Below are 118,008 nucleotides of genomic sequence, written 5' to 3' on the forward strand. Positions count from 1 at the left end.
TTTTTCCACATTTTGTTACGTTACTGCCTTATTCTAAAATGGATGAAATTGTTATTTTACCAAATTTATAAAAAACTACAATTTTACATTTACCTAAGTATTCAGACCATTTACTCAGTACTTTGTTGAAGCACCTTTGGCAGCGATTACAGCCTTTTGGGTATGACGCTACAAGCTTGGCAGACCTGTATTTGGGGAGTTTCTCCCTTTTTTCTCTGCAGATCCTCTCAAGCTCTGTCAGGTTGGATAGGGAGGGTCGCTGCACAGCTATTTTCAGGTCTCTTCAGAGATGTTCAAGTCCGGGCTCTGGCTGGACCACTCAAGTACATTCAGAGACTTGTCACGAAGCCACTCAAATCAAATCAAATGTATTTGTCACATGGTTAGCAGGTGTTAATGCAAGTGTAGCGAAATGCTTGTGCTTCCAGTTCCGACCATGCAGTAATATCTAACAAGTAATCTACCAATTCTACAACAACTACCTTGTACACACAAGTGTAAAGGAATGAATACGAATATGTACATAAAAATATATAAATGAGTGATGGCCGAACGGCATAGGCAAGATGTAGTAGATGGTATGGAATACAGTATATACATATGAGATGAGTATTGTAGGGTATGAAAACATAAAGCTGCATTGTTTAAGGTGGCTAGTGATACATTACATCAGGATGGCAAGATGCAGTAGATGGTATAGAGTACAGTATATACATATGAGATGAGTAATGTAGGGTATGTAAACATTATATAAAGTGGCATTGTTTAAAGTGGCTAGTGATACATCTAATTACATCAAGATGCAGTAGATGGTATAGCATACAGTATATACATATGAGATGAATAATGTAGGTTATGTAAACATTATATAATATAAATAATATAAAGTGGCTAGTGATAAATTGATTACATAAATTTTCCCATTATTAAAGTGGCTTGAGTTGAGTCAGTATGTTGGCAGCAGCCACTCAATGTTAGTGATGGCTGTTTAACAGTCTGATGACCTTGATTGAAGCTGTTTTTCAGTCTCTCGGTCCCAGCTTTGATGCACCTGTACTGACCTCGCTTTCTGGATGATTTCGGGGTGAACAGGCTGTGGCTCGGGTGGTTGTTGTCCTTGATGATCTTTTTGGACTTCCTGTGACATCGGGTGCTGTAGGTGTCCTGGAGGGCAGGTAGTTTGCCCCTGGTGATGCGTTGTGCAGACCGCACCACCCTCTGGAGAGCCTTGCGGTTGAGGGCGGTGCAGTTGCCCTTCCAGGCGGTGACACAGCCCGACAGGAAATTCTCGATTGTGCAGCTGTAAAAGTTTGAGTGTTTTAGGTGACAAGCCAAATTTCTTAAGCCTCCTGAGGTTGAAGTTACACCTTCTTCACCAGGCTGGCTGTGTTGGTGGACCATTTCAGTTTGTCCGTGATGTGTACAGTCGTGGCCAAAGGTTTTGAGAATGACACAAATATGAATTTTCACAAAGTCTCCTGCCTCAGTTTGTATGATAGCAATTTGCATATACTCCAGAATGTTATGAAAAGTGATCAGATGAATTGCAATTAATTGCAAAGTCCCTATTTGCCATGCAAATGAACTGAATCCCCCAAAAAACATTTCCACTGCATTTCAGCCCTGCCACAACAGGACCAGCTGACATCATGTCAGTGATTCTCTCGTTAACACAGGTGTGAGTGTTGATGAGGACAAGGATGGAGATCACTCTGTCATGCTGATTGAGTTTGAATAACAGACTGGAAGCTTCAAAAGGAGGGTGGTGCTTGGAATCATTGTTCTTCCTCTGTCAACCATGGTTACCTGCAAGGAAACACGTGCCGTCATCATTACTTTGCACAAAAATAGCTTCACAGGCAAGGATATTGCTGCCAGTAAGATTGCACCTAAATCAACCATTTATCGGATCATCAAGAACTTCAAGGAGAGCGGTTCAATTGTTGAGAAGAAGGCATCAGGGCGCCCAAGAAAGTCCAGCAAGCGCCAGGACCGTCTCCTAAAGTTGATTCAGCTGCGGGATCGGGGTACCACCAGTACAGAGCTTGCTCAGGAATGGCAGCAGGCACGGGTGAGTGCATCTGCACGCGCAGTGAGGCAAAGATTTTTGGAGGATGGCCTGGTGTCAAGAAGGGCAGCAAAGAAGCCACTTCTCTCCAGGAAAAACATCAGGGACAGACTGATATTCCGCAAAAGGTACAGGGATTGGACTGCTGAGGACTGGGGTAAAGTCATTTTCTTTGATGAATCCCCTTTCTGATTGTTTGGGGCATCCGGAAAAAAGCTTGTCCGGAGAAGACAAGGTGATCGCTACCATTAGTCCTGTGTCATGCCAACAGTAAAGCATCCTGAGACCATTCATGTGTGGGGTTGCTTCTCAGCCAAGGGAGTGAGATCACTCACAATTTTGCCAAAGAACACAGCCATGAATAAAGAATGGTACCAACACATCCTCCGAGAGCAACTTCTCCCAACCATCCAGGAACAGTTTGGTGACGAACAATTCCTTTCCAGCATGATGGAGCCCCTTGCTATAAGGCAAAAGTGATAACTAAGTGACTCGGGGAACAAAACATTGATATTTTGGGTCCATGGCCAGGAAACTCCCCAGACCTTAATCCCATTGAGAACTTGTGGTCAATCCTGAAAAGGCGGGTGGACAAACAAAACCCCACAAATTCTGACAAACTCCAAGCATTGATTATGCAAGAATGGGCTGCCATCAGTCAGGATGTGGCCCAGAAGTTAATTGACAGCATGTCAGGGCGGATTGCAAAGGTCTTGAAAAAGAAGGGCCAACACTGCAAATATTGACTCTTTGCATCAACTTCATGTAATTGTCAATAAAAGCCTTTGACACTTATGAAATGCTTGTAGTTATACTTCAGTATTCCATAGTAACATCTGACAAAAATATCTAAAGACACTGAAGCAGCAAACTTTGTTGAAATTAATATTTGTGTCATTCTCAAAACTTTTGGCCACGACTGTACACCGAGGAACTTAAAACTTTCTGCATTCTCCACTACTGTCCTGTCGATGTGGATGGGGGGGGGGGTGCTCCGTCTGCTGTTTCCTGAAGTCCACGATCATCTCCTTTGTTTTGTTGATGTTGAGTGAGAGGTTATTTTCCTGACACCACACTCCGAGGGCCCTCACTTCCTCCCTGTAGGCCGTCTCTTCATTGTTGGTAATCAAGCCTACCACTGTGGTGTCGTCTGCAAACTTGATGATTGAGTTGGAGATGTGCATGGCCACGCAGTCATGGGTGAACAGAGAGTACAGGAGAGGGCTGAGAACTCACCCTTGTGGGGCCCCAGTTTTGAGGATCAGCGAAGTGGAGATGTTTCCTACCTTCACCACCTGAGGGCGACCCGTCAGAAAGCCCAGGACCCAGTTGCATAGGGCGGGGTCGAGACCCAGGTTTTCGAGCTTAATGATGAGTTTGGAGGGTACTATGGTATTAAATGCTGAGCTGTAGTCAATGAACAGCATTCTTACATTGGTATTCCTCTTGTCCAGATGGAATAGGGCAGTGTTCAGTGTGATGGTGATTGCATCGTCACTGGACCTATTGGGGCGGTAAGCAAATTGGAGTGGGTCTAGGGTATCAGGTAGGGTGGAGGTGATATGCTCCTTGCCTAGTCTCTCAAAGCACTTCATGATGACAGAAGTGAGTGCAACGGGGCGATAGTTATTTAGTTCAGTTACCTTAGCTTTCTTGGAAACAGGAACAATGGTGTCCATCTTGAAGCATGTGGGGACAACAGACTGGAATAAGGATTGATTGAATATGTCCGTAAACACACCAGCCAGCTGGTCTGCGCATGCTCTGAGGATGCGGCTAGGGATACCGTCTGGGCCGGCAGCCTTGCGAGAGTTAACACGTTTAAATGTTTTACTCACGTTGGCCATGGAGAAGGAGAGCCCACAGGCTTTGGTAGCGGTTCGCGTCGGTGGCACTGTATTGTCCTCAAAGCGAGCAAAGAAGTTGTTTAATTTGTCTGGGAGCAAGACGTTGATGTCCGTGACGGGGCTGGTTTTCTTTTTGTAATCCATGATTGACTGTAGACCCTGCCACATACGTCTTGTGTTTGAACCGCTGAATTGCAACTCTACTTTGTCGCTATACTGATGCTTTGCTTGTTTGATTGCCTTGCAGAGGGAATAGCTGCACTGTTTTTGTATTTGGTCATGTTTCCAGTCGCCTTGCCATGATTAAAAGCGGTGGTTCGAGCGTTCAGTTTTGCGCGAATGCTGCCATCAATCCACGGTTTCTGGTTAGGAAATGTTTTAATAGTCACAGTGGGTACGACATCTCCGATGCACTTGCTAATAAACTTGCTCACCGAGTCAGCGTATACATCAATGTTGTTGTCTGAGACTATCCGAAACATATCCCAGTCCACGTGATCGAATCCTGAAGCTTGGAATCCGATTGGTCAGACCAGCGTTGGACGGACCTGAGCATGGGCGTTTCCTGTTTTAGTTTCTGTCTATAGGCTGGGAGCAACAAAATGGAGTCATGGTCAGATTTTGCCAGTTTACATAGAGTCCAGTGAAGTTCTTTCAGGCCCGACGAGGTATCTGCTTGGGGGGGGATATACACGGCTGTGACTATAATCGAACAGAATTCTCTTGGATGATAATGCGGTCGTCATTTGATTGTAAGGAATTCTAGGTCAGGTGAACAAAAGGATTTAAGTTCCTGTATGTTGTTGTGATTACACCATGAGTCGTTAATCATAAGGCATACACCCCCGCCCTTCTTCTTACCAGAGAGATGTTTGTTTCTGTCGGCGCGATGCATGAAGAAACCGGGTGGCTGTACCGACTCTCACAACATATCCCGAGTGAGACATGTTTCCGTGAAACAGAGAATGTTACAATCTCTGATGTGTCTCTGAAAGGCAACTCGTGCCCTAATTTTGTCCACCTTGTTATCTAGAGATTGGAAATTGGCGAGTAATATGCTCGGGAGCGGTGGATGGTGTGCTCACCTTCTGAGTCTGTCCAGTAGGCCGCTCCGTCTGCTTCTCCTGCGGTGACCGCGTTGTTTTGGGTCGGCCTCTGTGATAAGATCCCATGTCCAGGGTGGAGGTCCAAACAAAGGATCCACTTCGGGAAAGACGTATTCCAGGTCGTAATATTGGTAAGTTGTCATCGCTTTTATGTCCAATAGTTCTTCCCGGCTGTATGTAATAACACTTGGGATTTCCTGGGCTAACAATGTAGGAAATAATATGTAAAAGAACAAATAACTGCATAGTTTCCTAAGGACCTGAAGTGAGGCGACCATCTCTATTGGCGCCATCTTACTTCTTAAATACTATAGTATTCACTGTAGAGTTTTTGCAGACTGTACTGTAGTATTTACAGTACACTACAACATCCTATAGTAAGTACTACACATGATCAAGGTATACTACAGTGTGTAGTATAGTATTCTACAGTAGACTACAGTTTACTACAGAATTCTATAGTAGGTACTGTAGTATTTTTTTATATATATATAATATTTTTATTCACAGTGTAAAGATATTGTACATTTTTCCCCTTTTTGTTCCTCCTCAACCTGGATATGGTGAGTCAAGTCCGCCAAGGAGCTTTTACACCTGTCACATGTACCATCAATATTTGGGTATAATTTGACCAGTCTGGCCTTACTGAAATGGATACGGTGAAATGCCTTAAACTGTTTAAGGCTGAGCAGGGCACAAGAGGAGCTTCCATTTACACAATTCCAGACTTCATCAGAGATCTCTCCACCAAGTTCCTTTTCCCACTCAGATCTGATTTTATTAAGTGACGGGTTATCAAGGGACATGATTGTCTAAAAAATATGGGATGAGTCCATTTAGTTGAAAAGGTGTTTTCAAAAGGTCATCCAAACCTGATCCGGATGATATAATTGGAAAGGTTGGCCTTTGAGTGCGAATAAACTGGCAGATTTGGAAATACCTTCCTAAACTTGACTGGGGTAGATTCAGTTGAAGTCGGAAGTTTACATACACCTTAGCCAAGTACATTTAAACTCAGTTTTTCACAATACCTGACATTTAATCATAGTAAAAAGTCCCTGTCTTAGGTCAGTTAAGATCACCACTTTATTTTAAGAATGTGAAATGTCAGAATAATAGTTGAGAGAATGATTTATTTCAGCTTTTATTACTTTCATCTCATTCCCAGTGGGTCAGAAGTTTACATACACTCAATTTGTATTTGGTAGCATTGCCTTTAAATTGTTTAACTTGGGTCAAATGTTTCGGGTAGCCTTCCACAAGCTTCCCACAATAATTTGGATGAATTTTGGCCCATTCCTCCTGACAGAGCTGGTGCAACTGAGTCAGGTTTGTAGGCCTCCTTGCTTGCACATGCTTTTTCAGTTCTGCCCACAAATGTTCTATGGGATTGCGGTCAGGGCTTTGTGATGGCCACTCCAATACCTTGATTTTGTTTTCCTTAAGCCATTTTGCCACAACTTTGGAAGCATGCTTGGGGTCATTGTCCATTTGGAAGACCCAAGCTTAACTTCCTGACTGATGTCTTGAGATGTTGCTTTAATATATCCACATACTTTTCCCTCCTCATGATGCCATCTATTTTGTGAAGTGCAGCAGGCCCTCCTTCAGCAAAGCACTTCCCCAACATGGTGCTGCCACCCCCGTGCTTCACGGTTGGGATGGTATTCTTCGGCTTGCAAGCCTCCCCCTTTTTCCTCCAAACATAACGATGGTCATTATGGCCAAACAGTTCTATTTATGTTTCATCAGACCAGAGGATATTTCTCCAAAAAGTACGATCTTTGTCCCCATGTGCAGTTGCAAACCGTAGTCTGGCTTCTTTTATGGCGGTTTTGGAGCAGTGGCTTCTTCCTTGCTGAGCGGCCTTTTTGCTCCCAAGGATGAAACAGACTTGTGGAGGTCTACAATTGTTTTTCTGAGGTCTTGGCTGATTTCTTTTGATTTTCCCATGATGTCAAGCAAAGAGGCACTGAGTTTGAAGGTAGGCCTTGAAATACATCCACAGGTACACCTCCAATTGACTCAAATGATGTCAATTAGCCTATCAGAAGCTTCTAAAACCATGACATCATTTTCTGGAATTTTCCAAGCTGTTTAAAGGCACAGTCAACTGAGTGTATGTGAACTTCTGACCCACTGGAATTGTGATACAGTGAATTATAAGTGAAATAATCAATAAAACAATTGTTGAAACAATTACTTGCAGAAAGTAGATGTCATGCAGAAAGTAGATGTCCTAAACGCCTTGCCAAAACTATCGTTTGTTGACAAGAAATGTGTGGAGTGGTTGAAAAATGAGTTTTAATGACTCCAACCTAAGTGTATGTAAACTTCTGACTTCAACTGTATATCAGCATGTCGGAGACAAGTTTCACAAGGTTGACTCCAGTCTCAATTCCCTCCATGTTGCCAACGATCCAGATATTTTCCGTTCTTGTATAATTCTCCAACAAATCTACCTTGGAAAGTAGAGCTGTGCTGGCCGTTTTCATATGAGAGACAGCTGCCTCTAGCTCGGAAATCTGCTCTGTGTTGTCAGTGGAGAAACCTTCTAGTCTAATGAAGCGTGGCCCATTACTGTTGACTGTTTCTCGAAAGACGTCAATGGAAGTTTGGAGAGGTGCCAGCGAAGTGGTGATCAATCAATCAAATTTAATTATAAAGCCCTTTTTACATCAGCCGATGTCACAAAGTGCAGTACAGAAACCCAGCCTAAAACCCCAAACAGCAAGCAATGCAGATGTAGGAGCACGGTGGCTAGGAAAAACTCCCTAGAAAGGCTGGAACCTAGGAAGAAACCTAGAGTGGAAACAGGCTCTAAGGGGTGCCCAGTCCTCTTCTGGCTGTGCCGGGTGGAGATTATAACAGAACACGGCCAAGATGTTCAAACGTTCAGCAGAGTCAGATAATAATAATTACAGTGGTTGTAGAGGGTGCAACAGGTCAGCACCTCAGGAGTAAATGTCAGTTGGCTTTCATAGCTGATTATTCAGAGTTAGAGACAGCAGGTGCGGTAGAGAGAGTCCAAAACAGCAGGTTCGGGACAAGGTAGCACGTCCAGTGAACAGGTCAGGGTTCCATAGCCGTAGGCAGAACAGTTGAAACTGGAGCAGCAGCATGACCAGGTGTACTGGGGACAGCAAGAAGTCATCAGGCCAGGTAGTCCTGAGGCATGGTCCTAGGGCTCAGGTCATACGAGAGAAGAGAGAGAGAGAAGAAGAAAGAGAGAGAAAGAATTAGAGGGAGCATACTTAAATTCACACAGGACACCGGATAAAACAGGAGAAATACTCCAGATATAACAGACTGACCCTAGCCCCCCGACACATAAACTATTGTAGCATAAATACTGGAGACTTAGACAGGAGGTGTCAGAAGACACTGTGGCCCTGTCCGACGATACCCCCGAACAGGGCCAAATAGGTAGGATATAGCCCCACCCACTTTGCCAAAGCACAGCCCCCACACCACTAGAGGGAAATCTTCAACCACAAGGCCGAGTATAGCCCACGAAGATCTCCCACACGGCACGAACCCGAGGGGGGCGCCAACCTGGACAGGAAGATCACGTCAGTTACTCAACCCACTCAAGTGACGCACCCCTCCTAGGGACAACATGGAAGAGCACCAGTAAGCCAGTGACTCAGCCCCAGTAATAGAGTTGGATGCAGAGAATCCCAGTGGAGAGAGGGGAACTGGCCAGGCAGAGACAGCAAGGGCGGTTCGTCGCTCCAGTGCCTTTCCGTTCACCTTCACACCCCTGGGCCAGACTACACTCAATCATAGGACCTACTGAAGAAATGAGTCTTCAAAAAAGACTTAAAGGTTGAGACCGAATCTGTGTCTCTCACATGGATAGGCAGACCATTCCATAAAAATGGAGCTCTATAGCAGAAAGCCCTGCCTCCAGCTGTTTGCTTAGAAATTCTAGGGACAGTAAGGAGGCCTGCGTCTTGTGACCATAGCGTACGTGTAGGTATGTATGGCAGGACCAAATCGGAAAGATAGGTAATGCTTTGCAGGTTAGGAGTAAAACCTTGAAATCAGCTGTAGCCTTGACAGGAAGCCAGTGTATAGAGGCTAGCACTGGAGTAATATGATCAAATGTTTTGGTTCTAGTCAAGATTCTAGCAGCCTTGTTTAGCACTAACTGAAGTTTATTTAGTGCTTAATCAGGGTAGCCGGAAAGTAGAGCATTGCAATAGTCTAATCTAGAAGTGACAAAAGCATGGATACATTTTCTGCATCATTTTAAGACAGAATGTTTCTGAATTTTGAAATTTTACGAAGATGGAAAAAAGCTGTCCTTGAAATATTCTTGATATGTTCATCAAAAGAGAGATCAGGTTCTAGAGTAACGCCGAGGTCCTTCACATTTTTATTTGAGATGACTGTACAACCAAGACTAATTGTCAGATCCAACAGAATATCTCTTTGTTTCTTGGGACCTAGAACTAGCATCTCTGTTTTGTCCGAGTTTAAAAGTAAAACATTTGCTGCCATCCACATCCTTATGTCTGAAACACAGGCTTCCAGGGAGGGCAATTTTGGATCTTCACCATGTTTCATCGAAATGTACAGCTGTGTATCGTCCGCATAGCAGTGAAAGTTAACATTATGGAAACGAAGACTACAGGAAAAGGAGGACCAAGCACACCCCCATTCCCATCGACAGGGCTGTAGTGGAGCAGGTTGGGAGCTTCAAGTTCCTTGGTGTCCACATCACCAACAAACTAGAATGGTCCAAACACACCAAGACAGCCGTGAAGAGGGCACGACAAACCTTATTCCCCCTCAGGAAACTAAAAAGACTTGGCATGGGTCCTGAGATCCTCAAAATGTTCTACAGCTGCAACATTGAGAGCATCCTGACTGGTTGCATCACTGCCTGGTACGGCAATTGCTCGGGCGGTGTCAGAGGAAGGCCCTAAAAATTGTCAAAGACCCCTGCCACCCCAGTCATAGACTGTTTTCTCTACTACCGCCAAGTCTAGGACAAAAAGGCTTCTCAACAGTTTTTACCCCCAAGCCATAAGACTCCTGAACAGGTAATCAAATGGCTACCTGGACTATTTGCATTGTGTGCCCCCCCAACCCCTCTTTTACGCTGCTGCTACCCTCTGTTTATCATATATGCATAGTCACTTTAACTATACATTCATGTACATACTACCTCAAGTGGCCTGACCAACCAGTGCCCCCGCACATTGGCTAACCGGGCTATCTACATTGTGTCCCACCACCCGCCAACCCCTCTTTTATGCTACTCCTACTCTCTGTTTATCATATATGCATAGTCACTTTAACCATATCTACATGTACAGACTACCTCAATCAGCCCGACTAACCGGTGCCTGTATGTAGCCTCGCTACTGTTATAGCTTCGTTACTGTATTTAGCCTCGCTACTGTTATTTTTCACTGTCTTTTTAATGTTGTTTTTATTTCTTTACTTACACTTTGTTCACCTAATACCTTTTTTGCACTGTTGGTTAGAGCCTGTAAGTAAGCATTTCACTTTAAGGTCTACTACACCTGTTGTATTCGGCGCACGTGACAAATAAACTTTGATTTGATTTATTTTTCCGAATGACATCACCAAGAGGTAAAATATATAGTGAAAACAATAGTGGTCCTAAAACGGAACCATGAGGAACACCGAAGTTTACAGTTGACTTGTCAGAAGCCAAACCATCCACAGAGACAAACTGATATCTTTCCAACAGATAAGATCTAAACCAGGCCAGAACTTGTCCGTGTAGACCAATTTGGGTTTCCAATCTCTCCAAAAGAATGTGGTGATCGTTGGTATCAAAGCAGCACTAAGGCCTAGGAGCACGAGGACAGATGCAGAGGCTGTCCATTAAAAGGTAATTTACCACCTTCACGAGTGCAGTCTCAGTGCTATGATGGGGTCTAAAACCAGACTGAAGCGTTTCGTATACATTGTTTGTCTTCAGGAAGGCAGTGAGTTGTTGTGCAACAGCTTCTTTTTTTTGAGAGGAATGGGAGATTCGATATAGGACGAGAGTTTTTATATTTTCTGGGACAAGGTTTGGCTTTTTCAAGAGAGACTTTATTACTGCCACTTTTAGTGAGTTTGGGACACATCTGTTGGAGGGCCAAGCACAGGAACATAGGAGGGCCAAGCACAGGAAGCAGCTCTTTCAGTAGTTTAGTTGGAATAGGGTCCAGTATACAGCCTGAAGGTTTAGAGGCCAATACTTTTTCATCAATGTGTCTCCCTTGATCCTAGGTCCTGGCAGTGTTGTGCAGACTCAGGACAACTGAGCTTTAGAGAAATACGCAGATTTAAAGAGGAGTCTGTAATTTGCTTTCTAATGATCATGATTTTGTCAAAGAAGTTCATGAATTTATCACTGCTGAAATGAAAGCCATCCTCTCTTGGGGAATGCTGCTTTTTCGTTAGCTTTGCGACAGTATCACAACATTTTTGGAATTGTTCTTCTTCTCCTGAATTAAGTTGGAAAAATAGGATGATCGAACAGCAGTGAGGGCTCTTCGATACTGCACGGTACTGTCTTTCCAAGCTAGTCGGAAGACTTCCAGTTTGGTGTAGCGCCATTTCCGTTCCAATTTTCAGGAAGCTTGATTCAGGGCTCGGGTATTTTCTGTATACCAGGGAGCTAGTTTCTTATGACAAATGCTTTTTTGTTTTTAGGGGTGCGACTGCATCTAGGGTATTATGCAATGTTACATTTAGTTCCTCAGTTAGGTGGTTAACCGATTTTTGTACTCTAACGTCCTTGGGTAGGTGGAAGGAGTCTGTAATCTTTGGGTTGTCCGAGAATTTATAGCACGGCTTTTGATGATCCTTGGTTGGGGTCTGAGCAGATTATTTGTTGCGATTGCAAATGTAATAAAACGGAGGTCTGATAGTCCAGGATTATGAGGAAAAACATTAAGATCCACAATATTTATTCCACGGGACAAAACTAGGTCCAGAGTATGACTGTGGCAGTGAGTAGGTCCGGAGACATGTTGGACAAAACCCACTGAGTCGATGATGGCTCCAAAAGCATTTTGGAGTGGGTCTGTGGACTTTTCCATGTGAATATAAAGTCACCAAAAATGTGAATATTATTTGCCATGACTACAAGGTCCAATAGGAATTCAGGGAACTCAGTGAGGAACGCTGTATACGGCCCAAGACGCCTGTAAACAGTAGCTATAAAAAGTGATTGAGTAGGCTGCATAGATTTCATGAGTAGAAGTTCAAAAGACGAAAACGCAGTCATTTTTTTTCGAAAATTGAAATGTGCTATCGTAAATGTTAGCAACACCTCCGCCTTTGCGGGTTGCACAGGGAATATGGTCACTAGTGTAACCAGGAGGAGAGGCCTCATTTAACATCGTAAATTCATCAGGCTTAAGCCATGTTTCAGTCAGGCCAATCACATAAAGATTATGATCAGTGATTAGTTTATTGACTATAACTTCCTTGGAAGTGAGGGATCTAACATTAAGTAGCCCTATTTTGAGATGTGAGATATCACAATCTCTTTCAATAATGGCAGGAATGGAGGAGGTCTTCATTCAAGTGAGATTGCTAAAGCGAACACCGCCATGTTTAGTTTTGCCCAACCTACAGTTGAAGTCGGACGTTTACATACACTTAGGTTGGAGTCATTAAAACTCCTTTTCAACCACTCCACACATTTCTTGTTAGCAAACCATAGTTTTGGCAAGTCGGTTAGGACATCTACTTTGTGTATGACACAAGTAATTTTTCCAACAATTGTTTACAGACAGATTATTTCACTTATAATTCACTGTATCACAATTCCAGTGGGTCAGAAGTTTACATACACTAAGTTGACTGTGCCTTTAAACAGCTTGGAAAATTCCAGAAAATGATGTCATGGCTTTAGAAGCTTCTGATAGGCTAATTGACATCATTTGAGTCAATTGGAGGTGTACCTGGATGGATGTATTTCAAGGCCTACCTTCAAACTCAGTGCCTCTTTGCTTGACATCATGGGAAAATCAAAAGAAATCAGCCAAGACCTCAGAAAAACAATTGTAGACCTCCACAAGTCTGTTTCATCCTTGGGAGCAATTTCCAAACGCCTGAAGGTACCACGTTCATCTGTACAAACAACAGTACGCAAGTATAAACACCATGGGACCACACAGCTGTCATACCGCTCAGGAAAGAGACGCGTTCTGTCTCCTAGAGATGAATGTACTTTGGTGCGAAAAGTGCAAATCAATCCTAGAACAACAGCAAAGGACCTTGTGAAGATGCTGGAGGAAACAGGTACAAAATTATCTATATCCACAGTAAAACAAGTCCTATATCGACATAACCTGAAAGGCCGCTCAGCAAGGAAGGATCCACTGCTCCAAAACCGCCATAAAAAGACAGACTACGGTTTGCAACTGCACATGGGGACAAAGATCGTACTTTTTGGAGAAATGTCCTCTGGTCTAATGAAAAAAAAATTGAACTGTTTGGCCATAATGACCATTGTTATGTTTGGAGGAAAAAGGGGGAGGCTTGCAAGCCGAAGAACACCATCCCAACCGTGAAGCACGGGGGTGGCAGCATCATGTGGTGGGGGTGCTTTGCTACAGGAAGGACTAGTGCACTTCACAAAATAGATGGCATTATGAGGAAGGAAAAGTATGTGGATATATTGAAGCAACATCTCAAGACATAAGCTTGGTCGCAAATGGGTCTTCCAAATGAACAATGACCCCAAGCATACTTCCAAAGTTGTGGCAAAATGGCTTAAGGACAACAAAGTCAAGGTATTGGAGTGGCCATCACAAAGCCCTGACCTCAATCCTATAGAACATTTGTGGGCAGAACTGAAAAAGCGTGTGCGAGCAAGGAGGCCTACAAACCTGACTCAGTTGCACCAGCTCTGTCAGGAGGAATGGGCCAAAATTCGGCCAACTTATTGTGGGAAGCCTGTGGAAGGCTACCCGAAACCTTTGACCCAAGTTAAACAATTTAAAGGCAATGCTACCAAATACATTTACATTTACGTCATTTAGCAGACGCTCTTATCCAGAGCGACTTACAAATACTAATTGAGTGTATGTAAACTTCTGACCCCTGGAAATGTGATGAAAGAAATAAAAGCTGAAATTAATCATTCTCTCTACTATAATTCTGACATTTCATTCTTAAAATAAAGTGGTGATCCTAACTGACCTAAGACAGAGCATTTTTAGTAGGATTAAATGTCAGGTATTGTGAAAAACTGAGTTTTTAAATGTATTTGGCTAAAGTGTATGTAAACTTCAGACTTCAACTGTAGATGAGGCACAGACACGGTCTCAATGGGGATAGCTGAGCTGACTACACTGACTATGCTAGTGGCATACTCCAGTAAGCTGGCAGGGTGGCTAATAGACTGCTGCCTGGCCTGCACCCTATCTCATTGTGGATCTAGAGGAGTTAGAGCCCTGTCTATGTTCATAGATAAGATGAGAGCACCCCTCCAGCTAGGATGGAGTCCGTCACTCCTCAGCAGGCCAGGCTTGGTCCTGTTTGTGGGTGAGTCCCATAAAGAGGGCCAATTATCTCCAAATTCTATCTTTTGGGAGGGGCAGAAAACAGTTTTCAACCAGCGATTGAGTTGTAAGACTCTGCTGTAGAGCTCATCACTCCCCCTAACTGGGAGGGGGCCAGAGACAATTACTCAATGCCGACACATCTTTCTAGCTGATTTACACGCTGAAGCTATGTTGCGCTTGGTGACCTCTGACTGTTTCATCCTAACATCGTTGGTGCCGACGTGGATAACAATATCTCTATACTCTCTACACTCGCCAGTTTTAGCTTTAGCCAGCACCGTCTTTAGATTAGCCTTAACGTCGGTAGCCCTGCCCCCTGGTAAACAGTGTATGATCGCTGGATGATTAGTTTTAAGTCTAATACTACGGGTAATGGAGTCGCCAATGACTAGGGTGTTCAATTTGTCAGAGCTAATGGTGGGAGGCTTCGGCGTCTCAGACCCCGTAACGGGAGGAGTAGAGACCAGAGAAGGCTCGGCCTCTGACTCTGACTCGTTGCTTAATGGGGAGAACCGGTTGAAAGTTTCTGTCGTCTGAATGAGCGACACCGGTTGAGCATTCCTACAGCGTTTCCTTCCAGAAGCCATGAGAAAATTGTCCGGCTGCGGGGACCGTACGAGGGGATTTATACCACTAACGTTATCTGTACTTACTGGTGGCACAGATGCTGTTTCATCCTTTCCTACACTGAAATTACCCTTGCCTAACGATTGCGTCTGAAGCTGGGCTTGCAGCACAGCTATCCTCGCCATAAGGCGATCGTTCTCCTGTATATTATGAGTATAGCGACTGCAATTAGAAGGCATAATGTTAATGTTTCTACTTAGCTTCGGCTGGTGGAGGTTGTGTATAACCATGTCCAGATAAAGTGTCCGTGGTGAAAAAGTTGAATGAAAAAAGTTGAGCGAGGGGAAAAAATATATATATAAAACGGTAATTAAAAAGTAAAAACCGTAAAGTTGGCAGGTAGCAAAGAAACGTTAGCAACAAACCGCACAGCAACACGATAACAAGTCTACAAGTTGTGGCTCTGATGAGAGAAGCCATATCCTCTTTTAGGCTACAGTAGTTTCAGGCGTTTATTTTATGCCTGATACATTAGGTTACCAGGGAGGTTACCAGGAAGGTTACCAGGACATGGGCGCAGGCATACCTAAACAAGGGATTAGAACCTGGCCTCAGTGATCAATTTTCTCCTCCTCTGTCTCACATGGCCAGTGTCGTCCTGGGAGGACCATATTGAAACATATGTTTGATACTGATGATCTCAGAAAGCCCTCGGTTGTTTCGGTAGTGTGTGTGCTGAGAGGCCATCAGAGTGAGACAGTGCTGCTGTCAGCTAGCTGCAGTGTGTAATGGCTCTATTGATCCCTGGGCCTTCTGTTATTACCGTCCCAGATTTCCTGGGTATCCGTCTGTACTCCTGGGGCCTGTTTGGTCAGTACACACAGGAGTGAAACCTGGGTAACCAGTACACATCACAGCTCAAATGACAATTTAAGAGACTTTGACTGTGACTTACAGTAAAACCAGAAACAGCACTATGGGTATTTCATGTTGTTGCTGGCTCATTTAAATATACATATCATACATTTAGCCATTTGGCGTGTTGTGACCTACCTAGCAGGTTTATATTTTATATATGGTTACATCACCACACTTACTTCCTGGATATACCACTCTCTGTTGGAAAATCCTTCATTGTGCATTGGTTTGGAATGGTTATCTAAAAGTATATCATTGCTCAGTCACACGTGGGCATATTACACAAACATAATTTGTCCAACAGACTGTGCCATAATAGTTCACAATCAACATAAACATTCGTCCAACATAAGAAGATCATTTATCAAACAAATCTCCCTCCTGTAATCTTAACCTCTTAAAATCTGTCTGCTCTTGGCCACAAGCTGCTTAATATTCCCAGATACACCAACCCCTCTAAACCAGTGTAGACCAGAGAGAACGAGGGAGAGCTTCTGTGCACCCATGACAGCATATGCCAATTGTGGCAGTATGATCTCTTGTCCCCACCCTCTCAGAATTGAGCAGCTCTCGCTCTCTTCTTTTTGTTGTCCCTTTTCTGATTCGTGCCCCAAATATTTTCTTTGGTTATTTAAATACCTGTATTCAGATGTTTTTCCTGACAATATATAGAGCCATGTCTTTTGCCTAATTTAAATAACAATCTAATAATCAAACTTGATCAACCAAGACCAAGCTACACCCCCCCTCTCTTTGTTTACTGACACAATTCTTTCCTGCCTCAGACAAACGAAGAGAAACATGAAAAGCCACATCATGCAGGATTTATTTCTGTAGGAATAAATTAGAGAACAGACCCATCGTATCCATTATGGATGTCAAGACCCACACGCCATCAAAGGAGCAGAGATGAGGAAACAGCACTATGGAGAAGAGAGTTTAGCCACAGGCCAGGCTGCATCTTGATGACTAACCCACATTGCCAATTTCTAATTATAGGATTTTCTAAATTCATCAAGTAATTCAATGAATCACTCTATTGATTAGGTGTGGTTGACTGGATTGCAGACTAACCAGGGACTATGTCTGAGCAGGATTTAGGCTGTCAAATAATCCCTATGTGATACAGATGTTCGATGATAATCGTTAATATGGGTACTCAATCAGGCGTCTTTCGAAGAACAACAAAATCATTCCTTTTTGTTGAAGTGAAGCAGTGTGGGACATCCTCAGATCTTTTCATCTTGTGAATACCTGCTGGCGCTACATTTGCATTCTTATTAAAACCAGTCATGTTTTTCAGAATGATAATGGTATGCCAGTGACACACTGCATCTAAGTTGGCCTGTTATTGTTTCTAGTAAATGGGCATAGTAAGTAGTTAGATACACACACACACACACACACACACACACACACACACACACACACACACACACACACACACACACACACACACACACACACACACACACACACACACACACACACACACACACACACACACACACACACATATTTTGTGTGTGTGTGTGTGTGTCAGAGCATTTATTAGAGCACCTCGTCTGCAGTGTGTGTCGTCTGCTGTGTGTGTCGTCTGCAGTGTGTGTCGTCTGCTGTGTGAGTCGTCTGCTGTGTGTGTCGTTTGCTGTGCGTGTCGTCTGCTGTGCGTGTCGTCTGCAGTGTGTGTCGTCTGCAGTGTGTGTCGTCTGGTGTGTGTGTTGTCTGCAGTGTGTGTCGTCTGCAGTGCCACAATCCAGCCATTCCTGTATAGGTAATGTCATCTGACTGGGGAAAATGAACACCACAGTGAATCAATGCTCCCCTCACTCTCTGCTCGCCTGTCTTGCTTTCCATGAGGCTGAGCACATCGCTGGCACATATCCTCTCTCCTATAGTCATTCCAAAGGTTCTCCATTTATCCCCACAATGGGTCTCGATCCATATGGAGAGTCACCAGAATACATGGGGCTCCATTCAATTAACACAATTAGGGTAGCACAATTACAGTCTGGTTAGATACAACACAAGGTAGTCTACATTACACTCCATACAGGTTCATGTATTGATTATGCATGTAAATGGTGAACTGCAGAAGTATAAACTAAACTCTGTAGGATTGGTGGCGACAGGCAGGAAGGGGTAAAGCCATGTAAAATCCCTTGATCCTTGATTAGCCTCGGATGACTAATTTCACCTGCAATTTAGGGAGCAGCGAGAGAAAAGCTGACATCAACAGCCCCTATACAAGCAGATACTGAAGATGAATGAGTGGGGGAGAGGAGGCTGGTGTAGAAGTGATAAGGAGGGGAGACAGATCGATGGGGAGAGAGGAGGGAGGTTTGAGAAAGACGAGCGTGAGAAAAGAGAGCGAGAAAGCAAAGCGCCAAAGAGGGGAGTCTGATGTAAGGACAGACAGAAAGACAGACAGCAGGAGGGGAGGAGCTGGCAGTTTTGACAGAGACAGAGAGGGGTTGGAGAAGGGCATCTGCCGCAGCTGCCGCTGTGACCACACTCCGCTCGACACCATGACAACCGCGGCAAACGCACGGCGAGCCCCCGGCCCTGCCGCTACACCAATCAGGGAGGAGTGAGCAGAGCACTGCAACCTGTGTGGGGTGAGACGAGCACAGGATAACAGAACAGAGCTAGAACACCACAGACACCCCTTCTTACAGAGAGAGAAGATACCCAGCCATTTATCAGTCTCTTGCCTGATGCCAGAGAAAACCTCCTGGATTATCAGCGGTGCTCTTGTTCTTTTACCCCACAGTGGAGAGGAGTATAGGGATGGAGATTCTGGGTAATCAGCCTTCCCTGTTTCTGATTCGAGTTCTCTGCTCCATGGTGGGAGCTGAGAGACGTCTCTTGGAGCCACAGCCACCGATCATGAGGATTGGATAAGAATCCCACCAATTCTAACAGGACCACCCAATCACCATTAAAGAAAAATGATCTAGAAGTAATCAGGAAAGGGACAGACTGGTAGGGAAACACAAAGAAATAGAGAATGTAGAAAATCTGCATCAGGTAAGTTCCTCATTATCTTTTCAATACATGTGTAAACATTGCATCTCCATAGTCAGACTTAGTATGATCCAGATTCCAGGGTTAATGGTCGGCCTGGTGTGTGTCTTTCCCTTTCTGACACACTGGAAATGGGGGCTCAGTGTACATATTTAATCTGCAGGAGATCAATCAGCTGTGTTAAATTACTGCAGTGGGTTTCTTGGTAATCTTAAATAAATCTACTTCGAAACAAAAGTATACACCTAACATACATGGTTATGGGTTTATATAAATAAAGAAGACACCGGTACCATGTCAGATATGGAGTTGAAATGTATTACATTTTGAGTTTGAACCCCAATATTATACTTTATATACATCACAGAAGACTGAAATATAACATAACCGTTTGACATAGAAACACCGGATTTTCGGCAGTTAAAAAAAGTATGTTTTATAAATTATGAAAAATATGACTAACATTCCACCCATGAGGCCACTAGGGGGTGATTTGGTCCTTCGACTGCAGGAAAGGTCTACCTAAATCCATCATTAATGCAGAAAAGAGGAAAATGGGCTATCATTCTAGTTGAAATAGATTGTGCATCTCTGTGGAAATCATCAGCCATGAGTTATTGATACACCCCTTATTATTGCTGAGATAAAAACACAGGGCGTCATCTGTAGTAGTTTACCAGTAAACCTCTCTTACCACAGACAATAATCCCACTCACTGTAAAAACACCACATTGTGTTGAGAGGGCTTGTGTTTAGCCAGGCTTTGGCACATTGTGCTTATTTTAACAGAGACATGGACCCTCCTAAGCACTTCAACATGACTTGTCCTCAACCTTTTAAAAGGACTGAAACACAATTAAACAATTGGACCTGCAAGTTAATACCACACTAATGATTCTTCCTCCGTATGATTTGTAAGATAGATACGAAAGGACAGACCTCTTCCTGACTGAGTCTGTAATACCTACACGTTTCAAGCAGACCTGCATAGTCCCTGTGCCCAAGATAGCGAAGATAACCTGCCTAAATGATTACCGCCCCGTAGCACTCACGTCAGTAGCCATGAAGTGCTACTGAAGTGCTACTGAAGGCTGGTCATGGCTCACATCAACAGCATCCTCCCGGATACCCTAGACTCAATCCAATTCACATACCGCTCCAACAGATCCACAGATGACGCAACCTCAATCGCATTCCACACTGTCCTTTCCCACCTGGACAAAAGGAACACCTATGTGAGAATTTAGTTCATTGACTACAGCTCAGCGTTCAACACCATAGTGCCCACGAAGCTCATCACTAAGCTAAGGACCCAGGGACTGAACACCTCCCTCTGCAACTGGATCCTGGACTTCCTGACAGGGCCACCCCCAGGTGGTGAGGGTAGGCAACAACACGTGTGCTATGCTGATTCTCAACACTGGGGCCCCTCAGGGGTGTGTGCTTAGTCCCCTCCTGTGCTCCCTGTTTATCCACGACTACGTGGCCAAACACGACTCCAACACCATCATTAAGTTTGCTGATGATACAACAGTGGTAGGCCTGATCACCGGCAACGATGAGACAGCCTATAGGGAGGAGTTCAGAGACCTGGCAGTGTGGTTTGGACACAGGAAAAGGAGGGCCGAACACACCCCCATTAACAGCAAGGGGGCTGTAGTGGAGTGGGTCGAGAGTTTCAAGTTCCTTGGTGTCCACATCACCAACAATCTATCATGGTCCAAACACACCAAGACAGTCATGAAGAGGGCATGACAAAACCTTTTCCCCCTCAGGAGACTGAAAAGACTTGGCATGGGTCCCCAGATCCTCAAAAAGTTCTACAGCTGCACCGTCGAGAGCATCCTGACCGGTTGCATCACCGCCTGGTATGGCAACTGCTCGTCATCTGACCGTAAGGCGCTACAGAGGATAGTGCATACGGCCCAGTACATCACTTAGGCCAAGCTTCCTGCAATCCAGGACCTATATAATAGGCGGTGTTTATTTGGTAAATATTTTCTCAACTCTTCTTGAACTGCACTGTTGGTTAAGGGCTTGTAAGTAAGCATTTCACAGTAAGGTCTACACTTGTTGTATTCGGAGCATGTGACAAATACATTTTGATTTCTTCCTCATTTCTAATGCACATATTCAATCAAACTACTGTAAGAGGTGTGCTACTGTGTTCTTAGCAAGTCTACAGCCCTAATCTAATCTCACCGCACACCGGCACACCGGCACACCGGCACACAGCACTAAACAAACAATCACACGTAAGTTCCTTCCTCTAATCTCTTCCTCCTCTAATCTCTTCCTCCTCCTCCTCCTGTCATTAGACAGATGTTCCAAGTTCTCCAAACAGATACAACCCACTGGGCACACACTGGTTGAATCAACATTGTTCACATGTCTTTTTTATTACTTTGAACTAATGTGAAATAGACGTTGAATTGACGTTTGTGCTCAGTAATCTAAATTCAACTTGGACGATAGCAATGTACCGCAATGCCAAATAAAACAAAATGAAATAATGTACCAGGGCATTTTATGGATGATTCCATGCGCCCACACACACACACACACACACACACACACACACACCATTTTTGCAAATGTATATATAAAAAAGGAAATACCTAATCTACATAAGTATTCAGACCCTTTGTTATGAGACTCCAAATTGAGCTCAGGTGCATCCTGTTTCCATTGATCATCCTTGAGATGTTTCTACAACTTGATTGGAGTCCACCTGTGGTAAATTCAATTGATTGGAGTTGATTTTGAAAGGCACATCACATGTCTATATAAGGTACCACAGTTGACAGTGCATTTTAGAGCAAAAACCAAGCCATGAGGTTGAAGGAATTGTCCATCGAGCTCCAAGACAGGATTGTGTCGAGGCACAGATCTGGGGAAGGGTACCAAAACATTTCTGCAGCATTGAAGGTCCCCAAGATCACATTCTTAAAATGAAGAATTTTGGAACGACCAAGACTCTTCCTAGAGCTGGATGTCCGGCCAAACTGAGGAATCGGGGGAGAAGGGCCTTGGTCAGGGACATGACCAAGAACCCAATGGTCACTCTGACAGAGCTCCAGAGTTCCATGTCTGGAGGAAACCTGACACCATCCCTATGGTGAAGCATGGTGGTGACAGCATCATGTTGTGGGTATGTTTTTCAGCGGCAGGGACTGGGAGTCCAGTCAGCTTTGAACGAAAGATGAACGGAGCAAAGTACAGAGAGATCCTTGATAAGAACCTGCTCCAGAGCATTCAGGACCTCAGACTGGGGCGAAGGTTCAACTTCCAACAGAACAACGACCCTAAGCACACAGCCAAGACAACGCAGGAGTGGCGTCGGGACAAGTCCCTGAATGTCCTTGAGTGGCCCTGCCAGAGCCCGGACTTGAACCCAATCGAACATCACTGGAGAGACCTGAAAATAGCTCTGCAGCGACACTCCCCATCCAACCTGACAGAGCTTGAGAGGATCTGCAGAGAAGAATGGGAGAAACTCCCCAAATACAGGTGTGCCATGCTTGTAGTGTCATACCCAAGAAGACTCAAGGCTGTAATCGCTGCCAGTGGCGCTTCAACAATGTACTGAGTTAAGAGTCTGAATAATTTTGTAAATGTAATGTTAAGTTTTTTATTTTTAATACATTTGCAAAAAATTCTAAAACCCTGTATTTGCTTTCTCATTGTGGGGTGTTGTGTGTAGATTGATGAGGATTTGTTTTTTTAATCAATTTAAGTATAAGGCTGTAATGTAACAAAATGTGATTAAAGTGAAGGTGTTTGATTACTTTCCAAATACACTGTATATATATTATATATATATATATATATAATATAATATATATATATAATATATATAATATATATATATATATATATATACTACCAGTCAAAAGTTTTAGAACACCTACTCATTCAAGGGTTTTTCTTTATTTTTTACTATTTTCTATGCTGTAGAATAATAGTGAAGACATCAAAACTATGAAATAACACACATGGAATCATATAGTAACCAAAAAAACTGTTAAACAAATCAAAATATATTTCATATTTGAGATTCTTCAAACAGACACCCTTTGTCTTGATGACAGCTTTGCACACTCTTATGTGTTTTACAGTGTATTTGGAAAGTATTCAGACCTTTTTACTTTTTCCACATTTCCACATATATATATATATATATATAGTATCTACATCTGTTACTTGTCAGAAGCCACATCACGTAGATGTGCTGCATTGTCCAGATGGACGTTACATTTCCCCAAGGCTGCAGTCTCTCCATCCATCTGTGTATCTCAGGTGTGCTTTGAAATCACACCTGTGGTTCCACACCTGAGACTATGTTTGAACGTGCCCACTTTGAACCTACCCTCTAACTAAGCCATGTGTTACAACCAATGATTACGCCATGTACTGTAGTTAGTTCCTTGTAGTGAATACAGTAGGTTGTGCAGGAGGAATCAAATGTTCAGGCTTCTTTAGTGCTTCTAAGAATCAGCCCTTTGTCATAATTAGGGTTGCAAAGCTACCAGTAATTTACCAAAGTTACCGGAATCTTCAGTAATTTTGGTAATTAACAGAAAATCTATGGAAATCTATCGTAACTTTGTTCATTTATATTTGAATATTTGTCAGGCGTGTGCGTACTCGTGGTGAAGTCAGGTGCAGGAGAGCAGAATTGTGAACAGGCGCACACTATATTTCGGCAGGAGAGATATACAAACGAACGCAGCTGCGTCCAAAAAACCTCCAGCCAACAAGGCAAAGTGTATAACGCGCAAAACAGTCACAACACATCTAATGTATACAAAACAGGCTTCGGGAAAAACGCACACAAGCCAAGTGCGTTCAAAAACACCTAACACTCAAACAATCTTCCACAAAGACATGAGGGGGCACAGAGGAATAAATACATGTAGTGTGATTGGGGAATGAAAACCAGGTGTGCAGGGAACAAGACAAAACAAATGGATACATGAAAAATGGAGCGGCGATGGCTAGAAAGTCGGTGACGTTGACCGCCGAACGAACAAAGAGAGGAGCCGACTTCGGTCGAAGTCGTGACAATACTGTCCATGTCTTTCTATTAGACAGACCATATGGTTCAAGACAAAATAGCCAAATTAAGGAAAAAAGCATGTAATCAACAATGGCATTATTTTCAATTACCTGTGCAATTAACCTTTTTCCCAAATGCCACCAGTTTGATGCCAAAACATTAATATTTCATACTGAAACCCTCATATCCGTTACAGAAAAAACAAATGATTTCACATGTGGAAAATCACATGATTTCACATGAAATGTGAAAACCTGTTTTTGGCGTCAAACTGTTTTTTTGTTTTCACGTGTGTAGTTTCATGATCACATGATCACATTAAAAAACTTTTTTTTTTAACACTTCACGTGTCAAATTCATGTGGTTTTTCCATATGGGATTAAACACCAATTGTATTCACTGATGGTGATGGTATACATGTAGAACTGCCCTGTATTTACACAGTCAGATAGAACAGAGTAAATAGGCATTTAACGGCTGGAATGCGCTTTTAACCAATCAGCATTCAGGATTAGACCCACCCGTTGTATACATTTAGAAAAATGATTTACAACTTTGTCATTCTATGTTTAATTTTAAAATTGTCTTATTTAATTATTTCATATATATTACATGTGATAAGGCCAGTGAGAGGGCCAGAGATAATTACAGACACCTTTGATAATCTGAAGTACCCAAAAGGGCCACTAAATATAGATCACATAAAATCCTTAAAAGATACTAACATTCTGGTAGTTTACTGGTAAACTTCCTCAAATTTCCAATAATATACCTTCCCTTTGCAACCCTAATCATAATTCTCTGTCCGCTTTGGATGCACCACACAGAGTTCACTGTAACGTGGGTGGAAAACGATCCCAACAGTGGGTGACGAGTAGAGAAAGTAATGTTTACAATAACTCATCTCTCTGAGGAGGAGTATTAGCATTGTTGTGATAATAATTAGAGTCATTGTTGAGCTTTGTGCCTAACCCAGTTGATGGGCTGTGAGAAACAATATCTCAGGGGTAGGAAGTGTGGACGAGTCACACACTGTCGAGCGGAAGATTTGAATTTCTCATGGTGCTTCTGGTGGATTCCTCCTCCTTTGCTCCTTCTCCCTCCCTCCCTCCCTCCCTCCCTCCCTCTTTCGTTCTCTCTCTCTCTTCTCTCTCTCTCTCCTCTCTCGCTTTCTCTCTCTCCTCTCTCTCCTCTCTCTCTCTCCTCTCTCTCTCTCTCTTGCTCTCTCCTCTCTTTCTCTCTCTCTCATTCTCTCTCTCTCTCTCTCTTTCCTCCTTTCCATCATGTCTGTGATGCAGTAAACAAGCACCTTGCCTCTAATTAGCATTTCCTGAGTGGATGAGTTCTCTGTGTCTGCTTCAGGATTAAAAGCACATTCAGCCTGCTGAATTGAATTGTGGTACTTCATCTGACACATATAGGACTCCCTTGAACTTGAACTGACAGAATCCAATTTCTTAAATGAACGTTGTTTGGAGGTTTGTACGGTAGTTGTCAGTCTTAATGCCACTAGGGACACAGTCATTGACAAGATACAGTACCTAATTTTCTTCCAGATGTATAGTTCTCACCATAGTGATAGAGCCAGAAGTCTCACTCATCAAATCGCAGACCATCGATTGTCACAACTGAACACATTTGAAGGCAGTACCAGCCAACAGTTTTAATTCAATTGTTTTTAACATTCTTAACAACACTGTTTGGTGTCCAGCCTCCCTACAGCTCTATACTGTACTGGAGCAGGGAGGATAATCCAGCCTCCCTACAGCTCTATACTGTACTGGAGCAGGGAGGATGCTCCAGCCTCCCTACAGCTCTATACTGTACTGGAGCAGGGAGGATGCTCCAGCCTCCATACAGCTCTATACTGTACTGGAGCAGGGAGGATGCTCCAGCCTCCCTACAGCTCTATACTGTACTGGAGCAGGGAGGATGCTCCAGCCTCCATACAGCTCTATACTGTACTGGAGCAGGGAGGATGCTCCAGCCTCCATACAGCTCTATACTGTACTGGAGCAGGGAGGATGCTCCAGCCTCCATACACCTCTATACTGTACTGGAGCAGGGAGGATGCTCCAGCCTCCCTACAGCTCTATACTGTACTGGAGCAGGGAGGATGCTCCAGCCTCCCTACAGCTCTATACTGTACTGGAGCAGGGAGGATGCTCCAGCCTCCATACAGCTCTATACTGTACTGGAGCGGGGAGGATGCTCCAGCCTCCATACAGCTCTATACTGTACTGGAGCAGGGAGGATGCTCCAGCCTCCATACACCTCTATACTGTACTGGAGCAGGGAGGATGCTCCAGCCTCCCTACAGCTCTATACTGTACTGGAGCAGGGAGGATGCTCCAGCCTCCCTACAGCTCTATACTGTACTGGAGCAGGGAGGATGCTCCAGCCTCCCTACAGCTCTATACTGTACTGGAGCAGGGAGGATGCTCCAGCCTCCCTACAGCTCTATACTGTACTGGAGCAGGGAGGATGCTCCAGCCTCCCTACAGCTCTATACTGTACTGGAGCAGGGAGGATGCTCCAGCCTCCCTACAGCTCTATACTGTACTGGAGCAGGGAGGATACTCCAGCCTCCCTACAGCTCTATACTGTACTGGAGCAGGGAGGATGCTCCAGCCTCCCTACAGCTCTATACTGTACTGGAGCGGGGAGGATGCTCCAGCCTCCATACAGCTCTATACTGTACTGGAGCGGGGAGGATGCTCCAGCCTCCCTACAGCTCTATACTGTACTGGAGCAGGGAGGATGCTCCAGCCTCCCTACAGCTCTATACTGTACTGGAGCAGGGAGGATGCTCCAGCCTCCCTACAGCTCTATACTGTACTGGAGCAAGGAGGATGCTCCAGCCTCCCTACAGCTCTATACTGTACTGGAGCAGGGAGGATGCTCCAGCCTTCCACATCTCCAGTATGTTTGTTGTATGGCAGCTAGTTTATGAAGTGCCAGGTATCCAGCCCCTGATGGAATGAGCCGAACCAGAGAATCCTGAATGTCAGGAGACAACTCTTGATCAATGAGTGCATTTCTATTACTAGAAGGAAATATCCATGTCCTCTCTAGTGGTTCTCTTCACCTACAGGCGGTCAGGGCCACTCTAGCAGCTCACAAGACTTCAGAAGTGCAGTGAATCGGTTGCGTTCACCATGACATTACCGAGCGCCCACAGCTGGTTCCATTGTACTTCCTCATGTATTTAATCTCCCCTGATTCACACATCCTGCACAGTTAATATCATATCTTTGTTTCGGGTTTTGAAAAACAATCAAGTCATTTTCATTATGTTACTGTGGCATCTCTGTATAGAAATACACTTTAAAAAAGGGTTCCAAAGGGGTTCTTCGGCTGTCCCCTTAAGATAACTGTTTTTTGGTTCCAGGTAGAACCCTCTGTGGAAAGGTTTCTAACTGGAACGAAAAGGGTTCTACCTGGAACCAAAAATAGTTCTTCAAAGGGTTCTCCTATGGGGACAGCCAAAGAACCATTGTAGGTTCTAGATAGCACATTTTTAGAGTTTTAAGTGATAATGGTAGATAAATATATAAATATATATATATATATATATATATATATATATATATATTTAACATGATTGAAGCAGCACTGCCCTCAGTCTTGTTGTTGGTTGAAATCATAGAGATAGATAGAGGACTGTAGATGGATATAACCTGTTTTAGCATGGACATTGTCATTGAGGGCTCCTAACATTTAAAGCAGTTCCTAAGATGAGTCCTTTATTTAACTTTATGGTTGAAATGCACTTGAGAGAGAAAAATAAACTCCCGAGAAGCCAATCCATTGTAGGCTATTTGTCTTGTGGTAATTGGAGTGTGGTGTGGTGTGGTGCAGATGTGTGGTCTGTGCATCAGTCACCACAGTAATGAGAAGCTGTGCACATGGATCGGGATGATCAACACCATGCCTCACAGTCTTTAACCTAATATCACCCATCACTTTACCACTCTGGTCACCACACTAATTATGTTGCAGTATACCAGGAGCGTATATAATAATAATTATAATAATAATATGCTGTAAGACGATACACTAGATAATAAGGAGTTATTTAGGTTTCTTTTAACAATGCCAAACTATTTTCTTTTGCCTTCAACGCTATAATTGGAGTGAAGGGTAGGCTAGATAATTCAGACATCCTGTGGGATTGTCGTTAGAGATGAAGGCATCATGGATGCTGACAGGAATGCTCAGGAGCCTCCAAAGCAAAGACAATACCTGTATGTGAAACATGAAAAGGTCCAAGTGATTTGGATTTTGTTAACATATTAAATCAAATAAATTCAGACTTTATTTGTCACATGCGCCGAATACAACAATGTAGTTCAAGAAAGAGTTAAGAAAATATTTAACAAATAAACTAAAGTAAAAAATTATAAAAAGAAACACAATAAAATAACAAGACCAGGGGTTAGCGGTACATTTTAGTCATTTAGCAGACGCTCTTATCCAGAGCGACTTACAGTAGTGAGTGCATACATTTCATACATTTTTTTCCTACGTACTAGTCCCCCGTGGGAATCAAACCCACAACCCTGGCGTTGCAAACACCATGCTCTACCAACTGAGCCACACGGGAGTCAATGTGCAGGGGTACAGGTTAGTCGAGGTAATTTGTACATGTAGGTAGGGGTGAAGTGACATAGACATGCATAGATAATAAACAGCGAGTAGCAGCAGTGTAAAAACAGATGGGGGGGGGGTTCAATGTAAATAGTCTGGTGGCCATTTGATTAACTGTTCAGCAGTCTTATGGCTTGGGGGTAGAAGCTGTTAAGGAGCCTTTTGGTTCTAGACTTGGCGCTCCGGTACCCCTTGCCGTGCGGTAGCAGAAAGAACAGTCGGTGACTTGGGTGACTGGAGTCTTTGACAATGTTTTGGGCCTTCCTCTAACACCGCCTGGTATATACTGTAGGTACTGGATGGCAGGAAGCTTGGCACCAGTGATCTGCTGGGCCGTACACACTACCCTCTGTAGCGCCTTACGGTCAGATGCCGAGCAGTTGCCATACCAGGCGGTGATGCAACCGGTCAGGATGAGGGGGAAAAGGTGTTGTCGTGCCCTCTTCACGACTGTCTTGGTGTGTTTGGACCATGATAGTTTGTTGGTGATGTGTACCAACTCTCGACCCGCTCCACTACAGCCCCGTCTATGTTAATGGTGGCCTGTTCGGCCCGCCTTTTCCTGTTGTCCACAATCAGCTCCTTTGTCTTGCTCACTGAATTCCTCCCTATAGGCTGTCTCATTGTTGTCGATAATAAGGCCTACCACTGTTGTGTCGTCAGCAAACTTAATGATGGTGTTGGAGTCGTGTTTGGTCACGCAGTCGTGGGTGAACAGGGAATACAGGAGGGGACTAAGCACGCACCCTTGAGGGGCCCCAGTGTTCAGGATTAGTGTGGCAGACGTGTTGTTGCCTACCCTTACCACCTGGGGGAAGCCTGTCAGGAATTCCAGGATTCAGTTGCAGAGGGAGGTGTTTAGTCCCAGGGTCCTTAGCTTAGTGATGAGGTTTGTGGGCACTATGGTACATCGCTCTGGATAAGAGCGTCTGCTAAATGACTAAAATGTAAAATGTAAATGTGTTGAATGCTGAGCTGTAGTCAATGAACAGCATTCTCACGTAGGTGTTCCTTTTGTCCAAGTGGTAAAGAGCAGTGTGGAGTGCGATTGAGATTGCATCATCTGTGGATCTGTTAGGGTAGTATGCAAATTGGAGTGGGTCTAGGGCATCCAGGAGGATTCTGTTGATGTGAGCCATGACCAGCCTTTCAAAGCACTTCATGGCTACCGACGTGAGTGCTGGACGGCGGGCAGGTGCGGGCAGAGATCGGTTGAAGAGCATGCATTTAGTTTTACTTGCATTTAAGAGCAGTTGGAGGCCACGGAAGGAGAGTTGTATGGCATTGAAGCTCATCTGGAGGTTAGTTAACACAGTGTCCAAAGAAGGGCCAGAGGTATACAGAATGGTGTCGTCTGCGTAGAGGTGGAGCAAAGAATCACCAGCAGCAAGAGCGACATCATTGATGTATACAGAGAAGAGAGTCGGCCCGAGAATTGAACCCTGTGGCACCCCCATAGAGACTGCCAGAGGTCCGGACAACAGGCCCTCCGATTTGACACACTGAACTCTATCAGAGAGGTAGTTGGTGAACCAGGTGAGGCAATCATTTGAGAAACCAAGGCTGTTGAGTCTGCCTATAAGAATGTTGTGATTGACAGAGTCGAAAGCCTTAGCCAGGTCGATGAATACGGCTGCACAGTAATGTCTCTTATTGATGGCGGTTATGATATCATTTGGGACCTTGAGCGTGGCTGAGGTGCACCCATGACCAGCTCTGAAACCAGATTGCATAGCGGAGAAGGTACGGTGGGATTCGAAATGGTCGGTAATCTGCTTGTTAACTTGTCTTTCGAAGACCTTAGAAAGGCAGGGTAGAATAGATATAGGTCTGTAGCAGTTTGGGTCTAGAGTGTCTCCCCCTTTGAAGAGGCGGATGACCGCGGCAGCTTCCCAATCTATGGGAATCTCAGACGATACGAAAGAGAGGTTAAACAGGCTAGTAATAGGGGTTGCAACAATTTCGGCAGATAATTTTAGAAAGACAAGGTGGTGGTGGTGGGGTGGCAGAGGGGCTCCACCAGTTCCTCCATCTATTGGCTTATTCCCTCTGCTGTCAGTTTCCAGGGGGAAAAAACTCTTGCAGTGATCAAACAGAGAGCCCTTTTATCCTACTGATACATTCAGCTGTGTGGAGCGACATCGTAGGAGGAGGCTGAAAAAATGACCGAATTAGCATGGGGCCAATAACCTGGCTTGAACAGGAGTGGAACCCTCTATGTGAATAGAATAGAAGTCCAAGACGGGAATACAAAACATTGCTCGCTGTGGTGTGAATTTGGCAGTCCAATTTATGCTTGATCCGAAAATGTGGTCGGCGGCACCGTGTGGAGGGTGTGACGCCTCCGGAGGCACTCAAAGGCCAAATTGTGCTCCGAAATCGTATCGCCGTGCTACTCTCAAATTTTGTAACAATCTGGAGGGCTCCGTATAGCTCCGCATTGACATGATTGGCTGATGGTAGGTGAGGGCGGGAAGACCTGTATTAACACAAACTCACTTTCTTGACAACTTTCTTCACAACAGCTCTGCGCTGCTCCGCGAACCACAAAAAGTATGTTTGCTTTGACTTCTGCAGAGGCCGCATCACAGTAAATGCTGTATTGCCATACAGAGCCTTTTAGGCTATCAACACTGTCCTACTGCGCAATATGTGGAGAACAAAACGAACCCATGCTGTTTTTTGTTTGTCCCCAGATTCCTATCTCCCAGTAGGTCGTGAGTGACGCTGACTGTGTGCACATGATGAATCCCATGGCCCAGCTGTACTACAAGAAGGCGAGCTACTCGCCGTACCGCGACCGCATCCCGCTGCAGATCGTGCGGGCGGAAGCGGAGCTGTCAGCAGAGGAGCGGGCGTACCTGACGGCGGTGGAGAAGGGCGACTATGCCGGGGTGAAGCTGGCCCTGCAGGAGGCGGAGATCTACTACAACATCAACGTGAACTGTCTGGACCCGCTGGGGCGCAGCGCACTGCTCATCGCCATCGAGAACGAGAACCTGGAGGTGATGGAGCTGCTGCTCAACCACGGCGTGCACGTGGGCGACGCGCTGCTCTACGCCATTCGCAAGGAGGTGGTGGGCGCTGTGGAGCTGCTGCTGTCCCACCGCAGGCCCAGTGGAGAGAAACAGGTAAGGAGGACCATAGGAGCACATTTCAGCTAGTAGCCTAGGCCTACAAGGTCCTTACTGTAGCCCAATTAGCATGATGGTTACATGTTATGTATATGTTCTCCTGGTTATATACATGTTATGTATATGTTCTCCTGGTTATATACATGTTATGTATATGTTCTCCTGGTTATATACATGATATGTATATGTTCTCCTGGTTATATACATGTTATGTATATGTTCTCCTGGTTATATACATGTTATGTATATGTTCTCCTGGTTATATACATGTTATGTATATGTTCCCCTGGTTATATACATGTTATGTATATGTTCTCCTGGTTATATACATGTTATGTATATGTTCTCCTGGTTATATACATGTTATGTATATGTTCTCCTGGTTATATACATGTTATGTATATGTTCCCCTGGTTATATACATGTTATGTATATGTTCCCCTGGTTATATACATGTTATGTATATGTTCTCCTGGTTATATACATGATATGTATATGTTCTCCTGGTTATATACATGTTATGTATATGTTCTCCTGGTTATATACATGTTATGTATATGTTCTCCTGGTTATATACATGTTATGTATATGTTCCCCTGGTTATATACATGTTATGTATATGTTCTCCTGGTTATATACATGTTATGTATATGTTCTCCTGGTTATATACATGATATGTATATGTTCTCCTGGTTATATACATGTTATGTATAGTTCTCCTGGTTATATACATGATATGTATATGTTCTCCTGGTTATATACATGTTATGTATATGTTCTCCTGGTTATATACATGTTATGTATATGTTCTCCTGGTTATATACATGTTATGTATATGTTCCCCTGGTTATATACATGTTATGTATAGTTCTCCTGGTTATATACATGTTATGTATATGTTCTCCTGGTTACATACATGTTATGTATATGTTCTCCTGGTTACATACATGTTATGTATATGTTCTCCTGGTTATATACATGTTATGTATATGTTCCCCTGGTTATATACATGTTATGTATAGTTCTCCTGGTTATATACATGTTATGTATATGTTCTCCTGGTTATATACATGTTATGTATAGTTCTCCTGGTTATATACATGTTATGTATATGTTCCCCTGGTTATATACATGTTATGTATAGTTCTCCTGGTTATATACATGTTATGTATATGTTCTCCTGGTTATATTCATGTTATGTATAGTTCTCCTGGTTATATACATGTTATGTATATGTTCTCCTGGTTATATACATGTTATGTATATGTTCTCCTGGTTATATACATGTTATGTATAGTTCTCCTGGTTATATACATGTTATGTATAGTTCTCCTGGTTATATACATGATATGTATATGTTCTCCTGGTTATATACATGTTATGTATATGTTCTCCTGGTTATATACATGTTATGTATAGTTCTCCTGGTTATATACATGTTATGTATATGTTCTCCTGGTTATATACATGTTATCCTGTTACATCTAGGGGGCAGTATTTTCACGGCTGGATAAAAAACGTACCCGATTTAATCTGATTATTAGTCCTGCCCAGAAACTGGAATATGCATATAATTATTAGCTTTGGAGAGAAAACACTCCAAAGTTTCTGAAACTGTTTGAATGGTGTCTGTGAGTATAACAGAACTCCTATGGCAGGCAAAAACCTGAGATGCTTCTGTTCAGGAAGTACCCTGTCTGAACATTTCTTGCCCTTCTTGATTCTCTCTATCGTTTACAAAGGATCTCTGCTCTTACGTGACACTTGTCACGTCAACAATGGAGTCTCACAGCCCGGGAAAAACAGGAATGATGTCATTCAAAGCCCTGGCTGAAGCACACGAGAGCAAAAGCTGAGTGGTCAGTCAATGGACTAAGCCTTAGGCGCGTGACACGCCCCGCCCCCGGCTTTTGGTTTTTTCCTCAGTTTACAGACAGGCAGATTCCCGGTCGGAATATTATCGCTTCTCTACGAGATAAATTGCATAAATATTGGTTTTAAACAGCGGTTGACATGCTTCGAAGTACGGTAATGGAATATTTCGAAATTTTTTGTCATATTTTGCGTCATGCTCGTGGCCGAGATTTAGCGTTGGGATAGTGTCTAGAACGCACGAACAAAACGTCGCTGTTTGGATATAACGATGGATTATTTGGGACCAAACCTACATTTGTTATTGAAGTAGAAGTCCTGGCAGTGTATTCTGATGAAGAACAAGCAAGGTAAGAACATTTTTCTTATAGGAAATGTGATTTTGGTGAAGGCTACACTGGGTGGGTGTCTAAATAGCTAGCCCTGTAACGCCGGGCTATGTACTTACATTATTGCAAAATGTGCTTCATCCGAAAAGCTATTTTAAAATCGGACATATCGAGTGCATAGAGGAGTTCTGTATCTATAATTCTTAAAATAATTGTTATGCTTTTTGTGAACGTTTATCGTGAGTAATTTAGTAAAATCACCGGAAGTGTTCGGTGGGAATGCTAGTTCTGAACGTCACATGCTAATGTAAAAAGCTGGTTTTTGATATAAATATGAACTTGATTGAACAGACATGCATGTATTGTATAACACAATGTCCTAGGTGTGTCATCTGATGAAGATCATCAAAGGTTAGTGCTGCATTTAGATATGGTTTGGGTTTATGTGACATGATATGCTAGCTTGAAAAATGGCTGTGTGATTATTCCTGGCTGGGTACTCTGCTGACATAATCTAATGTTTTGCTTTCGCTGTAAAGCCTTTTTGAAATCGGACAGTTTGGTTAGATAAAGGAGAGTCTTGTCTTTAAATAGCTGTAACATAGTCATATGTTTGAAAAGTGTAAGTTTTCGGATTTAGAGGAGTTTGAATTTCGCGCCCCGCCCATCATTGGATATTGGAGCAGACGTTCCGCTAGCGGAACGTGTAGATGTAAGAAGTTATGTATATGTTCTCCTGGTTATATACATGTTATGTATAGTTCTCCTGGTTATATACATGTTATGTATATGTTCTCCTGGTTATATACATGTTATGTATATGTTCTCCTGGTTATATACATGTTATGTATATGTTCTCCTGGTTATATACATGTTATGTATAGTTCTCCTGGTTATATACATGTTATGTATATGTTCTCCTGGTTATATACATGTTATGTATATGTTCTCCTGGTTATATACATGTTATGTATAGTTCTCCTGGTTATATACATGTTATGTATATGTTCTCCTGGTTATATACATGTTATGTATATGTTCTCCTGGTTATATACATGTTATGTATAGTTCTCCTGGTTATATACATGTTATGTATATGTTCTCCTGGTTATATACATGTTATGTAAGTTATACAGGTTAGGCTCTTACCTGGGCGCATTCATTAATCCCTCTCCACCCCAACCCCCTGTTCTCTTCTCCAGGTGCCCAACCTGATGATGGATACCCAGTTCTCAGAGTTTACCCCTGACATCACACCCATCATGCTGGCAGCTCACACCAACAACTACGAGATCATCAAGCTGCTGGTCCAGCGCAAAGTCACCATCCCCCGGCCCCACCAGATCCGCTGTGACTGCGTGGCGTGCGTGTCCAGCTCCGAGGTGGACAGCCTGCGCCACTCCCGCTCTCGCCTCAATGTCTACAAGACCCTAGCCAGCCCGTCCCTCATTGCCCTGTCCAGCGAAGACCCCATCCTGACCGCCTTCCGCCTGGGCTGGGAGCTGAAAGAGCTGAGCAAGGTGGGGAACGAGTTCTGTCTGGATTACCAGGAGCTGTCCCAGTAGAGTTAAGGGTTTATGAAGGGTTTATAAAGTGTTTTTAACTAGTGTATGACTCTTCCAGGTGGAGAATGAGTTCCGTCAGGAATACGAGGAGCTGTCCCAGCAGTGTAAGCTGTTTGCCAAGGACCTGCTGGACCAGGCCAGGAGCTCCAGAGAGCTGGAGACCATCCTCAACCACCGTGACTACCTCAGTGAGGAGCTGGATCCAAAGGACTGCCGCGACCTGGCCAAGCTCAAACTGGCCATCAAGTACCATCAGAAAGAGGTGAGAGGGAGAGGAGAGAGGGCCGTGCAGAAGATGTCTGTCTGGTATAGTGAGGGTGTCCTTAGTTGAATGGATTGGCACTGTATCAGGTGAAGTGCTCACTGGGCAGTATGCTGGCAGTGTTACCTATTTCAACAAGCACATTTTCCTGTATGCTTGTGATAAAATCACTAGAGTGCCAATGATGAATTTCCATGCGTTGTTTCCTAGGATATTTCTTTATGCAGCAAAATGTCAGTTGCTGCCAGTGACAAAACACTTGACTAATAATAATTTAGCACACTAGAGGAAATGAACGTGACATTTGAGAAGAGAGCAGTGACTAGAAGAGATCTGTTGTAGACAATGGAAGCTTGATGGTCGAGCACTTTAATTCAAATCGTCTTGATATTGAACAGTGATTACAGGACCAATTTGAGATGTGTCAGAAATTGTAGTCATCTCACCATCTATTTATAAAAAATATCTACAGGAATAGCATGTAGAAGTGAGTCACAGCGTTTAAGTCTAAATGAAACGAGACACAGGCAAGTCGAGAGCTTGGGTGATCAGCTGGCTTGTGTTCTCTCATTGCCAACTAAAGGGATCTATTCACAGTTTACTATACCACTGAGAATTCTGCCATTCTGTTGCTTCTTTTTGTTGGTATAAAATACATTTGGCACGCTGTCTTTCCTTCCCTTTTGTACCCCGGGAGAGGTCTGACAAACACACCCTCACATATGTGTGGGCCAAACAAAAGCACACACTCATCCTCACTCACATACAGACACGCACACACTCCTCTTGATTGGAATGCTGGCATTTGGCTGCTCCTTTGTTGTGAGCTGAATACTGTATTTCTCTCTGCAGTGTAATAAATTCTCAGTCTTCTCCAGCTCTGCGGGGCTGTTAAGAGAACCTAACCAACCACACTGGGGAAAAGGCCAGGTAGAATAATCATGCCTCGTCAGCAAGTAGGCTACAGCTCTTTCATCCTTCATCCTCAGACCACTACAGTCAGCAACACTCTCAGTTCAGTCAGCATTCGGACATCTTATGGTTGGTTAAAGTTACCTTATTTAAAACAGCAATCATTCTAGAGGTAGGTGGTCAGAGATGAATGTAGATTGTGTGCAGACAAGGACAGCATATTCACGAGGGAGTTGAGGGCCTGGTTGTCAGGGAGAAGTTGGGAGACATTGGGGCGGTGGGAGGACAGCAGGGTTAAACTAGTCGAATTCAGCATGTGCATCAAATATTCACACATCAGGGAGGAGGGGGAACTACTGTTTGGGCTTGATAGAATCAGCTGCTCTGCTGGGACTGGTTACCCAGCATGCCACAGTTAGTAAAGTCGTTGGTCCCTCATCCCTATGCATCCACAATCAAATCAAATCAAACTTTATTTGTCACATGCGCCGAACACATGTGTAGACCTTACGTGAAATGCTTACTATCAAGCCCTTAAACAACAGTGCAGTTCAAGAAAGAGTTAAGAAAATATTTACCTAATAAACTAAAGTAAAAAATGTGAAAAAGTAACACAGTAAAGTAACAATAACGAGGCTATATACAGGGGTACCGGTACCGAGTCAATGTGTAGGGGTACAGGTTAGATGAGGAATTTGTACATGTAGGTAGGGGGGAAGTGACCATGCATAGATAATAAATAGCAAGCAGCAGCAGTGTAAAAACAAAGAGGGGGGGGGGGTCAATGTAAACAGTCCAGGTGGCCATTTGATTAATTGTTCAGCAGTCTTATGGCTTGGGGGTAGAAGCTGTTAAGGAGCCTTTTAGACCTAGACATGGCGCTCTGGTACCGCTTGCCGTGCGATAGCAGAGAAAACAGTCTATGACTTGGGTGAGTCTTTGGAGTCTTTGACAATTGTTTTGGCTTTCCTCTGGGCCGTACGCACTACTCTCTGTAGCGCCTTACAGTCAGATGCCGAGCAGTTAGCATACCAGGCGGTGATGCAACCGGTCAAGATGCTCTCGATGGTGCAGTTGTAGAACCTTTTGAGGATCTGGGGACCCATGCCAAGTCTTTTCAGTCTCCTGAGGGGGAAAAGGTTTTGTTGTGCCCTCTTCATGACTGTCTTGGTGTGTTTGGACCATGATAGTTTGTTGGTGATGTGGACACCAAGGAACTTGAAACTCTCAACCCGCTCCACTACAGCCCCGTCTATGCTAATTGGGGCCTGTTCGGCACGCCTTTTCCTGTAGTCCACGATCAGCTCTTTTATATTGCTCACATTGAGGGAGAGGTTGTTGTCCTGGCACCACACTGCCAGGTCCCTGACCTCCTCCATAGAGTCTCATCATTGTCGGTGATCAGGCCTACTACTGTTGTGTCGTCAGCAAACTTAATGATGGTGTTGGAGTCATGTTTGAACAGGGAGTACAGGAGGGGACTAAGCACACACCCCTGAGGGGCCCCAGTGTTGAGGATCAGCGTATTAGACATGTTGGTGCCTACCCTTACCACCTGGGGGCGGCCCGTCAGGTAGTCCAGGATCCAGTTGCTGAGGGAGGTGATTAGTCCCAGGGTCCTTAGCTTAGTGATGAGCTTTGTGGGCACTATGGTGTTGAACGCTGAGCTGTAGTCAATGAACGGCATTCTCACATAGGTGTTTCTTTTGTCCAGGTGGGAAAGGGCAGTGTGGAATGCGATTGAAGTTGCGTCATCTGTGGATCTTTTGGAGCGGTATGTGAATTGGATTGAGTCTAGGGTATCCGGGAGGATGCTGTTGATGTGAGCCGTGATCAGCCTTTCAAAGCACTTCATGGCTACCGACATGAGGACAAGGACTATGGAGGTCTGCTTTAAACATGTAGGTATTACAGACTCGGTCAGGGAGAGGTTGAAAATGTCATTGAAGACACTTGCCAGTTGATCCGCGCATGCTTTGAGTACAGTTCCTGGTAATCCGTCTGGCCCCGTGGCTTTGTGAATGTTGACCTGTTTAAAGGTCTTGCTCACATCGGCTACCTAGAGCATTATCACACAGTCGTCCAGAACAGCTGGTGCTCTCATGCATGCTTCAGTGTTGCTTGCCTCGAAGCAAGCATAAAAGGCATTTCTCTCGCTGGTAGGCTCGCATCACTGGGCAGCTCGCAGCTGGGTTTCCCTTTGTACTCCATAATAGTTTTCAAGCCCTGCCACATCCAACGAGCGTCAAAACAAGTGTAGTAGGATTTAATCTTAACCCTGTATTGACGCTTTGCTTGTTTGATGGTTCGTCTGAGGGCATAGAGGGATTTCTTATAAGCATCCGGAATAGTGTTCCGCTCCTTGAAAGCGGCAGCTCTAGCCTTTAGCTTGATGCGGATGTTGCCTGTAATCCATGGCTTCTGGTTGGGATATGTATGTACGGTCACTGTGGGGTAGACGTCATTGATGCACTTATTGATGAAGCTGATGACTGAGATGGTATACTCCTCAATGCCATTTGATGAATCCCAGAACATATTCCAGTCTGTGCTAGCAAAACAGTCCTATAGCGTAGCATCCGTGTCATCTGACCACTTCCATATTGAGCGAGTCACTGGTACTTCCTGCTTTAGTTTTTGCTTGTAAGCAGGAATCAGGAAGCTTGAATTATGGTCAGATTCGGCAAACTGAGAGCGGGGGAGAGCTTTGTATGCATCTCTGTGTGTGGAGTGAAGGTGGTCTAGAGTTTTTCTCCTCTGGTTGCACATGTGACATGCTGGTAGAAATTTGGTAAAACTGATTTAAGTTTGCCTGCATTAAAGTCCCCGGCCACTAGGAGCACCGCTTCTGGATGAGCATTTTCTTGTTTGCTTATGGCCTTATACACCTGGTTGAGTGCGGTCTTAGTGCCAGCATCGGTATGTGGTGGTAAATAGACGGCTACGAATAATATAGATGAGAAGTCTCGTCTTAGATAGTGTGGTCTACAGCTTATCATAAGGGACTCTACCTCAGGCGAGCAATACCTAGAGACATCTTTAATATTAGACATTGCGCACCAGCTGTTATTGACAAACAGACACACTCCCCAGCCCCTCGTCTTACCAGACGTAGCTTCTCTGTTCTGCTGGTACATGGAAAATCCCTCCAGCTCTATATTATCTGTGTCGTCGTTCAGCCACGGCTCTGTGAAACATAAGATATTGCAGTTTTTATTGTCCCGTTTATTGTCCCGTTGATAGTATAATCTTGATTGTAGGTTATCCATTTTATTTTCCAATGATTGCACGTTGGCCAATAGAACGGATGGCAGTGGGAGTTTACTCACTGGCCTATGAATTCTCAGAAGGCAGCCCGACCTCCGCCCCCTTTTTTTCTGTGCTGTGTCAAGGTCAGAGGTCATCTGTGGGAGGTTAGCTCCAGGGACTAACACAGGGAAGTTAGTTTTACTGCAGGAAAGTTGGCGAGAGCCTGGGACTTTACGTAGTACACATCGCCTTTATATCCGAAGCACTACGTGGCAGAATCATATTAAAGATATGTACGATATCCATGCTTCTATTGTATTAGATTTTCTGAATTTCTTGGTGGTTGGACATACTATCACTCTGTACAACACTGGCCCTTATGGATCTTCTTCCTGTATCTGTCACTGTCTTCCTCTCCAGTTTGTGTCCCAGCCAAACTGCCAGCAGCTCCTGGCCACCCTGTGGTACGACGGTTTCCCGGGGTGGCGCAGACGCCACTGGGCGGTCAAGCTGGTCACCTGCTTTACCATCGGCCTGCTCTTCCCCATCTTCTCCCTGGTCTACCTGCTGGCCCCCAGGAGCGCCCTGGGCCTCTTCATCAAGAAGCCCTTCATCAAGTTCATCTGCCACACAGCCTCCTACCTGACTTTCCTTTTCCTCCTCCTCCTGGCCTCCCAGCACATCGTGAGAACAGACCTGCACGTCCAGGGCCCACCGCCAACCGTGGTGGAGTGGATGATCCTTCCCTGGGTGCTGGGTGAGCAGGGGGTGGGGTGGGGGGCGAAAAGGTGACTGGGGAGAGCTAACTTTATCGTTAGAAACCACTCTAATAGGTTCTATCTTGTTATTGGGTGGATAATGAGAAATTCAATGCTCAATTTTGCTGCAGTTAATCTGTTTCTGATTTGGACTAGCTATACGTTTACAGTGTAAAACTATTGTGACAGGTGCCATTAATTGCAGTGTGCAATGTCACTTGTCTTACTGACTGACACCTGTCTGCCCTTAAGGCTTTATCTGGGCTGAGATAAAGGAGATGTGGGACGGCGGTTTCACTGAGTACGTCCATGACTGGTGGAACCTGATGGACTTTGCCATGAACTCTCTCTACTTGGCCACTATCTCACTGAAACTAGTTGCTTACTTCAAGGTACGTGTATTTTTTTCAAGATGAGTTGATGCTATTGTGAGGGTTAAGAAATTCCTGTCTATTTATTCTTGCCAATGTACATATTCCAACATAACCGTGGCCTTCTGATATGTAGCTAACAGTACTCTCTCTCTCTCTCTCTCTCTCTCTCGTCTCCATAACAGTACAACAGCTCTCTCTCTTGTCTCCACAACAATACAGCAGCTCTCTCTCTCTCTCTTTCTCTCTCTCTCTCTCTCGTCTCCACAACAGTACAACAGCTCTCACTCTCTCTCTCTCGTCTCCACAACAGTACAACAGCTCTCTCTCTCTCGTCTCCACAACAGTACAACAGCCCTTTCTCTCTCTCTCTTGTCTCCATAACAGTACAACAGTACTCTCTCCCTCTCTCTCTCGTCTCCACAACAGTACAACAGCTCTCGGCCGCGGGAGGAGTGGGAGATGTGGCACCCAACGCTGATCGCCGAGGCCCTGTTTGCTATCGCCAACATCTTCAGCTCCCTGCGCCTCATCTCCCTGTTCACAGCCAACTCCCACCTGGGACCTCTGCAGATCTCCCTGGGACGCATGCTGCTGGACATCCTTAAGTTCCTCTTCATCTACTGTCTGGTGCTGCTGGCCTTCGCTAACGGGCTCAACCAGCTGTACTTCTACTACGAGACCAAAGCCTCGGACGAGCCCAACAACTGCAAGGGCATCCGCTGCGAGAAGCAGAACAACGCCTTCTCTACGTGAGTCATCTCATCTGAGACCCTTTGTCCTGGGGATATGAGAACGGAGAAAGACAAATACTGTGTAATGACAAAAGGAGGGGTTTGGATAAACAGAAAGAAGGGTGTATAGAGAGATGGACGAGACCAGTACATTCTGAGACAAAGAAGGGAGTGAAGAAGGAGAAGGCAGGGTAAAGTAAGGAGGGTAGAGGGAGGAGGGTAGAGGAAGGAGGGTAGAGGGAGGAGGGTAGAGGGAGGAGGGTAGAGGGAGGAGGGTAGAGGAAGGAGGGTAGAGGGAGGAGGGTAGAGGAAGGAGGGTAGAGGGAGGAGGGTAGAGGAAGGAAGGTAGAGGGAGGAGGGTAGAGGGAGGAGGGTAAAGTAAGGAGGGTAGAGGGAGGAGGGTAAAGTAAGGAGGGTAGAGGGAGGAGGGTAGAGGAAGGAGGGTAGAGGGAGGAGGGTAGAGGAAGGAAGGTAGAGGAAGGAGCTTGAAATAAATTGAGAGAGGAGGAGAATATGAAGAGATGTAAATAGAGAGAACTGTTTGGGAAGAGGAGCAGGAAGGTAGCAGGTACAAAACAGGGTCTTATACTCCAATACCTATTACAATAGAAAAGCCCTTTTCATTTGTCCCAATGTTTCACAAAGAAACTTACAGTATACACAATCCTCTCCCGTAATGAATAAAATATACGGCAGTGTACTAAATCTCATTTTCTTTCTCCAGCCCCTGAGTCATTCTGGAGAATGAGCAGTTTGTATCTCTCGCCTCCATCTGTTTTTGGAGGTTTTAGTGGTTCATTGAGTTACCGTAATGCAAAAGATCAGTTTAGGATTCAAAGGCTTCTGCTGTCTCGCTTTCTAATCCTTGCTCTTTGTTGGCAACACTGCATTTGCAGCTTACAGGACTATGGTAATCGTTTCTGGCTCATCAAAGTCCAAATAAAGGGTTTTGTAGAAAAACACAAAACTGAAAGAAAGTCTCTCTCTGTCTCTGTATGGTGTTCTTTCCCAGGCTGTTTGAGACGCTGCAGTCCCTGTTCTGGTCGATATTCGGCCTGCTCAACCTGTACGTGACCAACGTGAAGGCACGTCATGAGTTCACAGAGTTTGTGGGAGCCACCATGTTCGGCACCTACAACGTCATCTCTCTGGTGGTGCTGCTCAACATGCTCATCGCCATGATGAACAACTCCTATCAGCTCATCGCTGTGAGTCACACACACACACACACACACACACACACACACACAGCTGTCTGCTAGCTCCTTTATTATGGGAACTCACATCCCACTGGTTACACTCTGGTTGAATCAGCGTTGTTTCCACGTCATTTCAATTCAATTACGTTGAACCAATGTGGACTAGACATTGAATTGATGTCCTCGCCCAGTGGGATGGCAATCTTTTTTTGTGGAGTTCTTGCTGGTGCGTATGGGTAAAGACTTTGGTTTGCAAAAAAAACAAATAATGATCGCTGCATGCTGAGCATGCATGTCTTGCAGTTGATCTCCAGAAGTTATGCAAAGCGTCTCTCACTCTCTGCAGGAATAAGAACCAGATGAGTAATTGTCATAAAATATATTGTAGATCATGAAGGTTTTATTGAAGGTGATAGTTTTTACCTCAGAGAGTCTGTATTTTTCTGGTGCTGCATCACACAGAGACATATTGTTATCCTTTATTTTCCTCCATGTAACCTTTCTGCCAGAGCTTTATGTAAGACGACATAGAGGCCTTCCGCCCATCACTCTCCCTGGGAGCTGTGGGAAAAAACCTAAGTACACAACACACACACACACACACACACACACACACATCCTTTAATCAACCAACCAAACCCTCACCTCTCCACTCAGACAACAGCTCATTGCCTGAGGCACATCTATGGAAGGGGAGACAGGATGTTACTACAGGATGAGGAAACAAGTATTTTAGCCCTGCTATTAAGTGGGTTGTCATCACCCTCAGTGATAATAACGGTGACTGAATAGGATGTAAGAGTTTCAATTCTGCTCATGAATACTCGACCTCCTTTAATATCTAAATGCCCTTGCACAGGACCATGCGGACATTGAATGGAAGTTTGCCCGCACCAAGCTGTGGATGAGTTATTTTGACGAGGGAGGAACTCTCCCGCCACCCTTCAACATCGTGCCCAGCCCCAAGTCAGTGTGGTACCTGTGTGTGTGGACGTACAACCGCCTGTGTGGAGGGAACCTGCCCAGCCCTGACGACCGGAGGAAACACGAGAACTTAAAGGAGTTCACGGTAAAACATTTACAAACCTGTACAGTCAACATAGTATACAGTGTACAAACGTTCACTACATTTCCCCAGGCAGTTTCCTTTCGCTGTGTCATATCAGAGAACGATGTTCATGTTCACTCTCTTTCATGTGATTGGTTTAGTAGCCATCATTGTCCTGTTCTTCTATTTCCATATAATAACCAAACAGGATCCTTGCCTGTATATGTCATGAAGAGCTTTAGAACAGTGTTGGGGCTATCAGTATTTGGCCCAGCTGGGATGTTACTGACTAGGGGCTGTATATCCTGGTTGTTCAGCTTCCAGCTGAAGTGAGCAGGCACATGTTGCCAAGCAACCCTGCTTCATGCTCCAAATTCCCTGGACGTTTCCCATTCAGCTGAACTTCTCTCCTCTGCCAGCAGCAATCGCCTGTTCTACTGTTCTCATAGTCTACCGTTCTACTGTTCTCATAGTCTACCGTTCTACTGTTCTCATAGTCTACCATTCTACTGTTCTCATAGTCTACCGTTCTACTGTTCTACTGTTCTCATAGTCTACCGATCTACTGTTCTACTGTTCTCATAGTCTACCGTTCTACTGCTCTACTGTTCTACTGTTCTACTGTTCTCAGTCTACCGTTCTACTGTTCTACTGTTCTCATAGTCTACCGTTCTACTGTTCTCATAGTCTACCGTTCTACTGTTCTCATAGTCTACCGTTCTACTGTTCTCATAGTCTACCGTTCTACTGTTCTACTGTTCTACTGCTCTACTGTTCTCATAGTCTACCGATCTACTGTTCTACTGTTCTCATGTTCTACTGTTCTACTGCTCTACTGTTCTCATAGTCTACAGTTCTACTGTTCTACTGTTCTCATGTTCTACTGTTATACTGTTCTACTGCTCTACTGTTCTCATAGTCTACAGTTCTACTGTTCTACTGTTCTACTGTTCTCATGGTCTACCGTTCTACTGTTCTACTGTTCTCGTAGTCTACCGTTCTACTGTTCTACTGTTCTCATAGTCTACTGTTCTACTGTTCTCATAGTCTACTGTTCTACTGTTCTCATAGTCTACCATTCTACTGCTCTACTGTTCTCATAGTCTGCCGTTCTACTGTTCTACTGTTCTCATAGTCTACCGTTCTACTGTTCTACTGCTCTACTGTTCTACTGCTCTACTGTTCTCATAGTCTACCGATCTACTGTTCTACTGTTCTACTGTTCTCATAGTCTACCGATCTACTGTTCTCATAGTCTACTGTTCTACTGTTCTAATAGTCTACTGTTCTACTGTTCTACTGTTCTCATAGTCTGCCGTTCTACTGTTCTCATAGTCTGCCGTTCTACTGTTCTCATAGTCTACTGTTCTACTGTTCTACTGTTCTCATAGTCTACCGATCTACTGTTCTACTGTTCTCATAGTCTACCGTTCTACTGTTCTACTGTTCTACTGTTCTCATACTCTACCATTCTACCGTTCTACTGTTCTCATAGTCTACCATTCTACTTTTCTCATAGTCTGCCGTTCTACTGTTCTCATAGTCTACCGTTCTACTGTTCTCATAGTCTACCGTTCTACTGTTCTACTGTTCTCATACTCTACCGTTCTACTGTTCTCATAGTCTACCGTTCTACTGTTCACATAGTCTACCATTCTACTGTTCTACTGTTCTCATAGTCTACCGTTCTACTGTTCTACTGTTCTCATAGTCTGCCGTTCTACTGTTCTACTGTTCTCATAGTCTACCATTCTACTGTTCTCATAGTCTACTGTTCTGCTGCTCTACTCCACACTCCTGCTAAAACACAGGCACATTGCCTTCAACCACACAACAGACACATGTATAGGGTTATAAGATTGTATAATAAGGCATATGCACCCTTTAGATCAGCAGTATTGTTGAAGAGGAGAAAATATAGCGGAACAAAAGACAGAAATGATCCTTGTTTGGGTGCATGTAACTGGACAGATTAGAATAAGCCATGAAATACATGTAAAACTGTGGTGGTCATTTAATTAATTTACTGCTAATTGCTCATGTCTTTTTCATTGCTCTAAAATGTATAAATTGTGCAATTTGAGCCCACTCCATATTAATGCATACCTTTCCTACTGCTGATTATGAAGGCAATGCATATATATGTACAGTGCATTTGGAAAGTATTCATACCCCTTGACTTTTTCCACATTTTGTTACGTTACAGGCTTATTCTAAAATGGATGAAATTAGTTTTTAGTTTTAGTTCAGGTGCATTCTGTTTCCATTGATCATCCTTGAGATGTATCTACAACTTGATTTGAGTCCACCTGTGGTAAATTCAATTGATTGGACATGATTTGGAAAGGCAGACACCTGTCTATATAAGGTCCCATAGTTGAAAGTGCATGTCAGAGCAAAAACCAAGCCATGAGATCAAAGGAATTGCCTGTAGAGCTTTGAGACAGGATTGTGTCGAGGCACAGATCTGGGGAAGGGTACCAAAAAAATGTCTGCAGCAGCATTGAAGGTCCCCAAGAACACAGTGGCCTCCATCATTCTTAAATAGAAGAAGTTTGTAACCACTAAGACTCTTCCTAGACTTGGCCACCCAGCCAAACTGAGCAATTAGTGGAGAAGGGCCTTGGTCAGGGACGTGACCAAGAATCCGATGGTCACTCTGACAGAGCTCCAGAGGTCCTCTGTGGAGATGGGAGAACCTTCCAGAAGGATAACCATCTCTGCAGCACCTCACCGATCAGCCTTTATGGAAGCCACTCCTCAGTATAAGGCACATGTATCATGGCACAAGGTGAGACCCAGATGCAGACACAGGAGGGAGATGGTTGGAGTCTTACAATGTTTAATAATCCAAAGGGGTAGGCAAGAGAATGGTCGTGGACAGGCAAAAAGGTCAAAACCAGATCAGAGTCCAGGAGGTACAGAGTGGCAGACAGGCTCGTGGTCAAGGTAGGCAGAATGGTCAGGCAGGCGGGTAGAGAGTCCAGAAACAGGCAAGGGTCAAAACCGGAGGACTAGAAAAAGGAGAATAGCAAAAGGAGTATGGGAAAAACACGCTGGTTGACTTGACTAACCAAACAAGACAAACTGGCACAGAGAGACAGGAAACACAGGGATAAATACACTGGGGAAAATCAGCGACACCCGGAGGGGGTGTAGACAATAACAAGGACAGGTGAAAAAGATCAGGGAGTGACAACATGACAGCATGCTTGTAGTTTGCCAAAAGGCACCTAAAGACTCTCAGACCATGAGCAACAAGATTCTCTGGTCTGATGAAACCAAGATTGAACTCTTTGGCCTGAATGCCAGGTGTCACGTCTGGAGGAAACCTGGCACCATCCCTACTGTGAAGCATGGTGGTGGCCACATCATGCTGTGGGGATGTTTTTCAGTGGCAGGGACTGGGAGACTAGTCAGGATCGAGGGAAAGATGAACGGAGCAAAGTACAGAGAGATCCTTGATGAAACCTGCTCCAGAGTGGTCAGGACCTCAGACTGGGGCGAAGGATCACCTTCCAACAGGACAACAACCCTAAGCATATAGCCAAGACAACGCAGGACTGGCTTTGAGACAAGTCTCTGAATGTCCTTGAGTGGCCCTGCCAGAGCCCGGACTTGAGCCCGATCGAACATCTCTGGAGAGACCTGAAAATAGCTGTGCAGCGACACTCCACATCCAACCTGACAGAGCTTGAGAGGAGCTGCAAAGAAGAATGGGAGAAACTCCCCAAATACAGGTGTGCCAAGATTGTAGAGTCATACCAAAGAGGAGTCGAAGCTGTAATCACTGCCAAAGGTGCTTCAACAAAGTACTGAGTAAAGGGTCTGAATACTTATGTAAATGTGATATTGTTTTTAAATGTTTTTAATACATTTGCAGTAATATCTAAAAACCTGTTTTTGCTTCGTCGTTATGGGGTATTGTGTGTAGATTTATGAGGGGGAAAACACTATTTAATCAATTTTAGAATAAGGCTGTCATGTAACAAAATGTGGAAAAGTGAAGGGGTCTGAGTACTTTCCTAATGCTCTGTATGTATATCAATTCCTTAGGTCTTTAAGCACTGTTCAGAACATGTGTATTTAAGTCACTCCTAGTACAACTGTAACATGCAGCAGCAGAGAAACCTGTATAGTGATACTGATATATCTGTGCTGTTAATAGAAATTCTGCATAACGACAAAAGTCATTTGATTCTTCTGCTTTTCATGTGGTTTTAGGAGCGTCATGCTGACAACCTGATTCAGAACCAGCACTATCAGGTAACCCGTCTGCTATCATAACAACCATGAATAAGACTGATGGCACATCTCTCACACACACCTCTTATTGAGCCAGATCTGTCACATTAATATTAATATACATTAATATACCGTGTAGCAGAGTGGGAGACATTATATATTACACTGTTGACCGTGTAGCAGAGTGGGAGACATTATATATTACACTGTTGACTATGCAGCAAGGGGGGACAGAATATATTACACTGTTGACCATGCAGCAGGGGGGGACAGAATATATTACACTGTTGACCGTGTAGTAGAGTGGGAGACATTATATATTACACTGTTGACCGTGTAGCAGAGTGGGAGACATTATATATTACACTGTTGACCGTAGAGCAGAGTGGGAGACATTATATATTACACTGTTGACCGTGTAGCAGAGTGGGAGACATTATATATTACACTGTTGACCGTGTAGCAGAGTGGGAGACATTATATATTACACTGTTGACCGTAGAGCAGAGTGGGAGACATTATATATTACACTGTTGACCGTGTAGCAGAGTGGGAGACACTATATATTACACTGTTGACCGTGTAGCAGAGTGGGAGACATTATATATTACACTGTTGACTATGCAGCAAGGGGGGACAGAATATATTACACTGTTGACCATGCAGCAGGGGGGACAGAATATATTACACTGTTGTCCATGCAGCAGGGGGGACAGAATATATTACACTGTTGACCATGCAGCAGGGGGGACAGAATATATTACACTGTTGACCATGCAGCAGGGGGGACATTATATATTACACTGTTGACCGTGTAGCAGAGTGGGAGACATTATATATTACACTGTTGACCGTAGAGCAGAGTGGGAGACATATATTACACTGTTGACCATGCAGCAGGGGGGACAGAATATATTACACTGTTGACCATGCAGCAGGGGGGACAGAATATATTACACTGTTGACCATGCAGGAGGGGGGACAGAATATATTACACTGTTGACCATGCAGCATGCAGCAGGGGGGACAGAATATATTACACTGTTGACCATGCAGCAGGGGGGACAGAATATAATACACTGTTGACCGTGCAGCAGAGTGGGAGACATTATATATTACACTGTTGACCGTGCAGCAGGGGGGACAGAATATATTACACTGTTGACCATGCAGCAGGGGGGACAGAATATATTACACTGTTGACCGTGTAGCAGGGGGGACAGAATATATTACACTGTTGACCGTGCAGCAGGGGGGACAGAATATATTACACTGTTGACCGTGTAGTAAAGTGGGAGACATTATATATTACACTGTTGACCATGCAGCAGAATATATTACACTGTTGACCATGCAGCGGGGGGACAGAATATATTACACTGTTGACCATGCAGCAGGGGGGACAGAATATATTACACTGTTGACCATGCAGCAGGGGGGACAGAATATATTACACTGTTGACCATGCAGCAGGGGGGACAGAATATATTACACTGTTGACCATGCAGCAGGGGGGACAGAATATATTACACTGTTGACCATGCAGCAGGGGGGACAGAATATATTACACTGTTGACCATGCAGCAGGGGGGACAGAATATATTACACTGTTGACCATGCAGCAGGGGGGACAGAATATATTACACTGTTGACCATGCAGCAGGGGGGACAGAATATATTACACTGTTGACCATGCAGCAGGGGGGACAGAATATATAACACTGTTGACCATGCAGCAGGGGGGACAGAATATATAACACTGTTGACCATGCAGCAGGGGGGACAGGTGTCCTTGGTTTACTGGATGTATCATCGTCATGGTGCTGTTGAGCTTGGCGGCAGGTTAGTTTTTTATCCCAGACATACAGTATGTTAATTTTCTTATCACTCCGTCCTCGCCTCAGTAATTGCAATTAGCCCCACCTTTGGCAGCCCTCCTCTCCTTCCCTTCCCCTCGGCAGGGCCTTGTGCTTCTGGGGCTCCCCTGCTGACTTCTAATACCAAGCAGACTAAGCCAGACTCAAATGCTTTGACTGGAGCCTGCGCTGTCCAATTAACGTACTTTAAAAAGGAATACAGCTGCCGCTCCAAATGAATGAGATTGGGCAATAGGGCAGAGCCTATCAGAGAAAGGGGTGCTCTGAGGCAGCCCTTTGTGCAGGTGTTGAGTTGAGGGTTATGCGTGTTTCTTACCCTTCCATAGTGTAGATTGTTAGATTAAATGTACAAGCACCTCCACAAATATCCCTCTCCACCAAAAATGTAATGGAGTTGTTTATACGCAAAATAATCCATCTGTAAAAGAAAGAGTCCGGTTTGATTGGTAATTTGTCTCCTGAACATGCAAATGAATGCAAAGTTATGCCCATCCAGATTTTCACCTCAAGCTAATACATATGTCATGAATATGCCTAAACAGTTTTTCCTTGTTAAACCCAAAATGCAAATGTATGCATGTAAGGAAGGAAGAGCCCCTTTACCTACATCTCAGATCATTTCCTCCTTAGGGAGGTACAAGTCTAGAAAAATAGCTTACAAGCTTAAAAGATGCTAGTTTGTTAAATATGCCCATAACTTCATCATTCATTACATAATGTAGTAGTAGGGTATGTAATGTGACTGTCTCTATGTGCAGGAGGTGATCAGGAACCTGGTAAAGAGGCATGTAGCAGCCATGATCCGCAGTGCTAAGACAGACGAGGGACTGACTGAGGAGAATTTTAAGGTAGGTTTCTCAGAAGTCTCGTATTTAAATATTCATCCACAAAATGTGCCTCTATACGATAGTCATAGAACAATGTCTAACTGTCCCTCATTGTGGATCTGTCCATCCTCTCTATCCCCCTCTTAACCGATCTGTCCATCCTCTCTATCCCCCTCTTAACCGATCTGTCCATCCTCTCTATCCCCCTCTTAACCGATCTGTCCATCCTCTCTATCCCCCTCTTAACTGATCTGTCCATCCTCTCTATCCCCCTCTTAACTGATCTGTCCATCCTCTCTATCCCCCTCTTAACTGATCTGTCCATCCTCTCTATCGCCCTCTTAACTGATCTGTCCATCCTCTCTATCCCCCTCTTAACTGATCTGTCCATCCTCTCTATCCCCCTCTTAACTGATCTGTCCATCCTCTCTATCCCCCTCTTAACTGATCTGTAGGAGCTGAAGCAGGACATCTCCAGTTTCCGCTATGAGGTGTTGGATCTGCTGGGGAACAGGAAGCCCCCGCGGAGAACCTATTCATCCAGCAGTGAGGCCACTCAGCAGGATGAGATCAACAAGGAGGGGGAGGGAGGGGCCGGACAGGGTCAGTCCAGGGACCAAGGGGCCAAGGGGGTGTCCTTCAGCATGTCAACCGCTGAGAGGAAGAGCAAGGACTCTGGGTTCAGTGTCTCCGCCCTCTTTAAGTCCATGTCAGGGGTGGAGGGGCCAGTGGACAACAAACCAAAGTGCAACGGGCTGCGGTTCTCCTCCTCCTCCCCTTCCTTTGCTGTGTTCAGCCGCAGTGGTGGCCAGCTGCAGCGCTTCTCCAAGTCCAAGAGAGACTCCATCAGGCAGCTGGGTCTGCTCTTCTCCCGCATGAACGGACACGTCCCAGAGCACAGGGCCCCTCCTCCCTGCATGCACCAGCCCACCTACAGCATCTCAGATGGCCTACTTCATCAGCCCACAACCTGGCCGGACGTCCATATCTCCCCCAATCCCCAGGTTACACGTAGCCAGAACCTGAAAGAGCTACCCCAGGCCCAAGCCCCTACCCAGGCCCCACCCCAGGGTTCACCCCAGCAGGCTAACGGGAGTGACAGCCTGCTCCTACGGCCCCCGGGCCACTCCCTGCCGCCCCCGGGCCTCTCCCTACCGCCCCCGGGCCTCTCCCTACCGCCCCCGGGCCTCTCCCTACCGCCCCCGGGCCACTCCCTACCACCCCCAGGCCTCTCCCAGCTGCCCCCGGGCCTCTCCCAGCCGCCCCTGCGCTGTGCTTCTGGCATCAAGGCCTCCAGCTCCCAGGCTGTCCTCCTGGGCTCTAGTGAGGACATGTATGAGGGCTGGATAGGACCATGTGATGAGCTGGACTCTTCAGAGTGGGGGGCTGAGCAGGAGGACTCCATCACCACACAGCTTTAGAGACACCTGCCACCCCCAGAATAATGCAGGACAGCAAACTACAATATGTTCAGGTCACTCTGCTGAGGACAGAGAGAAAAAGTGTCTGACACAAGTATTCAAAACCCAGGACTAATCTTCTCAAAGATATCATAGCAACGTAGGAAGATTATAAACATATAATGAAAGAAAAAAAAAACTTTATTTATTGCAATATAACTACATGTTTGCATACTGCCACCTACCTGTGATGCTTAGATCTTTGTTTGCGGACTGTAAGTTCACTATCCTCTCTCAACACGTGTTCTCATACAGTTGCGGCCCAGTTAATTATATTTTACTTATCAAAATATCACTGAGATAAGGGGGTCATATACACAGGTCAGCTATTACCATTGTCAAAACTTCTACTCTCTTACAAATATGTTTAATCTCTTGTTGCAAGTTTTTCTATTGTCTTTTACCAGATTGTTTTGCCAGATGGTGTGCCAGGTGGTGTGCCATATACAAATGCCAGATGTCCTCTATACAGTAGTGTGTTCTGTTTGGTACATCATAACCTAAACATGGATGGTTAATATCATGGTGGAATATGTTTATTTCAGGTTTGCAGGTTGATTATTTTCAAGTTGTTTTTGGACAATTAACTAAGAATACTGTCCTCTGTTTTTCTATGAAAGTTTTATTTTTCTATAGTTTCTTGGAAATAAGGCACTACCCATTTTTGGCTATTGAGACAGGAAATGCATGATATTAGTAGGGGTACGTTTATTTATCCATAGTTTGAATGTGTTTACTTGTAGTCTCATTTATTTTGGATAAGATGGTTATGAATTATAATACTCAAGATCAATTTGGCAGTGGACCCCTACGCAAACAATATTTCATAGTTGTCGAAAACAAGCTTGTATACAAATACACATTTTTATTTGATAATTAGATTAAGCATCTATTCAAATATTAAATCATATTTGACGGAATCTTAGAACTAGGATTCCAAGACTGGGCCATGTGATATGATAGGCTGTATAGTGGTCAAATAAAACTGGACTGAACTGTCCAAAATTTTGAAATAGCTATACTCTGGGCTATTAGTGACAGCTCAATGCATTCGCTAATTGCAGTATTCAGGACTCACCTTAGATAATGTGCCATCCCATCAATTCAAAATGAACAGTTTAGTAATTGCATTGCATCTGATCTTTTGACCAATCAGATCAGCTATTTTGCCCATAATTGGGAAAAGATCAGAATTTGGCCACCTGTGTAAACACAGCTAAGCTCAGTGAACAAAACTGCCTGAGTACCAGTGAGCTATCACTCTCCACGGTGCTGATTATGACTGGAAGGGTAGCAGCAACACCGGTCTTGTGTGCTGTCCAGGGTCCTGGCCCTCAGATACCATCATCGTACCAAATTACTTCTCTAAAGCAGGGCTCTCCAACCCTGTTTATGGTCAATTTTCCCTCCAATCCTAATCAAGCGCACCTGATTCTAATAAGAAGCTGGTAGATAAGCTTAATCAGGTTAGTTCAAAGATTCTTGAAAGTTAAGGACAATCCTTGTCCGGCAGGGAAACTTTATTTTATAGGTGAATTTTATAATGGAAAACCTTTGTCATTTTATTAATTTCCCTGTCAGGCTGTGTGCCAGGAAATGCCACAGTCCTATAGGATCAAAATGTCTAACTCCCCCCAAAAGTGTTGAAAATATATGTAGTTTCTTGCAATAGCCCACGGAATATTTCTCTCAAAACTGTGACTCCTAAAAAATTCCAAATAAATCAGAAATGAGCAGGGTCAGCTATACCATCTCCTGATTACAGGTATTGCAACAAGACAAGGTAACCCATGCAAATGAAATGGAAGTATGGAGGTAGTTTGCCATTTATGAATGTGTTATTCAATTCTATGAGCTATAGTAGTAAAAGCTAAATTCAATATTTTATCAAATATTTTTATGATCCATAGTATGACCATCTTAAAACAATTACATATGTTAGCTTAGTAGAAGCCTCAAAGGATAAGACAAGCCAACTTTCAAAACGAATCCTTTTTGGCTAGCCACAGCAGTCAACTAGCTAGCTAGGCAGCTGTTTAGCGTTGTAGTACATTCACAAATTTGTTTGTAAACAATTAACAAGCTAGTTAGCTACCACGTCATGTTCTTGTCAACCAGTCAGAGTAGTTAGCAAGCAACAAGATATGTGAAATGTCTAAAAACCACTTCAGGGCAAATAAATCAGATTTGACCGTTGCATGCCCAGGAATCAGATTTATGACTTCAAACCACCTACGGTGAAATATCTGATTCCATGTGGCTTTTGGCTGTTCAGACTTCAGGAAAAACAGATTCAAATCTGATATGCCAACAAAAATGCAGCTTTAGATAACTCATTCTATGGTTCAAATATGTTCATTTTTCTTAGGTTTTAGAGTCATAAAGCAACTTAATGAGAAACTATATTGCTACTGTGTATACCACTTGAATAAAGTAGAAAATATGCAATTTGTCAAATCTGTAAAACTCGGTCAGAGTAATTTAATAAACTCAGCAAAAAAAGAAACGTCCCTTTTTCAAGACCCTGTCTTTCAAAGAATTCGTAAAAATTCTAATGACTTCAGATTTTCATTGTAAGTGGTTTCAACAGTTTCCCATGCTTGTTCAATGAACCATAAACAATTCATGAACATGCACCTGTGGAACGGTCTTTAAGGCACTAACAGATGGTAGGCAATTAAGGTCACAGTTATGAAAGCTTAGGACAACTAAAGAGGCCCTTATACTGACCCTAGAAAAACACCGAAAGATACCCAGGGTCCCTGCTCATCTGCGTGAACGTGCCTTAGGCATGCTGCAAGGAGGCATGAGGACTGCAGATGTGGCCAAGGCAATAAATTGCAATGTCTGTACTGTGAGACGCTTAAGACAGCGCTACAGGGAGACAGAACGGACAGCTGATCGTCCTCGCAGTGGCAGACCACGTTTAACAACACCTGAACAGGATCGGTACATCCGAACATCACACCTGCGGGACAGGTACAGGATGGCAACAACTGCCCGAGTTACCCCAGGAACGCACAATCCCTCCATCAGTGCTCACACGGTCCGCAATAAGCTGAAAGAGGCTGGACTGAGGGCTTGTAGGCCTGTAGTAAGGCAGGTCCTCACCAGACATCACCTGCAACAACGTCGCCTATGGGCACAAACTCACCGTCGCCGGACCAGACAGGACTGGCAAAAAGTGCTCTTCACTGACGAGTCGTGGTTTTGTCTCACCAGGGGTGATGGTCGGATTCGCATTTATCGTCGAAGGAATGAGCGTTACACCGAGGCCTGTACTCTGGAGCGGGATTGATTTGGAGGTGAAGGATCCGTCATGTCTGGGGCGGTGTGTCACAGCATCATCGGACTGAGCTTGTTGTCATTGCAGGTAATCTCAACGCTGTGCGTTACAGGGAAGACATCCTCCTCTCTCATGTGGTACCCTTCCTGCAGGCTCATCCTGACATGACCCTCCAGCATGACAATGCCACCAGCCATACTGCTTGTGATTTCCTGCAAGACAGGAATGCCAGTGTTCTGCCAGGGCCAGCGAAGAGCCCGGATCTCAATCCCATTGATCACGTCTGGGACCTGTTGGATCGGAGGGTGAGGGCTAGGGGCATTTCCCCCAGAAATGTCCAGGAACTTGCAGGTGCCTTGGTGGAAGAGTGGTGTAACATCTCACAGCAAGAACTGGCAAATCTGGTGCAGTCCATGGGGGGGGGGGGGGGGGAGATGCACTGCAGTACATAATGCAGCTGGTGGCCACACAAGATACTGACTGACTTTTGATTTTGAACCTCCCCCCCCCCCTCCCCCCCTTTGTTCAGGGACACATTCAATTTTTGTTAGTCACATCTTTGGAACTTGTTCAGTTTGTCTCAGTTGTTGAATCTTATGTTCATACAAATATTTACACATTTATTTTCAGGAAACTTAAGTTGACAGTGAGGATTTTTTTTTTTGCTGAGTTTATGATAATTTAGTGTATTATCATATTAAAGCTTAAGATATTTGCAAGGTTAATTATCTTGAAATAAGATTCGAGGTTAAATATAGGCTAAAACAAGCAAAATGTTCTGCCAAATGTAGATAATTTAGCTTGGAAAAAAAACAAAAAATGTAAGTGCTTTTAAAAATCACTCAAGATATTTAGATTTCAATTTTTGCAGTGTGATACTTAGTTTATGAAACTATACACTGAGTGTACAACATTGAAAACACCTCTTTCCATGACAGACTGACCAGGTGAATGCTATGATTCCTTGATGTCACTTGATAAATCTGCTTCAAATCATTGTAGATGAAGGGGAGATAGATTAAAGAAGCATTTTTTCAGCCTTGAGACATGGATTGTGTGTGCCATTCAGAGGGTGAATGGGCAAGACAAAATATTTGCGCTTTTGAACGGGTTATGGTAGGTGCCAGGCACACCGGTTTGTCAAGAACTGCAACGCTGCTGGGTTTTTCCACACGCAACAGTTTCCTGTGTGTATCAAGAATGGACCACCACCCAAAGGACATCCAGCCAACTTGACAACTGTGGGAAGCATTAATATTAACATTAAGACTTATTTTGATTGTCCAGTCTTTCAAGAATCCCAGAGTTTACGGTTGGCGCGAAAACCTACAGGAGGGTAGCGCTCCAGGAACAGGGTTGAGAGCCCTGCTCTAAAAAGGGACAGTTCAAATGATAAACTGTTACGACTTCTGGGAAACAAAACTTTTTATTAATTAAACATAAAATAATGTATTAAACATTCTGTAAACACTGGATCAGAGGGTGTCTGAAATGGACCCCTATTCCCTATATAGTCTACCACTTTTCCAAGGGCGCCCTATTCCCTACATCAGTGGTACACAAACAGGGGTAATAGTACCTCTGGGGGAACTTGAGAAGACTCATGAGACCATAGGCCTACTGGTAAAATGCACATGAGGGGGTTCTGCAGGGCTACTCCGGGCAGAGCAAAATTCAGTTGGTGGTACATTAACTGAAAACGGATGGGAACCACTGCCCAACAGTGCACTACTTTTGAATAGGGTGCCATTTCAGACAGCCACTGACTAGCAAACTTCAAAAACATGCAAACTTCAAAATAAGAAAAGTAGAACAAACGTTACACATGACATAGGGTGACATGGTGAATGTGGGTAGTTAGAGGGGCCCACCTCCCTCCCTCCCTCCGTCCCCAGTGCTTGGTTACATGCTGGGAGGAATAAAGTGCCCTGGGTGTGTGGGTGCAGTGACATAGTTGACTGGGTGGTTGGAGGGGCAGTAGGATGCATGCACATGTGGTTGGGCAGGGCCTGAGTTCCAGGGTGTGAGGTAATGGTAGGTGGCAGAGAGCATCGGAACATAAGGCTCGTAGGTGTGGAGGGGGGGTTGGCTGCACTGGTCCTGAACCAAGGGGTAGAACACTGTGCCTGGGGCTCCTGCTGAGGGAGGGTCCATGGCCAGGGGGGTGCCTGGTAGGAAGGAAAAAGGTGGTGGGTGAGGACCAAGGTAAGAAAATAAGTCGCATGTAATACTTGAGGTCGTAAGATTGTGACACTGAAGATCTTGCTCAATGCAGATGTGCCATTTCATAATGAGGTCTGGAGGCAGAGGGGTGACGCTGACCATTGGCAAGAACATCTCCCTGGCCATCAGGCCCTGCTCTCCCAGTCTCTGGGTAGGACTGGGGGACTGTGTGATCAGAGGGAGGGGGTGCTCCGGAGTAGGACTGGAACTGTTGCTCGGCATTGGGCTGCTGATACGCCTGCTGCATCTGAACCATGGAATGCCAATAGCTCTGCTGGTACCACTGTTTCAACATGGATAGAAATCAAAAGGTATAGGTTGTTTTCATTCAAAGACATGTCTAGCATCTCATGCCAAGTAACTGTTCACCCATACATACTATAATCACTTACTTGGACTCCTAAATTAAAGTAATATTGGAGGACCTTGCCATCTACAGAAAGAGAAAAACATTTAGTTACCGTCACATCATACATTTTGAAATCCATGTTATTCAATTATTGCGCGTGCGCCAACGAGCGACTGCGATGCCAAGGGCTAAAATAGAACTCCTTTCTATTTCTGACGCAGATCGCGCTGCAAGTCCTGCCTCTCCCATCGCCTCATTGGTTTATAGAAGCAGGTACCCATGTGCCATCTCCTCATTGGTTATATCCACGTGGGTGATTGAAAGACGAACTGTTTTGCCGGTTGTCTGGTAATACTATGAAAGTGTAGATGCCAATCACCATATAAGTTCAAAGATGAAAAAGCCTGGAATGAGGAGAGATGACTAGAAACGATTCGGTTGGCCATTTTATGTGTGGATTAATTCTCGGAGTAGAGGACCTTGTGCATTTCAGGTAAAATAACAACTCAATGTTTATATCCCAGGACAAATTAGCTAGCAAGTGCAAGCTAACTAGCTAAATTGCCAAACATGTTTAATGCTTTTCGACCTGTCCCCAAATGAATGTAATTGGTTCAGAGTTTATTTTGATATTTTAACCTGCGTGTCGTGATCGCGTTTGGTGTAGGGGGACAAAATAAATGTATGCACGATAGCGCACACGCGCAGCCGGTTTGGGTTCCGTGTTAGAAGTTCACAACTTAACACACGCCATGGGGAAGCATGTCTAACCTCGTGGAAGGTCGTTGCCGTTGGGGTCATAGGAGTAAGGTGGAGGGGGTGTGGTGCTGACCGCCTCCCCCATCTCATTCACAAACCAGGGAGAGGAAGGAGGAACCTGAATGGATGAAACTACAAACAAGAGAAAATAGGCATCAGTTAGGTATTAGGGCCTAATAACTCCTTAGGTCTGACCATCACCCTTAGAGTGGGTACCTTGTCTGCCCATTGCGTGTGGGGGCATGGGAGCCCCCTGAGGATAGTTTGAGGGTGAAGCAATTGGTGCTGGAGGGGTCTGAGAGCTGCTAGAGGAAGAGGTGAAGATAGCTGCTGGGGCTGTGGTTAAAGCCTGTGCGGGCATGACTGCTGACTTCACCACCACCTGAGGAAACAAAACTAAATTAAATCTGACTACAATTGACAAACAATTTGCGCTTCAAAAAAAAAAACAAGGTAGAGTCAGCCACATGACGTAGATGCAAAGTAAAACAGGCTAGTAGGTCAAGTTCCGCAACTAAAAGCATGAGGTTAAAGTTCGCTGTTTTGATCCCGTGGCTACTACGCGGTAAGAGCATGAAGCGAACCCATACTGCGAACATACTGTTCGGCAGAGTGAAATCTTGCTCATCGCAATATCAAAACAAAATATATATTTTTTGAGATTCTTCAAAGTAGCCACCCTTTGCATTGACAGCTTTGCACACTCTTGGCATGCACCTGGAATGCTAAGTCTTGAAGTAGTTCCCACATACGCTGAGCAGATGTTGGCTCCTTTTCCTTCACTCTGCGGTCCAATTTAAAAAAAATGAAATCACAATTACATAAGTATTCAAACCCTTTACTCAGTACTTTGTTGAAGCACCTTTAGCAGCGATTACAGCCTCGAGTCTTCTTGGGTATGACGCTACAAGCTTGACACACCTGTATTTGGGAAGTTTATCCCATTCTTCTCTGCAGATCTGTCAGGTTGGATGGGGAGCGTCGCTGTACAGCCATTTCTACGCTGCTGCTACTCGATCTACGCATAGTCACTTTAATAGCCATCTACATATTACCGACACACCGGTGCGCCCGCACATTGACTCTATACCGGTACCCCGTGTATATAGCCCCGCTATTGTTACTTAATGCTGCTCTTTGTTATTTAAAATTATATATATTTTTTGTATTTTCTTAAAACTGCATTGCTGGTTAAGGGCTTTAAGTAAGCATTTCACTGTAAGGTCTACACCTGTTGTATTTGGCCCATGTGACAAATAAAATTTGATTTTCAGGTCTCTCAGATATTCGATCGGGTTCAAGCCCAGGCTCTGGCTGGGTCACTCAGACATTCAGAGATGGGTCCCAAGCCACTCCTGCATTGTCTTGGCTGTGTGCTTAGGGTCATTGTCCTGTTGGAAGGTGAACCGTCACCCCAGGTTGAGGTCCTGGGTGCTCTGGAGCAGATTTTCATTAAGGATCTCTGTACTTTGCTTCATTCATCTTTCCCTCGATCCTGACTAGTCCCTGCCACTGAAAAACATCCCCACAGCATGTTGCCACCGCGCTTCACCGTAGGGATTGTGCTAGGTTTCCTCCAGACGTGGCGCTTGGCATTCAGGCCAAAGAGTTCAATTTTGGTTTCATCAGACCAGAAACATCTTGTTTCCAATGGTCTGAGTCCTTTAGGTGTCTATTGGTAAACTCCAAGCGGGCTGTCATGTGCCTTTTACTGAGGAGTGGCTTCCGTCTGGCCACTCTACCATAAAGGCCTGATTGGTGGAGTGCTGCAGAGATGGGAGAACCTTTTAGAAGAACAACCATCTCCACAGAAGAACTCTGGAGCTCTGTCAGTGACCAAGTTCTTGGTCACCTCCCTGAGCAAGGCCCTTCTCCCCCAATTGCTCAGTTTGGCCAGGCAGCCAGCTCTTGGAAGAGTCTTGGTGGTTCCAAACTTCTTCCATTTATGAATAGAGGTCACTGTGTTCTTGGGGACCTTCAATGCTGCAGACATTTTTTTTGTTACCCTTCACCACATCTGTGCCTCAACACAAACCTTGACCCCATGGCTTGGTTTTTGCTCTGACATGCACTGTCAACTGTGGGACCTTATAAACAGGTGTGCCTTTCCAAATCAGGTCCAAACAATTTAATTTACCACAGGTGGACTCCAATCAAGTTATAGCAACATTTCAAGGATGATCAACGGAAGGAAACAGGATGCACCGGAGCACAATTGAGTCCCATAGCAAAGGGTCTGAATACTCACGTAAAAAGTCAAGCCATACCAGTAACTTTTGTCCAAAGAAAATGAACCTTCTACAGTTTGAGTAAACTTAAAACCTGATGTTTTTTTTCTGACAAAATGTGACAATTGAGGAGTTGGGTAAAGCGGATTGTAAAGCTTCTAGTACCTGCTGTGACTGAGTGTAGCTATAGCTAGCCATGCCCTCTTGTGGTGAGCCAGCACGAGATCCTGCCTCTTCAATGGTCTGTAAAGGCAGGCAAAAAAAATGGAGACAGGAATGCAATCAAACCAATCAACCCCAATAGAATCAAGTAAGTTGACATGAATGGGAAATTATACAATACATCCAATCATCCTACATGTGAAATTAACTATAGTTATTAAAAGTTAACAAAAAAGCAAGTGAAGAGTACCAGGTTGGCAGTGGACTCTGCCGCAGCATACACAGATGGGCTCTGGAACCCTGTGTCTGCAAGATGTTTTAAAAAGACAATTGTGAACTTTTATCCATATTGTACAATGGGTCTTCAAATTGTGAGCCTTCACTGTTGCCAAATGACAGAATCAGTTGGGAAACGGAATAGCCCAATTTGTCTCTCCCTAACGTAAATCTGTTAAAAATGCATCTGCAGATAATAAAATGGTGGACATGGACTGTCCTAAAATCTCACAAGCAGGTGATGTCAACACACTCACCTTCACCAGTATAGATGTACTCCTCTGAATATTCACCTGAGACACACACACACACCACGGATTTAACATTTACATTCCGACTCAAAATAAATACATTTTTGTGATCAAGACGGCGTCACTGGACAGGCTGGCCTACCTTGGTCGTCACCATTGCTCCTCTCGTCAGCGTCCTCCTCTGATGAGGTCATGGCCTGTTTGCCAGATGTGGGGATGGGGCTCGGCCCCTGCTGCACCCAGTATGTAGAGAGTGCTGGAACCATGGGGTTTGCTACAGTCTGTCCCTAAAGAGACAGTTACAAAAGCAGACAGCAGGTTGACTTGAATACTCCAGTTGAATACTAATGCTCCCAACTATCAAGGTCTGTAGCCTGAGGGCTTCTGGGCTACATAGTTACCGACAAGGGAGGGAAGGCAGTTTCATCTCCCCCCTCAATCTCGTAGAAGGTGATTGTTCCTTCCATTTCCTGTGCCTCCTGTCCAGCCTCGGGGACGTAGCTGAACTGGCACTCCTTGTTGATAGCAGGGATCTGGCGCCTGCTTCGGCTGCAAGAGCTCAAATGAATATACGTACTTTTATAACCACAACACCCCGTCATGTCGAACCATGACTACATTCTCTATGGGCAGGGCCACCGGTAATATCCAAAGTTACTGTAGCTCAAATTGCTCATTCTGCTTAACATTGCTAAGAAGACGATAAAAGGCGTATTACCGTGACCTGAATGAGTAGTTGTCGAAGCTGTGGTAGCAGCGTTTTCCTGAGTGAGGGTAGTATGTCATCTCCGGCCCAACGAGGGGATGACTGTTCAGGAAACGGGCTGAACTTCTGAACAGAACCCAGATTGGCAACAGCATAGATACCAACAGAATATAATCAGCGGTAAGCAACATGACCTTCAGTAATGGTGAAGTACAGCAGCAGTGTAAATGGTGTTTTAGAGTGATATTTATCAAACCTGCCATTTGACAATTTAAAAGCACACCGACCTGGGCGGGCCATATCCTCGCGGGGGCCTGGGTGGAAGATGAGGCCGGTAGTGTTCATAGGGCATTGTCTCTGGTGGTGGTGCATGCATGCCAGGGGCGCGCCCAGGGCCTGATTGAAAGCGGGGAGGCAGGCCAGACACCATCAGCATCTCCTTCCCTCTGGGTTTCTTAAAGAAACGCCGCCGGCCCCGCAACTCCGAATCTAACAGACAGAAGGGCTAACAATTGTACAGGTCTTCAATGGTCCAAGGCCAATACGATGTTCACTGCTATTAAAAAAACTTACTAAGACCATCTAACGGTTAAAGGGCATTGTTAGAGCCGATTCTGACATATTTGTATAAAAGACAGAACATACAGAGCTCCATGTATATTTGTGTAAATATATTAAATATGAATGTATATGATGAAATATTAGGTACGTACCTTTATGATTTATATTTACCTGATTGAAATGTATTAATTTGTTGTTAGTTTTTGTCCCCCCCTCTTGCCCATTCATTGTACTGCAGTAAGTGTGTTAGGATAAAGGCAGGAAGTTGGGCCTTTGGGGGGGAGGAGTCCTTGCTAGACGCGGGAGCGGTATAGTTTTTTGACCATACAGACAGGTCATATTGTGTATTTTCCATATCAAGTAATCTATGTTTTAAGTTGATTGGATAATCATTTTCCTGTTAGATATAAGAAGAATAAACATTTTTGTTGCACCATATCCCTGGATCACATTGAATGTTTGGCTTTTTGGAAACCTTGAGTGTGGACTGTATGCGTACCAAACAACCCCGCTTCAGGCTTGGGCAGTGGCTACGGTAAAGAGGAAAGGAAGCCACTACAATCAAGTCAAAAAAACTCTGAAGGATTGCTATCGGAAGGAAATCTCCGGTTTTGGACACACGCTGGATATTGTTCTATTTGTAATTGCATTCGTACCATAAGGACAGCTCGCTTGGAAGGACTTGAACTCCTAGAATTCGCCAGCTGTGAGTTACCGCTGCGAATGAATGAGCTGCCCTGTTCAATGCGATCGTTTGATCATGCATATTATGGAGGCGCAAATGTGCTTATAATTGGAATGTTTGATAAACTTGGGAATGGAATTCAAAACACAGCGCTGTGAAAACCATTAAGAAGTTTAAGTTTGGGAAACACAGATCCTATGCACAATGTAACCTAATCATATGTCTAATATTTGGCCTAACGTGGAAATGCAATGCATCCACGCAACGAATGATACTGCGTGTTCAAACTTCATTAAAGGGACAAAACGTATAAAGGGATGAAATGTTTAAAACGCAACTAAAATGCCGAACTTGCACATGTTCAATTCAAAATGGGTCAATATGCTGAAATAGATGACTGTGTTTTAAAGCATTAAAGGAGGTCTAAAGGGGCATTACGTTTAACAATCAAACCAACAACTGTGTCATTGTAAATTGAGTGAACAAAAAGTGAATGATTGAGGATGAAATCCCAAATAAGACTCCACTGGAGAGGGCAGAGGAGCATCTAAATTCACTCTATGCAGCCCGGAGAGGCAAACTTGGAGTGTGTACACGCAAAATGAATGAAATAAAGTCCTTGTTGATGGAGGAAACACTGAAACTGTGAATGAGAGTCTTGAAGCATTTGATGCAGCATATAATGCCAAACTGAAGGTCCTGGAGAGTGTTGAGTCAACTTCTCAATCCCATGCTGTGGCAGCCCATTTACTAAGCCAAGAAGATGGAATTAACTCTTATTTTGAGAACCAGGTACCTGAGGTCTATGTGGAACCTGAACCATCACCTGTTGAGTTTGCTGCATTAGGTGCAGTTCCAAAGACCCCACTACAAAGGGTTTTACAACAACCGACAACAAAGCCATCAAAACCTATTCAGAAAACAGTCATGAACCACACCCTTCAGCAGCCAACAGCAAGGTCTAGCAATCAACACAGAATCAACACTGCGGGTATCAGCGATAATACCAGCCATGATAACCTCTCTACTGCCATGCAAAGGCAGAATGAAATTGCTGACCTCCTTGTACTACAGCACAAACAGGCCACACTCCCTGTTAGGGAGATACCCATGTTTGACGGTGATCCTTTAAACTTTAGGCCATTCATGCGTGCATTTGAGCATGGTATAGAAGATAAGACAAGCAGTCACCAGGATAGGCTCTATTACCTGGAACAGTACACCACTGGTCAGCCCAAGGATCTAGTATGTAGTTGTCTGCATATGGAAGCCAGAAGAGGCTATGCAGAGGCTAAGAGGTTGTTAAAGGAACACTTTGGCAATGAAATCAAAGTCACCACTGCTTACATGGAAAAAGCTTGGAACTGGATAAACATCAAACCGGATGATGGAAAGGGACTGGGTGGCTATGCACTCTTAGAGGTTGCTGTAACGCTATGCAAGACCTACAGAACATGGAAGAGCTTAATCTTCCCTCCAACATAAAGTTGATCATGTCAAAACTTCCCTACAAACTAAGGGAAAAATGGAGGTCTACGGCATGGGATATTTTAGAGAGAAGCCACCTGAGCGCCCAGTTCAGTGACCTTGTGGCATTCATGGAAAAACAGGCCAAAATATTGCAGGATCCGTTGTATGGAGATATTCAAGATCCCCTGTCCAACAAAAAGTTTTAAAAACCAAAACAGAAGCCAACTTTAAACAGCAGTTCAAGAGTAGGGGAAGCAGCTTTGCCACTGCAGTAGCTGTAGTGGCAGATTGTGACTCTGAAAAACCTCTAAAAGAACAAACATTAAAAGTAAAGAGACCAGGCACCTACCCTTCTGATGCTCCCAGTATCTCATGCGTATTTTGTGCTGGAGAGCATTTATTGGTCGACTGCCAACAGGTGAAGGAACAGCCACACGAATCCAAGGTTGAGTTTCTGAGATCAAAAGGCCTTTGTTTTGGCTGTTTGATGAGAGGACACTTAAGCAAAGAATGTAAAAGAAGGATGACCTGTCAGAGCTGTCAAAGAAAGTACCACACTATCCTGCACATTGAAGGAAGAGAGAGATTTAGATCTCAAAAGGCAGGTATGAGTGGTGTAGCAGTAAAACGGGAGGAGACTGTCAGCAGTGCTCGTTTCACTGGAAGCTGGTGAAGATACCGGGGCCGGTACAGATTGTGCACTTGCAATTGTGCCAGTTCAAGTAAAGGTGGCAAATGGAAGCAAGTCTGTGTTAACCTATGCGTTTCTCGATTCTGGTAGCTCGGCAACATTTTGTACAGAGAGACTCATGAGGCAGCTGAATGCTAAATGTAGTGAGACTGAAATTCTGCTACGCACAATGGGGCAGGAGAGTCCTACCAAGAGCTTTGAGATATCTGGATTAGAGATTGGCAACGTGGAAGGCAACACATTTCTTGCATTACCAAAGGTCTACACCCAAAATAAGATCCCAGTGACAAGAGAGAACATTCCCACTCAGAAAGATCTCAAAGGTGGCCATACCTGAAAGAGGTTCAGTTGAAGGAAATTGATGCCGACGTCAAACTCCTGATTGGCGTAAATGCTCCAAAGGCAATGGAACCCTGGCAAATCATAAATAGCCAAGGCAACGGACCGTATGCAGTGAAAACCATCTTTGGATGGGTGATGAACGGTCCTCTTAACAATTGTACCATGGCAGAAGAATCTGGATGTCCTACGGTGATGGCCAATCGTATCTCAATGGCCGACCTGGGGGTTCTTCTTGTAAATCAGTACAACCATGACTTCCCTGAGAGAGAGTATGAAGAGAAAAGTGAGATGTCAGCTGAGGATCGTAAGTTTATGGAGATAGTATCAAGCTCCATAACCCTCAAAGACCGTCACTACTACTTACCGTTGCCCTTTCGCAACAAACAGGTAGTCCTGCCGAACAATCGTGACATGGCAAAGCAGCGGGCTCTAAATATCATCAGGAAGTTTAAGAAGGATGAAGGTTATGCTGCAGAGTACAAAGGCTTCATGGAAGAGATGATAACAAAAGGTTATGCCGAGAAGGTACCACAAGAACAGCTTCTCAGAGAGAAAGGCAAGGTATGGTACATACCACACCATGGCGTTCACCATAAGCGCAAAGGGACAATACGGGTGGTGTTTGACTGTTCATCATCCTATAAAGGTACATCTCTTAACAGTGAACTCCAAGGCCCTGACCTGGCAAACACGCTTATAGGAGTCTTGCTAAGATTTCAGCAAGAGCACATTGCCATGATGGCAGACATCGAAGGAATGTTCCATCAAGTACGTGTCCATGAAGATGACTTAGACTTCCTGCGATTCCTATGGTGGCCGGATGGTGACACTATCAAAAGATTGGAGGAGTACAGAATGACAGTACATCTTTTCAGGGCTATATCCTCTCCAAGTTGTGCAAATTTTGCACTACGAAAGACTGCAGAAGACAACTGTGAGAGGTACGATGAAGAGGTGATTCAAACAGTCAAGTCCAACTTCTATGTTGATGACTGCCTCAAGTCAGTGGCCACAGAAGAACAAGCAATAGCTCTCACAAAAAACCTCAGGGATGTGTGCCCTCAGGGTGGGTTCAAATTGACCAAGTGGGTCGGCAACAGCCGTGCTGTGCTGGCTTCTATCCCTGATGAACACAAAGCCAAGCAGATAAAAGAACTGGACCTGGACAGAGAAAAGCTGCCTGTTGAAAGAGCACTTGGAATCCAATGGAACATTGAATGAGATGCGTTTACCTTCCGAGTCATTGTCAAGAACAGACCCCTTACAAGAAGAGGTATTCTCTCTACTGTCAGCTCTGTTTATGATCCATTAGGTTTCCTCGCCCCATTCGTATTAAAGGCAAAGCAAATTCTTCAAGTGCTCTGCAAGCTAAAGTGTGGATGGGACGAAGTCATCCGCGAAGAACACTATTTCATGGAAGAGATGGCTCTCAGAGCTAGACCAGCTTTCCAGATAGACAGGTGTGTGATGCCTGAGAACTTTGGTCAAGTCAAGACCGCACAGCTGCATCACTTCGGTGACGCAAGTGAGCAAGGTTATGGCACGGCAAGCTACCTTAGGTTCACAAACGGTATGGGAAAGGTCCACATTGCATTCATACTGGGGAAATCAAGGGTGACTCCACTCAAGCAGATCACGATCCCCAGACTGGAACTTGCTGCAGCAACATTGGCAGTGCAAGTGGACAGGACGTTAAGGCTGGAGCTCCAAATTGAACTTGGAGTCAACTTTCTGGACAGACAGCCAGTCTGTGCTAAAATACATACGCAACGATACCAAGAGATTCCATACCTTTGTGGCTAATAGGGTTGCTATGATCCGTGACCTATCGAAAGCAAAACAGTGGAGGTATTTGAACTCCAAACACAACCTAGCCGACGATGCTTCAAGAGGATTACATGTTGAAATTTTCCTGAACTCAAAAGAGATGGCGCAAAGGACCAGAATTCCTGGAGAAAACAGAAACACAATGGCCGAAAGTCCCCGAGGAGCTTGGCTCCATCCCTTCGGATGATCCAGAGGTGAGAAAAGACGTCATCGTAAACAGTACGTGTGGAAGAAAAGAGTCCGACCAGCAAACTGATTGAGTACTATTCAACATGGAACAGCTTGAAGAAAGCAGTTGCCTGGATGCTGAAACTGAAGAGACTTCTTCTACAGTTAAGCCAGAAAAGTTCTCACACAAACTGATCCAGGTTCAGATCAGAGTCTGACAAACTCACTGAAGGAACAAATTGACAAGTTCAAACTGACATTTGGAAAAGAAAGTCTGTCTGTGGATGACCTAGATGAAGCAGAAAAGGCCATCATTCGATTTGAGCAACGACAGCACTTTAAACAAGAAATTGCACTAGTTGTGAAAGGAAAACAATGTGCCAAGAGAGATGGCTCAATCTGTAAGCTTGATCCAATTATTGACAATGGCATTCTGAGAGTGGGAGGAAGGTTAAGCAAAGCTGCTATGCCTACGGAACTAAAGAATCCTATGATCCTACCCAAAGACTCCTACATCTCCAGACTGATCTTACTCCACATCCATGAGCAGGTTGGCCACTCTGGGAGAGGTCACATGCTTTCTAGACTTCGCCAGCGATATTGGATACGCTGTGCCAACTCCTTAGCAAGGAAGATCCTTAAGAGCTGTGTCTTCTGCAGGCGGATGCAAGCTAGAGCTGGAGAACAGAAGATGGCCGACCTTCCACAAGATCGGGTGTCACCTAATTTGCCGCCTTTCACCCATGTGGACATAGATTACTTCGGCCCCATAGAGGCGAAGCGAGGCCGCGTTCATGTGAAGCGGTATGGTGTGATCTTTACTTGCCTTGTGAGTCGAGCTGTCCATCTAGAAGTTGCTAGTTATCTGGATACTGATTCCTGCATCAATGCCCTGCGCAGGTTCATCTGTCGAAGGGGCCCAGTCACAAGTATCAGAACAGACAATGGCACCAACTTTGTTGGAACACACAGAGAGCTAGGAGAAGCTCTGAAAGAGCTGGATCAAAAGATTCAAAATGAATTACTTAAGGAAGGAGTGACATGGTCATTCAATCCTCCCTCTGGAGCCCACCATGGGGGGGTATGGGAGAGGTTGATCCGACTGGTGAAAAAGATCCTCTATTCAGTCCTTAAAGAGCAAGTACTGGATGATGAGGCTTTGCAGACAGCCTTGTGTGAAGTTGTGGCAATCATGAATGACAGACCAATCACAACTAACAAATGACCCTAATGATCTAGAACCCCTGACTCTGAACCATCTGCTTCATCTGAAAGCAAAGCCAGCCCTGCCACCAGGACTATTCCAGAGAAGCGACCTATACTCACGAAGGAGATGGAAGCAAGTACAATATATTACTGACCTCTTCTGGAAGAGATGGATCAGGGAGTATCTTCCACTTATGCAGGAGCGGAACAAAACTAAGAGAAACTTCAGTCCTGGTGACCTTGTGGTCATCGTCGACGACACCGCCCCTAGGAACTCTTGGCTAATGGGGCGTGTGGTGGAGGCTTTGCCAGGGGCCAAAGGTCTTGTCCGGAGCGTCATGGTTAGGACCAAGACCAATATCTTACAGAGACCTATCAATAAACTCTGTCACTCCGCCGCGGAGTGAGACACACACACACAGTGCTCCATCTTTGAATCACATGCACCTCTGATTCGTTGATGTTGTACTCTTACATTCGTTGATGTCGTAGTCATACATTTTTGGGACGTCATACTCTTGACATTTTTGGAAGTTGAACACCTGAACACTTCAACTCAGACTGAGATCTATGGACTATTTTCCTATATGGCACATTGTATATTTGTATATAGCTATGAACTGTAATAGTGCTCTGGTATAGAATGTTTTGTGTATTGGCTCTACGTTTGAATATTAAGTAATTGTTGTCCACTCAGTGAAGTTAACAATTAGGGGCCGGTATGTTAGAGCCGATTCGGACATATTTGTATAAAAGACAGAACATACAGAGCTCCATGTATATTTGTGTAAATATATTAAATATGAATGTATATGATGAAATATTAGGTACGTACCTTTATGATTTATATTTACCTGATTGAAATGTATTAATTTGTTGTTAGTTTTTGTCCCCCCCTCTTGCCCTGCAGTAAGTGTGTTAGGATAAAGGCAGGAAGTTGGGCCTTTGGGGGGGAGGAGTCCTTGCTAGACGCGGGAGCGGTATAGTTTTTTGACCATACAGACAGGTCATATTGTGTATTTTCCATATCAAGTAATCTATGTTTTAAGTTGATTGGATAATCATTTTCCTGTTAGATATAAGAAGAATAAACATTTTTGTTGCACCATATCCCTGGATCACATTGAATGTTTGGCTTTTTGGAAACCTTGAGTGTGGACTGTATGCGTACCAAACAACCCCGCTTCAGGCTTGGGCAGTGGCTATGGTAAAGAGGAAAGGAAGCCACTACAATCAAACTGACCCATCTCTCCAGGATACTGCTCAGGCCGGCTGTATGATGGTCCCTTGCGGCTCGGGGTGATGTTCCAGGCAGGGACAGGGTTCACAGGCTTGAAGTTAGTCAGAGACACAAGATGTCTGAAAGTGGTGGGGTATAGTGAGGTCTCATAAACCTAATATTGAAAAGAGCACCGTCTTGATGGTAAACCACTGCATCTATCATACTGTATGACAAACCATTTGGGATGGTACATTTACATTTTAGTCATCTAGCAGACTCCTATCCAGAGTGACTTCCAGTGCATTCATCTTAAGATAGCTAGGTGGGACAACCACATACAGTAAGCACATTTTCCTCAATAAAGTAGCTATCAGCAGTCAGAGCTAGTAAGGGGGAAAAGTAGTCAAGTGTTAGTTCACAAAAGGCTTTTGCGGGTGGGAGGGGGGGGGGGGGGGCATTTCAGAAGTTGAGCAAGGACTCTGCTTCAAGGGGAAGATGGTTCCATAATTGGGGTGCTAAGACAGAGAAGCACTTGTACTGGGTTGAGTGGGAGGGCCAAGAGATCAGAGGTGTCAGAACGGAGTACTCGGGTTGGGGTATAGATTTGGAGCAAAGCCTGACGGTAGGGAGAGGCAGTTCCTCTTACTGCTCTAATACAAGAATGTGCCAGAAAACTAAAATAAGCACACATTGATGGGTGCTGTGTAGAAGTGCCTATGTGTAAGTCAGTTCAATTGGGGTGTTTTTAAAGGGACAGGTATCTCACTTTTCTCCAAGCTCTTCGATGAACACTGTCACAGCGCTGGGGTGAGTGCCCACCTCCTGAATGAAGGCATTGTAATACTTCCCTTTGGGGTCTAGACGAACCTGCATGGAAGACATGGGCTAACCTTACTCATTTGGAGTATTTTTATTTTATTGCAAAACAATCTTAATTTAGTGGATAAATTGGATTACTGTACCTGACACTTGTCTCCCAAGAAGTATTGTCTTCCAGCAAACACCATGTAATCAGTTTTCTGCATCTCTGTTTCAGAGAAACGATATGCCATTCCAGAACACCCAATTATACAACTGCTCTACATTAAGAAATGAATGTACGGTATAATCATATCAACCCCACAGATAAAAGGTCTGCTCTGTGTGAATCTTGTCGTTTATGACCAATGTCTCATGATTAATTCAGCAGTTCCACGTTACCACAAAAAACCCCAACAGAAGGGGGCAACATGGCATACCTCTGCGACTGTCATGCCATACGTCAAACTGGACATTTCTGTACATCTCAGAATCCAGTGCTTTGAGCACCTTGTACGGGAGAGAGAGTTTTGCTGGTGCATCTGGAGTCTTAGGAAGAGAAAGAAACTGGATTTGTGTTCCTAGAATCTAGTCTTCCTCAACAACAAAAAAATGGTATAAACTACAACTTAGAGGTGGTAACAATAGACGCTATAGAAAAAGTTGTCACCTTTGCTTCCTCTGCTCCAGGTCGGGCTTTGTCCTCTGTGCGATTGTGCCCATTGAACTCCCAATCATCCCTACAAGAAAGTAAAGAGTGTAGAAAAATTGTACTTTACAAAAACCTGAAACAAAATTCATACAATGACTACATTACAATATACACGGAGTGTACTAAACATTAAGAATACCTGCTCTTTACATTACAGACTGACCAGGTGAAAGCTATGATCCCCTTCATCTACACAGATTTTGAAGTGGACGAGACATGTTTAAGCCTTGAGACATGGATTGTGTGTGTGCCATTCAGAGGGTGGTTGGGCAAGACAAAAGATTTAAATGCCTTTGAACGGGGTATGGTAGTAGGTGCCAGGTGCACCGGTATGTATCAAGAACTGAAATGCTGCTGGATTTCCCCCCGCTCAACAGTTTCCCGTGTGTATCAAGAACAGTCCACCACCCAAAGAACAACCAGCCAACTGTGGGAAGAATCGGAGTCAACATGGGCCAGCATCCCTGTGGAACGCCTTCGCCACATTGTAGAGTCAATGCCCCGACGAATTGACACTATTTGGAGGGCAAAAGGGGGCAACTCAAAATTAGGACAGTGTTCCTAATGTTTGGTAAACTCAGTGTAGAGACGCTTTGGTGAATTTATGCATACTGTAGGTGGGTCGTTCCGCGAGTCCCTTTTGGATAAAGTAACGTGGTTAAAAAAAACTAAATAAAGAAATACGTTTTATTTCACCTAATTTGAACATAGGAAAACATGTTTTTTTATCTCAAGATGTAAAGAAAAAAAAAAAAAAAAAAAAGAGAAAAGACTACCGTAATTTCCGGACTATAAGCCGCAACTTTTTTCCCCACGCTTTGAACCTCGCGGCTTAAACAATGACGTGGCTAATATATGGATTTTTCCCACTTTCAAATTTTTTTTCTCCCAAAAAACATTCTGTGACGTGCTCAGTTTTTTTGGCGGGATGAAGCTTTCATTAGACCAATGAAATTGCCGAACGGGTTAAGGTCAAACAACTTTTTGTTTACTGTTTAGATTAAATCGAGCGCTCTCAAACTTCCCATCATTCTGATTACGGTAGTCATTTTGTCACCCTCATCATGGCAAAAGACACGGAGAAATGCATATGATGCAGCTTTCAAGTTGAAGGTGATTGATCAGGCTGTTGGAAAAGGAAATAGAGCTGCTGCACAGGAGCTTGGTCTTAATGAGTCGATAGATAAGACGGAAACAGCAGCGTGAGGAATTTACTCAGTGCAAAAAGACAACTAAAGCTTACTGCCAATTTTTTTTTTTTTTTTACAAGCCGTGTTTCGTTAAAGCCTGTGTAAAGTTCATTTGTTTCAATGTACCGGTAGGCACCTGCGGCTTATAGACCTGTGCGGCTTATTTATGTTCAAAATAATATATATTTTTTAAATTTCAGTGGGTGCGGCTTATATTCAGGTGCGCTCAATAGTCCGGAAATGACGGTAGTAAGTGCCAAATAAAAGTAGCAGGGTTGATGTGTTCATCTTAAACATCAGTCATTAGTCCCCTTGCGATAAGGGGAAATGGAAGCTTGTGTGCAATAGGAATGGGCAATTAAATGAAAACTTCAAAACATTTGTGTGTTACGCTCAGGCCACTCAGTTTTCCACCACAAAACACCAGAAAGAGTAAAACCAGCTCATACTTGTACACAACGATTTGACTATTAGATGTTGTATGTTTCTTTAGGAAACCATATTACAAACCGGGTTGACCTTAAAATGAGGGACAAGTTATTTTTTAACCTTAACCTCTCTCGGGTATGTGGGACGAAATCGTCCCACCTAGTCAACAGCCAGTGGAATCGAGTGTCGCGAAATACAAAAACCTTAAAAATGCTATAACTTCAATTTCTAAAACATATGACTATTTTACACCATTTTAAAAAAGACTCTCGTTAATCTAACCACATTGTCCGATTTCAAAAAGGCTTTACAGCGAAAGCAAAACATAAGATTATGTCAGGAGAGTACCCAGCCAGAAATAATCACACACCCATTTTTCAAGCTAGCATATAACGTCACAAAAACCAAAACCACAGCTAAATGCAGCACTAACCTTTGATGATCTTCATCAGATGACACTCCTAGGACATTATGTTATACAATACATGCATGTTTTGTTCGATCAAGTTCATATTTATATCAAAAAACAGCTTTTTACATTAGCCTGTGACGTTCAGAACTAGCAAACACACCGAAAACTTCCGGTGAATTTACTAAATTACTCTTGATAATCGTTTACAAAATACATAAATTATTTAAAGAATTATAGATACAGAACTCCTTTATGCAATCGCGGTGTCAGATTTTAAAATAGCTTTTCGGCGAAAGCACATTTTGCAATATTCTGAGTAGATAGCTCGGCCATCAAGCCTAGCTAAACAGACACTCGCCAACATCGAGGCTCAGTAAACTCAGAATTACTAGTAGAAAAATTGGATTACCTTTGCTGTTCTTCGTCAGAATGCACTCCCAGGACTTCTACTTCAAACCACAAATGTTGTTTTGGTTGAAAATAATCCATAGTTATGTTCAAATATCCTCCGTTTTGTTCGTGCGTTCAGGTCCCTATCCGAAGGGTGACGCGCGGACGCATGTCGTGACAATTTCAAAATATTCCATTACCGTACTTAGAAGCATGTCAAACGCTGTTTAAAATAAATTTTCATGCCAGTTTTCTCGTAAAATAGCGATAATATTCCAACCGGGCGACGTTGTTTTCGTTCAAAGGCTGAAAGAAAAACATGGCCACTTCTCCTGTCTGAGCCACCAGCCTGACCACTCACAAAACAGCGCTCCTGTACCTAGCCCAGAGACAGCAGAGATCTCATTCCACTTTCTGGCGCCTTCAGAGAGCCTATGGGAGCCTTAGAAATTGTCACGTTACAGCAGAGATCCTGTATTTTCGACAGAGATGCCACAGAAGCACAAGAAATGGTCAGAGGGCACTTCCTGTATGGAATCTTCAGGTTTTGGCCTGCCATATGAGTCATGTTATACTCACAGACACCATTCAAACAGTTTTATAAACTTTAGAGTGTTTTCTATCCAAATCTACCAATTATATGCATATTCTCATTTCTGGAAAAGAGTAGTAACCAGTTTAAATCGGGTACGTTTTTTATCCGGCCGTGAAAATACTGCCCCCTACCCTAGAGAGGTTAAAATATTTATAAAAAAAAAAAAAACACTGAACAAAGCATGAAAACGCAACATGTAAAAAGTGTTGGGCCCATGTTTCATGAATTGAAATAAAGAGACCACAGAAATTTTCCAGCTTATTTCTCTCAAATTTTGTTTACATCCCTGTTAGTGAACATTTCTCCTTTGCCGAGATAATCCAGCCACCTGACCTGTGTGGCATGATCATTACACAGGTGGAGACCCTTTTCCAGCACACGACAGACGTCGCGCGCATCTCTTGGCGGCATCAAGAAAACCATCGCCATCCCATTCAACATCCTAGAGTTCCGGTTATATTACAAAATATCTTTGGGGTTCTTATATGCTTACACTTTTTTAGCTGCCGTTCTATAAGAACTCCTTGTTCTGCCACAAACTTGCGCGCGTCGCCCTCGTGCGGCAATGTTTTCAAACAGAAAAGGGTCTATAATTATTTTTTGAAACATTTAACTAGGCAAGTCCGTTAACAAAATTCTTATTTACAATGACGGTCTACCTCGGCCAAACCCTAACGACACAGGGCCAATTGTGCGCCTCCCTATACAGCCTGGAATCAAACCAGGGTCTGTAGTGACACCTCTAGCACTGACGTGCAGAGCCACTCAGGAGGCCCATATAAAAAAGGCCACTAAAATCTGCAGTGTTGTGTCACAACACAATGTAACAGTGGCATGCTGACTGCAGGAATGTTCACCAGAGCTGTTCCGAGAGAATTTAACGTTAATTTCTCTACCATGAACTGCCTCCAACTTCGTTTTAGAGAATCGTCTGAAACCAGCCACCTGATTAAACTGTGGGTTTGCACAACCGAAGAATTTCAGCACAAACTGTCAGAAACACTCTCAGGGAAGCTCATCTGCATGCTCGTTGTCCTCACCAAGGTCTTGACCTGACTGCAGTTCCAGCGTCATAAACAACTTCAGTGGGCAAATGCTCACCTTCAATGGCCACTGGAGAAGTTCTCTTCACAGATGAATCCCGGTTACAACTGTACCAGGCAAATGGAAAACAGTGTGTACGGCATCATGTAGGCGAGCGGTTTGCTGACGTCAACATTGTGAACAGAGTGCCTCATGGTGGAGGTGGGGTTATGGTATGGGCAGGCATAAGCTACAGACAACGAACACAATTGCATTTTATCAATGGCAATTTGAATGCACAGAGATACCGTGACAAGATCCTGAGGCCCAATGTCATGCCATTCATCACGTTTCAGCATGATAATGCACGGCTCCATATTACAAGGATCTGTACACAATTCCTGGAATCTGAAAATGTCTCAGCTCCTCAATGGCCTGCATTCTCATCCGACACGTCACCCATTGAGCATGTTTGGGATGCTCTCAATTGACGTGTACGACAGTGTGTTCTAGAGGTCGACCGATTAATCGGAATGGCGATTAATTAGGGCCGATTTCAAGTTTCCATAACAATCGGAAAATAAGAATTTTTGGACGGCATTTGGCCGAATTCTTTTTTTTTTTAGACCTTTATTTAACTAGGCAAGTCAGTTAAGAACACATTCTTATTTTCAATGATGGCCTAGGAACGGTGGGTTAACTACCTTGTTCAGGGGCAGAACGACAGATTTTTACCTTGTCAGCTCGGGGATTCAATCACCTGCTTTACATTGCACTCCACAAGGAGCCTGCCTGTTACGCGAATGCAGTAAGAAGCCAAGGTAAGTTACTAACTAGCATTAAACTTATTTTATAAAAAACAATCATAATCACTAGTTAAACTAGTAATATCATCAACCATGTGTAGTTATCTAGCCTGTCCTGCGTTGCATACAATCACTTAGGTACACGTTGCTCCAACCATAAACATCAATGCCTTTCTTAAAATCAATACACAGAAGTATATATTTTTAAACCTGCATAATTAGCTAAAAGAAATTCAGGTTAGCAGGCAATATTAACCAGGTGAAATTGTGTCATTTTGCGTTCATTGCACGCAGAGTCAGGGTATATGCAACAGTTTGGGCCGCCTGGCTCGTTGCGAACTAATTAGCCAGAATTTTACGTAATTATGACATAACATTGAAGGTTGTGCAATGTAACAGGAATATTTACACTTAGGGATGCCACCCGTTATATAAAATACGGAACGGTTCCGTATTTCACTGACAGGAAAAACGTTTGTTTTCGAGATGATAGTTTCCGGATTCGACCATATTAATGACCTAAGGCTCGCATTTCTGTGTGTTATTATGTTATAATTAAGTCTATGATTTGATAGAGCAGTCTGACTGAGCGATGGTAGGCAGCAGCAGGCTCGTAAGCGTTCATTCAAACAGCACTTTCGTGCGTTTGCCAGCAGCCCTTCTCAATGCATTGCGCTGTTTATGACTTCAAGCCTGTCAACCCCTGAGATTAGGCTGGTGTAACTGATGTGAAATGGCTAACTAGTTAGCCGGGTGAGCGCTAATAGCGTTTCAAACGTCACTCGCTCTGAGACTTGGAGTAGTTTTTCCCCTTGCTCTAGGTGGCTGTTGTCGATGCGTTCCTGGTTCGAGCCCAGGTAGGAGCGAGGAGAGGAACGGAAGCTTTACTGTTACACTGGCAATACTAAAGTGCCTATAAGAACATCCAATAGTATATGAAATAGAAATCGTAGAGAGAAATAGTCCTATAATAACTTCAACCTAAAACTTCTTACCTGGGAATATTGAAGACTCATGTTAAAAAGGAACCACCAGCTTTCATATGTTCTCATGTTCTGAGCAAGGAACTTAAACGTTAGCTTTTTTACATGGCACATATTGCACTTTTACTTTCTTCTCCAACACTTTGTTTTTGCATTATTTAAACCAAATTGAACATGTTTCATTATTTATTTGAGGCTAAATTGATTTTTATTGATGTATTATATTAAGTTAAAATAAGTGTTCATTCAGTATTGTTGTAACTGTCATTATTACAAAAATAAATAAAAAAGGAAAATAAAAAAAAGAAATCGGACGATTAAAAGGCTTTTTTTTGGGGCCCTCCAATAAATCGGTATCGGCGTTGAAAAATCATAATCGGTCGACCTCTAGTGTGTTCCAGTTCCCGGCAATATCCAGCAACTTTGCACAGCCATTAACGAGTAGGGCAACACTCCACAATCAACTCTACATAAACGAGATGTCACCCTGCATGAGGCAAATTGTGGTCGCACCAGATTCTGATCTACACCTACCTTTATTTTTTTTCAATGTACCGTAATTTCCGGACTATTGAGCGCACCTGAATATAAGCCGCACCCACTGAATTTTTAAAAAAGTATTATTTTGAACATAAATAAGCCGCACATGTCTATAAGCCGCAGGTGCCTACCGGTACATTGAAACAAATGAACTTTACACAGGCTTTAATGAAACACGGCTTGTAACAAATTATTATTATTATTATTATTATTTTTTTAAATCAGCAGTAAGCTTTAGTTGTCTTTTTGCACTGAGTCAATTCCTCACGCTGCTGTTTCCAACGTCTTATCATCGACTCATTAAGACCAAGCTCCCGTGCAGCAGCTCTATTTCCTTTTCCAACAGCCAGATCAATCACCTTCAACTTGAAAGCTGCATCATATGCATTTCTCCGTGTCTTTGCCATGATGAGGGTGACAAAATGACTACCGTAATCAGAATGATGGGAAGTTTGAGAGTGCTCGATTTAATCTAAACAGTAAACAAAAAGTTGTTTGACCTTAACCCGTTCGGCAATTTCATTGGTCTAATGAAAGCTTCACGCCGCCAAAACTGAGCACGTCACAGAATGTGTTTTTTGGGAGAAAAACATTTGAAAGCGGGAAAAATCCATATATTAGCAGCATCATTGTTTAAGCCGCGAGGTTCAAAGCGTGGGGAAAAAAGTTGCGGCTTATAGTCCAGAAATTACGGTATATAATAATCTTCAGAAATTACTGTCAAAGCAAGAAAATAACTAGGGATTTAAAATTATGCTAAAAACATGGACATTTTGGGATGAAGTGTGTTAATTTTCCTAGAAGTCAGATGGTATACAGAAGGACATGTCAAAATGCTGAATTTTGGCACTTTAGCAAGTCTTTAGTTATTAAAAACATGATGTATTGAATTTTCCATGTGGTCTATATTCAAAGGGACACTTAATGTAACAGGCCTTTAAAACTCAATATTGGTGCACAAGTCCAACTTAAAATATCAAAGGGATGCAAAAGGGACTCATTTTGTGGAATGACCCAAGTAACTAGCAACTGTAAGACTTAGGTTTAGTGTGGAAGGCTTTATGGAAAGTGGTGTGCAGAGCACAACCTCACCTCAGAGTCTGACCCCTGTCCTCAGGGGTGTCATAGCCTGCGTCCTCACTGCACACCGACAGGCTGTTCCTATAGCGACGACCTCCGCCATGGAACCCTTCCAAGGCTCCTTGCACCTCCGCCTCACTGACACCAAGGACTTGTGTGTACAGCAGCTCATACAACAGAGCTGGATACAGTTGAAGAAAAAGGTTATACCTTTCCTATTCACTACACATGAAAGTACTGATCATTTAAAATATTGACTAACTAAAATAAATGAGTAGCCAATTATAGGACTTAGAGTGAAGATTTATCCACTGCTGTGGAGCTGGTGGACGGAGCTATAGGACAGGCTCATTGAAATGGCTAGAATGGAATTGAGTCAAACAGGTGGTTTCCTTACCGTTGTTGTGTATGACACTGTTCCATCTATACCATTCTAGCCATTACAATGACCCTGTCTTCAAATAACTCCTCCCACCAGCCTCCACTGATTTCTCTGAATTGTGATGAGTGAAAGTACAGACCTTGACACAGAGCTGCGTGGATGGGGTAGTTCCTGGGGTACACCACATCGTAGTGGCCATTGTTGGAGCAACACAGCAGAATCTGCAACAGTCAGAGAGCAGAATCCAGAATAGTGTGAAGTGTAATGCATTTTTACTCTTAACCATTCAAATGGTAAAGATTCCCCCCAAAATCAAATTGTCTAGAGCAGGTATTCCCAAACTGCCGTCGGGGGTACGCCAAATAATGTGATTCACATTTTTTTAAATAAAAAAATACAATTATTTTGTCTTCACATTTTCAAACAGTCCATTTACACGAGCCGTGTTGTAACAAACACTTATTCTTAATGTATGGTAGTGTGTGGCAGGCTTACAATGATGGCAAAAAAACAACATTTGAGAGTGCTGGTGCTAGAGGGGGTACGCAGCCGGAGGATGAAGGTTTGAAGGGCTACGGGACTAAAAAAAAATTTTTGGGAACATTTGGTCTACAGAATAGAACTAAGAGAGAAAAAGAAGTAGAGACTTAAGAAGCATGACTTGCTGTTTTTTTTTCCTGATTCAATGAACGAAGTAGACCAAACCCAGCTGCTATTGCATTGGTGTCTATGGGAGACACACCAAGTTACCTAGACTGGAACTGACTTTTTTTGTTGCTTCCAATGGTAAGCAACCTGAATTAACCCCATCTTTCTTTTATATACACCATCTTTGGCTGTAGTCTTATCAAATTATAAAATGAGAGCAGTACCATCTAGAGGACAAACCAAAGCACACTACAAATGTATGTGAACACCAGCTCGTCAAACATCTCATTCGAAAATCATGGGCATTAATATGGAGTTGGTCCCCTCTTTGCTGCTATAACAGCCTCCACTCTTCTGGGAAGGCTTTCCACTAGATGTTGGAACATTGCTGCGAGGACTCATTCCAGTCAGCCACAAGAGCATTAGTGAGGTCGGCACTGATGTTGAGCGATTACGCCTGGCTCGTAGTCGAGTTTCAATTCAAAGATTGATGGGGTTGAAGTCAGGGCTCTTTGCAGGCTAGTCAAGTTCTTCCACACAGATCTCTATAAACCATTTCTGTATGGACCTCGCTTTTTTTGCACAGGGGCATTGTCATACTGAAACAGGAAAGGGCCTTCCCCAAACTGTTTCCACAAAGTTGGAAGCACAGAATCATCTAGAATGTCGTATGCTGTAGCGTTAAGATTTCCCTTCACTGGAACTATGGGGCCTAGCCTGAACCATTAAAAACAGCCCCAGATCATTAATCCTTCACCAAACCTTAGTTGGCACTATACATTGGAGCAGGTAGCGTTCTCCTGGTATCCGCCAAACAAAGATTTGTCCTTCGGACTGACAGATAAAGCGTGATTCATCACTCCAGGGAAGGTGTTTCCACTGCTCCAGAGTCCAATGGCGGCGAGCTTTACACCACTCTAGCTGACGCTTGGCATTGCACATGGTGATCTTAGGCTTGTATCCGCCCGCTCAGCCATGGTAACCCTTTTCATGAAGCACCCGATGAACAGTGCCGATGTTGCTTCCAGAGGCAGTTTTGAACTCTAGTGAGTGTTGCAACCGCGGACAGACGATTTTTACACGCTAAGTGCTTCAGCACTCTGCGGTCCCATTCTGTGAGTTTGTGTACTACCACTTTGCGGCTGAACCGTTGTTGCTCCTAGACGTTTCCACTTCACAATAACAGCACTTACAGTTGACTGGGGCGGCTCCAGCAGGGCAGACATTTTACAAACTGACTTGTTGGAAAGGTGGCATCCTATGATAGTGTCACGTTGAAAGTCACTTGAGCACTTCAGTACGGGCCATTCTACTGACAATGTTTGTCTATGGAGATTGCATGGCTAGGTGCTCAACTTTATACACCCGTCAGCAACGGGTGTGGCTGAAATAGCCAAATTCACTAATTTGAAGGGGTGTCCACATAGTTTATTACACGTCATCACCCCCTATCCACACACCTGGTTCAATTAGCAACCTGGTTCAGTTTTGCCTGGTAATTACTTCATTAGTCAGGCATTTGAGATGCTTCAGGGCCTGGGCTCAGTGAAGAACCACACTTACCTTCTCCATGTAGTCTACTTCAGTTATCTCTGTTGGTGGCTTCCCAGGATACCTGTACACAAGGAAGCACCGCCTGCCACATGGCCAACACCAACTTATTTCAGGTTACATTAAATTGCAATTCACATAAATCTAATTCTCCATATCACATTTGACAATATCCTGTCGGCCAACACAAAAGGTTGTACAATGTGGCAGGTGATGTTTAACTGATAACACATTGTGCAGCACTTACCTGTACAACGACGACAAAGCCTTTATCTCAACTTGGCCAGTGGTTTCCTGGAGAAAAACATATTTAACAATATGTACGTGACCTTTCTTCATATGGTCTATGGTCTGAATCTGACCCATGGCTTGTGCAATGTGCTTTTATAACATATAGTTCTATAAACATACCTTGGGGTCCTCCAGACGTTCCAGATACTTCTCAAACGACCCTTCAACAAACTACGAGATAAAGCATGCCATTAGACTTCGATTTTAAGCGATCAGTGCTATCTGGAATCCTTGGGACGTCCCTACCCCTAAACATTTTAAAGTCAACTTACAGGTTCAAAGTTGCATCGGTTCTCTCTCATGAAGGTGACACAGTCTTTCCTTATCTTTTGATGGTAATTCTGAGAGTAATACATCTTGGGAGGAAAGAAATCATTACATTGTGCACCTTTATTTCATATTCGACAATCTCCTCTTTGCGCCCTGGAGCATAGTGTCGTGCAATTCATATTTTAACTCTGGCCTCAGCAATAATTTCAGTCAGCCAAATGAACCATAGCTGAAGATGAACAGGCTACTAGCAGTTCTGGGGGAGGGGGCAGTGCCCCTGTGACAACAATTTTGGACCCCCTTGTGGCCCCCCTAAATGTGAAGTATGAAATCATTTTTACATAACATTTTTGCTATCGTTCTTTTTTTTACATCCATTATTAGACAGTGGCAACGCGGAACATGGTCTTTTGCCTGCTAATGCCTGCAATGCAGTGAAGAAAACGATATGACAACAATAACGTCTAATGTAACTGGCCCCCTCTAACAGTACAACTGGCCCCAGCTTGGCCCCCCCAGTTGAAATGGTCTAGAACCGCCACTGGAACAGGCAGGCTAAATGAACCTATGAGTTCCCAAACGACCATTTATTTTGAAAAGACAACTTCCTATTCTCATACCATGAATTCAGTCAGATAAATGTAATATGTTATATTCTAAACGTTGAACGTCAAATGGAATGTATAAAACCCATTTCGCTAAATTGCTCTAGCCTACCTGCTCAGAGACAGCTCGAAATAGACAGGACGCGTCTCGTGCCATCATTTTCCTATAGAGACCGATGCTGGCTAGATACTCGTCCATGTTTACAAAATACTTCTTCAAGGCTTTCTGCATTTTAAGGATGTTGTAAATAAAAAAACTATAAATATGCAAAGCTTCATAACTTTCCGCGTAGAAAATAAACATGAAGGTCGAAAGTTTCCTTTCGAGTTGGAATAAGGAAACAGGTGCTAAAACTGAGCACTGATTACAGAGTCAACACCGTCATACGTGCCAACCGTTGAAAACTTTATTGAAAGTTCTTGTCTTTGATTGGTTACACTATATTCGTTTTTTTAAATACTGCACCCATCTATTTTGTTTATAGCCTCCCATGCCTTATCCAGTGAAAAGGCTACTCCACAGCCAGAAACAAATGATAAACCTTACTCTGAGGAAATTATTTGTAAAAAATGTGGCCAAAATCAAACCGAATATACACCAAATATACACATATATAAATATGTGGACACCCCTTCACCAAATATACACATATAAATATGTGGACACCCCTTCACCAAATATACACATATAAATATGTGGACACCCCTTCTGATTAGTGGATTCGGCTATTTCATCCACACCCGTTGCTGACAGGACTATAAAATCGAGCACACAGCCATGCAATCTCCATAGGGTGGTATGCCACACATGGACTGCCGAGTGCTGTAAAGATTGTCTGTCCTCGGTTGCAACACTCCAAACTGCCTCTGGAAGCAATGTCAGCACAATAACTATTCATTGGGAGCTTCATGAAATGAGATTCCATAGCCGAGCAGCCACACACAAGCCTAGCTTGCCGCCATTTGACTCTGGAGCAGTGGAAACACCTTCTCTGGCGTGATGAATCACGCTTCACCATCTGGAAGTCTGACTGACGAATCTGGGTTTGGTGGATGCCAGGAGAACGCTACCTGCCCCAATGCATAGTGCCAACTGTAAAGTTTGGTGGAGGAGAAATAATGGTCTGGGGTTGTTTTACATGGTTCGGGGTAGGCCCCTTAGTTCCAGTGAAGGGAAATATTAATGCTACAGCATACAATAACATTCTAGATGATTTTGTGCTTCCAACTTTGTGGCAACAGTTTGGGAAGGCCCTTTCCTGTTTCAGCATGACAATGCCTCTGTGCACAAAGTGAGGTCCGTACAGAAATGGTTTGTCTAGATTGGTGTGGAAGAACTTGACTGGCCTGCACAGAGCCCTGACCTCAACTCCATCGAACACCTTTGGGATGAATTGGAACGCCGACTGCGAGCCAGGCCCAATCGCCCAACATCAGTGCCGACCTCACTAATGCTCTTTTGGCTGAATGGAAGCTTTGTCCCAGCAGCTATGTTCCAACATCTAGTGTAAATCTTCCCAGAAGAGTGGAGGCTGTTATAGCAGCAAAGGGGGATCAACTCCATATTAATGCCCATGGTTTTGGAATGAGATGTACAACGAGCAGGCGTCCATAAACTGTTGGTCATGTAGTGTATCATCCTGCGGGATATTCAGTTTTCTACATGTGGTCATGCTGGCAACATGTGGCTGCATCACAGAAACATGATAAAGCTCCTCCTTCTCGATTTTAATATAGTCAAGGTAAATTTAAAGAACAACACAGTTTACAGTCTGAAAACAATATCACAATAGACAGTGTCTTGCCTCCAATGTTATTACCTTCCTTTTCCCTTTCCTTCACTTCCTGACTTCTTTCCCTCCTAGGATGAGGAAACTACAGCACCCATCTACCTGGAGTGGATACAGGTTATAGGCTACATCAAGATTGTGAGTTACAATGTTGTTGCCTGCACTTAATGTTGAAATATGAGTTGATCATTGTAGCCTATCAGTGTGTAGGCCTAGACAGCATGTTTAACTCGGGGGTTGAAGACGCAATCCTGAGTTTCAGCCCAGTGGCAGCCCCACCACATCATTTGGTAGCCTAAAGCTGAGGGATGATGCTGGGTAGCACTCAAATTCATGGACAAATCACTGGACAATTCAAATCACTGAAATTCATGGACAAATCACTGGACAATTCAAATCACTGAAATTCATGGACAAATCACTGGACAATTCAAATTACTCAAATTCATGGACAAATCACTGAACAATTCAAATCACTCAAATTCATGGACAAATCACTGGACAATTCAAATCACTCATGGACAGTGCTCTGGGTGCAAGGATGGACAGTCCAGGTATTTTGAAGCTTCAAAAACATTGATTATTTACAAAGACTGGAATGACAACCGAAACAACAAATTGCGTAATACAACCTTATACTTTGGGTTATTATAAGGGTAAAACATGTGTACTAGAGTTACTAAACTCTGATTGTATGCCTTTACGTTTAGATGAATTAATCTCACCTTAAGATGTGAGATCATTGAAAAGAAAACAGCGTCTCTAGAACCGTTTCTACAGAAGATCTAGACCAGCATTCTACTGCTAGTAAGCATAGTGCACTTTTATTTAGCCAACAAACATTAACATGTCTGTCAAAGGGACTTACTCAACGTTTTTACAATTAGCTTATAACATAGGCTAGTGTTTTTGTAAGGGAACTTAGGGGATGGAAGCTGCATTAGAAAAGAACAGAGAATGAATAAAGGCAAAGAGTCTGAGAAAGGAAAGGCAATGTGCAGAATATTTAGGTTGGTGCATGTAGTTAAAGCCAAGCCATTAATTACATTTGTTTGTGTGCCATATATCAACTACTAATTTGTGTGCTTCATGATACTTAGCAACATTAAAATGGAGCTGAGAAGGCTCATTAAAGATAAAGTTCATACAAAATATAGTTTGTAATTATTGTGTTTATTATGGGACCTACATTGCAGACCAATTTACTGTGATGCATGAATTTGTTTTACATAAGTTAAAGGGCTAAAAGTATGGCTCTGCCTTATTAACTACTAGCTAATTAAAAGTATGGCTCTGCCTTATTAACTACTAGCTAATTAAAAGTATGGCTCTGCCTTATTAACTACTAGCTAATTAAAAGTATGGCTCTGCCTTATTAACTACTAGCTAATTAAAAGTATGGCTCTGCCTTATTAACTACTAGCTAATTAAAAGTATGGCTCTGCCTTATTAACTACTAGCTAATTAAAAGGCAACAAGCTGATATGAGAATGACAGGCTAAATATTGTGTTTTGTACAGTCCTTTGAGCTAGAACTTCTGAATAGTCACAAACTTTGTGGTCTCTGAACACATACTTTCAGATTAAAAAAATCCTGTTTTGCTCAAGTAATTTTTTTTGAACATGGCTCTCTTTTATCTCAACCATAATACTATGGATATACATTTACCAAGAAAATTGCATGTTTGAAGTTCCATAAAATGAATAACCTTTTAAACAGTTGTTTTGAGAGTTATATTTTTTAACTGGTTGCTTGGGTCCATCCAAAGCATATGGGATTCCTGGTTTGAGCCAGTAAATAGAGTTACATGTTAATTTGACTGAACTTTGTGATCATTGTCAATATATATTTTTTGAGTTGATATTTAGCTCTTTGTACGTTTGTGTGAAATCATATTTTATTAGAATAAATGTCAATGGAAACCAGGCCGCGCAGATTAGAAGAATCCAATGTGGTAGTTGCTTGAAATATCCAAACGGTGGCAGAAGAGCTCAAGACAAGTTCGACTTGTGACTGTTCAGCATCTTTTGCTGCGCTCGTCCGTATTTCGAAAGGACACCATAAGATAAGTAAACAATGAAGGTATAGCCTACATTTTACACTATATTAGTAGTACTATAATTTATATAACAATGTAGAAATCATTAGGGTCTATTTCTATAAAAAAAATAAAAAAAATAATAGAGGGCACTAATAACACAAACAATCTTGTAGCGTAGCCTACTGGTCAAAGGCTTACTTTGTCCAATAAATGTGTTTGATGGTACCAGTTTTTTTCTTCCGTGCCATGATAATGAACATCTGGCAACAAGGTGAGCAAACTAAGAGAAAAGTAATTGAGGAAGAAAAAATGACTCAATAAAACGTATGCCCCTTATTTTTTATGACTTCAATATTGAGCCGTTGAATTTGAATATATAGCCTATAGCGCTTCATAATCATAAAACAAAGCGTATCTTTCTCATGATGAAGTGCAGTTAAACTGTGGTATAGACCGGTGAATTTAGTTTTATCAAACAACTCATTTGCTTAATTAAAACCCATTCTTTGATGTCGAGGTTTAATCAGTCTGCTTATTAGGTTAAATGGCTTGTTTGTGAATTCAATTGTAGGGCCTATCAAGATGGTTTGGAAAATCCCTTATGCAGGTAGTGCAAAAAAAAGCGAAATAATTGTTGAAAAATCTTTTATCTTCTGAAAGAGGTTGATTAAAAAACACACAGATTAAAGCATTTTCCAACCCTTTATCTGATACTGCAATGAGAGGTGCTTGCAGCTGTATTTATTAACCACCTAGTCGCAGACTATGTTAATATGTCCGTCTGTTCTCAATTGAAGACGTTTCAATTCAAGGCTTTTCATAAATCTGACGCAACATGTGTTTCTGATTTCCTATGTGGCCTTAGTTTTGGAAAATTTGAGAAGGATCTGATCTACAATTTGAAAAGTAGCCCACTTTGACAACAGAATAAAATCTAAATTGAGGTTGCAATGATATATCTAAAAACTTCACATATAAAAAGAGGCGTCCAAAAAATATGTGATTGTCTTATGTGGTTGTATAAATTTTTCTTAACTCAAGTCAATTGTAGTATATAAATTGGGTAACTCAATTATTCTTTCGGCAGCTTCAAACACTTTTCCCCAGATTCCCACATTGGTATGCTGCTTCACCAACCACTCGGCGAGGGACGTGGGATTGAATTGCACGGGGCCGCGGTGTGATGCTGTGTATTTGCCTAAAAGCCTGTACCCGACACAAGCATCACGGTACTTTCTCGTGTTTACCTTCCCCCTTATCTAATGGACAGTGAAACACTCTGAGACTCAATTCTTTTAATGAAAATACTGCATTAATTTTATTTTGTGGCGTGTCGTTGTAATTCAAGAGATGTTTTTAATCTTCAGATTGCCTTGGCACAACAAGCCATCTAAAAATGATTTGGAAGTGGTCCATCTTTTCCCTCTCAGTCATTGGCTTCCTTTATTGAATTGGCTACTAGTACCAGATTCGGCCAATAAATGACCTTTTTCACCTGAATAAAGTATTCTGTTTAAAATAAGGAGAGCATTTGAACCCTTACAGAAAAACCACACAGGAAAATCACATGATTTCACGTGAAATTTCAGATATGAAATCATGTGAAAAGGTGTTTTTGGAACACTTCACATGTGATCACATGTTTTCACATGTATAGTTTCATGTTATAATGTTGCTTTACATGTAGTCACATGTTATCACATTAACTTCACATAAGATCACATGAAAACATGTGTTTTTGGAACAATTCACACATGATCACATGTGATATTCATCTGGTTTTTCCATAAGGGAAGACACAATTTTAAGTTGTCTCTAGTTGCAATATATAATTTATAAACTCCTACATTTTAGGCTGTTGCACTCCAACCTTTGTTAAACTTCATGATTATAAAGCTTGTAAAAGGGGGAAAAAATGATTTGAAGGAATGAAAATATCTTAACTATGTAGGCAGTGCATCTCCAATAGTGGACGTAAACACCTAAAAATCACTGTGTTTGTGGGCCCCGTGTGACTAATGGTCATTGTTCAATGATATTGAAACTCTTTTTTTATGTAGGCCTGTAGGGCCTGGATGTTCTGCAGCTCTCCTATTCTCAGTCCAGAGGTTTCACATTGTCCAGGAGGGAGATTGGTACACTGCTTATTGGATATGATATGCCTAATTAAACACCATGATGCATGATGTAGGTTGGTTGACTTGAACCTTAAAGACATTCTCTGGAACTTTGGCGACTACTAAGTCTATTTTAAACCTTCTGCTTTTGGGCTGTATGTGTACATGTGTAGTTAATACATGCATAATCTATGAGCAGAATTACTGTTTTACCTTAATTACCCCACAAAATCCCTAGTTTGAATGTGACTTTTTTTTCTTTCTGGACACTGTGCCTCGCCATTTCTCCTACATTTTCCCCACAATTGGGCCAGCCCCCTAGCAATTTGAATTCTAGCTAATGAGCTTCAGCCCCTCACCATTTGAATGACAGCTAGCAAAATGCACACACAGCAGAGCGAGAGAGAGAAATGACCTGGTGCACATATGACGTAGTATGCAATTTTCGGGTACCACAAGTACCAGAGAATCTTTTTAAAGGGTGATGTGGAGACAGCAGCCAGGTAGACACAGCCGCACTCTTTCGCTCTCTTTCTCTCTCTTTCTCAGTCTCTCGGTCGATCTCTCTGTTGATCTGTCGATCTGTCTCTCTGTCTCTCTCTCTCTGCTCAGAATCACTCTAGAAAGCTTCCGTTCAAGCACGCATTATTTTCCCTTTGGCATCAGAGCCACTACAATGATCTCCAACGGAGGGGAATAAATCATTTTGAAATAAAACATCTCTCAGCCAAAGTGAAAACCTTTATTTCCTCCTCAGAAGTAGACAGAATTACACTGAGGGATGTGTATTGTATTTGAGGCCACCAAGTTTGTTTTTTTCATTTCATAAAAATGAAAATATTGATAAAAGAAAAAAAGTTGTCATAATAGGAACATTTTGATTTTTAATTGGCAGTTAATCAGCATGCAATATTCACATTCAGTGAAGTCCTCAGCTCCAGTCCTTGCCCATTTATTTCCGCCCAAATTATTGAGCTGCCTGAGAAAGTCTTTTTTTCCCAGGAGAGCCATTTAAAGGAACGAAAAGGAGAAGTGAATTTGTTGTTTTTCTTCCTGTATTTGTCACTCGAGCTGGAACTCTCCCATATGACAAGAATGTAGCCTACAGGTGGAGGCAATGGCAAAATAACCTCCTGTTCGTTGACCCTGCATAGCGACTACTCAGTTGCTGTTGTTGATGTTTTTTGTTGTTTATGGAGCGTAAATGGTTCTGGCTGTATAAACAAATTATTCATAGCCAGGGAGCCTCTCCAGAACCGGCCAGACACCCATTTGCTCACATCCACTTCAAAAGGCTGAGAAGAACAAAAAGGTCTTGCTCCACATGGTTTCCTACAGTCTTGTTAAGGGGATGTGTACAGTAAAAAGGAGCACCACTGCTGACTGTCTTGAAAGCAGCAGGATTGTTCCGCGTTTAACTGCCCTGTTGTAGGTTATTAATCCTCAGTGCACCTCACCAAATCTTAATTAGTCTGATTAAAAAAATAACAAAAAAGCAAAACAAGATCACAAGAGGCCCTCTCATCAAGAAACCTGCCAAAATATTCCCCTGTTAAACGGCTGTGTAGTTTAACACTCTTCTTGTTTATTTACTGTCTATACACTTCTGTGTGGTGCAGTTCTACTATAGATGAAAATAGATTTAAAATAGATTTAAATCCACACTTTTCTGAGCCACTTATGATCATGAATGAGAAATGTTATAGTTTTAGTGTTATATGTGATTAGGGTTGCAATATTCTGGTAATTTCCCCCAAATTCCCAGTTTTTTTTGAAATCCTGGTTGGAGGATTCCCGGAATTCCTGCTTATTCCCTCCTGATTCCAGGAATCTTCCAAATGGGATTTCTGGAAAACCTGTGGATTTCTGGAAAGTTGGGGAAGTTATCCGAATTTTTCAACCCTAATCACGTATAACACTAAAACATTTCACATCACTCACTTCTTTGGCCTCCGGGCATGCCCTTTTAAATACACTTCCACTTCTGTTATGGAGAAGAAGGAAGTTTTCTGAATAAATTCATGATAATATTTGGCACTGTGCTACATATAGAAGGAGACAGAGACACTTATTGGAGGCACAGTGTCTGTTCTTTGTTGTCATCCTTGTTTTGGAATGCCCCACCCACCCGCTTCCATACTCCAGTCAAATGGACGGTGTGGATGTAGTCAAAGCAGAAACTGAACAGCTAAGAAAAATAGCCTGGGATGTATACAACTCCTCGAATCGCCCAAAGACAACATGCCACTGAATAGGGTGCCCTGCACTGTTTTCTGGAGCACTGGTCACAGAGATGAGGCTTTACCATGTAAGAATCACGTAAGAATCAGAATAGAGATGGGTGTATCACCCACACAACCATCATCATCATTCCATACTCATCCCATCATGAGAAAGGCGAGAGGGTGTTGAGGATATCAGTAGTAGTGCCGCTACCTTGGACAGAACACAAACTGTCCCCTGCTATTTTGCTACTGGTTCTCTCAGGGGACCGCTGTCACATGCCCAACTCTCAGACATCATCTTGTTTCCTGAAGATTTTCCCTCTTCAAATAACATTCTCTCCAAATATATTTGTATATTTTTGGAATGGCTACACACAAGAGGAAGTGTTCTCGGACCAAATGAGTGCGCTCAGCATCGTGCTCTTCCTCCCCCTCCTCCCTAACATGTATTTTTATACAACTCGTGAGAAAGCTACTGAGAGCTGTAATGCATTTTCCATGATTAGTTTGATGGCGGGAAAGTCTTTGGACACAGTCCTGCATTGGAGTCGATCGGGGAGGTGGAGTAGAGTTCATAGAAATAACATGGTGAGGTAATGGTTTGTCTGTGTCATTAGAAAGCCAAATACATGGCTCCAGAACTATTATCAAGGAACCATATTGTTTCTTTACCATGTTGTTGTTTTTGTAAACCCCAAATGTAGAGGAAATGTGTTGAGAAAGTAAGAGAAAGCATCACCTTCCTGTCTGCCAGACATGATAGACAGCAGATCAATGGTGCAAAGCAAAGTATGGGAAATGATTTGAGACCATCTTTGTCCATTCTAAAGTCCCTTGACATAAAACAGTCTACAGCTCATCACAGGCAATAGTTAGGGGACCTGGAGGGGGTCCTCGTCCAAGTTGTGGTGGAGCGACGGCCGGGAGTGTCAGCCGCTGTCCACTGCTCCTCAGGGACAGATGGCAGAGAGGCATTAACGCACTGCTGAAACACTGCCTGACAGTCCTGGCATATGCCACCTGCTAATTATGGTGGTGTGTAACCCCCCCCCCCCCTGCTGTTTACTCATCACTCATCGACTTCTGTATGTTCTGTGGATGTTTTCATCTCCGAGATCACAGGACAGAGCAATGGGATCAGAGCCTGACTCACACCCCTGTCCTCCTTTCATTTGACTCTGAGGGGGCTGAGGAAGAGGGGAGGTTGTGGTTAGATGGTATATTGGTTTGTTTCCTCTGTATTTTGACCGTCAAGTACACAGTGTAGTTGATGGCCACTTTTTCTTGGTTACGCAAACTGAGTCTCAATGAGAGATGAGTGAGGTGAAGGAGAGGGCGAGTTCCAGTAGCAGTGATGAGATGCGGACATGGGCCTCTGTGGCAATCCTAGCTGGAGTCTGTTCCACTGGCCAAGAAGCCTCCTCAGGAGCTGATCAATAATAGATGAAGTCTGCCAGACAGCATCAGCAGATGGGGGTTTGTCAGGGAGACATATGTGCAGATGCCACTCCCTATCCCCCGTCCAGAGTGGGACCCACCGTCAAGCTTCCTCCCCATATAGCTCCTCACTAAGTAGGGACGGTGACACATCCAGAGTGGGACCCACCGTCAAGCTTCCTCCCCATATAGCTCCTCACTAAGTAGGGACGGTGACACATCCAGAGTGGGACCCACCGTCAAGCTTCCTCCCCATATAGCTCCTCACTAAGTAGGGACGGTGACACATCCAGAAACGGCTCCCTCTAGCCTGAAATTTCACCACTGATCAAATAGGATCCAATGTATTCTAATGCATGATCCAAATATTCCTACTGTATGTTTTTTAATTGATCTTAACCAGCGGCTTCCCTAAATGAATGGACTGTAGTCAGTATTGATACAGTAGTAATTGAAGGCTAGGATGGGGGGGTGGGTGATGAGTTTAGAGGAAGGCAGCACTGCAGGGCTGTTGTGGGTTTTGTTTGTTTGTTAAAGTGTCAGCTATGCTATCTCCTTGTTGTCCACTTCTTCTTATATCTCTCTGACCGACCACTTCTTATTTTATCTCTCTGACCGACCACTTCTTCTTATATCTCTCTGACCGACCACTTCTTCTTTTATCTCTCTGACCGATCACTTCTTCTTATATCTCTCTGACTGACCACTTCTTATTTTATCTCTCTGACCGACCACTTCTTCTTATATCTCTCTGACCGACCACTTCTTATTTTATCTCTCTGACTGACCACTTCTTCTTTTATCTCTCTGACCGACCACTTCTTATTTTATCTCTCTGACCGACCACTTCTTCTTTTATCTCTCTGACCGACCACTTCTTCTTTTATCTCTCTGACCGACCACTTCTTCTTTTATCTCTCTGACCGACCACTTCTTATTTTATCTCTCTGACCGATCACTTCTTCTTATGTCTCTCTGACCGACCACTTCTTATTTTATCTCTCTGACCGACCACTTCTTCTTATGTCTCTCTGACCGACCACTTCTTATTTTATCTCTCTGACCGACCACTTCTTCTTATATCTCTCTGACCGACCACTTCTTATTTTATCTATCTGACCGACCACTTCTTCTTATATCTCTCTGACCGACCACTTCTTATTTTATCTCTCTGACTGACCACTTCTTATTTTATCTCTCTGACCGACCACTTCTTCTTATATCTCTCTGACCGACCACTTCTTATTTTATCTCTCTGACCGATCACTTCTTCTTATGTCTCTCTGACCGACCACTTCTTCTTATATCTCTCTGACCGACCACTTCTTCTTATATCTCTCTGACCGACCACTTCTTATTTTATCTCTCTGACCGACCACTTCTTATTTTATCTCTCTGACCGACCACTTCTTATTTTATCTCTCTGACCGACCACTTCTTCTTATATCTCTCTGACCGACCACTTCTTATTTTATCTCTCTGACCGACCACTTCTTATTTTATCTCTCTGACCGATCACTTCTTCTTATGTCTCTCTGACCGACCACTTCTTATTTTATCTCTCTGACCGACCACTTCTTATTTTATCTCTCTGACCGACCACTTCTTATTTTATCTATCTGACCGACCACTTCTTATTTTATCTCTGTCACAGATATTGCCGTGTTGAAGGGAGGACCAATACGCAGCAGGAATGTGGATGCTCATCTTTTAATTAGATACAAAGCAGCATACACAAAAAAACACGAAAGAACAACGAAGGACAGGCTATACCTAGCAGTGCAAAAAACAACTACCCACGACACACAAAGACAAAGACAAACACACCCTACTATATAGGACTCCCAATCAAAGGCAACTCAACACACCTGCCTTCAATTGAGAGTCCAACCCCAATTAACTAGACATAGACCAGTGACAAACCCCATAAACATACATCAACTCTCTCTGCCACGTCCTGACCAAACTACAATAACCAAATATACTCTATACTGGTCAGGACGTGACAATCTCTCTGACCGACCACTTCTTCTTCGATCTCTCTTCTTCTCCACATTGAAAGCAAACCAAGACAACACATCAATTTTCAGGACTGAATCAGCTGTAGATAAAACCTGTGTGGACTGGGCTGATTAGTGTCTTCTCTGTTATCTTTGTTTTTGGGGGTACTATTTCATATCTCTACTGAATTCAGCGTATTTGTCATGATCTCGCATTCAGTGGTTGATTGTGATTCATGCAAAGCATTTTTTTATTTGTAAAATAACTTGGTGGTAGGGCTGAAGTCCTTCACTGTCGCCCACTGAATTGACTGACAGACAGACAGGCTGACCTGTCACGTCCTGACCATTGAGTGCTCTTATTTTCTATGGTAGAGTAGGTCAGGGCGTGACTGGGGGGTTTATCTAGTTTATGTTTTCTATGTTGTGTTCTAGTTTATTTTTTCTATGTTGGGGGTTTTGTATGTATCCCAATTAGAGGCAGCTGGTCATCGTTGTCTCTAATTGGGGATCATATTTAAGTAGTTGTTTTTCCCACCTGTGTTTGTGGAAGATTATTTTGAGTTAGTGCATGTTGCACCGCTTTTGTCACGGTTTGTGTTTTGTTTATAGTTTATTGTTTGTTTGGCTAAGTTTCACAATCAAATAAAAGATGTGGAACTATATTCACGCTGCGCCTTGGTCCGTTCCTACACACATGCGTGACATGACCGAAAGAACAGGCTGACAAGAAAGACAGACAGACAGCTCTCTCCTCGTAATGATCACACTTCCTGGCAAAAAGGCCTGGAGGAAAATGTTGCAGGATGTCTGGAAAGACGATTAGATAAAGCAGGAAAGGTCCACAGAGACAAAAGAGAGCCATAAACAGTGGTGAACCAGTTACGTCATTGTGAAGACACACACTCCACTAGATACCTGGACAGTCAGTATAGCATGGTGGTCAATGTTGAATCTTCATCAGTTATCCACTCGGAGGTATACAATGTGCTGATGACATCAACTGTAGTCCCTCACTGGCTAATTCTCAAGGGTCTGTGTCTCTCATCTAGACTGTAACACTGACTCCTTTCCTGTAAGAACACACCAGGCATGTTATCCAGCCAGACCTTAGACAGGTGAACAGAGCTGAGAGAGGAAAGCCCTCTTCTCTCCTCTCCTCTCCAGAGCTGCTGACCAGAGTGTTATCGCCTGCAGACATCTTGGCCGTGGCAGTGAGCCTAGTTTAAAACATTCCTATTTACTGAATGGCAGAGCAGAAATAAATAACTGCGTTAATATGGTGGGAAGGCTGGTTGGAGAGTGTTGGTGCTGTTTGGTTTGTGGTGATGATGCCATTCATCACAGTGTGACAGCCGCTCCAGCACACTGGGAACCAGGGGCCATTCCAGCACACTGGGAACCAGGGGCCGCTCCAGCACACTGGGAACCAGGGGCCGTTCCAGCACACTAGGAACCAGGGGCCGTTCCAGCACACTAGGAACCAGGGGCCGTTCGGGCACACTGGGAACCAGGGGCCGCTCCGGCACACTGGGAACCAGGGGCCGCTCCAGCACACTGGGAACCAGGGGCCGCTCCAGCACACTGGGAACCAGGGGCCGCTCCAGCACACTGGGAACCAGGGGCCGCTCCAGCACACTGGGAACCAGGGGCCGTTCCAGCACACTGGGAACCAGGGGCCGCTCCAGCACACTAGGAACCAGGGGCCGCTAGGAACCAGGGGCCGTTCCAGCACACTGGGAACCAGGGGCCGCTCCAGCACACTGGGAACCAGGGGCCGCTCCAGCACACTGGGAACCAGGGGCCGTTCCAGCACACTGGTAACCAGGGGCCGTTCCAGCACACTGGGAACCAGGGGCCGTTCCAGCACACTGGGAACCAGGGGCCGCTCCAGCACACTAGGAACCAGGGGCCGCTAGGAACCAGGGGCCGTTCCAGCACACTGGGAACCAGGGGCCGTTCCAGCACACTGGGAACCAGGGGCCGTTCCAGCACACTGGGAATTAGGGGCCGCTCCAGCACACTGGGAACCAGGGGCCGTTCCAGCACACTGGGAACCAGGGGCCGCTCCAGCACACTAGGAACCAGGGGCCGCTAGGAACCAGGGGCCGCTCCAGCACACTGGGAACCAGGGACCGCTCCAGCACACTGGGAACCAGGGGCCACTCCAGCACACTAGAAACCAGGGACCGCTCCAACATACTAGGAACCAGGGGCCGCTCCAACATACTAGGAACCAGGGGCCGCTCCAGCACATCAACCCGCCATATCAGCTATTTGTGAGAACGTATTCAAAAAAGCAGGCTAAGTGGTTCCTCATTCTCACAGATCCCTCCAGTGTAGACACACACACAAATCAAATCAAATGTATTTATATAGCCCTTCTTACATCAGCTGATATCTCAAAGTGCTGTACAGAAACCCAGCCTAAAACCCCAAACAGCAAGCAATGCAGGTGTAGAAGCACGGAAAAACTCCCTAGGAAAAACTCCCTAGGAAGAAACCTAGAGAGGAACCAGGTTATGAGGGGTGGCCAGTCCTCTTGTGGCTGTGCCGGGTGGAGATTATAACAGAACATGGCCAAGATGTTCAAATGTTCATAAATGACCAGCATGGTCAAATAATAATAATCACAATAGTTGTCAAGGGTGCAACAGGTCAGCACCTCAGGAGTAAATGTCAGATGGCCTTTTCATAGCCAATCATTGAGAGTATCTCTACCGCTCCTGCTGTCTCTAGAGAGTTGAAAACAGCAGGTCTGGGACAGGTAGCACGTCCAGTGAACAGGTCAGGGTTCCCTAGCCGCAGGCAGAACATTTGAAACTGGAGCAGCAGGTGGACTGGGGACAGCAAGGAGTCACCATGCCAGGTAGTCCTGAGGCATGGTCCTAGGGCTTATGTGACAGCCAGAAGAGGACTGGCCACCCCTCATAGCCTGGTTCTTCTCTAGTTTTTGGCCTTTCCAGGGAGTTTTTGGCCTTTCCAGGGAGTTTTTCCTAGCCACCGTGCTTCTACACCTGCATTGCTTGCTGTTTGGGGTTTTAGGCTGGGTTTCTGTACCGCACTTTGAGATATCAGCTGATGTAAGAAGGGCTATATAAATACATTTGATTTGATTTGATATGTCCTCCGAGAGAGAGAAAGAAAAAAAGAGAGAATTAGAGAGAGCATACTTAAATTCACACAGGACACCAAATAAGACAGGAGAAATAATCCAGATATAACAGACTGACCCTAGCCCCCCGACACAAACTACTGCAGCATAAATACTGGAGGCTGAGACAGGAGGGGTCAGGAGACACTGTGGCCCCATCCGATGATACCCCCCGGACAGGGCCAAACAGGCAGGATATAACCCACTTTGCCAAAGCACAGCCCCCACAGCACTAGAGGGATATCTTTAACCACCAACTTACCATCCTGAGACAAGGCCGAGTATAGCCCACGAAGATCTCCGCCACAGCACAACCCAAGGGGGGGGCACCAACCCAGGCAGGAAGACCACGTCAGTGACTCAACCCACTCAAGTGACGCGCCCCTCCTAGGGACGGCATGGAAGAGCACCAGTAAAGTAGAGAATCCCAGTGGAGAGAGGGGAACCGGCCAGGCAGAGACAGCAAGGGCGGTTCGTTTATCCAGTGCCTTTCCGTTCACCTTCACACTCCTGGGCCAGACTACACTCAATCATAGGACCTACTGAAGAGATAAGTCTTCAGTAAAGACTTAAAGGTTGAGACTGAGTCTGCGTCTCTCACATGGGTAGGCAGACCATTCCATAAAAATGGAGCTCTATAGGAGAAAGCCCTGCCTCCAGCTGTTTGCTTACAAATTCTAGGGACAATTAGGAGGCCCGCGTCTTGTGACCGTAGCGTACGTATAGGTATGTACGGCAGGACCAAATCGGGAAGATAGGTAGGAGCAAGCCCATGTAATGCTTTATAGGTGAGCAGTAAAACCTTGAAATCAGCACACACACACACACACACACACACACACACACACACACACACACACACACACACACACACACACACACACACACACACACACACACACACACACACACACACAAAATCCAAATGGACACTTTTCCTACACTCACTCTCTGACTGACTAAAACAAGAGGGCAACATCATACATACTGTAGATGGCATGTGTTAAGAGCGTAATTTACTAACTGCAAGCAGGTAAAAAAGCGAGGAAGGTCAAACTCTTCTTCCCTGTCCCTTTTCCAACTGTGTGTGCTGGCAAATAGTATAGCATGTGATTTATGCTTTTGAGAGCAGCGAGATGCGACTTGACATTTTCCTGCTGTGGTGTAGCCCATTTCTGGCTCCATGCTTCATTACATAGCGTTACCCATGCGAGGGCCGACCCACAAAAAAATTGCCTGGACTGGTTCAAACGGAAAATTAGCACACTTCAGGTGCCCTTTGCCATCCTCGACTTCACCTGTGATAACTGACATTTTAATGCCATTAATTTCAATAATGCAATAATTCTCAACACACAACATGTACAGGCAGACACACAACAAAGCATTATCTAATGTAGGGTCGTTCCATGTCATTTCAACAAGCCATGACACTCACCATCTCAGATGGTTCTGAAATCATTTCTGTAGTTAGAAACAGATAAGATTAGAATTCCTGCAACATTTTGTTTAAATATAACTTGATCGCTGAGAAATTAAGATAGTTGATTGCGCCCAAATTGGCCATTGTAATTTATAGGATTCATATAATATCCAATAAATATACTAACTAAAAACTGATTTGGACCAACATTTTGTCTAATACATTTTTAGACATGAGGAACCCACAAAAATGGTCAAAAGCCACCCACGGAGCCCCTACTGTACACCCAACACCAACACCAATCCCAACCCAACAACCAGTATACTGTATCAGTACTCTATGTCTGACAAGTAATATAGAGCTGCGTCTCAGAGTATTGTTTCTTCATCCTATGTAATATAGTCTCAGTGAATTTGATGTTTTTTCCCATCCTACATCCTGATATTACCAGGTTCTGATCACTAGATGGTGCTGTTCCTGCTATTGGGTGATAAAAAAAAGGTATAGTTCACCCAAATTACAAAATTACATTGGTTTCCTTACCTTGTAAGTAGTCTATTGACATGGTATGACAGCAATCCATGCTTTGGTTTTGTTTACCTGGCCACTGTTTCAAATGCTAACTGTTTAGCATTTGTGGCACAAATGGTACCTATATTAGCATTTTTGTGCTACATATACAAATTATCTGTAAGTAACGTCATTGTTTGAACACGAAGCGTGAAAATGCTGTAATACAGGTAACTGCCAAAATAATGGAATCACTTGAGCAAATGAGGGATCAAAAGTATATTGAAAGCAGGTTCTTCCTGAGTTAATTAAGCAATTAACATCCCATCATGCTTAGGGTCATGTATAAAAATGCTGGTCAGGCCATTATTTTTGGCTATCATGGCTATGCCCCCATAGGATGACAACTCCCCCATCCACAGGGCACGAGTGGTCACTAATTGGTTTGATGAGCATGAAAGCGATGTCAACCATATGACACGGCCGTCTCAGTCACCAGATCTCAACCAATTGAAAACCGGTGGGTCAATCTAAGTAACATAATAACAAAATCCCCTCAAAATCGGTCATTTTGAACAAGAGATAGCTCAAACCGCTGTAGAGGTCCTGGATGGCAGGCAGCTTAGCCCCAGTGATGTACTGGGCCGTACGCACTACCCTCTGTAGTGCCTTCCGGTCGGAGGCAGAGCAGTTGCCATACTAGGCAGTGATGCAACCAGTCAGGATGCTCTCGATGGTGCAGCTGTAGAACCTTTTGAGGATCTGAGGACCCATGCCAAATCTTTGCAGTCTCCTGAGGGGGAATAGGTTTTGATGTGCCCTCTTCACCACTGTCTTGGTGTGATTGGACCATGTTAGTGTGTTGATGATGTGGACACCAAAGAACTTGAAGCTCTCAACCTGCTCAACTACAGCCAAGTCGATGAGAATGGGGGCGTGCTCGGTCCTCTTTTTCCTGTAGTCCACAATCAACTCCTTTGTCTTGATCACGTTGAGGGAGACGTTGTTGTCCTGGCACCACACGGCCAGGTCTCTGACCTCCTCCCTGTAGGCTGTCTCGTCGTTGTCGGTGATCAGGCCTACCACTGTTGTGTCATTGGCAAATTTAATGATGGTGTTGGAGTTGTGCCTGGCTGTGTATTCATGAGTGGACAAGGAGTACAGGAGGGGACTAGGCATGCACCCCTATGGGGTCCCTGGGTTGAGGATCAGCGTGGCGGATGTGTTGTTACCTACACTTAGCACCTGGGGGCGGCCCGTCAGGAAGTCCAGGATCCAGTTGCAGAGGGAGGTGTTTAGTCCCAGTGTCCTTAGCTTATAGATGAGCTTTGAGACACTATGGTGTTGAACTCTGAGCTGTAGAATAGCTTAATTGCCTACTGTCTGTAAGCTGTTAGTGTCTTAACGACTGTTCCACATGTGTGTGTTCATTAATTGTTTATGGTTCATATGAATCTTATAAATTAAAATGGCCAATTTGGATTCAATCAATTAGCTTAATTTCTCAGAGATCAAATTATATTTCAACAAAATAATGTTGCAAAAATGCTAATCTTATCTGTTTCTAACAACAGAAACAATTTCACAACAATCTGAGATGGTGGGTGTTGAAATCAAATTTGTTGTGCTTTTTGAGGTGGGACAACCCCCTACACAAAAATGGATTTCGAACCATTTGGACAGTCTCTAATGTGCAAGGGCCATTTCTATCAACAGCATTATAACACAGTCATCCTCCCCTTTGTAGTTTAGATCCAATCTGTAAATCATTAAAGGCCCAGTGCTGTCAAAAACATGGTTTCCTGATTTTAAATATATATTTCCACACTATGCGGTTGGAATAATACAATGAAATTGTGAAAATGATTATAATGCCCTTTTAGGGTAAGAGCTGTTTGAAAGGACTGCCTGAAATTTCAGCCTCTTTTGGTGGGATGGAGCTTTGGCCTAGCTGGTGACATCACCAGGTGTTAAAAATGTGTTAATAGACCTTTCAAGAAAGGGAGTTCCTCGCCTCACTGCCAATAACAGCTAGTTTTCCGGGGTGTGTGGTGTGGTGTGGTGTGTGTGGGGTATCTACAGAGGAAACAGGTCTAGACATTGCTTTCTTTTCTAAACCCACACCCAGACACTTATTATTCACGATTCCGTCTAGTAAGGAAATTTGCTGGCTGTTTTTTTTTTAATGATACCTTAAGGTAACCATTAGTTCCAAGGACACCCTGGAGAAAGGCCCTTCAGTGGTCACCCTGCCCTGTAGACAGGCCCTTCAGTGGACACCGTGCCCTGTAAACATGCCGCCTTCAGTGGACACCCTGTAAACATGCCCCTTCAGTGGACACCCTGTAAACATGCCCCTTCAGTGGACACACTGTAAACATGATCCTTCAGTGGACACCCTGTAAACATGATCCTTCAGTGAACACCCTGTAAACATGATCCTTCAGTGGACACTCTGTAAACATGATCCTTCAGTGGACACCCTGTAAACATGCCGCCTTCAGTGGACACCCTGTAAACATGATCCTTCAGTGGACACCCTGTAAACATGATCCTTCAGTGGACACCCTGTAAACATGCCCCTTCAGTGGACACCCTGTAAACATGATCCTTCAGTGGACACCCTGTAAACATGCCCCTTCAGTGGACACCCTGTAAACATGATCCTTCAGTGGACACCCTGTAAACATGATCCTTCAGTGGACACCCTGTAAACATGCCCCTTCAGTGGACACCCTGTAAACATGATCCTTCAGTGGACACCCTGTAAACATGATCCTTCAGTGAACACCCTGTAAACATGATCCTTCAGTGGACACCCTGTAAACATGATCCTTCAGTGGACACCCTGTAAACATGATCCTTCAGTGAACACCCTGTAAACATGATCCTTCAGTGGACACCCTGTAAACATGATCCTTCAGTGGACACCCTGTAAACATGATCCTTCAGTGGACACCCTGTAAACATGCCCCTTCAGTGGACACCCTGTAAACATGCCCCTTCAGTGGACACCCTGTAAACATGATCCTTCAGTGGACACCCTGTAAACATGATCCTTCAGTGAACACCCTGTAAACATGATCCTTCAGTGGACACTCTGTAAACATGATCCTTCAGTGGACACCCTGTAAACATGATCCTTCAGTGGACACCCTGTAGACATGATCCTTCAGTGGACACCCTGTAAACATGATCCTTCAGTGGACACCCTGTAAACATGATCCTTCAGTGGACACCCTGTAAACATGATCCTTCAGTGAACACCCTGTAAACATGATCCTTCAGTGGACACTCTGTAAACATGATCCTTCAGTGGACACCCTGTAAACATGATCCTTCAGTGGACACCCTGTAGACATGATCCTTCAGTGGACACCCTGTAGACAGGTTTTGTTTATTTTTCAGTCATATTTCAAAGTAAAATTGCCTTAATTGTGTGCATTTTTAAATGGCAAAAACAACAGGTTGCTTGGTAGTTGTGTGTGTGTGTGTGTGTGTGTGTGTGTGTGTGTGTGTGTCTGAAGGCGTCCATTGGTTTGCATGTGTGTGAGCAGAAAATCGAATTAACTCAACACATTATGTTGTTGGTGTGGGAAAACAATCTGCCCCTGCCTGTGTTAATACTCCATGAAAGGAAATAGCAGCACTGCCAATTTTACATCACAAACCATCCAGAGACACCGGTGGTGCATTGTTGTCCAGTCTCTGAATAGTGACGTCTCATGGGACATATTTCTCCCCAGCAGTGACTGAGGACCCCCCCACCCTCCCACCCTCCGCAGGTCCACACCAGACCAGCAGACACGGTGAGAACAGATGGTTGGTTGGAGGATATAACGTGCCAAAGCAGCCGATTTAACCATTTTCTCTGGCCAAAGTCCATCTCTCCCATTCCGCTATGAACCAGTATCTCATGGTGGATACTGGCTAGGCATGGCACCCATGGGAGGGGAATTAGTGAGGCAATGCCGGCATGCTTTCATTTGTTATGGGTACTGACAGGGCGTGATTGACAAGTGTTATAATTCAATCGAAATTCCAATGCTGCCTCTGCCATAATTCCAATCTAATTTCATAGTTCGTCAATTAGGCTGGGATTCTGGTCCACAGTAATGTAGGTATGAGCTTGTCAATTCCCATATCATCAGTTGCTGCTGCTGACACTTCTCGTCCATGCACTGTGTATCTTAGTTCATTTCAATGCATTTGATTATTGATTTATACTGTATTGATTAGATGCTGTCAGGTGGGAAGGGAACAGGCTTTGTATTTCTCCCATTTTTTTATCTTCGTTCACAGCATGATCACCACCTCTTCATAACCCTGAGGAAGACATTTGAGAGATGGAGAACAGCAGAAAACAGCTTTGCTGTACTAGTCAATACTGGAGTAAAGCGATAACCTGAGGAGAGCCTTGTGTAGGTAAAAAGCAGGCTGTCTGTGTATTGATGACAGACTGTCGATTGGTCAGGGCTACTGTGGCATGATCTGTCCAGACAATTCCTCTGCAGAGAGGTTAAGTTACAGCGATCCTGGATTCAGCTTATATTTCATACCAGAGAACAACATTTTTAATTGACATGGATTTGATTTTATGGATTATACTAAAGAAAAAGCACTGCCCCACAAATCAAGGTTGGAACTCCTTGTTTGATTATCCTCTCCTTGTTAGTCTTAATCAAACTCTAGGTTTTATAATGAAAATGCACATTTTTCATTTTCATTTCACTGATCAAATAGCACTCCACAGCAATTGTCTTTTCATTAAAGAAATCACTGATCATTAATGAAGTATTTTGACTACTTTACATAAAGCTATAAGTGGGGAATGGCAATCAGAAGCAGATCAAACGGCCTGTCTCTAATTGAAGTGGAAAGCACCTCCCCCCTCCTCCTCCCCCTCCTCTTCCTTCTTATTTATGTGGCTATATGAGAAGTGTATGATGATGAGGGTAACGTGCAATTTACACTGAGATTAAAAAGCATTAAAACATGTTATTTGCATGACAAAGACTGACCAGGTGAATCCAGGTGAAAGCTATGATCCCTTATTGATGTCACTGTTAAAGCCACTTCAATCAGTGTAGATGAAGGGGAAGAGACAGGTTAAATAAGGATTTTTAAGCCTTGAGACAATTGAGACATGGATTGTGTATGTGTGCCATTCAGAGGGTGAATGGGCAAGACAAAAGATTTAAGCGCCTTTGAACGGGGTATGATTGTAGGTGCCAGGTGCACCGGTTTGTGTTAAGAACTGCAACGCTGCTGGGTTTTTCATGCTCAACAGTTTTCTGTGTGTTTCAAGGATGGTCCACCACCCTAAGGACATCCAGCCAACTTGACACAACTGTGGGAAGCATTGGAGTCAACATGGGCCGGCATCCCTGTGGAACGCTTTCGACCCCTTGTAATCTATGCCCCAACGAATTGAGGCTGTTCTGAGGGCCGAAGAAGGGGGGTGCATCTCAATATTAGGAAGGTGTTCTTAATGTTTGGAGTACTCAGTATGTCTACTATGTTGAGTGTGTAATGTGTGTCTAAGACAATAATCCCCTTGGGACCTTAAAGTTCATCCTATCCACATCACTGAGGATCTACCATGGTCCAAAACACACCAACACAGTCGTAAAGAGGCCACGACAACGCCTCTTCCATCTCAGGAGGCTGAAAAGATTTGGCATGGGCCCTCAGATCCTCAAAAAGTTCTACAGCTGCTCCACTGAGAGCATCTTAACTGGCTGCAGCACCGCTTGGTATGGCAACTGCTTGACCTCCAACCGCAAGGCACTACAGAGGATCCGCACAAGACATCAGCCACGCAAGTCTGGGTGTACATCAGCAGTGTACATCAGCAGTCACTCAACTAGCCATGTCAGCTAACATTTGTTTTACATTGGTAACTTAGTCTAGCGGCCAGCTATCTAAACTTTAGTAAGCATGGTCGAATTACTGACCATCAGATATCATATTAAAAACTGCAAACATTTGTCTCCACCCCATGGCAAAATGAGTAGTTGCAGGGGGTACACAGATGTGGGTACACAGGGGGGGCACATAGCTGTGGGTACACAGACCCACGAGCCACTGCGGACCCTCATGATGAGTTCCATTGTTTTGTGGCCCTACCCTGCACTACAGAAACACGCGTTAGTGTCACACTCACTCACACAGGAGAAGAGTTTCTGTGCATGTTTTTGCTACCTCAGACAGATGCACAACTGAGAACCACAGGAAGTTGTAAACCAGAGGGCACAGAAGACTGCAACAAAATATCTGAATCTAGATCTTTATTACTACAAAACCAAACAACAACCCAAAAAAAATCTAGCAAGATGTCCAGAAGTATGTTTGTCATTGTGTGTGTTTTGTGCACGGCTGTGAGGTGATATCATCATTAAAACAAGGTCAACAATTCTAAATAGCTGCCTGGTTGTGATCATGGTAATAATTCAATTCCCAAAATTGTAAAAAATATATTTGAATTGGCATGTTTTTTTAAACCAGCAAGTGTAACTTTTTTTTTTACCAGTGTTGTATCTACAGGCATGCTTGCATCGGATATGCATTGGGGTATTTAATTTTACTTACGTTTTTTTTTTCTTGACAACAAATGTATCCACTTAATTACGACGTCAGAATAGCCAATGCTAAAGCATTTTTACATGTCTTTAAAAACAAAGGGGGGGAACAGAACGGGGGTTACTGTAATACTGTCTTTTAAACAGCAATATAACATTTGAACTGAGCAACAGAGAAACCATTAGTGGGGAAAGGTATCTAGGATACGCCTCAATATCTCTTTCTTTATATCCAGACTGAGCTTTCAGTAAACACAAACAACGCAGTTCAGGGACAGGACACCTTCAGTTCAGGGAGAGGACACATTCCGTTCAGGGACAGGACACATTCAGTTCAGGGAGAGGACACATTCAGTTCAGGGACAGGACACCTTCAGTTCAGGGAGAGGACACATTCCGTTCAGGGACAGGACACCTTCAGTTCAGGGAGAGGACACATTCAGTTCAGGGAGAGGACACATTCCGTTCAGGGACAGGACACATTCAGTTCAGGGAGAGGACAACTTCAGTTCAGGGACAGGACACATTCAGTTCAGGGAGAGGACACATTCAGTTCAGGGAGAGGACACATTCAGTTCAGGGAGAGGACACATTCAGTTCAGGGAGAGGACACATTCAGTTCAGGGACAGGACACATTCAGTTCAGGGAGAGGACACATTCCATTCAGGGAGAGGACAAATTCAGTTCAGGGAGAGGACACATTCAGTTCAGGGAGAGGACACATTCAGTTCAGGGACAGGACACATTCAGTTCAGGGAGAGGACACATTCCATTCAGGGAGAGGACACATTCAGTTCAGGGACAGGACACATTCAGTTCAGGGAGAGGACACATTCAGTTCAGGGAGAGGACACATTCAGTTCAGGGACAGGACACATTCCATTCAGGGAGAGGACACATTCAGTTCAGGGACAGGACACATTCAGTTCAGGGAGAGGACACATTCAGTTCAGGGAGAGGACACATTCAGTTCAGGGACAGGACACATTCCCAAGTCAACACAAAGCAGTGACATTTTTCAGAAAAAAAGAGGACAAAAGAGAAAAAGCATAGAAATTCAGAAACTGGTTCAGTCTCTTTTACTTGATGAAGAAGAGGTGATATAAGAAGAGAAGCACATTTTGTCTTGAATGTTACATTTCATATCCTCCTTCAGATTTTCAAGCTTTAAGAAGAAATGATCCTATATATGCGCTGCAAGACTTGTGCTATTGGGACATATTGGGGCATTTGAGGAATCAACAACTAACAACAATAATAATACTAATAATTAATAACAATAATAATAATAATGAGAGGCAATCAGCTTGGAGAGAAATAGGATAGGGAAGGAGTATGTGCTTCACAGGGAGTAGAGAAAAATCCACGTTTTATTTTCAATGGTCCTTACTCTTTTTTTCTCAAACAAGTAAAATAGAGGGATTTTACAAGTAGCTGGAGTGAGATGATGGGGCAGCAAAAAGAGCTACTCCAGTGTTACCTCTCACCCCACCACACCCTCTCTGCAGTCCTGTACATGAGTTTCAGAGGATCCATTCCTCCCTTCAGTCGCCCCTCTTCTCCGCTCGTTCTCTTCCAGCCAAGGGCTCTGTCTCTGGGGTAGCCAGCAGCGGCAGCCCTGGGTCAGGTCTGGAGGAGCTGGAGTTCTTTCAGTACACGATGGGAGGCTTGGTGTAGGGTCTGTTCTCTGTTAGGGAAACAGAAACATCAGTTATTAAGTCATCCATCCTTCCTTACTACCTCTATTAAGTCATCCATCCATCCTTCCTTACTACCTCTATTAAGTCATCTATCCATCCAGCCTTACTACCTCTATTACGTCATCCATCCATCCATCCATCCATCCATCCATCCATCCATCCATCCTTACTACCTCTATTAAGTCATCCATCCACCCAGCCTTACTACCTCTATTACGTCATCCATCCATCCATCCTTACTACCTCTATTACGTCATCCATCCATCCATCCTTACTACCTCTATTAAGTCATCCATCAATCCATCCTTACTACCTCTATTACGTCATCCATCCATCCATCCATCCTTACTACCTCTATTACGTCATCCATCCATCCATCCTTACTACCTCTATTAAGTCATCTATCCATCCATCCATCCTTACTACCTCTATTAAGTCATCCATCCATCCTTACTATCTCTATTAAGTCATCCATCCATCCATCCTTACTATCTCTATTAAGTCATCCATCCATCTTTACTACCTCTATTAAGTCATCCATCCATCCATCCTTACTATCTCTATTAAGTCATCCATCCATCCATCCTTACTACCTCTATTAAGTCATCCATCCATCCATCCTTACTACCTCTATTAAGTCATCCATCCATCCATCCTTACTATCTCTATTAAGTCATCCATCCATCCATCCTTACTATCTCTATTAAGTCATCCATCCATCCATCCTTACTACCTCTATTAAGTCATCTATCCATCCATCCATCCTTACTACCTCTATTACGTCATCCATCCATCCTTACTACCTCTATTAAGTCATCCATCCATCCATCCTTACTACCTCTATTAAGTCATCCATCCATCCATCCTTACTACCTCTATTAAGTCATCCATCCATCCATCCATCCATCCATCCATCCATCCATCCTTACTATCTCTATTAAGTCATCCATCCATCCATCCTTACTACCTCTATTAACAGACATAAAATGAAAATTCTCCCTAGTATTTTTCCACTGAGTAAGGTTTGCCCTGAGAAATACATTTGCCATGTATACTTGTTGAAGATGTTGTCAGTATGAGTATTACATTTTGGAAAGTATCTCTTCTGCATATAAATCAAGTTGTTTACTCTCCAGAGGGTGTATATACAATATTTCAAATGATGTGAAACTGAGTTTGTGATTTTTCAAGTTTTCCTCGAGCATGAGAATAAAAGTTCAAGAGCAACCAATGGAAGTTCAAGAGCAACAAATAAAAGTTCAAGAGCAACCAATCCTTTAATGAAATGTGCGTCAGGAATAATATGGGCGATTAATCATTTAGTGTTAGTTGTGAACAGGAGGGGACAGCTGAAAGGAAGACAGCTGGATAACAAAGTGACTGGAGTCAGCAGCTGCATGTTAATCTCTACATGGTAGTGAAGTATCGGTAGATCATCTCGCTGGAGATGGACAGAATGGAGAGTGGTTCTGCATGTTTCATATGTGTTCTGGGAACTGGGAAAAGACAACAGAACATAGGATGAAAAAGCACTGTTCGGTGGTGTTGGAGGATGAGGACCAGAAAGACAGTCTGTCTGTACTGTCTAAATGTACTGTCTGTCTGTACTGTCCTGTTTGTCTGTCTGTACTGTCTCAGTCTGTCTGTCTGTCTGTATGTCTGTCTGTCTGCCTGTCCTGTCCTGTCTGTCTGTGCTGTCTGTACGTGTGTCTGTCTGTACTGTCTGCCTGTGCTGTCTGTACTGTTTGCCTGCCTGTCCATCTGTCTGTCTGTACTGTCTGTCTATACTATATGTATGTATGTATGTATGTATGTATGTATGTATGTATGTATGTATGTATGTATGTATGTACAGTGAGGGAGAAAAGTATTTGATCCCCTGCTGATTTTGTACGTTTGCCCACTGACAAAGAAATTATCAGTCTATAATTTTAATGGTAGGTTTATTTGAACAGTGAGAGACAGAATAACAACAAAAAAATCCAGAAAAACGCATGTCAAAAATGTTATAAAATGATTTGCATTTTAATGAGGGAAATAAGTATTTGACCCCTCTGCAAAATATGACTTAGTACTTGGTGGCAAAACCCTTGTTGGCAATCACAGAGGTCAGACGTTTCTTGTAGTCGGCCACCAGATTTGCACACATCTCAGGAGGGATTTTGTCCCACTCCTCTTTGCAGATCTTCTCCAAGTCATTAGGGTTTCGAGGCTGACGTTTGGCAACTCGAACCTTCAGCACCCTCCACAGATTTTCTATGGGATTAAGGTCTGGAGACTGGCTAGGCCACTCCAGGACCTTAATGTGCTTCTTCTTGAGCCACTCCTTTGTTGCCTTGGCCGTGTGTTTTGGGTCATTGTCATGCTGGAATACCCATCCACGACCCATTTTCAATGCCCTGTCTGAGGGAAGGAGGTTCTCACCCAAGATTTGACGGTACATGGCCCCGTCCATCGTCCCTTTGATGCGGTGAAGTTGTCCTGTCCCCTTAGCAGAAAAACACCCCCAAAGCATAATGTTTCCACCTCCATGTTTGACAGTGGGGATGGTGTTCTTGGGGTCATAGGCAGCATTCCTCCTCCTCCAAACACGGCGAGTTGAGCTGATGCCAAAGAGCTCCATTTTGGTGTCATCTGACCCCAACACTTTCACCCAGTTGTCCTCTGAATGATTCAGATGTTCATTGGCAAACTTCAGACGGGCATGTATATGTGCTTTCTTGAGCAGGGGGACCTTGCGGGTGCTGCAGGATTTCAGTCCTTCACAGCGTAGTGTGTTACCAATTGTTTTCTTGGTGACTATGGTCCCAGCTGCCTTGAAATCATTGACAAGATCCTCCCGTGTAGTTCTGGGCTGATTCCTCACCGTTCTCATGATCATTGCAACTCCACGAGGTGAGATCTTGCATGGAGCCCCAGACCGAGGGAGATTGACAGTTATTTTGTGTTTCTTCCATTTGCGAATAATCGCACCAACTGTTGTCACCTTCTCACCAAGCTGCTTGGCGATGGTCTTGTAGTCCATTCCAGCCTTGTGTAGGTATACAATCTTGTGTCTGTCTGTCTGTCTGTCTGTCTGTCTGTCTGTCTGTCTGTCTGTCTGTTCTGTCAGAGTAGAAAGACGAGAAGAGCAACACTCCTTGATTCTCAAATTTTATTCCAACATTAATATGTTAATATGTACGGTCAGGATGGCAACGGTCAGGATGGCAACGGTCAGGATGACAACGGTCAGGATGGCAACGGTCAGGATGGCAACGGTCAGGATGGCAACATCTGACATTGTGTTTACGTCTGTTCTATCTGCTGTGTTTAACCTTCTCAGAATGTGCATGGTGACGTGGAAACGTGTAGTGTGCTGGCAGAATGGCTGTTGTGTATGTTGCAACTCCTCTGGGAACTCTCCTCAGCAGCTCCATCCATATTTAACACGGCTCTGGCCCTCTGGCCCTATTCTTTTCTGCATAGACTGCAAACGGCCTAATTGCAGCCGATCTGGGACTGCCATAAAGATTCACCTTGATATTTCATGCTCGCTCTTTTTTGCCAATTAGTGAGTTGCAAACTTTGGAAATGAACGGTACCCAATGGTCTCATTTGGTGTATGTAAGTGTAGTGTTTGTTTAGAACTAAAGCAGGTTAGGAGATTTTTGGTTATTTGGGAGTAGATTATTCCTGTAGGTGAAGATGCTGAAATGTTGTTTAAGGAACAGGTGGTTGTGATAGGTGCCAGAGTGAAGACGAGTGTTACTGTGGTAACACCTAGTGTTGAGGTCCTCATCTATCCTTTCTGGGTCCTTCTCGTTGATTACGTTTCTCTCCCCGTGTCACCCCCACCTCCCTCTCTCTCACCTCTCTCTCTCTTTACTCTCACACCCGCCTCTCTCTCTCACCCCATCTCCCTCTCTCTCACCATCACCTCCCTCTCTCTTCCTCTCACCCCCACCTCCCTCTCTCTCACCCTCACCTCCCTCTCTCTTCCTCTCCCCCATCTCCCTCTCTCTCACCCCCACCTCCCTCTCTCTCACCATCACCTCCCTCTCTCTTTACTCTCACCCCACCTCCCTCTCTCTTTACTCTCACCCCACCTGCCTCTCTCTCACCCCCACCTCCCTCTATCACCTCCACCTCCCTCTCTCTCACCCCTCCTCCCTATCTCTTTACTCTCACCCCACCTCCCTCTCTCTCACCATCACCTCCCTCTCTCTCTCTCTCACCCCACCTCCTTCTCTCTCACCCCCACCTCCCTCTCTCACCATCACCTCCCTCTATCACCCCTGCCAACCCTCTCTCTTCCTCTCACCCCCACCTCTCTCTCTCACCCTCCCTCCCTCTCTCTCACCCCCACCTCCCTCTCTCTTACCCCACCTCCCTCTCTCTCACCCCCACCTCCCTCTCTCACCATCACCTCCCTCTCTCACCATCACCTCCCTCTCTCACCATCACTTCCCTCTCTCGCTCACCCCACCTCCCTCTCTCTCACCCCACCCTCCCTCTCTCTTTACTCTCACCATCACCTCCCTCTCTCTTTACTCTCACCCTACCTCCCCCTCTCTCACCATCACCTCCCTCTCTCTCTCACCCCACCTCCCTTTCTCTTATTCTCACCCCACCTCCCCCTCTCTCACCCCACCTCCCTCTCTCCTTATTCTCACCAACACCTCCCTCTCTCTCACCCCACCTCCCTCTCTCTTTACTCTCACCATCACCTCCCTCTCTTTATTCTCACCATCACCTCCCTTTCTCTTTATTCTCACCAACACCTCCCTCTCTCTCACCCCACCTCCCTCTGTCTTTACTCTCACCATCACCTCCCTCTCTCTCACCCCACCCCACCTCATCTCCCTCTCTCTCACCCCATCTCCCTCTCTCTCACCCCACCTCCCTCTCTCTTTATTCTCCCTCTTGTCTCTTAATCGGCTTGTAAAATGATGTCACCTTCGTTTGTATTCAGCAGTTTCTGTTAACTCCACTCATATAGATTAATAAAAAAGACACAGGTCGGCATAATAAACCAACACACAGAGGAACCTGAGAAAGTGTAAAAAGCTTTTAGGCCCAGAAGTGGGATCTCAGCAAGGACAATCAAACCTAATGAAATCAGTTGTCAGTGCTAAGCTTGCAAAACTGTGAAGTCCAACTTGGGAGTGAAGCGAGGTGTAATTAGATTCCTCTCAGTGTAATGGATGGCTGTGGGGGAGGAGGGGCCGGACAACATACTCCTAACTGGAGCTCTTAAACTCCTGTGAGAGAGTCAGTCGACTCCCAGTCCCCAAACAGCCAGGAGCTCCAGGAGAGGCCCCACGTGTTCCGCCGCATCATCCCCACAGACAGACACCTCTGCTGGGCATGGTGGTGGTGAGGCACTGGGCACTCTAGTAGTGGACCGGGACTGGACAAACACACCTCATCAGCATGATTCCAAGCTGGCACAGTTGAAACAGAGCTTGATTTAATAGCACTATAATTCAGATGGATTGCTACCTAGTGAATGTAATCGTTGACAGGTAGGAAGGGAATAGATGTAACGAACGCTTTCATAATGGAAGTTCAGATTTCATCAGCCAATCGCGATGAGGCTTGAATGCCATATTACAGAGATGATTCTCTTTTAAAACTTTAGTCAAAGGAAAGTTCTTCACAGCAGTAGAAAGAACACAGGAAGAGGATAGATTTACTTAACTAGTTTTAAGCAGTTACACAGGGACTAAAGGCTTTTGGGAAACTCCTGTTGCATTGTTGTAACATGCTTCATGCTCATCACTGGCCAGTGCAGGTGAAATGTGGACCTCTCTCTCTCTCGGGAGTGGTGTTTGGTGCATGCTGGGAATTGTATGCGCGAGTGTTGTCTGGAGTTAAATCGCCTGTGTTTTCTTTCTTGTTTCCTTTTCTTGGTGGTTTTTCTATGCATGATTACGGTGATTATATATTTTATTTATTTGTTGTGTGTTTTTCTTGCCGGAATTGCCCTGGCTTTGGCGGGGATGGCGACCCACATGGGGACGCCGTCCCTGTCACTTCGGTAACGGCTTTAGGTGTGTTACTGAAGCTACTGTCACTGTGGAGGAGTTTCTGGTTCCCGTAGGAGAGAAGGTCGGCTATGAAAATGTTGCTTATGCGTCGTGGATGAATAAAGCGGTGGTGGTTTTTCTTCAAGAAGAGCATCTTGCTGATCGTATGGTTGAGCATGGTGTACTTCTTAAAGAAGAGTGTTTTGTTGATCGTATGGTTGAGCATGGTTTACTTCTTAAAGAAGAGCGTCTTGTTGATCGTATGGTTGAGCATGGTGTACTTCTTAAAGAAGAGCGTCTTGTTGATCGTATGGTTGAGCATGGTGTACTTCTTAAAGAAGAGCGTCTTGTTGATCGTATGGTTGAGCATGGTGTACTTCTTAAAGAAGAGCGTCTTGTTGATCGTATGGTTGAGCATGGTGTACTTCTTAAAGAAGAGCGTCTTGTTGATCGTATGGTTGAGCATGGTGTACTTCTTAAAGAAGAGCGTCTTGCTGATCGTATGGTTGAGCATGGTGTACTTCTTAAAGAAGAGCGTCTTGTTGATCGTATGGTTGAGCATGGTGTACTTCTTAAAGAAGAGAGTCTTGCTGATCGTATGGTTGAGCATGGTGTACTTCTTAAAGAAGAGCGTTTTGTTGATCGTATGGTTGAGCATGGTGTACTTCTTAAAGAAGAGCGTCTTGTTGATCGTATGGTTGAGCATGGTGTACTTCTTAAAGAAGAGCGTCTTGTTGATCGTATGGTTGAGCATGGTGTACTTCTTAAAGAAGAGCGTCTTGTTGATCGTATGGTTGAGCATGGTGTACTTCTTAAAGTAGAGCGTCTTGTTGATCGTATGGTTGAGCATGGTGTACTTCTTAAAGAAGAGTGTTTTGTTGATCGTATGGTTGAGCATGGTGTACTTCTTAAAGAAGAGCGTCTTGTTGATTGTATGGTTGAGCATGCAAACACCCGGCTTTGAAACAGGTTATGTCGTTTTGGCGACAGGTGTTTATGTTTTTGGACTCAACGCAGCAGACTTTGGAGTTATTGTTTAAAGTCAAGTATGACAACAGACTGTATATGGCTTATGCTAGTACGGGTAGTCAACGGTGTTTTGAGTGTGGGGATGTTGGCCATACATTTTTTTTTTTTACCTTTATTTAACTAGGCAAGTCAGTTAAGAACAAGTTCTTATTGTCAATGACGGTCTAGGAACAGTGGGTTAACTGCCTTGTTCAGGGGCAGAACGACAGATTTTTACCTTGTCGGCTCAGGGATTCGAACTTGCAACATTTCAGTTACTAGTCCAACGCTCTAATCACTAGGCTGATGGGATGAAGACTTTGTTTTTTTTTTCTAGGTTCCAATGTCTTTCAGGAAAAGAACTGGGAGGTGTAGTGGAGAAAGTGTGTGCCAGATTGTCAAGGTGGAAATGGGTGTTACCCCAGCTGTCTTATAGAGGAAGGGTGCTGGTAGCCAATAATCTAGCTGCCTCTACCCTGTGGCACAGACTAATGATTTTACAGCCACCGGGGGTCTGATACAAGAGCTTCAGAGGACCATTGTCAATTTCTTCTGGTCTGGACAACATTGGATTACAGCTGCAGCCCTGTACCTGCCGCTGCACGAGGGTGGACAAGGCCTGGTGGATATTTCTTCCAAGATCATGGCTTTCTGGCTTCAAGCAGCCCAGAGACTGTTGTACAGAGACGGTTCTAGCTGGGTCGACACGGCCTATAGGAGAGAACGGCTATTTGAGCTTAGACAAGAACCTTTTGTCTGGACTGACTCCATTTTATTAGTCTATTATGCAGGCTTGGAGAGTTTTTGTCTAGTCCTGTAAGGCCGGCACGCCACCAGGGATGTGGCTTTTTGAAGAGCCTCTTTTTTAGAACACTGCCATCCAGTCTCATGCTCTGGGTTCAGCCAGCCTACGTTCATGCCTGTTAGGTGTGGGGTGTACCAAGCTGGGTCATCTGATGCGGAGTAGGAGCAAATCATTGGAGGAGCTGGGAGAAAGAGCAGGGATCTGATCATCTCGCCTACTGAGGGGGGTCATATCTGAGGTCTGTAATTCCTTGCCAGTACTTCATCGGCAGTATGTGACTGACACTTCCAATTCTGATCGGTGGACGGAGGGTCTGGATGATGTGTTCCCTGCACTGAATGTTAGTGCTGCGACGAGGGCATTAGAGAAGGACATGTACAAAATCTGTGTAAAAGTGTCCCGTGCTTCTTCCCTGGAAGGGGTCAAATCGACAAGTTGGGCGGGTGTGTTTGGTCCAGGTGCCTCCCCAAAAGGCTGTTGGCGGTCTTTATACAAACTGCCTATTGATAAGAGGACAGCTGACCTCCAATGGAGGATAATACATGGAGCCATAGCCACCAATATCATCTGGTACATCTGGATCCTACTGTTGGGGAGGGGTTTCCATTCTGTGCTGAGTCTGAAACTCTGGCACATCTGTCAGGATGACTGACCTGATCACTAGCTGGTTCTCAGCTCTGGGAGAGGTTTTCTCTTCCCAACAGTTTATATTTGGGTTAAGTACAGGTTTAGTCAAAGGGGTGTAGTTCTCTTGCTTAAATTAGCAATATGGAAGACATGAAAGAACAGTATTCGGAGACAGGGGTCTGTAGGGAGACAGGGGTCTGTAGGGAGACAGGGGTCTGTAGGGAGAGGGGTCTGTAGGGAGACAGGGGTCTGTAGGGAGACAGGGGTCTGTAGGGAGACAGGGGTCTGTAGGGAGACAGGGGTCAGGGGTCGGAGACAGGGGTCGCTGTCTCTCTCTGTCTGTTTGTCTATCTCTCTCTCTCTCTCTCTCTCTCTCTCTCTCTCTCTCTCTTCCGTGTCAGGGGAGGAGCGCTGTCTGTCTGTCCCTCACATGGCCATCAGCAGATCTTCTTGCTGCCCTAAAGGTCAGAAATTCCATGGCCCCATAATCCCTGTCTCCACGCTGTCATTAGTAACAACTGGCTCACACAGGAAAGCGGAACACTCAGGGTCACGACAAATACATGGATTTACAAGGCTAGCACACAAGAATGTCAAAGCATTATGTCTTACTATAAGGAACACGGTAGTAACTGGGTTTGTGGTTTTTTTGTGCTCGCTGCAACACTGTCAATATAACCAGCCAGAGGTTCATGATGTTATGGTTAAGTTTCATAGCTTTAGATCTGAATTGTTTTAGGACTGAAGTCTCATATGGGTATATGAGAGCGGTAACATGTTTAGGTAATCCTGGGTGGAGGAGGAGATGTGTGGGGAGGAGGAGGG

At 44.0% G+C, this 118,008-nt stretch overlaps 2 protein-coding genes across 9 annotated transcripts; one reads left to right on the top strand and one right to left on the bottom strand.

Annotated features, from left to right (window-relative positions):
* The first annotated feature begins 18,584 nt into the window (after nt 1–18,584).
* Nucleotides 18,585–55,137, top strand: LOC115204490 (short transient receptor potential channel 5). The gene is made up of 12 exons (XM_029770111.1): nt 18,585–19,087; nt 31,490–31,924; nt 35,331–35,648; nt 35,752–35,955; nt 40,537–40,873; nt 41,127–41,266; nt 41,675–41,997; nt 42,992–43,187; nt 44,038–44,247; nt 48,451–48,492; nt 51,107–51,196; nt 51,631–55,137. Exons 2-12 carry the CDS (start codon nt 31,535–31,537, stop codon nt 52,594–52,596), a joined length of 3,216 nt encoding a protein of 1,071 aa, XP_029625971.1. The 5' UTR covers nt 18,585–19,087; nt 31,490–31,534; the 3' UTR covers nt 52,597–55,137.
* A 2,191-nt stretch (nt 55,138–57,328) lies between these two features.
* Nucleotides 57,329–84,147, bottom strand: LOC115204492 (putative bifunctional UDP-N-acetylglucosamine transferase and deubiquitinase ALG13). Of its 8 annotated transcripts, none has more exons than XM_029770120.1 (24): nt 83,865–84,147; nt 83,150–83,233; nt 82,998–83,048; nt 82,834–82,880; nt 82,599–82,671; nt 80,527–80,608; nt 80,018–80,186; nt 72,516–72,585; nt 72,286–72,394; nt 72,010–72,074; nt 71,814–71,914; nt 71,069–71,184; nt 63,163–63,364; nt 62,888–62,998; nt 62,571–62,718; nt 62,312–62,456; nt 62,176–62,211; nt 61,893–61,948; nt 61,646–61,723; nt 59,469–59,634; nt 59,265–59,384; nt 58,537–58,577; nt 58,244–58,427; nt 57,329–58,089 (listed from the first exon to the last, which is right to left on the bottom strand). In XM_029770120.1, the coding sequence occupies exons 1-24, from the start codon at nt 84,054–84,056 to the stop codon at nt 57,824–57,826; spliced, it is 2,712 nt and encodes a 903-aa protein (XP_029625980.1). In that variant the 5' UTR covers nt 84,057–84,147; the 3' UTR covers nt 57,329–57,823. The 8 variants fall into 8 exon arrangements, with proteins under 8 accessions (XP_029625980.1, XP_029625977.1, XP_029625973.1 ...); XM_029770117.1 differs by having other exon boundaries at nt 62,571–62,727; nt 62,888–63,001; XM_029770113.1 differs by having other exon boundaries at nt 62,571–62,727; nt 72,286–72,412.
* Between the last annotated feature and the right edge of the window lie 33,861 nt (nt 84,148–118,008).

The sequence above is a fragment of the Salmo trutta genome, chromosome 12 (assembly GCF_901001165.1).
Source record: "Salmo trutta chromosome 12, fSalTru1.1, whole genome shotgun sequence".
NCBI classification, from domain to species: domain Eukaryota; kingdom Metazoa; phylum Chordata; class Actinopteri; order Salmoniformes; family Salmonidae; genus Salmo; species Salmo trutta.

Coding starts and splice junctions, on each gene's coding strand:
- LOC115204490 (XM_029770111.1), top strand. CDS start 31,535: ATGATGAATCCCATGGCCCAGCTGTACTACAAGAAGGCGAGCTACTCG. Junction 31,925..35,330: donor GGCCCAGTGGAGAGAAACAG/GTAAGGAGGACC, acceptor TCTCTTCTCCAG/GTGCCCAACCTGATGATGGA. Junction 41,998..42,991: donor CAGAACAACGCCTTCTCTAC/GTGAGTCATCTC, acceptor GTTCTTTCCCAG/GCTGTTTGAGACGCTGCAGT.
- LOC115204492 (XM_029770112.1), bottom strand. CDS start 84,056: ATGTTTATTTTCTACGCGGAAAGTTATGAAGCTTTGCATATTTATAGT. Junction 83,049..83,149: donor ACCGATGCAACTTTGAACCT/GTAAGTTGACTT, acceptor TTTATCTCGTAG/TTTGTTGAAGGGTCGTTTGA. Junction 63,002..63,162: donor CGAGGATATGGCCCGCCCAG/GTCGGTGTGCTT, acceptor GGTTCTGTTCAG/AAGTTCAGCCCGTTTCCTGA.